At 35.6% G+C, this 144,179-nt stretch overlaps 6 protein-coding genes and 1 long non-coding RNA gene across 12 annotated transcripts; 5 read left to right on the top strand and 2 right to left on the bottom strand.

Annotated features, from left to right (window-relative positions):
* The first annotated feature begins 22,608 nt into the window (after nt 1-22,608).
* On the top strand, nt 22,609-29,292 carry LOC126693149 (zinc finger BED domain-containing protein RICESLEEPER 2-like). The gene is made up of 5 exons (XM_050389027.1): nt 22,609-22,888; nt 26,457-26,559; nt 26,857-27,423; nt 27,540-28,801; nt 28,914-29,292. Exons 2-5 carry the CDS (start codon nt 26,483-26,485, stop codon nt 29,030-29,032), a joined length of 2,025 nt encoding a protein of 674 aa, XP_050244984.1. The 5' UTR covers nt 22,609-22,888; nt 26,457-26,482; the 3' UTR covers nt 29,033-29,292.
* A 1,046-nt stretch (nt 29,293-30,338) lies between these two features.
* LOC126693152 (protein DETOXIFICATION 22-like) lies at nt 30,339-56,519 on the bottom strand. 3 transcript variants are annotated; one of them, XM_050389032.1, is made up of 9 exons: nt 56,306-56,519; nt 53,004-53,266; nt 33,209-33,750; nt 32,369-32,455; nt 32,180-32,236; nt 31,583-31,821; nt 31,294-31,412; nt 30,924-31,010; nt 30,339-30,840 (listed from the first exon to the last, which is right to left on the bottom strand). In XM_050389032.1, the coding sequence occupies exons 2-9, from the start codon at nt 53,250-53,252 to the stop codon at nt 30,757-30,759; spliced, it is 1,464 nt and encodes a 487-aa protein (XP_050244989.1). In that variant the 5' UTR covers nt 53,253-53,266; nt 56,306-56,519; the 3' UTR covers nt 30,339-30,756. The 3 variants fall into 3 exon arrangements, with proteins under 3 accessions (XP_050244989.1, XP_050244990.1, XP_050244991.1); XM_050389033.1 differs by having other exon boundaries at nt 31,348-31,412; XM_050389034.1 differs by lacking the exon at nt 56,306-56,519 and adding an exon at nt 37,698-37,758 and having other exon boundaries at nt 53,004-53,151.
* A 331-nt stretch (nt 56,520-56,850) lies between these two features.
* On the top strand, nt 56,851-58,199 carry LOC126693153 (uncharacterized). The gene is made up of 2 exons (XR_007645219.1): nt 56,851-57,769; nt 57,856-58,199. It is a non-coding gene; the product is annotated as an uncharacterized LOC126693153 (long non-coding RNA).
* A 1,710-nt stretch (nt 58,200-59,909) lies between these two features.
* Nucleotides 59,910-61,058, top strand: LOC126691282 (uncharacterized). The gene has a single exon (XM_050386337.1). The coding sequence runs from the start codon at nt 59,910-59,912 to the stop codon at nt 61,056-61,058; it is 1,149 nt and encodes a 382-aa protein (XP_050242294.1).
* A 14,665-nt stretch (nt 61,059-75,723) lies between these two features.
* LOC126693150 (protein DETOXIFICATION 21-like) lies at nt 75,724-93,497 on the bottom strand. Of its 4 annotated transcripts, none has more exons than XM_050389029.1 (9): nt 93,349-93,495; nt 90,431-90,730; nt 86,918-87,459; nt 84,761-84,847; nt 84,091-84,147; nt 83,364-83,602; nt 80,144-80,262; nt 76,111-76,197; nt 75,724-75,996 (listed from the first exon to the last, which is right to left on the bottom strand). In XM_050389029.1, exons 2-9 carry the CDS (start codon nt 90,695-90,697, stop codon nt 75,925-75,927), a joined length of 1,470 nt encoding a protein of 489 aa, XP_050244986.1. In that variant the 5' UTR covers nt 90,698-90,730; nt 93,349-93,495; the 3' UTR covers nt 75,724-75,924. The 4 variants fall into 4 exon arrangements, with proteins under 4 accessions (XP_050244986.1, XP_050244985.1, XP_050244988.1 ...); XM_050389028.1 differs by having other exon boundaries at nt 90,431-90,725; XM_050389031.1 differs by lacking the exon at nt 84,761-84,847 and having other exon boundaries at nt 90,431-90,725; nt 93,349-93,497.
* Nucleotides 93,498-102,081: 8,584 nt separating this feature from the next.
* Nucleotides 102,082-104,418, top strand: LOC126691281 (uncharacterized). The gene is made up of 3 exons (XM_050386336.1): nt 102,082-102,577; nt 102,699-103,930; nt 104,203-104,418. The coding sequence occupies exons 1-3, from the start codon at nt 102,082-102,084 to the stop codon at nt 104,416-104,418; spliced, it is 1,944 nt and encodes a 647-aa protein (XP_050242293.1).
* Nucleotides 104,419-128,738: 24,320 nt separating this feature from the next.
* On the top strand, nt 128,739-129,119 carry LOC126691280 (uncharacterized). Its single transcript, XM_050386334.1, has one exon. It carries the CDS (start codon nt 128,739-128,741, stop codon nt 129,117-129,119), a length of 381 nt encoding a protein of 126 aa, XP_050242291.1.
* Nucleotides 129,120-144,179: the final 15,060 nt, after the last annotated feature.

The raw sequence follows: 144,179 nt of genomic DNA, 5'->3' as shown, positions 1-144,179 counted from the left end.
TACACAACACAAAACTAAATGAAATTTTATTCAGTTCAAGCCTGAGACAGAGTTGGCAGTGTATGAAAATTGGGGAAGAAAAAGAGAAGATTGTGTGCATGATTAGAATAATCTTCTAAGTCATATTTAGTGTGCGTTGCACTTCCCACGTCCACATATTGCATTTTTCTTTTCCTTTTTTTTTTTTTTTTTTTTCAACCCGTGATTGTTGACTTTTCTATCGTGAACAGTGCACGCACTGTTAACGGAACCCACAAACTTCACTGTTTAGCAACTTTTTCATAAAATTGGTCCCACGATACTATTTACACATTGTAAAAAAAAATTGTTATAGTGTTTTTAGTTTTCAACTGTATCCAAAAGGACCCTTAATAGCTTTCCCGTACATGGCACGGGTGTCAGGGGCGAAAAAGTTTCTTTACCGACAAATAAGATTTAAGTTGGGTCAGAGGGTCTAAATCGAAACTCAACAATGGGCTTGATGCACGGCCCAAAGGCTATCGGTGAAGATTCAAGAAGTCCACTATATTTTATGCCTTGGGCTTAGATTGGAACTGTCAAGAGTGGTCCATGAACAATCCCTACAGGGAACATTTCAGCATGGTTGAAAAACATACTGTAAGAAATAACCCAGCAGTAAAATATTTCTGCAGGAAACAGCCCAACGGTAAAAATGTTTCTGCAGAAAAGGGCCCAACTGTTAAGGTACTCCTGCAGAAAATAGCCCAGCAGTAAAGTAAAACGAAATTAGTTACTTTACAGACTAAAGGAAACATCTATGTTTTCAAACTCATCATCCGTTAGCTTTGGAGAGGAATCTTCTAACACAACAATATGAGGGAAAAACTTTATAGTAACAGTCACATCATAACCATTGATAGTAAATGAGTAGATAAATATCATCGGTTCCATAATAACAAATAATGGAGAAGACTTAGTGTGAGATGAAGGGAGAGAGAGAGATCCCAGCTAGCGCAGCAAGATCATTATGGTGCCATGGCATGCTTATGAATATAATATATGTAGTGAGTAGAGAGAATCATTTGTGAGTAGTATGAGTAATGAGTGAGAGTGTACAACAGTACTGTTGGAATGTTATGCTGGGGCAAGTAAGTATTTAAGAGTAGAGTTATGAAAAGTATTTTTGAGTTAGGAGCTGGGAGACTTAGTTTTTATGCTTGAAACTAAGAACTCAAAGGCTTTTTCAGAGCTTAGAGAAATCTTAAATAGATAGGTTAAGGTAGAAACTTTTCTGGTGTAAGTCTTAGTGCCTTGTTGGTTATTGAAGCATTAATGGAGAGCTCCATTTATATTAAGATTTTCAGGGGGTGATTAGCAAATAATTTTTGTTGAATCTTCCTCAATCTCCAGAAAATCCTTAGAGAATCATTCTTAAGATTTTTAGCTAAGAATAGTAAGCTTCACTTTAGGAGGTTCTTGCTGTTTTGGGTAACAATCAGCTGGGTTTCTAGCTTTAGCATTAAATGCTGATTAGCCTTGACTGATGGATTAGAGCATGCTTTTGGCTAATGATCTTGGATATTCTGCAACTAGAATTAGAGTTCCCTAGGGCAGATTGGACCACCCCAAACCAGGTGTCAACCTTGGAGCCCTTGCTGAGAACTCTACTGGGATCCCTTTTGATGCCCTCCAAACCACATTTCCCTAAGTTTCCCCATTTGGGGTTCATGTGCTTGATTCATGAACTAGAGAATACATATTTTTAGTATGAAAATGAGCTGATTTTGTGTCGTTTTAGGAGCTTCACTGGTCTGGTCATGGCAGCTTTGGTTTCTTGACTGAATGAGCTGAAGGAGAAAGAAGTAACAGCTGGCTGAAGCTTTCCCAGCTTTTTTGTCACATCACCTTCAGCTTTATGTCACTTGAGAGATGATGGGATTTCAGCTTGTGGAGAAAGAATTCATGCCCTGGTGGACACGTGTCTGTTTTCTAATTTGATTAGACATGTTGGGACCTGATGGGAAGGGACTCCAGCTGTTTAATCATTGCTGAAATTTGGCTAACCAGTTCACATGTTCTTCAATTGCTGAGATTTGTGTGTGGGTTGGCCTGACCCAACTGGGCTTTGTTGATAAGTTTGCTTGGGCTTTGTTAACCCTACAAAATTAGTAGTTTTGCCATTGGTGATATTCATGGGCTTTATAGTTTGATCATGGAAATAATAGACATAGTTCCCATAAAATTTTGTGAAAAATATATTCTTTTAAGAAATGAGTAATTTGTATTTCCCATGAGTTGGGGATTTAAAAAATAATATTTGAATTTACTAAATATGTGCCAAAATAGCATTTGGGCTTCATGAAATAGTTGCCAAAAGATTATTTGGGCTTTGCAAAAATAAGTGCCAAATTAACATTTGGCTTTGAGTATAAAGTAATTGTTTTTGCCAAAATGTCATTTTGGGCTTTGTAAGATAATTGCTTGAATGGTTTTAGGCTTTGTAAAATGGATGTCAAATTAGCATTTGGGCTTTTATAAAAATAGTGTCAAGATAATTGCCAAATTAGTATTTGGGCTTTATGAAAGAATTGCCAAAATAATATTTGGGCTTTATAAAGTAGTGCCAAATTAGTATTTGGGCTTTGTAAAATAGTGCCAAATAAGAATTTGGGTTTTGTAAAAATGATTTTGAGATTTTGTAAAGTATTGTTGTGTAGCAATGGGCTTTAAGGTGCCATGTAGCAACGGACTTTGTAAATAGTGTCGCATCATAGCGGTTTGTGTAGATAGTGCTGTGTCGTAGCGGGCTTTATAAATAGTGCCGCATCGTAGCGGGCTTTGAATTCGCCACATCGTAGTGGGACTTTTGGAATTAGCTGCATCGTAGTGGGACTTTTGGAATTAGGCTGTGTTTGGTTCCCGTAAAATATTTTCCGGAAATGCTATTTTCGGGAAAGGAAAATATTTTCAAGTGTTTGATTGCATTATGAAAATTGTTCTAGAAAATATTTTCTGGTGTTTGGTTGTATTCTTGAAAATAATAGAGAAAACACATTTTCTACTTGATGCTCACATTTTCTCAGCTTCCAAACAAAACCCAACCAAAAAAAATTCATCAATGGCACGATCTGAGTGAAAGAAAACCTATTTGTCGGAGTGGTGGGTTTGACGAATGGGTTCGTCGGAGTAGTGGGTTCGTCGGCGTGGTGCAATCTGGTGCAATCGGCTTGATGCGAGTGGGTTCGTCAGCGATCTGGTGCAAGTGGGTTCGAGAACGATGGCGAGACGATCTTGCTGGTGGTGCAACGATCTCTCTACTCTCTCTTCTTTCTCTCTCTGTCTCTCTCATTGTGCGTGGTCCGGAAATGGCGAGACGATCTCAATGATCGGTGACTGGGTTCGACGAGGGTGGGTTTGAACGATCGGAGCGGTGCGATCGTCTTGCTCCGATGCGATTTGGCTGTATTCTTGCTCCGACAAGGCGATCTTCTTGCTCTTTCTCTCTCTCTCTCTCTTCTATTTTCCAAGGTCAGAAATCATTTGAAGTGAAAATGAAAACGGAAATCATTTTCCACCGTTTTGGCTATATTTTACGGTCAACCTGGAAATGCTTTTCAGTTTGACCAAATTTGAAGTAACAACCAAACACCCACTTTTTGGGAAAATCATTTCCGGAATCAGTTTGAAGCCAAAACAAACGAAGCCTTAGCCACACTGTAGTGGGACTTTGGAATTAACCACATCGTAGTGGGATTTTTGGAATTAGCCACATCGTAGTGAGACTTTTGAAATTTTGGCTTTCTTTGAGTTTTGCCCACAAGCCAAATGATGTTGGGCTTTGTGTGGGGATAGTGTAATTTTGCGGCCCAATTTTGGTAGTGATATGATGAGCATATTTTGTGGAGAATTTAAGTTGGATGATATGTGAGATATAATAGGTAATATTTGTGAGAGGGCCCATGGCAATTTATTGGCTTGTGTACGGTGTATTTGTGAAGGCCCAATAACGTGGAGAATATTTGGGTAATATATATATGGGAATATTTATGTGGGTTTAGAATAATGTGTGGGCTCATGTGGGTATTTTGTGAGTGGGCTAATAAAATCAAGGCCTGAAAATTTGTACCTCAACAACGGGTTGGCAACTAGTTAATAATAATCTTAACTATTAAGCTTCTTAACATAACACTACAGCAGTATTCTTCATCAATAAAACTCCTTAATCGGGGATAAGAGCCTTGAATCACCATAGTCAATTTCTTACCTCTGTTTTGTTTTTTGTTTCTTTTTTTTTTGTCTATTGTTAATAGGTAATTTAGGGTGTAGGAGTAGAATTTAAAGGTAGCATTCACCAATACAAAACTTGATGACAATCAACACCATGATTCAAAATAATCTAATGGAGCATCAATACCGAGCATAGATCCTAAATAAACCAGAAGGCTTCAATAAAAGCGTAACCAACCTAGAAAAGAACCAATATTCTTAAATCAACTCATTCCTACAACAATCCAAGATTTCAAACAAAAAAAAAAAAAAAAAACGTGGTCATGCAATTGAGGGAAACGAAAATGAAAAACTCAAATTGAGGACGTCAATTAACTGAATACCTGCTCCGCTCGTAATGTAGCCAGCGACGTCCGGTACGCAGCAAGGATGTGTGTGGCATGCTCTGTGGTGATCTTTGGCCCGCTCCACCTAGCAAACATGGGGTTTCGACAAATGCTCGTTACTGAACTTTACATTTAACAAACTTTGCTTTATATTTCACATCCATATATTAAGCATTGATAAGTTTCTTTTGTTTGTTAGTTTGACATATTTTTAATTATAACAAAGAGACAAATAAAATCTAATATACTATTACACATAAATAATTATTCCTAAGAGACACTTAGCTTGAATAATTAGAACTCAATGAACGAACCTAATGGCAAGGGGCCCTGAGTGCACTGGTGGTAGAGGCTGCCTCGTAATAGGGCATATTCGTGGGAACCTTGAATAGGCTCATAGCTACACCAACAACAGTGCTCCTCCAATCTGCATCGCATCCTTCTTCGATGCACTACAAAGTTGCCTGTAGAGCCAGGCCAATGCTGCATTACCCCAGTTGTACCGTCTCGCATTGCTGATTGGGTTTAACAATGGCAGAGTAAAGATAAACACCAACCAACACGTACAGTAGAATCAAACAAACATGGAGGCAGCAGAAATTGTGTGAAGGCTAGAAAGAAACAAAATTCAGATGGAGTGGAGCATGCACAAAGGGCCTGGGCACCAGCTACTTGTACCTAGTCAATACATGGGAGGTGGGCTATGGGTCAAGGCTTTTAGAGGGTTTGATTTGGTGGTGGGTCTATTTTGTGATTCCTGCTCAAGTTTCTTTAGGGAGAGATTTCCTGCTGGGATGATATTTCACCCAAAAGAGGTAAGTATGGGCTAGAACCACTTGATGCATGCCGAGAGCTAGATCCGAAGGAGTGAAATGAAAGCGAAGAGAGGTAAAAACAAGACAATCAATTTTGTCTAGGAATAGAGAGTGGTGTAACCAATACACTTTGAGCAAAGGTAGTGGTTGGGAAGCCAGCAAGCTAGTGGGCAGTCCTGGAAGGACACCTATAATGAGCCAAAAGCAATTAAGGGGTAAAAATGGCAAATCCCACCATGGTAGAAGGTATAAAAAGGGGTAGCTATGAACAGTGAGAAGAGGGGGGACAGAAGGGAAGTGAGGTAGAAAGAAAAGAAAAGAAAAACAAAGAAAGAGAAAGAATACATAGAAAAACTAGAGAGATAAGTGGTAGGAATAGATACATGTATCAATGGACCACATTTTTCTCTCCCTCTTGACAGACACATTCTCTAAAGAATTGAAATTTGAAGCTTAAACCATTTAAGCATTTTTTTGAAAGTGTGTAACTTCTATTGCAGAAGCCTTCCTTAAGGTTACCCATGTTGGAGATTGGCTCCCTTCTTGGGTCCGTTTCTATTAAAAGGCTAAGCCTACTTTTATGGCATACAAGCTTTCCTTTTACTGTTCATGCTTATTGGGTGATTAGTTTATCATTCAGTTATTAAATTGTTTGTTGTAGCATTATTTCCATTTTTGGTATTATTCTGCCATAACCTTAGTAGCTACCTTCCTTCTCGGTGTTAGTCTCATTTATTTCATTTAGTATTATAGTTATTCTACCGTACTGTATTCCTGCTATAACATTTGTAACAGTTGTTCTTGTTGTGGCCACATCATACACTCAGCCTACGATGCCTCTGCTAGAACGCATATATATTGGGATGGCTCGACTTGTGCACAAGCTGGCTTAAAGTGTAGCCCCATTTAGGCTAGTCCCAACTCTCTTACCTTAGACCCACGGGCTGCAGTATAGTAGGAGGGATCGAAGGCCAACAACACAAAAAGGTCCACCACACTATGGTAGTTGGTTTAACCAAGGGACTAGTCATCTACTTAACTGTAAAGTGCCAAAGAGGTGAGGTATGATTCTTTTCTGTGATCTATATATTTTCCCTTAATATTTAATAGGTTTTATGTTGTTTTTTCATTCTTTCATATTTTGTTCTTAACATGAGGCATGATGCATGATGCTGTTGATTTGCGTGACATGCTATCACTACAAAAAATTGGGCCTATAGTGGCGTTTGTAAAATGCCACTATAGATACTAAAAACGCCACTATAGACCCATTTGGGCTATAGTGGCGTTTGTAAACACCACTATTGTACCGCCATTATAGACCCATTTGGGCTATAGTGGTGTTTTACAAAAAATGCCACTATAGGTCTATCCAAACGCCACTATAGACCAATATTTTTTATTTTTAAAAATGCTATAGCAACGTTTTAGAACGCCACTATAGGTCTGCCAACAAACGCTACTATAGCATTTTTTAAATTTAAAAAAATTGGTCTATAGTGGCGTTTAGAAACGCCACTATAGGTCTATAGTGACGGTACAATAGCGGCGTTCTACAAACTCCACTATAGCCCAAAACCACCTAAAAAAAATTTGATTACCAAAAATTATTTTTTGGTAATCAAATGTTTTTTTAATTGAATTAAAATTGTAATTAAATTAAAAGATACAAAACAAAACAAAGAACATAAATAAAACAAAATACATTTAGCAAAATACAAATCCAAAAAACTAAAAATTCAAAAAAATACAAAATACAAACACTATAGCCCAGCAAATTCAAAATGAAACACAAACCCACCAAAAAAAATTCAAAATCAAACACAATATGCTCACGTTCAAAAAAGAAAAAAAAAAAATAACAACTCCACCCCAACACATTCAGCCGCCATAGACCAACCTACAATAAGAAATCATCAAATAGATTTTGAATTTTTCACTACTTTTTTGGTTCTATTAACAAAGATATTATAACACTTGAGATCTCTATACCTATCAATAATAAAAAGCCAAAGAATTCACAAAAATTAATCAAGGAAAAGACCAAAACAGTCATTAAATTTTTTTTAAAAAAATTACTTACTTGCAACTATACAACCAATGGCATCAAACACAATAGAACTCTTTCTTCGATCACAAATCCCATAACAGTAGCACCATTTACAAATTTAAACAAAATTAACAAGTGGCAACACCATCTTCAAATCCAAAACCCACTAACATTAACACCACCACAAATAAAATAGGGGAAATAAAATCAAAATGGAGAGGAAGAGAAAAGAATAAATCCTGGAGTGTAGTGAAAGAAGGAAAAAAAAAAAAAAACAAAAAAGAAGAGAAAGAAAGAAAGAACTTTGAAGAAGTGGAGATAAGGGAGAAAAAGAAAGAAAGAAAAAGAAGAGAAAGAAAAAGAAAAAGAAAGAAGAAGTCTGAAGAAAGTAGAGACAAGGCATTGATAAGGTGAGTGGGGGTAGGTGGGGTTAGGTGGGTTTTGAATTTTGAATTTTTTTTTTTTGTTTAGTTTTGAATTATGAAAATAATATATTCACAACATTTTCACAATAGTTTTACAACAAATCTTAAGTGGTAAGTTGTTATTAGTTGTTATTGTTGAGGTAAAAAAGTAATCTTAGTATTAAGTTCAAATTTGAACCAATAACAACTAACCACTTATTATTTATTGTGAAAATATTGTGGACGTAGCATCTTTCACCACTTATGATTTGTTATGAAAATATTGTAAAAATGTTGTGAACATAACACTTCTCATATATATATATATATATATATATTTAAAAGAGAAATGATATGTTCACAACATTTTTATAACAAATCTGAAGTGGTAGGTTGTTACTGTTTGGGTAAAAAAATAATCTTAGTATTAAGTTTAAATTTGAACCAATAACAATTAACCACTTATGATTTTTTATGAAAATATTGTAAAAATGTTATGGACGTAACATCGTTCATTTAAACATAAATATATAAAATATATACATTTTAGTTTTGTTATGCTGAAACCCATTAAGTTTCTTCCTCCTTCTTCTTCTTCTTCTTCTTCTTCTTCTTCTTAAGGAATATTGTAAAATATGCCATAGAATATTCCTAGAATATTCTAGGGCATATTCGTAGAATTTGTTTAAGCCTACTGAACCAATTTGGTTTTTGGGAATATGCACTTTTACACCTATAGTGGCGTTTGGTAAACGCCACTATACGTCCCCTATTTTAATTTTTTTGCTGGATTCTTTTTCCTATAGTTCTTTTGTGTGTGTGTGTGTGTGTGTGTGTGTGTGTGTGCTGGGCTATAGTGGCATTTGTTAAAAGTGTTCCTAATAAAAATAAAATTGTTTTTGAAAAAATAAAAAATGTCATATATGATTGGTCAGATAATCGTGGCTACATGGATGCTCTTTATGTAATATCCTTAACTGATGCTATAAGAGCATTGGCCGAATTAACTCATTCTTTTGATAGACGAATAATTGATGGAATTACAAATGGGGTTGGTATTACAAGTTTTTTTGTAGGAGAGGGTATCAAATATATAGGAGGTGGCCGAATTTCTTCTTATCTTTTATTGTATTTATCTTATATAATAATCTTTTTATTAATTTTAATTTTCTTTTAAAAATTTATAAATTTATAAGTTAGAAAAGTTTAAAGAAATAAATATTTCTAACTTCGAATTTTCTTGATTGCCATCTAGATAAGAAGTTTCATAAATGGGTGTATTTTTATAGCGTGTTTTTTTGCTGGATTCTTTTTCGTATAGTTCTGGTTTTTTTTTTTTTTTTTTTTTTTTTTTTTTTTTTTTTGTGTGTGCTAGGCTATAGTGGCGTTTAACAAATGCTACTATATACCCTTGTAAGACAAACGCCACTATAGGTCTTTTTCCTCTAAATCACTACCGAAATTTTTCTTAAAAAAAAAACTAAAATAAAATTTCCTATAGTGGCGTTTTTTGAAAACGCCACTATAGGTCTTGGTCTCAGAAGGACCCATAGTGGCGTTTGACAAACGCTACTATAGATCCTTTTGAAAACGCTACTATAAGACTCCCCGAACATAGCTATATATGCCTATAGCAGCGTTTATAGAAAACGCCACTATAGGACCAGTTTTTTGTAGTGTATTTGATTACACTTTACTACAATTTTCTGGAAATCAGATGAATCTGAAAATATGCCTAGAAATGCGTATGCCTAAAAATAATAAATGAACGCACCTTCTTGAATGACATACACCATTCTAGGCCAACAATGATCTTCGTATGCTCTTCTTTTAGTCAATAACTAGTTGTTGAACCTTGCTTCGCATGAATTATTTCATCTTACTTTTATAATTTATAAATTAATTGCTAACTCATATAATGCGTGTGCATGTATCTTATTTTTTTGAGAAACTGCTTGTATCTTATTTGAGTAGTGTTAATTTTGCTTCTTCTTTATTTATTTATTTATTTTTTTCATTTTTTGAGATTGGATGAACTTGCGTGAGAATTTTCTTTTCAATATATTTGTTTCTTTTACTCTCAACTTTTTTTTTTCAAAGTTCTGTATATATAAGTAATATCTTTTGAAGATAGACATTGAAATAGTTATATATTTGAAAGGTCATTCAATCAGCACTCTTCTTTTTTATTTTTATTTTATTTTTAATTATGTTCACAACAACAAAAGTGGGCTATAGTGATGAAACTTTTCGTCAAAATATGTGCTTATTTATTACAAAGTCATTATTTTTATAATGATTTATATGTAATTAATTAAGTGAGAAAAAGAAATATATTTTTAAATATTTTAATACTATAAAGTTTATTACATTGTTTTGTACAAGTGTATTTCACAATTTTGTTTTTTGGGTGGTTTTATGACCAGTGATAGTATAACAATATTTCTATTATGACCAATTATGTATAAGACTCAACCGTTTCTTATATATCTAATCTAATATCTAACATAAGTCAAGCAAAAGGCACTTCTAAAACTCTACTATTTTTGTTCATGGATCACCCACTACTACTGCATCATATGGCAAACAATTATTGGGGCATGTTTATATATTTGCCATGTCTCAATAATTTATTCAAAGTAGCCAAAAAATTGTAATTGAGTTGACTTGGAAATTCTAATCATGTAAGCTAATTACAGGAACAAATTTTTACCTTAATTCAATGCTTCATCTAAAGTACATTTGATGTATCATTAAAGTTATCATTTTTCTAAAGGGATGAAATAGGGTCTTTAAATTGCAGTATATTTTGATAGCTACAACAAAGGAGAGGGATAAAAAAAAATCACCATAATTAAATCTTGTTTCTTCCTTCAAGTTATACCATGTTTGGAGTAACCCAAAGCAATCCCAATTACAAATATATATATATATATATATATATATATATATGTAGAAAATCCCAAAATAGAGATTTAAAATTAAAATTTTGTAGTATATATATTTGCAAAGAATTCACCATTCACCAAGTTCTTCTACATCTCACTATATATTATGGCTGCTCACTTTCTTGAGCATTTCACAAATGGGTTGAATCAATTTCTAACCATAAGTGCTCTTTGTAATGTTCATGGATTATGGTTCATGTAACATTTTAAATCCATAGATAAAAGGAATAAGTTTATATAGCACGTCAAGCTAAATGTTGAATTACCATGGGCCTTGTAGCTAAGTTGGAATCTTTGTGCATGGGGCTATAGGGGTTTAGTGAAGAAAGGGTTTGAATTGTGATATATATTTCTACCTTTCACTAAAAAAAAAAAAAAAAAAAAAAAAAAAAAAAATACAGCAAACAAATGATTTACATTTGTCATACCACAGGGCTTGAGCAACTTCCCCAATAATGTCAATGGTGAAAAATGGCTATCTACCTATTATGATACAGCTCCTATTCACCTAATTGAACACTGCGTCCATTCTCTCATATCTGCCAAGAGCTTCTGGATGTCCCAAGAGCTTGCTCTATGTAGCCATAGACTTCATTTCCAAGCTCCATCTACCATGACTTTTTATGGTGGTGTTGATGAACGAAGTTTTGGATATATGGTAGAATGGAAATTAGATATTTATACTGTTTTTAGTTATCTTAGGCTTGTTTGGAAGTTTAAAGAGGGGAGGAGAGTAGTGGGGAGGAGAGTAGAGGGGAATGGTTATTCTCTACCTTGTTTGGATGTTTTTAAAATTAGTAAGGGAGAATGGAGTAATTAACCCTTCCTCTTGTTTGGATGTTTTAAAAATTTGGATGGAGAGGAGAGGAAATGATTTAAATAGACAAATTTACCCCTATTTGAAAATGGACTTGCAACATTAGTCTATAATTAATTAATCAATTTTGTATAGTCTTAAACCTGATTATCATTTGTCCAAATTTTAGAATATGTTAATGATTTTTTTTTTTTTTTTTTTTGGGAGAAGCTTAAATAAAATTAAAAAAAAATAAAACAAAATAAAGTATATACCTAAAAACTAAAAATAGAGTAAAAATCCAAACCCAACCCAACAGCCAAAAAGAAGAGGCCCAATCTTCAACCACCATACTTTCACACTATTCAGGTCAAACCAACATTTTTTGCAAATCAAACACAAAAATCTATGAAATATAAAAGCGTAAGAAACTAATAAAAAATCAAATCCTCAATTCGTAAAGCTTCTTCACCTGACCAATCAAAAAAAGAAAAGAAAAGGGAAACACACATTAGCATACAGAAATGATGTAGAGTGCGAGCGAGAAAGAGAATTTTTTTTCGCAAAAAGATTTTTCCATTTTTCTTGGGAACCACACAGAAAAATTGAAGAAAAAGAATCAAACATACAGATTGGAGGATAGAGGGATTAGAGGTGGGATCGTTGGGTGAATTGGAGTCTCGTGCACTGTGATGAGAGAGTGAGAGTGATGTCTGATCTGATATGATTCTCGGTTTTTTTTTTTTTTTTTTTCTTTGGATTCAAATCAGCAACCAAAAATTCAATGCTTAAATTTTCTCAGGAAACAAACAAAGGTTATTTATATAATTGGTTTGTAATTTTGTTAATTTAGAAAGGGTAAATTGGAAAATTTCTTTGAACAATAATTTATCTACTCTACTCTCCCTTCAAATCTTTCCAATTTGGGGGAATTAAAAATGAGGAGTTAGAGGTAGTTGAAACCCCTCCAAATCCCTCCAAACTCCTCCCCCTCCTTTCTTAAAAAACTTCCAAACAAGGTAATTTGAATGACTCTCCCTCCCTCTACTCTACTCCCCCTCCTTTTTTAAACATCCAAACAGGCCATTAGTGATATGGGAAGAGGAGAAGGCGTGCAGATTTTAGGAGTTGAAAGAAATGTAACGGCTAATAAATCATATGAGTGCAATAAATATGTAGATTGAATAATAAAAAAATGAAGACGTATAAGGGAGAGAAAACGAATCAAATATTTTTTTTTACAAGAAAACAAATCAAAGTTGGGTTAATAGATTCCATTTAAGTTGCATTTAAGTTGTATTTATTGCATTTTCTCCCCCACTTGAATTGTATAATGGCCATACCCATACTCATAGATACGGACAACTAATTTTTATTGCTGTCAATTTTGGGAGTTGAAGGGAATGTAACGGCTAAGTGTTGTGCAAACTCAAAATACCAGTCCCAAATCCAATCCGGTGTTGGTTGACGTACTGAAGACGGCGGCTGTGATGGAGGAAAGTCCAGAAAATTCTAAGGCGGTGGATGAAGGTGAGGCCGTGAATCCAGGGGAGAGATAATTTCGCATATGGAAGCTAACGTGGAGGGAAAGGGCTCTATTGGGGTCACGGAAATCATGATAACAGATAAGGAAGATAATTATTTGCCCAAGAATCTCGGTGATGCCATATTTTCAGCGGATGAGGGAGAAATGATCTCAATCACGTGACAGATGCAGCTCACAATCACGTGCTACTTAATGATCTCAATACTCCTACGATCTTGGAGGTTCCTGGGCCATCATTTGTTAAGCCCAAGAGCACGTGGACTAGGATAAATAGAATGGACTTTGGGCTTGGTGGTCTAGCTAGGGCCATTGCAATTTCCTGATTGGGTAAACGTGACTTCAGTGATGGGGACTTTGAGCAGTATGAAGAACAGAGGAATAAAAGAAGTAAACAAGATGAGGTGGAAGGAAGTTTTGTTGATACATTGGTGGGGTCGACAGTCACCCTTGCCGGGAGCAATGAGGCTGTTGGAACTGTCAAGGGCTTGGGAATCCTTGGATAGGTCGAAACCTTCGCAAGCTTGTGAGGGAAAAGGATCCCACGGTTTGTTTCCTTATAGAGGCTAGACTAGACAAGGACGGTTTTGAAAATTTATATAGCAATCTACATTTTCATAATAAGGTTATTGTTAAACATCCTAATGCAGGTGGTGGGTTAGCCTTTCTGTGGAAGAACACTATTAAACTGGAGATCATCAATTATATTGTAAATCATGTATTGGCTCTTGTAACGGAGGAGGATGGATTTAAATGGTATCTGATTGGGTTTTATGGGTGGCTGGAGGCACAACAGAAGGAAAAATCATGGCAATTGCTACAATATTTGAAGACATTTGTAGAGGGTCTGTGGATGGTTATTGGAGATTTTAATGCATTCTTACATGCATCGGAGAAGCAAAGCACAATACCACCTCAATATGTGCAGGTTGAAGCTTTTAGGGAGGCATTGGTTTCTTGTCAACTTTAGGATCTAGGTTACAAGGGATATCCATTTACTTGGAGCAATAAGAGGCTGAGTGATGCAAATACAAAAATTAGACTGGATAGAGGAGTTGCAAATGAAGAGTGGAGAGTGAAATTTCAGCAGAAATTACTCATCTATCAACACATGCTTCAAATCACCTACCAATTATGTTGCAAGTTCAATCTTTTCAGCAGCAAAGACAGCAGCGTAGAAGGTCTTTTAAATTCAAGGAAGCTTGGTTACTCTCTAATGAGTGTGAAGAAGTTGTTCAGGAGGCGTGGGGAAGGTTTGTGGATGAATCACATGGGCTGCTATCTATTAAAAATAAAATTCAGGCATGTGGGCTGGAATTGTCAAGTTGGGGTTTAGCCAAACCTGATGAGGCAGCCATTAAGGAGCTCCAAAAACGGCTGGACAGGTTGAATGAAGTCGAAAATACTGAAGAAAATAAAGCTGAATTCCTTGATGTGAGCAAACAAATGGATAATCTGTTACAAAAACAAGAAATTTCCTGGGCACAAAGGTCTAGAATTTCATGGATGAAGCATGGGGATAGGAATGTGAAGTTTTTTCACTCTAAAGCAACACAAAGGAGGAAGAAAAATCACATCAATGGTATAAAAAATTCACAAGGGCAGTGGGTGGGGGAGTTAGAGGAGGTTGTTGAAGTAGTTTCAGATTATTTTGACAATCTTTTTAGTGTAGGTGCAGCTAGTCAAATGGAGGAATGTCTGAATGCAGTTTCAAATAAAGTGATCGATAACATGTAGGAGGTCTTGTTGGGTGAGTTTACTGCTGACGAGGTTAAGGTGGCTCTGTTCCAGATGGGGCCTACAAAGGCTCCAGGACCTGATGGTCTGAATGCTCTATTCTATCAGAAATTTTGGTACATAGTGGGTGATGATGTAGTTTTTGCTGTTTTGGATTTTTTAAAGAATGGAAATATGCTACCTGAGATAAATCACACAAACATTGTACTTATTCCGAAAGTGAAAAATCCACATAAAATGTTTGAGTTTAGACCTATTAGTCTATGTAATGTGATTTATAAAATTATTTCCAAAGTGTTGGCAAATAAATTGAAATAGGTACTTCCAGATATTATCTCCCCTACCTAGAGTGCTTTTGTTCCGGGCAGATTGATCATGGATAACGTGTTGGTGGCTTATGAGACTATACATACCATGCATGTGAGGAAGAAGGGCAAGAAAGGGACTATGGCATTGAAGCTAGACATTAGCAAGGCGTATGATCGGGTTGAATGGCCATTCTTGCAAAAAATTATGGAGAAGTTAGGTTTCCCAACAAGGTGGATAGAAAGAGTGATGTGTTGTGTTACTACATCTTTTTCTATTTTGGTGAATGGAAGACCTCACGGCATGATACATCCATCTAGAGGAATATGTCAAGGAGATCCATTGTCACCATACATGTTTCTTTTATGTGTAGAAGGCTTCATTGCTTTATTGGCTAAAGCTGAACTAGAAGGGAGGATTATAGGCGTGTCAATTTGTAGAGGAGCTCCTAGAGTTTCTAATTTATTATTTGCAGATGACTCTTTGTTGTTTTGTCAAGCAACACCAAAGGAAGGGGAAGTGGTAGCAGAAATTCTTCAAACTTATGAATGAGCTTCAGGTCAAAGTATTAATCTAGAGAAGTCTTTAGCTTTCTTTAGTAACAATACGACAGATACTCAAAAACAACAGATGTTGTAGATTTTGGGGGTCTAGGAGGTGGTGAAGTTTGAATCCTATCTAGGGCTGCCAACTTTGATTGGAAGGGATAAATATCACACTTTTGCTTATTTGAAGGATAGAGTATGGAAAAAATTGCAAGGATGGAAAGGTATGCTTTTATCCAGAGCTGGCAAAGAAATTCTTATAAAGGCTGTAGCTCAATCTATACCCACATATACGAGGAGTGTATTTCTACTCCCTTTGAAACTGTGTGATGAATTGAATAATTTGTGTGCTAAGTTTTGGTGGGGACAAGTGGGTAATGAAAGAAAAAATCATTGGAAGAGTTGGGATAAATTATCAACTTCTAAAATGGAGGGTGGTATGGGATTCCGGGATCTAAGGGCGTTTAATTTAGTTATGTTGGCTAAACAAGGGTAGAGGATGATTCAAGGTAATGATTCCTTACTACATAAGTGTTTCAAAGTGTGGTATTTTCCCCGATCCTCTTTCCTTGATGCTAAGGAATCATCGAGTTGCTCTCATGTTTGGAGGAGTTTGGTGGCTGCCTTGCCTATTCTAAAGGCTAGTTATTGTTGGAGGTTCGGCAATGGGAACTCAATTAGGGTGCTTGGAGATAGGTGGATCTCGAATCATCCTACAAATAAGGTATTACATCCTAACCATGATTTATTGGGCGAGATGGCTGCCTTGGATTTAATTAACCCGGAGATACATGTGTGGAGGAGTGAATTGATTCATTCAATTTTCCATCGAGATGATGCTGAAGCAATATGTAGAATTCAGCTTTGCAGAAGACACATGGCTGATGATAAATGTCCAATCTGCCTAAGGGAGTTTGAGAATACAATCCATGCAATCTGGGAATGTGCTGTGGTGCAAGATATTTGGGCTGGAAGCTGTCAAAAATTGCAAAAAAGATGTTCAGGTGTAACTGATGTGATGAAGCTCATGGAGTATCTCAGTGATAGGTTAACGAGAAAGGAGTTGGAGCTGTTTTGGGTTTAGGCTTGGCTTACATGGAACCAGCGAAACCGAGTGGTGTTTGGTGGTAATCTAATGGACCTGAGGAACCTGAATAACAGAGTAGAGGAGTATTTGACAGATTACAGAACAGCCCAGGTTCAGCTGATTTTGACACGGATGGAGCAATAGTGCAACGAAACTTGGTAGCCTCCACCATCATCAGCTTATAAATTAAACTTTGATGCAGCTATTTTTGCAGAACTGGACAGAATTGGAGTGGGTGCAATTATTCGAAATGAGCAAGGTTAGGTTATGGCGGCAATGACAGCAACTGGTCTGAAGGTGAGTTCTAGTGAGGAAGTAAAGTTGCTGGCACGTAGAAGATCAATGGAATTTGCTGTGGATGCTGGATTCACCAAGCTGATAATAAAGGGAGATAATGTAAATGTTATGCAAGCCATTTCATCGTCACGGATTAATTGCTCTCTACTAGGCTATGTAGTGGATGACATTCGTCACTTGGTTCATTGTTTAAAGTGGGCTAGAATTAGCATTACTAGAAGGGGTGGGAATAAGGTTGCACATGCTCTTGCTCAACATGCTAGGAATTCTTTAGATAATGATGTGTATTGGATGGAGGATTCTCCTTCCCCGGCTGTGGAGGCCTTGATTCAGGATGTTTTGTTATTATGATTATATGAATGAATGATTCCTTTTCCAAAAAAAAAAAAAAAAAAAAAAAAATCATATGAGTGCAATAACGAAATATGTAGAATGAATAAAAGAAATGTAAATGAAAAAAAAAAGGTGAGAAAAATAAATCAGAGGTGGGTAACGTGGGTTAATAGAATCCAATTAAGTTGTATTTATTGCATTTTTTTCCCACTTGAATTGTATAATCTCCATACTCATGGACAACTAATTTATTTATTTTTTTTCCAATTTTGAACATTTTAATTGCAGCGTCCCCTCAATTGATGAACGTTGTTCAAGGCATGCACTATAGAATGTTAAGTTTATGCTGCTCTCAACTGTTCTAACTTGTAACATACTAACACTCACTTAAATATTTTCAATTTTCCCTTACAGATTGAAGTGAGGACATGTAGATTTTAATTAAATGGTGGGCTGTTATCAAATTGATAGTTTTAATTAGATTGGGCTTTGGGTTTATTTTATTTACATTGATCTTCTTGCATTGTTCAATACGTTTTGTTTTGTTTTTTTTTTTTTTTTGAATCATCATTGCTCAATGTGTGAACATAAAAACATGGTTTTGAAACCCGGACCAGACCGTACGGTCCGATCGGTTAACCATGAACGTCTCATTTTTGCGGTTCTTTTAACCTTAAGAACCTCTTTATGCCAAAAAAGTATAGACCGATATGAACCGCGGTTCAACCGCACGGTTCTTAGAACCGTAAATGGTTCTTGCAGTTCTCACAGTTCCTTTTTGTTTCGGCCCATGCCGGCCAAAATTAAAGATTTGGCCAACATGCACTTTAGATTTTTTTAATTTTTAATTTTTATTTTCCAGATCTTGAACAAAATAATTTGTAAAGGAAAAAAAAATAGAGAAGAAGAAGAGAACAAAGCAGGGCTATGCCAAGTTGAGACAGTACAAATTCACAAATGAAACTAATAATAAGCTATGGAGAATTTGGTATTAGCTTAAAAATGACACTCAAAATACCCTCAAATTTCAAACAGCAAGCAAGATAAGATTCAATTTGGTTGCTGTGAAGCCCTACGGAAAGCCACAACAAATTATTAATATATAGAGTATGGGATTTGTTAGATTTTTTTTTTTTTTTTGTTTAATCTTCCGATGCTTTCTCGGCAACCAAACAGAGTGTTAAGAAAAATGGAAATCGACTGGGTTGTAAATCAAAACAAATTTACAACAGCAACAGATTTTGAGGAAACCCTTCTACATTTCGATGCAGTATGGCATGTATATTTGGATTGTAAATCAACTATTCTCTCAACAGCAAACAGAGAACTGGAAAAATGGGTTTTCCCGATTGGTGAGGAAAAACAAGGGAGAAAACCCAAAAACAAAAAACAAAAACAAGTGGACACATCTGAGTGAAGAAGGGAATATTCAATCTTTACACAAAAACCCATTGAGAAGCAAGGTGAAAGTGAGATTCGAACCTGGATCTTCGAGTGATGGGTCGGCGGCGACAAAAGCTCGATCTCGGGCTCGATCTTCGAATGTTGACGGTGGAGATGAGATACGACAACCGTGAAGCCCAGCCGTGGATCTTCTTTGGCGTCAATGGAGATGAGGACGGCGTGGGTTTGGCTTTTTCGTGGAGATGAGGACGGCTTGGGTTTGGCTTTTTGGTGGATCTTCTTTGGCGTCAATGGAGATGAGGACAGCGTGGGGTTGGCTTTTTGGTGGAGATAAGATACGACGACTGCGAAGCGTAGCCGTCGATCTTCTTTGGCGGCAATGGAGCTGAGGACGGCGTGGGTTTGCTTTTTGGGTTTCTGCTCTGAGGAAAGACTGAAGAGAAAGGGGTAAAGACGGAAAGATATTGGATAAAGCAGGGATAAAAATGGGATTACATCCTTAAAATTTAATACGGGTCAGCTTTTTTTTATCAAACAAAACATACATACCAAACACATATTTTACATTTTTTGAACACTGAAAAACATTGTTTAAACTATGATACCAAACACATTTTTTTGTTTTATTCATACTAAAAACACATTGTTCAACAACACTTTTTAAACCACAATTTTCTCATCTTTTTAAACAACAATTTTTGAAAACTATAACCAAACGGGCTCTAGGTTGCCAACACAATTGCTGGTCACGCCTTTGTCTTCCTCTTTTTCTCCTTCTCTTTCTTTTGTTCTTCTCCATCACTCTGTAATTTACTCTCTTTTTAGCTAAATACTACTGTGTTTCTACTTTCTCTTTCTTTCTTTTCTTTTGTATTCTTTTTGAATTCCTAAGCCTCTCTCGTGACTTACATTGGAAATGATGAATGCTTCTAATTTTTGAATAAAAGCAAAAAATTTCAGCCATTAGATTTAGCTTTTTTTCCAACTTAGCCCAATATGATGTGATATGTGCAATAAATATTTTAAGTATTTTTAAAAGTAACGTTGTTATTATAATATTTATACAATTTATGTTATAACTTGCCACATAATAAGATATATGTAGTTAAAATGTGGTAAAAATTGTATAAAATGTGTAGTAATAGCATTACTCTATTTTTAATTAATATTTACAGTTTTTTTTTAAATGAAGTATATAATAATTATTAAATATTAATTATTTTAAAATTATTAAATCATTTTAAAAAATATTTTAGTTAATGCAAGTGTCCTTCTAATTCTTATATAATGATAATAATAACAATTTTTATTATTATCACAAAGTTCAATTAATCAACATATAAATAAATAAATAAATAAATACTATATTTAAGTTTGCTTAGGATTTGATTTTTTTTATTTGTCTTGTGAAAGTTATGATATGAAAAAATATATTTAAAAAGATTGATTTCTATATTTAATTGGATTATTTTAGTTAATTTTTCTATTTATACTAATTTTATATATTTAAATAATTATTAAATTAATTATGATATCATGGTTTGAACTCGATCTGATCTTAAAAATCTTGAACCTCTTTCTTTTACAGTCCATTGAACAGTTCGGGTCTGAAAATCATGCATAAAAAGAGTGCTAGAAAAATATCAATTTATGTAGGAATCATTGAATGATGCAAATATAGTGCAGAATTATTATTATTATTATTATTATTTTTTATGGTGTGAAATTTAATGCTTGACATATGGCTTATATTTAAGCAATAAATTTAACACGTCAAACATATATGAGGTGGACCAATTATGGTTTGCCATGTAGCATTGTTAGTCCTAAATGTCTTGAAGAATCTATTATATTCAAGTCCAAAGTGCCTACCTATTGTGCTATCCAATAGCAGCTCCAACCCAATAAGACTACTCTTTCTAGTAAACTTCTTTAGTGTGCACAAATCTCCCATTCGTGATTGGCTTCATAATCAAACTTCTTGATTGTAGAAGTTATAGGTATAGGTGTAGGTGTTTATATTGCAAACGCACTCCAACGGCAAACCTAGCTTAGTACAAAAACCCAAAGCACACAAGGTTGCATCGACTTCTCCAAGTATGCATGTATTCTCCCTATTAGGGGTGTCCACGGGTTGGGCTGGGTCGGGTTTGTGCCCAACCCGGACTCAACCCGACCTTCACGGGTGGGGAAGATTTCAACCTGCAACCGACCCGTCAGCAGTTCCAGATCAATCGGGTCGGGTCATATCGGATATCGGGTGTGAATCGGTTGGTTTCGGGTTTTCCGATTTCGCCGGATTTTGGCCGAAATCTGGCCGGATCTCGTCAGATCTGGCCGGATCTAACGAGATTTGGCCGATGTTGCTTCGTATCTATGGAAATATGGTCGAGATTTGGCCGAGATCTAACTAGATTTGGCCGAGTTAGAGTCGAGCTCACTGGAGTTTGGTCGAGTTTAAGTCGATCTGGGCTAGATTCGCCGGATTTAAGCTTATCAGAGTGAGGATTTGAGCGAATCTGCGTAAAGGAAGGCCAACCGTGACCGAATCGGAGCTGAGAAGCCCAAATGTCGCCGGATTTTGGCCTTCTTTTTGAGGTTTTGTCGGGCGGGTCGGGTTTTTGAAGATGGAAACCGCCACTCGACCCGCCGAGGTCGGGTTCTAAAGATTGGGACCCGTCACCAACCCGTCGGAGGTGTCAGCTCGGCCGTGACCAGGGGCGGCTTGATGCATTTGGGGGCCTAAGGCGAAAGTTGATCATCTTATTTAGATGCAAAATTACTACTAATTAACATGAACTACATAGAATTATTATTTTTTTTTTTTGAATTTTTAAGACAAAAAAAATTTGACAAAATTTTTCATACTTGTTGATGTGGTAGATTGATAGTGGTAAGTAAAACAGTGGTGTTAGTGGTAGATTTAGATGAAAACTAGTAAAAGTTTGCTAATTAAACTCTTATTATTATTCTTTTTTTTTTAGAAGTGAAACATTCACAATATTTTTTACAACAAATCCTAGATTTTAAACTGTTTTTTGTTTTTTATTTGAAAATATCACTATAATTATTTTTTTGCCATTAACAATAGGCTGTAATAACTTGCTACTTAGCATTAGTTGTACAAGTGTTGTGAAAAATATTGTGGACGACGCTGCATTTTTCTCTATTTTTTTTTATTTTTTTTCATCTAATAAAAAAATTTATTTTATTTATTGATTATAAATAATCCTATTGGTTAAAATTTAGGGGCCTTTTTTTTACTTGGGGCCTTAGGCGGTTGCATTTTTTGCTCCACCATAGAGCCGGCCCTGGCCGTGACGGGTCGGTTTCGGTCAGGTTGGTTGGTTCCGGCGGGTCATCGGGTACTCTAGACAGCCCTACTCCCTATAATGACTATTCTAAAAATACTCCAAACCACTATGTGCATATTAGAATTTCCACAATTGTTTTTTTTTTTTTTTTTTTTTTTAAATTTTAAAAGACCAAATCCAAATTACTCCAAACTAAAGTGCAAGTTATAATTTCCAAGATTTTTTTTCTTTTTAAGAAACAAACACACACAAGGAAGACAGAAAGAGATTATAGTACAAAAGCATATTATAACTCCATTCAAAAGTCACAGTAACTTTACAAGCAAATTACATAATTTATAATTTAATCAAATTATAATTAATAACAATTTATCATATATATATATATATATATAAATATATATATAATTTGTGGTGAAAATTTAACGAGGCTTCTCTTTCATTTATTATTAAAAAAAAAAGAAAAAAGAAAGCGTTGGCAACGGGTCATCATCAGCGACGCCAAGCTACCGCCATGAAGTGGCGGAGATTGAGAAGGATAGAATCAGAGGAACATGAGAGAAGAGAAGAAAGAAAGAGGAAAAAGATAAAAAAGAAAAAGAAAAAGAAAAGAGTGGATGTTTTCAGCTGGCGGGGCGGGCCCCGCAGAAAAAAACCCGCGCTCTTTCTATCAATTTAAACATACTCAGCCACTCAGCTGCCCTTCAATATTCACAACCTCTCCAGCTCTCTCAGGTCTGCGTTTCTTCTCCTAAACCCATTTTTGAAGTACATTTATCTAAGAATGAATTATTAGCCAAGGATTACCGTCCAAAGTCTATTTTTCTTTGCACCACCTTCGGTTGTTTTTCTTATTGTGTGATTTTTTTCATGTGGGTTTGTTTGTATATGTGTTTATCTGCATCTAAAACTTTGTTTGTTTGTTTTTTTTTTTTTTTTTGAGGTTGGGTTTTACAGAATCATAGCATTTGGGATTGTGTGTTTTGTTTTGTTTTACTTATATTTCTATTGTTGGTAAAGAATGTAGGAGAATGTCTAATTATTGATTGATATTGCTATTGGGTCCCTCTCTTTTACTCCTTTTCCTTTCCTCTGTTTTTGTTCCTTATCATTTGGATTTCTCAGATTCATGGTTTTGGCAAGAGTATCAATTTCTTAATTTTAGTATTTATTCTTTATTTCATAAATATTTGATTGATACTGATTGGTCACCATATATGGTATCTGTTGTATCCTTCCTTGGTTTCAAATCATTTTACCTATTTAGTGAATGTACGCTATGGTTTTGTCTGACCCTTTTAAGTCCTTAGCAAGGAGCTAGCCCATCTATACACCAAGGTAGTTTCAAATATTTTCTTTGGGTCTAGCATAAAATGAGCAATGTCTATTTCACACTCGAATTTACGCACGTAGTACACACACTCACCACTCTACACACAAATTGTGACTTGAAGTCACGATTTTAGTTCAAAAAATTGAGTGTGTATTGTGTGGGTAAGTGAGTGTGTGCAATAAACATTTTCTGTGTAAAAAATGGTTTAAGAAGAAATTCCAACAACAAAATTAAGGATACAAATGAGATAATAGGATTGAAGTTGGAACAATCCAATATTGATTTCTAAGCTCAGAGAGCTTAAGAAATATTCAAATTTGAAATTTCATAAATAGATATGAAAATGCTGCCTACAATGACTTGAAGGACACTGTTTATATTGCTTAGTAACCCTAAAATTCTACCCCTTTATCTTACTACTAGGACAAGGAAGACTCTTTCTTGTCTTAGTAGTATTAGAACTCCAAGTTTGAGTGAACTAAAAACCTAATAAAAGACTAACTTGGACCTAAAGAAAATAGAACCTCAGATACTTAGATTTCCTAGAAATTTCTAGCCTCAACTAGAGTACTAAAATAAACCTTATTTGCATGAATTGTAGAGATTGCAGATTTTTCCCTTTTTGGCACTAAAAGACTCATGCCTAGGCCTTTAAAACCTCACTACTTTTACTTCAAATGGAATCTCATTGACCACTATTGGGTTATTTAAGTCAACATGTGTATGCAAACCTTCCATGTCAAAAAGAACACTCTTATGGCTTTCATTGAATACTGTTTGTGCATTCTCTCTTGAATAGTTTCTTTAATATGTACCGAAGTACTTACCTATAAATCACCATCATTAATAGACATCATAGATCGGATAAAAATCCCAGCCTACAACACAATCTCTTTCAAAATTTTGATCTTTGAATTCAACTGCACACATCCTTTAATCCGTCTCATGTTGCAACTTCTACGGATCTGGCATCCAGAAGAGTTAAAGGGGTTTTCTTCTTTCATACTATCATTCTTGTTCTCAAGACCTACTTTAGCTATTTTCCAGCGTTTGTGGTCACCTTTTGGAATCTCCATTCAGGCTTGAGCCAGTTCCTGTTGTTGCTTGTTCAATCCACAAAATATCTTCAATTATACACCTCCTTTTAGCCATGGTTGTCTGTTAGCTTGATTTCCTTTGCCCCACACTCTCTACCATGACCAATCATTGACTAGTCATAGCTTAATGTTGCAATCTTTGACTCAAATCTGAGTTTTGTGGCTCAGATTTATGATCTTTTGCTTTGAATTACTTGATATGGTGAGGAGAACATAGTTCTAGATTAAGAAAAAATTCTAACAGAAAATTATATTACAGCAAAGATTAAGATAACAGGATTGGATTTGAAACAATCACATCAATTTCTAGGTTCAAAGAGTTCAAGAAACATTCAAATATGAGAGTTCATTTTTTTCGTTTTTTTGGAAGAAATTTCATATAGTAGATAAGAAAAAGCTGCCTATGACTCAAAAGAGACTGTTTATAGCAGCCTAGTAACCCTAGAATCCTAGTTGTTTATCTTACATAAAACAATTAGTTTCTGTTCATCCAACTTCATTAAAAGTCTTGACCTTTGAAAATATAAAGACATAACAATAAATTAAATATAACGTAGAGAAATAAAAGACAAATGATTGATGGTTCCCTTGGGGCTTATATTCTCCTACATCACATTATCTATGTGCTTGCGTAGTTGGCTTTCCTCCCCCCCCCCCCCCCCCCCCCCTTTTAATGTCTTTTTAGTCTATTCTGCCTACAAGTCTTGTTAATGCTTAGTTTATAATTTCATCCATTCATTTGTTATTTTTTAGGTAATGAAAATGCTCAATTTATTTAGTTTTTTTAATTTTTATTTTTAAAATTTTTTCATATGGAAGTATTCACTTACTGAATAATTGTTGCTCAATTGAAGAAATTTATTTATTTTTATTTTCTATTATATGGTTCTGGTCTTATTTACTACATGATCAATTTTGTTATTTTGCTTATTTAAACTTGTTACTAAGAGATTGTAGGAAAATACAAGAAATGAATAGCTTTCTGAGTTAAATTTGAAATGGAAGTTGGATGGTTTGATTTTTTCTTTTTTTTTTAGGTAGTATTCCGTTTTGGCATGATTTTTCTTAGTGAACAAACAAGGCATTAGGATCTGAATATGAGGTTTTGAGTTGAGATTCTTGTCTATACAGATGCGATTTTGTATGATTTGTTATTAATAGTTAAATTTGAAATGGAAGTTAGATGGTTTGATTTTAAAATGGGTAAAATACAAAAACCACACCTAAGGTTTCGACTAGTGCTAAGCACTATCCAAACTTTTCAAAAATATCCAATTTTCACTCTACGCACAAACCACACTTAACACTTTTTGTACTTATTTTCCCAAAAATTTAGTTTAATTGCCACATGCAGTCCTGTAGTAACTGTATTGTGACTTATATGCACAATGGAGTGTTTGTGTAGTAAATAGTAGATGGATAATAGCCAGAGATGGAGAAAGAAACAGAAAAAAGGCTTGGAGGAGCAGTGAAACTTTCAAATGGTGTTTGTGTTCAGGGATAAAATTAGGTATTTTTGAAAAATCTAAATAGTACTGGGCATTAGCCCAAATCCCAGGGGTAATTTTGTAATTTATCCTTTTAAAATTTTTGTGACCATATAGAGTTCAAAATTTTGTAGTATCCAGTATTCATTCAATTTTCTTATAAAGGACAAGAAATTTGTCTAAGCCTCATTTGTTGCAGCAGAGATCATTTCCTGGCTGAAAAATACAATACTAAGGTTTATCTTGCAACATAACATATGAATGGTTCAAAAGAAAAAAATTTCCATAGCCTTTCCTAGGACCCCAAAGTTTACGCACGGTTTTCTTAAAAATTAATAGTCATATAATTTGAAGCTTGTTTGTAATTAGTTCTCTTATCATTCTAGCTGTTGCACGCATGGATTAATCCCACATGGATCAAAGTGAAGAGATGAGAGATGACGAGTGCTTGTCTGGCTCAGCCTCGCCATTGTTTTCTCCCAGTGAAGGGTAAGTGTCTAGATGAGTATTTCTTTTTCAATTAAATTGTGTGAATTGTGATGTTTAGATTATTTTTTGGCAAAAATTGGTTGCCAAAACTAGTGAAGAGAAATTGTTATGTTGATTTGTGATTATTGACTAGAGTTTATTTAATAGTAAAAAGTAATTTCTGAAGATCTAAAGTCTTTTAAGAATTTTATTTTTGTCATTGCCAATAGAATGAATCTATTCTATTTTTTTTGGTTATTATTATTATTATTATTGGTAATTCACATATTTATTTGATAACTTTTGTGATGATGTTAGAAATGATAGCTCTAAACATTTGCTACCAATTTGGAGTAGTCCATCTCTGGAGTTGGTAGATGATTTGTCATCTACCCAGGATGTTGATTCAACACCTTGTTCTAGTCCAACTGAAATTTCGTCAGATGGTAGTAAAGAAAAGAGAATATCGGTTGTATGGAATCATTGTAAGAAACGAAAAGTTGAAGAGGACTTGGTTGGTGAGTCTAAACAACAAGTGAGCATGGACTGTTATCATTTTGATCCAAACTTAGTGAGGAGGAAGCTTGCGAACATGGTCATCTTGCATGAGTACCCTCTAAACATGGTTGAACACATTGGTTTTAGAGAATTTTCAGCTTCTCTTCAACCATTATTTAAGATGGTTTGTAGAAACACATTAAAGAGAGACATTTTTAAAATTTATGATTATGAAAGGGGGAAGACTTTTATGGAGTTGGAGAAGATTCCAAGTAGAATTGCAATCTCAACTTCAATGTGGACTTCAAGCAACAAAAGGAGACAGTTTATGCTAGTCAAAGCACATTATATTGATGACTCTTGGACGTTGGAAAGCCGGTTTATGAGGTACTTATTTGTTTTATGTGCATTTTTATTTATTAAGCTATTCTATTATATTTATTCCACCATTGATTATTATATTAATCAAGTTATATAGTAATCATTTGATTTGTTTGTATTAGGTTTATTTATGTACCTTCTCCACACACAAATGAAGTTCTTTCTAATGCCCTTCTAGATTGCTTATTAGAATGGAATGTTGATAGGAAGTTATCTACTGTGGTTGTGGATGATTATGGTACAACTGATGCAATGATAAAAATTCTCTTGGACAAGTTTCAAATTAGTTCACTTATATTGCATGGATCATTGTTGCATATGCGTTGTGCTGCGTATATTTTTAATTTGATTGCTCAAGATGGTTTGGCTGTTATTGGTGAAAGTATTGACAAGATTCGTGAAAGTGTACTCTTTTGGACAACATCAAAAAAGAGAAATAAAAAATTTGAAGAAGCAGCAAGACAATTATATATTTCAAGCACTAAAGAGTTGATTCTTGATTCAAAGACTCATTGGAACTCTACATATTTGATGCTTTCTACTGCTTTAGTTTATAAAGATGTCTTTCTTCACTTGAGACAATGTGATTCATCTTATAATTGCATACCAAGTGAGATTGATTGGGAGGTAGTAAAAGATGTTTGTGGTACATTGGAATTATTTTACGACATGACGAAGTTTGTTTCTGGTACTACCTACCCTAAAGCTAGCATGTATTTTCATTACATGTGCCAAGTGAAAATAGAGTTATCTGAATGTATCGTATCTTCAAATGAGGTGATTAGGAAGATGGCATCAAACATGTTGGAAAAATTTGATAGTTATTGGAATGTGGTTGACCGTATCATGGGTGTCGCTGCTGTCTTAGATCCAAGATTTAAGATGAAGTTGTTAGAATGGTGTTTCCCTACAATTTATGGCGACACAGCTTATGAAGAAATTGAGAAGATTAGGAGAATTTTCTATGACTTGCTTGAGCAGTACCATTCTAAGGAAATGGATAAAGAAGACAGTTTTGCTAATTCTTCATTCTGTATGACAAAGGGTTCTCAATCTAAGTCACTTTATGAGTTTGATTTGTTTGTTAGTAGTGAACTAAAGTGTAGGAATGTGAAATTAGAGTTTGATCATTACATTGAGGATGGAGTGTTGCCAAGAACCCCAAATTTTGATATTTTGTCATGGTGGAAGGGTAATGGTGTGAAGTATCCTACTTTGCAACGCATTGCAAGGGATATTCTAGCTGTTCCGGTGTCAACAGTTGCCTTAGAATCCCCTTTCAGTACTAATGAGCGATTGTTGGGTCCACACCGTAATAGACTTCATCCAAAGACATTGGAGGCATTGATGTGTGCCCAAAATTGGTTGCAAAATGAAATTAAAGGTAACTAAACTAATAGTTCAATTAGTGATCAAATTAAATTTGTATTATATATTTTTCGTTTTAATGATTTGATGAGGTTTATTTTGTTTTGTATGTTTCTTTTTGTTTGTAGGGTCTTCATCTAAGCTAGAAGGTGGCACAATCCAAACAATTCTTGATGATTATGATGATCTTGGCGTGGAAAGTGATGACACTGAGCCTTTGGAATGGAATAGCTTTAGTTGTTTATGAGTTTGGCTCCTTATTTGGTGTTGTTCACAGTGCGGCAATTCGGGAAATTTTTATAACATGTTTGTAGTGTGAGATGTTTGGTGGTTTGTAGTCTTTCAATACTTAAAACCTGGTTTATGATGTTATGGATTTTATGTTGAGACTTGGATTATTGCATTATTATGTTCGCGGTCTAAATTGTATGTTTTTTACTTTTATTTATTTATTTTTAAGAATTTGTGCTTTTCTATGATTACCCTTAAAGAGGATTTGTGTCTTGAGGATGATATGCCATCGCTATCAGTATCTTTTCTTAAAATTCTTTTTGCTTTTAACATCCACTTGATGGATTAGGATATATATATATATATATATATATATATATATTAAATTGTTGAGGCAATCCCTTTATGAAATTCTTGAAGTCTTTTCCATTCATTTTGAAAGGTGTGGATTGAATTTTACCATTTCATCAACATTTCAACAAAAGTTTATTATTATTATTATTTTGGTTTCTACTTAAATTTTGTATGACATGATAAAATCTAATCTATTCATTTTAAAATAGATAAAAAAAATTATAGAAACCACACTGAAGAGTTATTTTTTTTTAAGGGAAACTTTCATTCATTCATCAAGAAGAAAAGGAAGCACAAAAGAGAGGAGCAAATGAAGCTCAAGATGACTATACAATGCTTATGTGGGGTCTGGGTAGAGCAGGGAATGAGGCAGTGGGGACATGGCTCCTTTCAAGACTTGAGTAGTACCTGCAGATTTTGCAAGTTGGGCGAGTTCATGGGCTGCTCTGTTGTGTTCCTGTTTCAGATGATGGAGGCTCCAGCTTCTGAAGGAGAGAAGAGAGCTATGGATTCCGCTGAAGATGTGACCGAGCGTTCCTCCTGTTTTCTTTGCATTAACAGATTGCACTATAGAGAGGGAGTCTGACTCAAAAATTACACGGGGGGATGTTCAATGTTCATCTCATGAGCAAGAATGATACCATTTTCCAGGGCAATGGCTTCAACCGTACAGTGTTATAATCATCCGCTTGGCAAAATTTTATACTAAAGTAATATTTTTTTTTTGAGAATTACTAAAGTAAATTTTGTTTCTCGTTATATGTGATTTAGAGAAAGTTAGCCTTTACTACACCATACAGGCCATCAAATTGATAGGATTCTTCGATTCGATCTGCTCCTTGGTTTTTTATGAGATAAAAGAGAGATGTGGTTTTTAGATATTATTGTTTGTTATAAACAGTGTGTTAAAATGTTAATGGATTCTAATAAACCTATTATAAAGCCGGTACTGTTTCCAAAAAGAAAAATATAAAGTTTATACCATTCATCATGATCAGAGGAAAATGTCTAGACATATGCACTTATACATCAAAAGTATTACATTATATAAAACACTTAAATGATCCAATTTGACTTAATAAAAACTTGTTGTGGGAGTCTACATAGGCCTACAAAATAAACTTATCCAAATAATATGGGTATCACAAATATATTACATATATTTGCTTAAGTTTAACAAAGAAAAGTACGATTATCAAATCTATATTATAAAATAAAACGACAAAGCAAATGTAGGGGTCCCTATTCCCCTGCCCTCTCTCCTCTTTCCCATTCTCCCCACCCTTCCTTTCAAACAGAACCTGATGTAAAGATTAAGTAACAAAAAAGAACAGAAAAAGGGAAGCCTCCAAACATGCAGGGGCAAAGAAGAAAGAAAGGTAGCTTCTAGCTAACATCTGACGTGGTAAGCTTTGGCTCTTGAGCATCATCCACAGCCCATCTTTTTACTCTGTTACGAGCTGCAATTACCTACACAGATGCACATTTATATAATGTTTACAAATAAAAAGTGGCTCCACATTTCTAAGTAAATAAGGTGCAAAAGTTAATACCTGTTCGTCCCAATTGGTTTTGTAGGTGATAATGACGAGTGCAATGGTTTGAACAAAAGTTCCGAACAACATTCCCATCCAAACACCCTACAACATGACAAGAAGAAAAACATTAAATGACAACAACAAAAGTAATCTTTTCAAAGGTACTTGCATAAAGCATAATTACAACCAAGAGAAAAGTATGCTGTGAGCTATCTAAACTTCCATTTGAAAAATGAAGACCCTTTAACAAATCAGAGGTGCTATTTTAATTAGAGCATTATATCCATTTTTAATTAAGAGTAGTGAGAATATACTTCTTTTTTTGATAGAGAAGATGCAACTTCTAAATTCAAACTTGTTGGAAAATGGGGTAAAGATAGCTCACTTTGACTCCCATATCAAAAACATATCCAAGCACAAGGCCAATTGGAACCCCTACAATGTAATAGCTGGCTACGTTAACGTATGCTACAATGCTTTGCCAGCCAGCTCCAACAGCAACTCCTGTCCATGAAAGTGATACACATTGGAATTATTAATGCTCACAAAATTTAGCATATTCAATCTTTACAAAAGTCAATTACTATATGTCATTAGTATATAATTACTAAATGTGAGTAGCTTGCCTATATAATCATAGTAAAAGGGATAACAAAAGATAAGAGGAAGAGTACCGGAGAGCACTGGCTGAACACTATTCAATAATATAGAGACTGCAAGCAAAGGTGACAAGTCCGCGATAGCCTCAACCACCTCCTCATTTTCAGTGAATATGTAAGCAAGTCTTCCTTTCAAGAATAGGAAGAACAGGAAAAGCACGAATCCAATGATAAATGAGGTAAACACTGTCACTACAATTGAGAACTTTGCAGCTGTTGAGCTCCCTCTTCCAAGCTCATTTCCTACCCGAACACTACATTTATCAACAAAACATTCAAAACATAGAATAGTTAGTTTTAATACATGTTATTTTGCAAAAGGCTACAGATGGTAAGTTAATAAGATGTGATTATAGTAACATCATTTTCACATGTCCCACCACTAACATTATCTTATTATGTACCAATCTCAACATATATCAACATAACAGTTGTGAAAAATTTTATATTGCTAAACTTATTGCATTATTTTATATCTACAATCTATAAGAACCATAAATTTTAGTTTTAACTAGAAATTGATGGAACCTCCTAGCTCAATATTCTAGTTGAAAAGAAATACTTAATAGATGAAGACCATGATGATAGTGGTGATGAAGATGACGGTAATACCTTGCTGCAGACATGAATCCAAGAGATATCATCATCTCCCACCCATTGATGTTAAGGCTGTAAAGAATCATATATTTGAATTATCATAGGGTATAGAAAAACGTTGGCTGAGGCAGATGGTTAATGTAGCCAATAAGAATGTAGTCATAAGAGATAAGAAGCGCACACAAAAATTTGTAAGAAAATTACCATATAGTTAGAGCATCGATGGAAGCCTCAGAGTTTTTCAGGTATCCTGTTATAAGAACCAATACTGTGTAGTACCAAAGTTCCACACTGAAATGAAAAACTTGGCGTTTACTTATATTTAAAGCTCTAGATACCAGGTATATATCTATCATTTTTAATTTTTTGAGTAACCAAGTAATAAACTTCAAGAGAGTTATTTACAAAGATATAATAATCAAAGACATGTCCTCTTCAAAAAACAAAAAAAAAAAAATCAAAGACATGTCAGATAAGTGAGGTCTTAAAGTTTTAAAAGAATAACAAAGAAGTGAACCCCATGAGGAGCCTTGATCATAGAACAAAAGATGTTTTAAACAAAATGGTTAAAGTGCAAACTATACCCTAGAGCTTGGAGTTTTTTGGATTTTACATCTTGAATTTTTAGATCTTGGATTTTACCCCCTGAAGTTATATTCTATATGCATTGGCAGCTCATTCGATCATATTTTCCGTTAAGTGTCACATAAGTTTGCCACGTGTGTTAGCTAGTCCAATAAAATGATGCCATATCATTTTCATTATGTCACGTAGAATTATTTTATTGATACAAAAAGAATATAAAATTCAAATTAAGAAATTTTAGAATGTAAAATCCAAAAACTCCCAAACCTTAAGAATGTAAGTTGCAATTTAGCCAAAGAAAAATGATAACTAACTATTTTGAAATTATTTATTTATTTATTTCAGACCATATACCATACCGTATTTGATTTTGGCGTGCACTTTTAAAGTTACTAAATTCCTAGTTCGTCTTTCAAGTTTATTTGTAGCATCAACTCAATAATTGAGAGAAAGACTTACCAAAGCATAACACCAGATGATAGAGAAAGCTTGACAACAGGCCAAAGATCCTTGAAAGCCAATAAAGAGAAACCCTTCCATGTATCCCGACAACCTCCACACATAACATATATAAGTTGACCAATATTGGGAATCCAAAATGCAAACACAGTTGATAACATTGCCCCAGGAATCCCAAGCTTATATTTCACAGTTAAAAGCCATGAAAGGAAGATATGGATTACAATTGTCACTGCTGCCAAGTAAGTAATAATCATGTTCTTGCTCTGTGATTGCAAATACATTTGACATGTAAAAGACACAATAAAAGCAAACAAAGTACTAATTAACCACCGACCAACCTCTCCTCCTATATATGCCATACTATCACTTTGGCCTAAAAGCTTTAGAATCGGGGTTGTGAAGATAAATAGTGGGAGAAGGAAAATTGATGCAACGAACATTACGATCCACGATCTTTGAAGATATACTCCAAGCATGTGGTATTGTTTTGCACCATATGATTGCCCACAGAGAGTTCCCAATGCACTAGCCATGCCCAACTGCATTTCCAAATTCACAAGAATTACATAAATCTCACTAAACAAGTTCTGCTAGGCAAATTGAATTTCCATTCATCAAACAACTTTTTTTTTTAATAACCAGTTGCAGTTTATAATCACAAAAAGGATGCAATCATCAAAACAAAGAACTCATCCAGTGTGGGTGGTTATTTGATGCAATGTTACAATGTGATAATAAATAGTTTTTTTTTTTTTTTCTTTAGTAACTATATGATGTTCTGTGCGAAGCATGGACTATTTTATAATTTCATTTGAAATCATTATTATGTATATTAAAACCTACATATAATACTTATTTCGTTATATAATATTTATGTTTGCCCACAATACTGTTGAATATTTTGATACTTAATTTTCTTAATTCATATTTTATTTTATTTTTTAAAATTGTATTAAAACTATAAGACTATAATAACATATTATAATCTTTACCGTTAAAAGTAAATTTTAATATTTAAGTTGATTAAATGATTTTGAAATCTATAAATAAGAATTTAAATCATAAAATACTTCTATATCCTAAAATTACATAAATTTAAGCAACCTCCCAAATACTTCCTCAATCACTCTATTCTCACAACCAAATATGGAGATCTCAATTGCAAATACCAAATTTATTACCTCAATGAAATTAAGAAAATCATTTATAAATATAAACATAAAGAGAACATGATTAAATAAAGAAAAATTGGCTAAATACACGTTCATTTATCAAAATTTAATTGTTTTTAGTTGGATTTCCATATCTTTTTTTTTTCTTTTTCTTTTTTTAATGGGAAATACTTTGAAATCATCATCAATTTTTATTTTTATCACTCTAGCTTATACCGCACAAAATAGCAGTAAAAAGACCTAAAAATTATGAGTTCTAACACAAATAAAAAAATAGCTAACTTCATAAATAATCAATTAAAATGTTTCTTTTACTCTTTCTTTAGTTCTAAAACAAATTACATTTATGACTTTCCCAAATCAAAATTTCAAACATCCAAAGACCTAAAACGAATCACAACCTTTACTGTAAGGTTGAATTTAATCAACCATCTTGTTAGCTTTATTCTATGCCAAATTTGCTTGTAATTCAACATTTTAGAAACCCTGTATTTAGGTGGGAATCATGTAAGGGTAGTGTGTGTGTGAGAGAGTATGAAGAAATGCTCAAGAGTGTGCACTCAGCAGGGCCTTGCGACTGAATTTCATGACTGACTCGCAGCTAGCAAGTCGCCAAAGCTGGCACACATGTGAAGCATGCAGAGGAGCTGAAGAGTCACGCCAGTTGGAGTACTATAGGACAAAACTTCTAGTCTGACTGGGCAGTTAGCTCGCGACTCAGTCAAGTCGTGAGGTCAAGTCGCCAGACCATCCTGTTTGGGAAAAACTGACCTTTCGCATTCCAAACACATACTAGTATAAATACCCCTTATACCTATGTATTGTAGAGAGTTTCCAGAGAGAATTTTGAGAGAGAAACCCTAGAGAAAAACAAGATTGACTCATCCACAATCTTCATCCTTTGATTCTCCAAATTCTTCTACTCTCACCCTCTCCATTATTACATCCTTGAGAGGTACATTAGCCAAAACTTTTTCTCACCATACCTATATTTGTAAGGAGGCTATGTGGTGCTTGGGAAGCAGTTAGGAAGGGACCAATTGATATTGGTTGATGCTATGGGTTATAGCGGGATCCAGTAAGCTAGAGACGATAAAGGTTCGACATAACCTCGTTGGAGCAAGAAGCTTGGAGGGTTTAGGTACACTAGGTAGATTAGGCTTGGAGGGTCTTCTGTTGTTCATGTATCCTAACTTCATTCTCTAGTGGATTATTGACCGTTTGGCGGGCGGCGGAGAGATTTTACGCCGAGGACTTCAGTTTCTTCTTTGATAACACATCGCTGTATTGTTTTTGTATTTGCATCTCTCTTCCCTTAATCTTTGCCATTTAATTTCTGCTGTGGTTGTGATTTTATTTGGTTTAGATTGTTTTATCAATTCTAGTTTAGTTTATTTTCATATTCCACACATACATTGTTTGATAATAAGTTTGAATTGGTAATTTGTATTTTGGGGGTCTAAACGTTCAAGGTGTTTTACACACTATTTGAACATTCATTTACAAAATCCACAATGTTCGATTTCAACATTAAAATCGTAAGCTACCGTTTGGAGGGTCTTCTGTTGTTCATGTATCCTAACTTCATTCTCTAGTGGATTATTGACCGTTTGGCGGGCGGCGAAGAGATTTTACGCCGAGGACTTCAGTTTCTTCTTTGATAACACATCGCTGTGTTGTTTTTGTATTTGCATCTCTCTTCCCTTAATCTTTGCCATTTAATTTCTACTGTGGTTGTGATTTTATTTGGTTTAGATTGTTTTATCAATTCTAGTTTAGTTTATTTTCATATTCCACACATACATTGTTTGATAATAAGTTTGAATTGGTAATTTGTATTTTGGGGGTCTAAACGTTCAAGGTGTTTTACACACTATTTGAACATTCATTTACAAAATCCACAATGTTCGATTTCAACATTAAAATCGTAAGCTACCGTCACTGAATAAAAAACATAAGCCCCCTTCCTTAGTTATAGCTTACTCATATGGGTTAGGATCAAATGGTACCACAATGTTGGAGTTATGTAAGGGTTGTTGAAAGATTAAAGGTAAATAACATTGTTTTTTTTTTTTTTTTTTTTTTTTTTTTTTTTTTTTTTTGAGTGTATTAGAGATGGGATGGCATGAAAGATTGTGAGCAAGTGTATATAAAGGAGTAGAAGTGAAAATAGTGAATGGAAATGCAAAGATTTTTTTTATGTGTGTGAGAGAGGAAAGGTATTGAAACATTGAACCAAGTGAAATAAATAGTAGTCTTAAAACTTTGAATAAAAAATGTAACAAATTAAAAGTAGTTTAAAAACATTGAACTAAAGGAAATAAAGAGTCTCCATTTTCATATTTCTTATTATCTATGATATCATTTAAGAGTATTTCAATTTTCTTCATAGAGTGAGTCACATGGTAGAACGTCATGCTTTCTCGCATAAGATCTCTGCTTTTATATATATATTGATGATTCAATGAGTTCTTATTTTGATTTTTCTTTCCTTTTCCGATTTTTATATGAGAATAATTCAAAATCATTCAGACTACATGAATCAAGCAAAATGACTTTCTCAACACAAAAGAAAAAAAGAAAAAAAGAAAAAGAAAAAGAAAAAGAATCAAGCAAAATGTGACTACTTAGTCAGCAATGTATCTAAGTCACAAATTTTTTTCCTCTTTTTTTCTTTTTGATGAATCAGTAAAGAATTTTATTCAAACACAAAAACCGGAGCCGCAAATGGCCCTAACCCCTAATACAACAAATGACAGTGAGAATTTGCATCACAGACACAAAACTAACACATCCACAAGGCAAACCAACCAAATAATTGACAAATACTTTGCAATACCAAACTAAAACTACACTTACAGCCCCAAACAACAATCATAGATGTAGACACTCCATTTTGTGATCTCTGTTTAACCTCACATCAAGGGTGAAATTGCCACTATAGGACATAAGGAAAAAAAAAATCATAATTAAGACTTCTGAATTTTCACTTGATTGATTGAAAACAAATCTAGAAGTCTTTACAATTAAAATGAAATGCTTTGTGCTTAAATCAGACCATCTGATTAAAAGTTAAAACGAAATCAAGATTTAACAATTAATATGCTCCCTCATGATTAGAGATGATCACGTAAGATTATGATTGGTTCTTTAAAGAACTAGTCACAAACCTGTTGCATAAATATATAATATACTAAGAAACTGTAAATGTTAATAAATATTTAATAATTCTATTTATATCATTGCTCATGAATTAGCTAAATGGTCTAGGAATCAAGGTTGGTTTAGTTCTTTTGGTACAAGCTGCTACGCACCTAGCGTGTATAATCATGTAGAAAGGAAGGCTGCCTCTTTTGTTTCCTTCTAATTTGTTTTCTGTTGAATAAAATTTTCAGTTAATATATATAAAGCACATTACAATTGAACATTGACAGAAATAAAGAAAAAGCTTCAAAATGATCTGTTGAAAAAACAAAATCAATATTAGAATGTTTGTTGTAGGGTGTAAGGTTATCAACCATCTTGTTGGCTTTATTCTGAGCCAAATTTGCTTGAATTCAGCATTTAGAAATCCTGTATTTAGGTGGGAATCATGTAAGGGTAGTGTGTGAGAGAGTGTGAAGAAAAAGCTCAAGAGTGTGCACTCAATAGGGCCTCTCGACTGGATCTCACGACTGGTTCCCGGCTTGCAAGTCGCCAAAGTTGGCACACGCGTGAAGCATGCAGAGGAGTTGAAGAGTCATGCCAGCTGGAGCACTACAGGAGAAAACTTCTAGTCTGGCCAAGCAGTTAGCTCGCGACTCAAACTCGTGACTCAGTCAAGTCGTAAGGTCAAGTCACTAGACCATTCTGTTTAGGAAAAACTGATCTCTCGCATTCCAAACACACACCAGTATAAATACCCTTTATACCCACGTATTGTAGAGAGCTTCCTGAGAGAATTTTGAGAGAGAAACCCTAGAGAAAAACAAGATGGACTCATCCATAATCTTCATCCTTTGATTCTCCAAATTTCTCTACTCTCACCCTCTCCATTGTTACATCCTTGAGAGGTACATTAGCCAAAACCTTTTCTTACCATACCCATATCTGTGAGGAGGCTATTTGGTGCTTGGAAAGCAGTTAGAAATGGACCAATTGATATTGGTTGATGCTATGGGTTATAGCGGAATCCGGTAAGCTAGAGAAGACAAAGGTTCGGCGTAACCTCGTTGAAGTAAGAAGCTTGGAGGGCTTAGATACACTAGGTAGATTAGGCTTGGAGGGTTTTCTGCCGTTCATGTATCCCAACTTCATTCTCTAGTAGATTATTGATCGCTTGGAGGGCGGCGAAGAGGTTTTACGCCGAGGATTTCGATTTCCTCTTCGATAACACATTGCTGTGTTGTTTTTGTGTTTGCATCTCTCTTTCCTTAATCTTTGCCATTTAATTTCTGCTGTAGTTGTGATTTTATTTGGTTTAGATTATTTTATCAATTCTATTTTAGCTTATTTTCATATTCCGCACATACATTGTTTGATAATAAACTTGAATTGGTAATTTGTATTTTAGGGGTCTAAACGTTCAAAGTGCTTTACACACTAATTGAACATTCATAGGGCAATGTGATTTCTCATTTAAATGTTTGAGCTTAAACATTACATATTAGTTGAAATATTTACTTATAACTTTAAAACCCATAATAATTTCTTATATGGGGTTTATTTTTATCACTAATATATATATATATATATATATATTTATAGCAGTAACTTGGAAACCGAAATAGCATGTAACGGTATGCCAAAATGGGGTTTGAAACGGTATTCATAACATTGGTTTAGAACCTTAGCATAAGTGTTGATTAGCACTTGCCCACTAACTACGAATTTTTAGGCATTGTGCCCTTTTTTCCCAAATTTCAAACACTACCCCATCTAAATTTGACCTGTTATTCTTAAAATTCAAGCTTTGGGGAGTCTGAGACTCACTTAAACTCATTAATCATTGTCCCCCAACACCCCCCCCCCTTATAAATAGAGGGAGGTTCACAGTTAAAAGCACACAATTTTTCCTGGAGATCCAGAAGAAGCTTTTTAGAAAGGTGATATTGTGGTTGGTAATCCAATTGACTTTGATTTTAAATCCTCTACTTTTCAAAGCCCAAAAGCACAACAAAACTCTACTCAATTCATCCTAAACAGGAAGCTAGTAAACCGAATGCAACTTTCTTATCCATTTGATTGTTTGACGATTGTTATTGCCATTCATTCAATCAAAAAACATGTTTGTTTTTGATGATATGATTTGAATAAGGATCAAAGATTTATAGATATTTTTTTTTAATTTCAAATATTCACATTTTGTGTTCAAACATCATACATTTGCTTCAAATGTGAATGACGTCATGATGTTGGTTTTATTTTATTTTTTTAACCTAACTAGTTACAGATCTAAGAAATGTGTGGGAATATATGGTTATTTTGAGATGGGGTATAAATTATAATATATAATTTACTCTCTAAATTTAACTGTATATAATTTGTTCTTCCAAAATATTAAAAAATTTCTAAAAATAATTTTTATCTCTCTATTTTTACAAATATATAAATTTATCATTTTTGGTGTTCTTGTTTGATATTATCCTTTTGATTGAAGTGGTCCATATTCTTCTAAATATTGTTATTATGAATTATATTTTTCTCAATTACTTTTGGGACAGCTAAAATTTTTAAGTTTCAAATTTATTATTCAAAATTTTCATTCTCTCAAAGAGATTATCATGATTATGATGATAATAAAAAATTATCACATAATTACAATTGATATTGTTCAAATAATTGATAAGCATATTTAAATTCATGATAGTCATGTAGATTGTGTTTTGATATAAACTAAACTCCTCACTTCCAAACTAACTAAGGATTAACTCAAATAAATATCAAAGAAAAACTATAATTAAGAGGAAGTGAAAGGACTTGTGATGCAAACTCAAAAAACACAACACCTAATACGTTGCAGGAAAGAATTATATATATATATATATATATATATAGAGAGAGAGAGAGAGAGAGAGAGAGAGAGAGAGAGAGAGAGAGAGAGAGAGAGAGAGAGAGAGAGAGAGAATATCACCTTTTTTGGGGAGAGAATAACAAATATAGAATAAAAGATAATGAGAAGAATATTCAAAATAAAAGATATAGTTGTAAACACCAAATTACCAAAACTATACCATGTAATGGAATAACATAATATTATTATATAATATATTTATAATAAAATAGGACCACATCTAAAAATCAAAGAAAAAAGAAATAATAGCTTAAAAACACAACCAAATTAGATCAACTTTAAGTAGAGATGCAAGATTGGATAAAAAATCCACCAAAAAAATACGCACACCCACATGCAAACCAGAGAGAGAGAGAGAGAGAGAGAGAGAGTTATCACATTTTTTTATGGGAGAATAGTTGAAAAAAAAAATCATTACCCTACGGTGGAGACAAAAGAAAGAATTATAAGCCCACCAAAAGGAAAAAAAAAAAAAAAAAACCTCAGAGAGAGAGACAGAGTTATCACATCTTGTGTGAGAAATATGGATCAAATGAAAGATAATAGTTTATTTAGAGTAAAGAAGATAGGATAAGAAGAGTCAAAATAAAAGGAAGATCAATGGGTAGAGAAAGAGTAACGGCAGGGTAGAGAGGAGTGGGAAGATCAAAAGGTAAAAGATATGAGGAAATGTTGGAGAAAGTGAGAAATTAATAAAAACAAAGAAAAGTTAAAAATGAGAGAGTAAGAGCTGAAAATAGGTGAATGATGTGGCACAATAAAAGAGTAGCAACGTTAAATTCTACGCTTCAGCTTTTAGATACATATAGATATAGATGACACATTCAATAAATGGATAACATGATATGATGGTGTGGGCATCATACCCAGAGGAACAACTACAATGAGTGAGGTGGGTGCTTAACACCTTCCCACCCTATTACGTAGCCTTTGATCTTAAATCACTAGTTCATCAAATAGGTCTTATAAAATCAAATTTCTTTTTTTAAAATGTAACTAGGAAATCAAAGTCATGTATTTTTTAGATTGTACCTAGGAATTGAAACATTATAATTTTCTTTTTATCATCCATCAAATATAAATTCTCATTTCAATCAAGAAAATGAAGAAATTATGTTACTGTAATTTTCTTAACTTTCCATTTAATAAATAACTGGTAACTCCTAAATATATTTTAGAACATCAACACACTACAACAAAATGTATTTTTAGTGACGAAAATTAGTGAGAAAATATTTTTCGTTGCTAAAAATACAGTTTTAGCGACGAAATTCGCTAATAATGAAAAAAATTATAACATTCAGCGACGAAAAATAATTTTCTTTGCTATTATGATCTAAAAAATGGGCACTAGTGGAGGGAAACTTTGGCGCTAGCTTAATTAATCTACAATGACGAAATATTTTGTCGCTAAAAGTTGAAATTTTTAGGGACAAAATATTTCGTCACTATAGGTATTGTCGTAGTATTAGTGACGAAAATCCTTTAGTTGCTATAAGGAAGAATTAGCGACGAAAAATAGTCGTCACTAAAAATAATAATAGTTTTGCACTTATATGTTTTTAGCGACGAAATCACATTTCGTCACTAAAAGTATGCTTTAGCGACAAAATATGAATTTCATTTCTAAAAATCTTAACAAAGCCTGGGTTCTTTAGTGATGAAACTGACATTCATAATTTGATGGTGAAGTAAAGGATTGACATTTGACAAATGAATTACGACCAATCTTGGAAAGTGTATGAATCATAATTTTATGTATTGACAAATCCTAGTCAAAACCCACTTTTTATGTATCTTAAGTCTTCGTTACAAGTGTATTCAAGAATAACAAGAAGTTGTTAACAAGTTGTACAAATAGAGCACACAAGGCTGCTCAAGAAAAGCTGAGAAATAGGACTTCGATACATGCTGATCTATCAGAGAATAAATGAATCTCAATACCTAACTCAACACCTCTCGATTTATCGAGCTACGAGAAAACTGAACAATAATTTCTATTTCAGCCCATAATGACTTGGCCCATCTTGGAATTCGTGCACTAAGGTTGCAGAACATATAAAAAGTATATTTTCTAGTCTTTATCATACACACAGAGAGATACACGCATACCAGGAGTTGCTACGACATTCTGTGCACTTAGGTTTTTGTACCAAGCTACTATCGGTTCATCAAAGCGTGATTTGAAGAACACTACAAAAGTTACAACAATCAAGCGGTTGTTGCGGTGTTAGATACGGATAGGAGATTCATGCAAAGTAGAAGTTTTATGTAAGAAGTAGTCCAACTAGGGATTGGAGTTGCGCTTCCTTTTAGATCAATAGGTTCTAATGTAGGTAGGTACTTCAAAATAAGATAAGAGATTCCTTGTGCTTGTGACCTTTATTCTTATTAGTGTATACTTCGGGAGTTATGACCTAAAATTCATTTAGTGGGGTTTTTCCTGCGAGGGTTTTCCCCATCGTGATCAAATCATCATGTCAAACTTATTTTCTGCTGCACTTAATTTAGTTTGGTAATTTGATTATTCCTTAATTGTATTTTCATGTAATTTGATTTAATTAATCAACTTAGGTAATTAGTTAATTTAACTAGGGTCAATTTATAACCTAACAGAAAGTTTGCTAGATCCTGAAATTAGCGTTGGCCATACCAACACCTTCCATTACGGTTCCTTGTTACAACTTTACTCCAGTTACTAGCCTTGCCTTCAGCATCCCCTTCCTTGTGGTTTCATCAATGGACTCCGTACATATTCAAAGGAGTGTAGTTCATTCGATTACAAGTAGATCAAAGATGTATCATTGTTTAGATAAATGAATTTCGGTGAACTTGGAGGAAGCCTCAAAAGGCTAAGAAAGAGGTGAAAGGATACAAGGCCCTTTGAACCAAATTATGAACTCAAATTTGAAATGAGAGGTCAAATACATTAGTTTGTTGCTAGTAACCAAAATGTCATCTAAATACACAAGGTCGATTTGATCGAATGAAAGTCATTGGTAACAAGAGAGCACAATACGGATGAAAGTCATTGGTAACAGGCAAGATTTGTATCTATTAATGGTGAATACGTTGTGAATTAAAGATAGGGAGGGGGAATGAGTTAGGCAAGAGAGCTGGTTAAATCAACAATCAAATTAATTCCTTTTGCCCATCTCAAAAAAAAATTAATTCCTTTTGAATTTTGAAGGGAAGAAGGAAAAGGTTATAAAGAAATTGTTAGGTGTCGGGAGTTGAAAGGAGAGTGAAATCATAAGATGTGGAGTAGAGCAGGTGGGAGACTTAGAGAGTTCAGGCCGAGAAAGGGGTGAAAAATTAGGAACTACTAGATGTGGATTAGATTAAGTGGCAAGTCCGAAGAAGTGAGGACAAGCTAGGTGAAGAGAGTTGAAGCCAAGAATGGGGAGAATATAGTGTGGTGTACGAGACCATTTATAGGGTATGGATTCAATTTAGAATTTGAAAGTGAGGAGTTATCAATTTGGAATTTGAATTGGTCCAGAAAGAGGACATTTTATTGCCAGAACATAAAAACTTATTGGAGAAAATAACTTTGATGAAGAACATGATGATGAGGATACTCATGCTTGCAATGCCATCATGCAGATACAACACATTTAGAAAGATGAGCACAAGGTGGAAGGTGCAACTGAGAAGTTAGGAAGTTTGTAAGGCCAGAGTCATTCTCCCCTTAGAGCAACACTATCTTGTTGACCTGATCCTTGATAAGAAAATATTAGGGATGAAATTCAAAGAATCTTTACTAAATTGATATACATAAAGTAAAGATTTCATGTAGGGAACATGGATAACATTAAATAACTAGAAAGAAGATAAAGGACAACAAATAGAAGTAGAGCCAAAGTGAGAAATATGAAAATCTTTACCATTACCAACTGTTAGAGGTGTTAAATTTAATGAAGTACAGAGAGAGTATAGAGAAGAGAGAGAACACAAGGTTTATGTAAAGGCCTACGTCTAGAGAGAAAGCCTTGAAGGCTACATCTTCACTATAATATCAATTCGCTTAGTTACAATGAACCCTAAGTAAGGTTTATATAGGGAGAGAGAGTTAAGGTTAGACATACATGGGCTTACAATAAAATTTGGCCTCTTGGGCCTACACACACAAACTGACTACCTCTAACACCAAAACATAGTTGATCAAGGATGTAATATTTTCCATGATTTGTTGAACTACTTAAGTTTTGGCTTACATGATGAGTGGTGAAGATATTAGAAAACCAATCAAACACTTGAGTTGGAGGAGCATAAGTAACAAAATGGGCGGATGTAGGCATGGTATGGGTATAGAATTAGAATTGGTAGTAGATAGTTGCAGAATGGTTAATACAATTGCAGATTTGGCATCGTTGACGTAAATCACCATTTTGTGGTATTTAGTGTTGCGGTAATCAAAATATCAAGAGAGCCACTATTTTATCCACGAACTTATCAACAAGAATTACAGCCACATCAAGTGATGATATATGGATGGAAGAAAATGCATTAGAATTGATGAATATATGACTTTGGAATAGATTGTGCAACTCAGGAAAAGTAATCGATGCAGGATGAGTAGAAGGTTTTGTGATAAGGTCATGAAATTTTGAGTTGAGGCATTTGAATACATTAAATGTTGAATTCTTGGAGAGATAAAAGGATGACAAACTGTCATTAATTCATCTGACAAGGCTTTGGCTTTGTGTAAGAACTGAATCACAAAGAGATCACCTTGCTTGAGGCTTTGGAGTTGAATGTGGATTTGAAGGATCATAGTTTTTTAATACGATACGAAAGAGGATTATGAATTGGTCCATATCTCATGAGATCTATTGAGAACAACAACCAGCGGTATGATTTCTTCAAAGAAGGAGGCAGTGATCAAACTCTTAAGAAGTTGATCATGAAGAGTCCAAGTTTTATGAGCCAGTTTGGGTATTTGTTCATATTAATTGTGTTGGTAGGAGGTAAACATTGATTTGAGCCATCAAATGAAGCCAAGAAGATTTTGGCCACGAAGATAAGGGATAAGTTGAGTTTTCCGATAAATATAGTTAGTGTTGGTGAGTTTGAGGAATATGAATCAGACAAAATTTGTGAGTGTTAGGTTTTAAAGATTTAGGTTTAAATTTTTATAATCATATTTTTATGATATTGGTAAATCGAGAACAAAACATGTCTAGTCTAGGTGCTAGGCAATGCTTAAAAATGTTGGTTTCAAGTTTCAAGTTTCAAGTTCAGCTTACTATAGAAAAAGGAAGAAAATTTCTATCAAGCTTGACCGATCGAAAATCCCAATCACAGAAATTTTGCAGATTTTTAAATCAGGCCCAAGCCCACAAAAACGTTTAGGGTTTCATTCCAACTTCTCTACATATAAAAGGGAAATCCTAGCTACGTTTTTCAGACTTTTGAAAGACTTGTGTGTTACTCTTTGTGAGATCTGATAAGTTTTGTACATTCTAACTACACAAGAATCTACTAGAGCAAGATCTACAATCAAACGTTGGTAAAACATAGTTGTTGCATCAAGATCATTATTGATGGTGATCTGAAACCTTTGAGTGGGATCTCAAAGTCACAAGCAAGGTGGCTTGTGTTGGTGTAAATCCAAGGAGAGAAGGAGTTCGTGGATTTGGAGTTTGCACGTGGTCGTGTCAATAAGTTACTACTGGAGGTAGCAATAGATTTAGGGTTAAATCTGATTGTAAAAATTTCAATTCTCTTATAATGGATTTATTTTACCTTTAGGATAGCTAGGTCAAATCCTCTCAAGGTTTTTACCTTAAAATGGTTCTTTTCATCAGTTTTCCTAGGTCGTCATATTATGGTGTTATTTACTTTCTGCTGCTTTGCATGATATGATTTATTTGTGTTTAACCTAAATCTGAATAATTAATCTAATTAATCAATTGGTTAATATAATAGGTTAAACAATTTGAGTTAAGGGGTCTAAATGAATAAACAAGTGGTATTAGAGTGGGTTCACTCTGATTGGATTAACATCCTGAGTGAGATCCTTGATCCTTGTTGTCATGGATAACTTCAAGTGTTTGTCTACTCATATTCGTGATGATTTGAATAAAACGGACACTAATGTTTCTGTTGATCTTATTGATGCCTGTGAAACTCTCTGTAGGAAATTAACTAAATCTATGAAAATTGCTAAGAAATTTCAAGGAAGAGTTAAAATTGGCTAATCTTGAAAAAGAGGAATTGATTATGAGATTGGATGAATCTAATAAAAAGAATGAATTTTTGAGAAATCAATCTTCCTCTCAAGATGAAAAGATGAAAAGTTTGGAACAAAAGTTAGCTAAGTCTGAAGCTAAATTGAAAAAATTATCTAATGCCAAACTTGCAATTGATAACAGATCTGTTTCTGTTTATGTTCCTATTAAGAATAAAAAAAAAAATTTATATTCCTCCTTTCAAGAGGAATCATAAAGAAAAGGCTTATTTTGCTAGGCTAGACAAAGGTCAAAGTTCTGATATAGACGCTGAAGTTTCTCAACTTACGTTTAAACCTTCTGTTAGAGTGCATAAGAAATCTGTTTTTGTGCCTACCTGTCACCTTTGTGGTGTTGTTGGTCATATTAGACTAAATTGTTCTTTGTTCATGTTTGTTACTTTTGTGGTGTCTCTGATCACATTCGTCTTAATTGTCATATATTGAAATTTAAGCATTCTTTGTTTCAGTCTAAGATATGTGATAATATATCTCCTGTTACAAGTCAAAATAAATTGTTTCATAAGCTTTTGAAAAATTTAAGCTTGTTGGCTTGTGAAAAGAAATTGCAGGATTTCGGTTTGTCTCAGAAGAATTGTATAATCTCTTAAATACACTTTGGTTCTCATGATTTTTCACCTACAAAGTCAAAGACGCGTGCTATATGAGTGAGAAAAGACTTGCTAAGGTGAGTGTTATTTATTTTTCCTTGATATAATTCTTTCAATTATTTGTTGACAAGTTTTTATTTTTGTTTTAGGTTTTTTTTTAATTAAAAAAAACATTGAAAAATTTCAAAAAGACAAAAATATTTTATTTTACGTCTAGTTTTATTTTTTCTTGAGGATTACATGAATTATAATATCTCGCTCTTGATTTAGAACATACTTGATATTGTGGAGAAACATAGAAAGTATGTATTGCATAACTAAGTGCATGACTATTTTGAGATAAATATAATTTTGTATGAGTGTATACTAGTTTGTACATGTACTAATGGGTTAATTAAAAAATTGATATTTCTTGTTTGTGTACCCTTTATAGCTTAGTTGAGCATTGTCATGCATTGCTTTTGCATTTGTTCATTGCATAATGTGTGCTTTTTGTTTTTAGTCATAAAAATTTTGAAAATTCAAAAAGAAATTTTTTTTTTCTTTTTTTTTTTTTGTATTACACATCTTCAAGTGTGTAATTAAGGTTGGCCTATGAAATTTGCATTTCATGACTGTGTACCTTGTTTAGCTATGATGAGATTTATTTTTCTGCACTTTGCTAGTTTGTGCTATGTAGTGCTTATATTATGTGAGTTGTTTATGGTTTTTAATCACATGCTCTTGATTTTGAAGTCACATTCTTTTGATTGTAAGGACTAAAAAATCCCAAGAAAAATGCATAAATAAACATCTCACCACTATTACTCACCAATCATGAACACCTATGTGCAAATTATAAAAACCGTGCTCGGTAAGGTGTAGCACTTGCACAACAAAATACTTAAGGTGTTATTGTACATTAGTTAAAAGAAGCAAAAATCAAAATGAAAAACAAAGAAAAATATGTTTGAAAAGAAAAAGAAAAAGCAATATTAAAAAAAAAAAATGCATGGTTGCAAGCATGTTTTTTAGGAGATGTGAGAGTTATATGATGTAACTCTTTAGGTGATCGTCATTTTCAAACTTATGTGATGAATAATGTAGAAAGTGTGATTATTTTCTGTTTACATATCACCTTGTGAGTATCTCATACACTTACTAGTTGCACACATCACAAGCAAATCTTTGTTAAACTCTGTACATGTGATTGTGTGTCAAGTTTTGTGGCCATCCAAGATTTAACTTCTTGATATGTTTAATGCATTTTGGGGAGTGAGGAAAGAAAAGATTGAAGAATTTTGTTAAAGTTTGAATCCTTCTTAGAAATGTTTTGTTTTGAAAAACATTTGAAATCATGTACATCTCATATCATGAAAACAAGTTTTCAAATGATTTTGCAGAAAAATTTTCCAGAATTTTCAAAATTTTTGTTTCTTTAGGATTCAACTGATTGAGTCTATTTTTCGACCGATCGAAATGGGAAGAGGAAAATTAAGTTTTCAGCTTAAAGTCTCGGGTTCCTTCGATTCCTTCTCGATTCCTTTCGATCAGTCAAGTCTGTACATTTTGATTCCTCTCGATCGATCGGATTTCAATTTTAAATTTTTTTTTTTTAACTTATAGGAATCAGATTAAACTTTTTAAAAAACTGTTCTTTCTCTTTCTCTCTGATTCCTCTCTCGATCCCTTCTCACAAAATTTTTTTTTGGTCGTTTTCTTGTTCAAAGATTCAAAGGTTTTCTTCATACACTTAAGGTAAGACTCTTTTGACCTTCCTTTTTCATCAAATTACATGTTTTCATGCATTTTTTAAGGATTTTCGTACATTTCAAAATTTGGGGTTTTTGATGTTTATGGGATTATTTTTTTTTAAATCAAAATTGAATCATGAGGTTTTCATCATGCATCATTTAAACATGATTCCCACACTTTAATTTCAAAATTTTTGTAGTTTCTAATTTTTTTGAACTTAGGGTTCTTAAGCTCTTGAGAGATTTTGTAAAATTTGGTAAAATTGAACAAAATTGGCTTGTGTTATTGATAGATTGAGTGATTAGAACATGAATTATGCTTGTTGTCTTGTTCAATTGATCAATATGAGGATTTTCTTGAAAATTAGGGGTTTCAAAATTGGGGATTTTCTGAAATTCTTAATTTTCTTGGTAAATTTTTCAACATTAGACTATTTTTGAGCATTGGAGCATGCATCATAGAATTTAAATGTCATGCATCATATATTTTTTCAAAATTGCATGTTATCTTGTCTCTAACCCTTCTTAATGCAGTCTGCCGTTGGTTTTGTTGTGTTGTTTTGTTTTTGTCCTTAGTCATGGCTCCTAAGGTTGGTAGGAAATTTAAGACTAGAGCAAATAGGAGCCCTAGTTCATCCTTTTCTGGTTCAGCTTATGTTGATAGAGTTAGGCTTCCCACTGATAAGTGTGAAGAGACTTATAAGACCGTGACTAAATATAGGTCTGTCTAGGGTGAACAAGAGATTATCTTGAGTGAGTTAGATCCCTCCATCCATAGGAACTTTGTGTTTAGAAATTGGGTATCTTTGTGTATAGTGTCTGATCCTCCTCCTATAGCTTTGATTAGAGAGTTTTATTCAAATCTCTCTATCTATCCTGAAATGACAAGTGGTCATTATTTGACTTCCTGGATCAGAGGTCAAGAGTTCACCATAAATAAGCAAACAGTTTCTAAAGCTTAAGGAGTGCCTGTAGTTCGTAAACCCACATACTCATACACTGATTTTCCCTTTGTTGATGACATGACGTCACTTCTTTGTGGTAGACATTTTTCTTGGGGTACTAAACCAAGAATCAATTCTTGTGAATTCATTGAGCTTAATTCTTTATACTTGAGGATTTCTTGTCATAATATCTATCCTATTTCTCATGTTCATATTGTTCCCATAAATAAATGTGCTTTTCTTTATGCTCTTGTTACTGATGGTTCTATGTGTTTTCCCTCTATGTTTATTCAAACCATTGTTGATATTCATAGGAGTACAAGTAAAGCTCGAAATTTTTTCTTTCCCATGTACATTTATAGGATTTTGAGGTTTTAAGGGTTGTCTAAGTTTCCACCCTTAGAGATAGTTCACATCACCGCCCCCATAGTAGCCACCTTTCTTAGATAGCGACAGACATAGATGAACAGTGCTGAGCCAAGCACTAGGACATCAAAGAGATCACGAGGAGAAGCTTTTACTACAGCTCCTGCCTCTGGTACTATGCTTGCTGCTGAGGAGACTTTTGTGGATCCGACTGTAATTGTAGATCCTTTTGGTGGTACTGATGATGTAGACCCTACTGTTACCCCTCCTCTCTCACTCCGTGCCATGATGCAGTCCTTCATGACTACTCAGGCAGCTCATGGATAGCTTCTGGATGAGTTGTTGACAGAGGTTGCATCTTTGAGAGCAGATTTTGCGGAGTATAAGAGTGTTTTTCCACTTCTTTCACCCTCTAATGACTGATTTTGCCTTTGGCAATTCGTAACAAAAAGAGGGAGTAGGTTTAGGTTTCAGGACTTTTTGTACTTTAGGGAAGTAGAGTTTTTGTACTTAAGTTAAATTTTTTAAGTTTTGATGTTTATGTTTCATTGTTTATATCTACTTTGTGTTTATATACTTGATTCACAAACTTTGATGTGCTTATTGGTTATGATAGTTATTAATGATGAGGTTATTCATTATTGATGTGTTTATTGTCTCTTAATATGTTTTGTGAATTAAATTTCAATTTTTAGATTATGGTACTTGTATTTTCCACACATGCGTTTATGATGTGTTTTCAGTGTTTAAGAAATTTTACAAGTTAATTCTTTCAATAGCTGCTGTCTATACTAACAACTAATAGTTAGTAGTTGTGTAAACATTTTATTAGGGCAATATCTTGTATTTGGGTAGGTATTGAATTTAAGCATTACATTTTGTATGTGTGTTTTGTCACAGATTGCCAAAGGTGGAGATAGTTAGGTTTTAAAGATTTAGGTTTAAATCTTTAGAATCATATTTTTATGATGTTGGCAAACTGAGAACAAAACATGTCTTGTCTAGGTGTTAGGCAATGCTTAAAAGTGTTGGTTTCAAGTTTCAAGTTCAGTTGACTATCTAAAAAGGAAGAAAATTTCTGTCAAGCTCGACTGATGAAGAATTAGGCTCGACAGATCGAAAATTGCAGGCACAAAAATTCTGCAGATTTTTAAATCAGACCCAAGCACGCGAAAATGTTTAGGGTTTCATTCCAACTTCTTTACATATAAAAGGGAAATCCTAACTACGTTTTTCAGACTTTTGAAAGACTTGTGCGTTACTCTTTGTGAGATCTGATAAGTTTTGTATATTCTAACTGCACAGGAATCTACCAGAGCAAGATCTACAATCAAGCATTGGTAAAACATAGTTGCTGCATCAAGATCATTACTGATAGTGATCTAAAACCTTTGAGTGGGATCTCAAAGTCACAAGCAAGGTGGCTTGTGTTGGTGTAAATCCAAGAGAGATGGAGTCCGTGGATTTGGAGCTTCCACGTGATCATGTCAGTAAGTTACTATTGGAGGTAGCAATAGATTTATGATTAAATCTGATTGTAAAAATTTCAATTCTCTTATAGTGGATTTACTTTACCTTGAGAATAGTTAAGTCAAATCCTCTCTAGGTTTTTACCTTGAAATGGTTCGTTTCATCGGTTTTCTTAAGTCATCATATCGTGGTATTATTTACTTTCTGCTGTTTTGCATTATATGATTTATTTGTATTTAACCTAAATCTGAATAATTAATCTAAGTAATCACTTGGTTAATATACTAGGTTAAACAATCTGAGTTAAGGGGTTTAAACGAACAAACAGTGAGAGTAGTTGATGAGGAATAGGTAACGATACTAACAAATGAATCAACAGAATTAATAATGGATTGAAGAATTGGTGGATTCCATGATGAATAAATAGGCTTTGAATCCTTTGATACCATGTTAGATCAAAGGAATAATTTTTCACATATAATCCCTCATCACCATCTTATCATAAATTCGTAAGTACATGATAAGATGTACAACAAGTCAACAATTGAAAAATACAAACTCGAGACACAAATTCAAAGTGCTCATTATCTGACAACCCCTGTTTAAACACTACTTAAAATAATTTTTTTAACATTCCAACAGCCATGAGAATGTATTTTGCGTATTTTATTCCTGTTAACTCTAATTTGTAGTAAACATAATTTCTATATCTACAAACAATTTCCAAGCCCTTGATTTGGCTGAGGTGAGGATAATTCAATTCTCTAAAGCCATTTTTTTCCTAATTTTTTATTAATTACAATTAATTAATAATCAAGAACTAATTTTTCTTTCAAAACTTAGCTTTTAATCTTGTCCCAATGAATTAAACTCTTGATTTGGCCGTTGGGCATATATTTTTATGGGAAAAACTTAGGTACAACACTTAGGTGTTGTTCCTAGGTTTCCCCTCTTAAGATTTTGCCATGTGGATTTTTTCTTATGGGATGGAAGTGTATTTTTTAGTTAAGTAACCACATGACTGAATTTTAAGAGGGGAATCTAAGGAACAACACTTAAAGTACTGTACCTAAGTTTTGTCCTATTTTTATATACTCTTTCTTATTTACCGGATCTACATCTTAATTCTTGATACAAGAGGTACATGTTTCGACGTGGGATTTTTTTTTTTTCAATCAAAAGAAAAAGACACCAGTATTGGTAAAGACATACCAGTATGCCATTTGCGAACCTCAGAATGACAGTATATACGAAAGAGAAGGCTGCTAATTCCGTGGAGCCAATGTGCCCAACGAAGGCCTGAGTGATGACATAAATCCCAAACGTAGAGACTCTGGTGCAGATAGCAGGAGTGGCCAGGATCCACAGCTTCTTCGTCTCACTCCACAACTTGTCCTTGAATGAGACTTGATCAGCAATAGATACTTCTCCAAGAAGCTGCTGGTTGATATTTCCTTCCATGTCCACACCAATAGCTATTCGATGATGATAAAATCATTAATAGAATTTATGTTAGAATTTGTATTCTTCAAATCTAGGTGGTAATTGGCAACCCAAAAAAAAAAAAAAAAAAACATGAATGGAAAGCTTTCATTATGTTTCACAAAGCTTTCATTAGCATAATAACTCTTTTAGTATGTTTGGTACACTGAACGGAGATTACGACATGAATTGTAATCTTCATTATTAGGAATAAAATGTGTTATAATGTGATAACTAAATTTATTTATAAGTTTGATTGTGAGTTATAACATTATAATAAAACTTAAGATTTATTTTAGGGAATACTTACTCATACATATCTCCTTAAAATTTGTTATTTTTTAAATTTAAGAGAGAGATATAAGTTATTTTTTATGATTTTATAATTTTATAATTGTTAAATGTATATGGAAAGTTTGTTCATTTGGAAATATATTAAGTTTTGAAATTATTACACTTACTAAGGAATAACTAATACAACTCTTTTAAAGAGGAATGATTAGTCCTCCATTTGAAGAATAACTATTTATAAGGAATAACTATTATTTGTAATAAAAACATAATCAAACTAAAGAATAACTAAACCATCGGAATAACTATTATATTACAGTACTTATTACAGTCTACCAAACATGCCCTAAGTTATTATAAAATAGACAAAAAATTTTGCACATAAAAATGCTCTAGCAGAATAATTAGATAATTAGATTAAAATAATTTTATAAAATCTTAAATTGATTAAGAAACTACACCATTGCATGATTTGTTCTTGTTTAACTTCAATTTGTGTTACAATTTGATGAAGAAGCCATTGCTTGAGCATGCAATGATTTACAAAAAATTTGTCAGACAGTTTCAGATGCTGCAAAAAAATAACTCAAAAATTCAGAAATTAATACTTCTAAAAGACCAAAAAATATTAAAAAAATCAAATGATTCACTGCTTAGAAATTATTGAAAAAAATCAAAAAATATATATAACTAAATAATAGAGAAATATAAGAGAAAAATTGGTTAGATTCAAGAGAATAATTTCAATTATTGCAAGTTTTTTTTCTTGTAAAAAACGGATAAAGAGAGTTTGGTGGTTCATGTACGAAAATTACTTTTTAAAATATATATGAAAAACCATTATATATATATATATATTAACAAAGTAAAGGAGAAGAAAATAACATAGGAAAAGCTCATGCCTATACTTGGCTTTAAAAAAAAAATTAAAAAATTGGAGTTTGCATTGCTTTTGTAGTGCTCATGATTAACCTTGCAAATTTGGAGATAAATTATTAACATTTGAGTTTGAGTTTGAGTTTAAATTGGACTTGTTAAAGAGATAGAGTTTCATCATTTATTAAATTTATATTAAACAAAAAATAATTTTGTTTAAAAAAATAATAATGATAAATTTGAATTTAAGTTGGACTTGTTAGAGATAGAGTTTCATTCCTTTTTAATTTTGGATTAAAAAAAATAATTTTATTTAAATAAAATGATAATTTTATTTAAATATTGTGTTAACATGAAAAATTACGAGAATTTTAGAAGTTTTGATTATATATATATATATATATATATTTATGATGCTATACCTGACGCACCAAACCCATAAATGATTCCCCACGCCCCACTTGCGCCTACCAACCATCCAATTCACTAGAAAATGTGTGGAGATTGTATTTGGAGGCCAAACCGTACATCAAGCTCCTATCAACACTACTTCTCCACAAAAAATAAATAAATAAATAAATAAATCCTAACCGTCAACACTCATCACCTCGACCCCGCCTTATGAATTACCAAATAACTTTTCCTCTTATAATGAAGTTAGCGATGACAGTGACCATTCTAATTTGATGATCTTTTCTTTTCCATCGTTCGCTATTGAGTTGTGCTAATGCTACAACTCGCCCATGTGATAAATTATAAGTAATTGAGGTGACCCTATATAAACTCAACATCACCTCTTTATGTGGCACAAGTATTATTCATTGGCTATCCTATAAAACAATAATAATTAATAGTTATATTCATATGTGTAGTAGTGTTTACGTAATTAAATTTTTTTTTTAAAAAAACTCTCCTTTATTCCTATTTTACGAAAAGGAACAAGCGTGATTTGTACAAAACTTTTGGGGAGGAAAAATACAAATATTTAGAGAAAATGAAAATAGAATTTTAGTTGCTTCTAACAAAGCACCAGATACATAATATGAACAAAAGGATAAAGTTTGGCTTTTACTATGGAAATAATGACATTTTGCAAGAGTTTCAACATATTGACACTTTTTATTATCATATTAAGATACCAATCAATTTTCTGTGTAGGTGGGAATTGAAACTCAGATCTCTTATATAACCATCAGATACTTTACCATTTGAGTTAACTGGAATCCATAGTTAAGATCTAACTTGGTTTAAAATTCTTTGACAGAATGTAATGTTCATAATATTTTCACAATAAATTTTAAATGATAGATTATTCCCATCCTAATGGTTATTATTTGTAGGAAAAAAAGTAATTTTAATGATAAATTTAAATGAGGAAACACCTAGACCCATAAAATTTTTTTTTTCTCCCCTCTCTTTAACCAAACACCTATTAAAAAATGTTTTCTATCCCATTTTCTCTCTCTTTTTATTTTTTTATCCTCCCTAAAATCTAAAAAAAGCTCTACCTTAGGATCTCAATGATCCGGATCTGATTGTACCATGCAATAGTGAACCAATTATTGAGATTGAAAATTGAAAACTCACTCTTAATCTCACTCATTGAATTTTAACCTTCAACTTTTATTTTATTTTCTTTTTATAACTTTTTCCCCTACCTAACTTTCACATCTCGCAATCCCAAAGTAATTGCACGAGCAGGAGCTGCTACCAGGAGCAGTGATGTTTTTTCCTTTTTGGGTTTAGTAGCAATGAAGTGAGTTCGAAAGTTCACTTCAGAGACAGAGAAATGCATCAATAGTGTAAACCCAGAGAAGATAGATATTAGGTAACTATTTTTATGCACAAGGGAATGAATATCTTACCTTAATTAGCCTTGTAAAAATGCCTTCTAAATGGACCAAATTTCACTTCAAGCGTCCTGTAGTTGCTTCAAACAGAGAGAGAGAGAGGATGGATGTCATGGAAGGAAAATATAGAAGCAGATGAGTCGAGTCTCAGTCTTTTTGACCCATAAAACGAGTTTTTATGGAGAGAAAGATAGACAGGTATCCTAATTTATGAAGAGAGAGATAGAGATAAGTTTTTGCATTTTTTTAGTAATATCTATGTACATATATATATACCCTACTTAATTATTGCCTAGTCCCGGACTACAAGGTCAGCATGCTGACCTTGTAGTCCCAGCCAATAGGAGCATGCCAACGAATTAAAATTTACTTACCTCACCTGAACTGCCAGCTCATTGTAATAAAGGAGAATTTGTTAACGTCTGTTACTGTTTGAATTGCCAGCACATTTAAAATTTGCATATTTGAGTTGGCGGGTTATGAAGCAACACATGGGCCCACATCAATAAAATAAGTGATATAACTAAAGGCTTACTCCATTTTCTCAGTAGTGTTCTCAACTTAATGGCTTAAAAGCCATAAAGAAAACAAAACAAAGCAAAGGCAGAAGACAAGCGGCGGAGAACACTAAAGGCTTACTCCATTTTCTCCCTTTTCTCTTCTCTTTAGCTCACTTTCTCTGTTCATTTTCTCCATTTTTTCTTCAACTTCACCAAACTTTAAAATCTCTGTTTCTACCATACTTTTCTGTGGGACAAAACATGGCCGAATCTCCATGGTTGCATCAGCCACCGAGTCCCACACCACCACCACCGGCTGTGCTTGCCCATGTCACCTCCTATCTTAAGGCTTTCTCATCTCTCTCTCTAGCCCAAATGTGGCTGATTTATATTTGATTGGATTTTAATGTTGTTTTTGAAATGCACAGATGATGTTTGTGAAAATACCTGTTAAAAACTTTAGTTCCAATGCTTTGTGCTTTACGGCTTTGCCTTGAGCTAATGTGTTATTTTAGATGGTGGTAGTTGTTTTGCTAATTTTCTGCCAGTTGGTGTGTAACTAAGCTATATTCATATTTTGCCATTCATCTTGTGGTCCATTTGGTTAAGTCGTAATTCCCTCGTGTTTAGCAATAAATATATTACTCTGTCCCAACTCCGCAAAACAGGGATACACCATGCCACTGAATTCTTCTATTTAAGCATGCATCCTAAACTTCAATACCGAACCACCATTACTACACTTGTTGGATGGAAACCAACTCCTTTCCCCTTCCTTACTCTTAATACTGACGGTAGCGCAAAAGGCAATACGGGCCATGCTGGAGCAAGCGGAATTATAAGAGATCACTGGGGGAATTGGATAGGAGGATTCTCTATTAACATAGGTATCACCCATAGTATGATGGCAGAGCTGTGGGCTATTCGAGAAGGTTTAAAATTTGCTTGGAGTAATGGATACAAATATATCAACCTTCAGGTGGATTCCAAATTGGCACACAATTGGATAACAAACCTGAGCTCCCTATTTCCTCTGGAATATTCTAACTTAATCCTTGATTGCAGGTCTCTCCTGGAGCGACCTTGGGTGGTCAAAACTGATCACATTTGGAGGGAAGCTAATGGGTGTTCTGACCTGTTGGCAAAGAAAGGAGCAGAGCAATCGGAGCGTGAAATTTTCTATGACACTTGTCCTGCGTTTTTGACGCAATGCTATTTTTGGGACTCACTGGGATTCACCTCGCCTCGCTCAGTGGGTTGTATATACCAAGGAAGCTGAAATCTGGCTATCGAAAGTCCCTGTGTGTGTGTGTTAGGTCCTTCTCTGTTGCAGTGTTTGTCTTGTTTCAGTGATGTGTCTGTGGTAGTGTATGTTAAGTCTTGTTATGTATTATATAGTTTGAAGTGTCTGTAGTTCGTATCTCTTTCTCATCTCTGTACTGTTCCCTTTGTGTTTGCAATAAAATCCTTTTTAACGCAAAAAAAAAAAAAAAAAAAAAAAAAAAAAAAAAAAAAAACAATTCTGCCTACTGCAGAGCCTACAGCCCAAAATTAAAAATTGAACTTTTTTTTGTGTGATGGAGGACTTGGAGGCCACCAATACTGTCTTGTAAGAGAATAGTTAGAGAGGCTGGGTCCGAATGCTTTGTTGTGCCAAGGGTCAAGTCTGGTTCAGGACAAGCTGGGTAATAGTGGCATACCAATGTTTTAGTTTTCATGCCTTCTATGTTTTCTAGGTAGTCAGTGTTAAGTCCCAAAGCCTCTGATAGTAATTCTAATAGTGCTTTGCTTAGTTCAATCACGTGTTTCGTATATTCACTTACAACCTCCCTAAAAAATAAGACACAAATAAAGTGAATAGCTTTGCGGGCTAAAGTTAAAAATTGAACTTAATAAAAATTGAATCTCCTCAAGCCAAGCCATCTCTGTGTCAAACTGAATAGCTTTGCGGGCTAGAGTGTGGGCAACCTAGTTTGCCTCCCTCTTTGTGTGATGGAATTCACAGCTTAATAGACACAATGGTCTCATCAACTAAAATTAAAATGATCAATATGGATTCATCATAACACTGGCATAATATTAAGTTGGTCATTACAAAATTGCCTCATGAGTACAGAATGGCTCTGAAAAATATCAACACAAAAAAGAAACTCATGGAGAGCTTACAAAAGAGCGACCACAATCAACCTCAATCTAGCACTAACATATCCTAATAATATAAAGTCCTAACAACAACAAAAATAAAAATAAAAATGAAATCCATCAAATTTTGATCCAAGTACACATCATATATCTCATGTTCTATCTCTTCCAGTCCTAGCTCCAGCTCAAACTCTACCTTTTTCAAAAAATACCTTATGAACTCTCTTACTTAGTTCTTTGTAGCCATTGCCCATGTCTTACTTCTTTAACTTTTCTATGTGGTTGACAACCTAATTTAAAGAAAAATAAATATATAAAATATATAAAGTAAGTAATCTTTGAGAACAAGAAATAAATGACACTATTGATAAAACAAGTATGCAAAATAATTTCCAAATTTACCTCTTGGCTATATTTGTAATCTGGTTGCTTGGAATTATAAATCAATGAGCTCATTTGGGAAGTAGATGAATTCTATAAGGAATAAAATATAAGAACACATTATATAAAAACAAAGCTTTGTAAATATAGTATCACATAGTATCGAATGAATGAATTGTGCCAATTTACCTGATTAAGTTGGGCTACAACATCGGTACCTTGCAACATAGATGTAAATGGTACATTTACATAACTCATATCCTAAATAGAAAATAGCTCGTAATTAAGTATCAAGTATAGCAATCAGATTATGACTATACATTATATATATACCTGAGAATGCATTGTCCAAGGTGAGTAAGATTGACCACATAAGTTAGCACTTGTAAAGCCTGTATAAGAGTAGGGACGCAGACTTCTTAGAAAAGATCCAAAAACTGCAGCTTACTACAGAAGAAGACGAAACTATAACCATACGTCCAGTGAGGAGAAAAGAGATCCTGGATGAATACTCTCTAAGTTTAGTCGGGAAGTTTCTAACCAAAAAACCAATTAACTTAAGAGCAGCAAAGAACCTACTACGATCTATGTGGAAGATGGGGGACGACCTGAAGATTGTCGAGGTAGGCGATGGTTTATTACAATTTAAATTTACGCTGGAAAGCCAACTACTATGGGTGTGGAACAATGGTCCATGGTGTTTTGATAACCATATGCTGGCTGTAAAGAGATGGGAGAAAGGCATGACGAGTAGATCAGTCACATTCACGCACCTCCCCTTTTGGGTCCAAGTGTGGGGCCTCCCCTTTGATCTAATGACTGAAGAAGCAGGTCACGATATTGGGAGGGGACTCGGAAAAGTTATTGAAGTAGATAGTAAGGCCTTCAAAGCTGACCAAGCCCGTTTCTTGAGAATACGAGCTGAAATACCATTAGACAAACCACTACGACGGGGTGGTCCAGTGGTTAGCCCGGAGGGAGATGAAGTACGTGTGGCATTTCGATACGAGCGCTTGGTTGGGTGGTGCTTCGCATGTGGCAGAATTGGACATGATCAGAAAGAATGTAGCATGGTCGGAGGGGAAGACACAGGAAACCGAACTTATGGGGAATGGATGAAAGCCGGTACTCGCATTCGTGCCGATGAGCAGAGGAACAACCAATACAGTCCACGGCGTCGCCGGACTGAACCAGCCACCCAGAACAGAGCTAGCCCTACCACGCCCATTAATGCAGAAACGGACAAGCCGGAAAACAAGGAAACCGATACGATGAGCCCCACCCACACGTTACGCACGTTATCGCAATCAATACCCCAGCAATTACTCCATGATACGGTACAGGTGGATGCGAATATTTCAGGAAATATGGTTAATGCACATTCACGCTCGACCAATATGGAAACTGAAAACGGTGATCATGGCCTTTATTACGTGCCAATCAGTTACGGGGAATCAAATGCAAGTCACACGCCGTCTACCAAGGAGTCACGTGCAACTGTTAATGAACCAAAAACAACACGCACAGCTACTTGGAAGAGGATACCAAAACAGGGGCTGCCCAAAAACAAAACAGAGGAGGAAGACCGTGTACCAGTGGGGAAGAAGAGACAATCTGAAACCAGTGAGCTTGATGATGGACAGGATATCACAACCAGCAACAAACGGCTTAAGGGTGTGGCCGGATTAACACAACCTACATCTCCAACGGTGGTGGCTGCGTCACAGCCCCGCCGATCGCAATGATCGTCCTAAGCTGGAACTGCCGAGGGCTTGGGAACCGCTCGGCAGTGGAGGTTCTTGCTGCATTGGTGAGAACACAAGTTCCCACAATTTTGTTTCTCATGGAAACAAAATTGACTGTGCGTGAGATGGAACCGATTAAGTCGGAGTTGGGTTTCTCTTCTATGTTGGCTGTCTCAAGCGAAGGAAGAAGGGGCGGCCTGGCTATGTTGTGGAAGCCCAACGTAGTGATTGACACACAGACATACTCCCCACACCATATAGACGTTCAAGTGCTTGTCCCGTCCATTCAACCATGGAGACTAACGGGTGTTTACGGGTACCCGGAGGAGCAGATGAAGCCTGAAACTTGGAGATTAATGAGGCACTTAAAAAACAGGTCCAATCTACCGTGGTTATGCATAGGAGACTACAATGAGATACTACATTCTGAGGAAAAAAATGGAAGGCACCCTAGACCGTTGCCACCGATGGCTGCATTCCAGAACACCTTGTTAGCTTGCGGGCTAATAGACTTGGGCTACAGTGGGTATATGTACACATGGCGGAATGGAAGAGAAGGTGAAGCTTTCGTTGAGGAAAGACTGGATAGAGCGTGTGCATCCCTGGAATGGTCTGACTTGTACCCGACGGCCAAGGTGAAACACTTGACAGCATCATACTCTGACCATGACCCAATCATAATTGACACAAGACCCATGAACCATCAGCAAGTACGCAGGAAACAAAAGCTCCACCGGTTTGAAGAAAAATGGGTTGCTCACCCGGAGTGCGAAGGGATAATCCGAGATTCATGGAGCCATACCCAACCATCGGGCAGCCCTATGTACTGCCTTTTTGAGAAGATTAAAAGATGCAGAGCATGCCTGGTAGCATGGAGTAAGTCAGCTTTCGGAAACACAAAAGCTCGCCTAACAGAAAAACAAAAGGAACTTGCGGAGACAGTGCAACAGGGATATGCAACAAATCTTGAACGTATAAAAATATTGAGAAGGGAGATCAATGAATTGATACACCATGAGGAAGTGTTCTGGAGGCAGCGGTCTAGGTCCTTATGGCTTCCGGCGGGCGACAAAAATACTAGCTTCTTTCACCAAAGGGCTAGCCAAAGAAAGAAGAAAAATACTATTGAGGGGCTGTATGATGAAAATGGGGTGTGGCAAACAGATGAGGGAAGAATCTCTGCTATAGCCGAAAGATACTATGCTGACTTGTTCAAAGCTCAAAGTCATACAAGTATGGATAGGGTGCTGGAGGATGTTGACAAGGTAGTCACGGATGAAATGGTGGGCTCCTTAAACCAACCATACTCAGAGGAGGAAGTAAGGAGGGCTCTTTTTAGCATGCACCCATCAAAATCACCCGGACCGGATGGTATGTCTCCTTTCTTTTTCCAAAAATTTTGGCATATTGTAGGGCCGGATGTTGTCAGGGCTGTGTTATCTGTCTTACAATCGGGTAAATATTTGAGAAAAATGAATTTCACACATATTGTACTCATACCTAAAAAGAATGACCCACAAAATATCACGGAGTTCTGCCCCATAAGTTTGGGAAATGTTGTATCCCGTATTGTATCAAAAGTACTTGCAAATCGGGTGAAATCTTTTTTACCCAATATTATATCTGACGCCCAAAGTGCTTTTATTCCTGATAGACTTATCACAGACAATACTACAGTTGCGTATGAAATGCTTCATAGAATGCGCAATCGGAGGAGAGGAAAGACAGGTCATATGGCGATAAAACTTGATATAAGCAAGGCGTACGATAGAGTCGAATGGGGTTTTCTCCGACGGATTATGCTCAAGATGGGACTACCGGATCAGTGGGTGAATCTGGCTATGGAAACCGTGAGTACAGCCTCCTACTCCATACTCATTAATGGAGAACCAAAAGGCCTCATAACACCAACCCGTGGAATTAAGCAAGGTGATCCTTTATCCCCTTACCTCTTCTTATTTTGTGCTGAGGGGCTATCTTCTATGATCAGGAAGGCAGTGACTACAAATAAAATAAAAGGCATTCAAAGTTGCCGGGATGGTGTCCGTATCTCCCACCTCCTCTTTGCAGACGATAGCCTGTTGTTCTGTGAGGCTAAGAGAGGCGAATGTCAGCAGCTCCTTGAAATCCTTACACAATATGAGGAGGCATCCGGACAAGCAATCAACAAACAAAAGACCACAATTTTCTTTAGCAAAAACACAGCCCCAAGTGTTAAGGAGGAAATTCAGAATTTGCTAGGTGCACAGGTTATGACAAATTGTGAAAGATACCTTGGCCTCCCTATGGTGGGGGGAAAATCTAAGGTAAACACCTTTAAGGACCTGCAGGAGAAGATAACAAAAAGGGTGATGGGGTGGAAGGAAAAAACAATCTCTAAGGCGGGAAGGGAGGTGTTGATAAAGACGGTGGCCCAAGCAATACCCACATATTCTATGAGTATTTTTAAGCTCCCTAAGAAGGTGTGTGACGATATTAACTCGGTGTTGGCTAAGTATTGGTGGGGCCAAACTCGCAATGAGAAAAAGATACATTGGATAAATTGGAATAAATTATGTAATCCAAAGAATAAGGGAGGAATGGGTTTCCGAAACATCCACGCCTTCAACCTAGCTATGTTAGCCAAGCAGGCATGGCAGTTGGTCACAGGTGCACAATCTCTATTTTATAGAGTGTATAAAGCTAGATATTTTCCCCGGTGTTCATTCTTGGAGGCTGAGCTGGGTCCTAATCCATCCTTTGTGTGGCGTAGCTTGTGTGCTGCTAGAGAGCTCATCATTGAGGGGTCACAATGGCAGATTGGGAATGGGCAAAGTATCACCATAAACAACCAAAAGTGGCTGCCCCGTCCACCCCTTTTCAAACCGGGGGCTGACACATCATTGAAAGTCGGTGACCTTATTGACAAACACACCATGCAGTGGGATAGGCCAAGGGTACAAGACATCTTCATGCAACCCACACAACAGGATGTACTCAATATCAGGCTCGGTGACCTCCGGACACAAGACATAATTTATTGGAAGGAAAATAAGGCCAACCGTTTCACAGTCCGGTCTGCCTACTCTGTTGCCCTTCGCTTGAACCAAGGAGGCGTGGTTGAACACTCTAGAGCACACGAGGATAAGAGGCTGTGGAATAAAATATGGAGTTTGCGAGTGCCACCGAAGGTGCGAAAGAGTAGGGATTAGGTGGTTGACAGACTGGTGTATTGTATGCGCCACCAAATGAGACATTTGAATGTTCTTCAACTACTTGTTGTTTTCTTTTTCCTATGAAATTGTACACAAAAAAAATCACACACAAAATCAGAATTTAATATACAAAAAATATTTAGTGATGATAAAAATGTTAAATTGTATATTTAATTTTTAACAAAAAGTTACTCACTTGAAGAAGATGCATCTTTAGATGTGTTTGCCTTGTGCTTCTCAAAGTGCCCTTTAAGTCTAGTATTTCTTAAACCTTTTGATCTCACACATGGGGGATTTAACACTAACACCTCATTTGGCAAGCAAGGCATTTCATCAGTGGTGTCACATTGTATGACTTCATTCTCTTCCACATTTGCATCTACACCAAACTTGACCCTTGATAACTCCCTTTCAATTTTTTCATCAAGTTCCAATAGCAATTTTTGGCAAATTCTCTTAAGGCTATCCTCCCCTTGACTTTTAGATATGATTGTATTAGCTATTCGCATCATGCTATTACGCCATACTATCTTTGCCTCTTTATCATTACTAAGTGAATGATTGTCTTGTTCATAAGTCATCATCCCCTTCTTAGCCTCTTTTGTCCAACGTTTCAAAATGTATTGACTTGGAATTCTAGTTAAATTTTTTATACTAAAAACCCGCAATGCATGACAACAAAGAATCCCCAATGACTCAAATTTCTTACAAGAACAAGAAATATTATTATTAAGACGATCAAACCGGACAATGCGTACTCTTTCACTATTTTCTTCTTTGACCTCAAAAACACTAATTGTATCTTGGCAATCAACTTAATCCCAAACCATTGCAAGACTATCAAGAAATTGATTTTCAAATAAATTGAATATCTTACAGGTGTAAACTTGAGCTGCATGACCCAAAATGCCACTCTTCTTAACTGCTTTTTGTGGGGCACCTTGCTTGCATCGAAAATCTTCATCCAATTCCGAGGAACGCATACCTGCCAATACATTTTCATATTCAATTACAAACTTAGTGAGACTAATTGATTTATTTGCTATACCATTCAAAACATGGTTCGTGCTCTCACTCCTCGAGGAAGATTTAAATTCAGCTGTGAAAAAATCCTTAGTGAATGCAGTGCTCCACTTATGTCGAATTTTGTACATCATATTAAGCCAATGATGATTCTCAATATCAAATCTTTGTGTCATTTGATCCCATGTCTGTTGAAATTCCAATTCTGAATCACAATATTTTTGGCACTTGTTGAACAAGTACATAAACTCTGAGTTAGAGTTTAAGTCTCCTAAGCGAGAAGGAGCATTTTTTGAAATATGCCACAAACATAGCTGATGATGTGTATTTGGAAACACTTCCCCAATGGCATTTGACATAGCTTGATCCTGGTCAGTGAAAATTGTTATAGGCGATCGATTCCCCATTTAGTCTAAGAATGACTTAAACAACCATTTAAATGAATCAGTGGTCTCATCCAAAAGGAATGCACATCCAAACATCACATTTTGCCAATGGTGATTAACACCTACAAATGGAGCACAAATCAAATTATATTTGTTGGTACGGTATGTAGTGTCAAATACTACTACATCTCCAAAACAATCATAATCAACTCTTGATCTCCCATCTCTCCAGAAAAAATTTGTCATTCGATTTTCTTGATCTACTTGAACTGTGTAAAAAAACATGGGATCTTCTGCATGCTTAGACTTAAAATGATTCAATAAGCTTTGAGCATCTCCAGCACTAATCATTGTCATCTTTTGCATATTCACATGATTATAACAATCTCTTTCGGTAAAACCCACATTTTCACTCCCTCCAACTTCTTTTGTTAGATATGAATAAGCATTCTTTGTACTTATACCTGCATTCACCATGGTATCAATTACATCTGCTTTAGGTTTTGAAATACGACGACCAGATCTTAACAAATGCCTCTCTGATTGTAGTGCAAGTTCATGATTATGCTCTGGATTAAATGCACTAACCCTCCAAACACCATTTTCAACTGTGAAGCGAATAAATGCTTTACAACCAATTCTAGTCTCTAGTCTCTTCGAATATTTCTCTTTACAAAAATCTTCATCTAGTTTAAAACCCTCCTTAGAACATAGAAATTCATGTTGCTTTATGTTCTTCGTCCCATAATAATATCTAGGCTTTCCTTTACGAATACTAAAACCCATTCGCAATGCATAATCATTATATAAAGCATATGCTTCATCTACATTATGGACCACCTTATTCAACAAATGTTCATCACTATTTTCCAGCCTTGCTACAAACATGCAGTCCCCTTCAATTTCTTCAATATCACTTGGTTTGCAAATAACTACATCAATTTTTATGACAAATATAAATATTAGAAACAAAATACTAAGAAAATTACAATACAATAATTATATCATTCTTCTTAAACACCTATGGTACACTTAATCACAAAACTCTAATGTTTAGGCACAGTAACAACAACAATGTTTTAATACCAATTTTTTTATATTTATTTATTAATTTTTTTTTTTGGGATTGACTATGGATAACAACAACAATAACAACAATATTTTAGTCTTAAATTTTTTGGGTTGATTATGGATACTCAATAAAAAAATATTATAATAACAAAAAATTAACAATAAATACAGTAAAAAACAAAAATAAATAAATCATTTATATATGAAAAAAAAAAAAAAAGAAGCAAAATCTTAATGATATTTTTCTTCGGCTAGACTATAAAATTCATATCATGTAAATACAACAAATTCAACACATTTTTATATAGTTTTATTTGAGAGCAAGTATATCACCACAAATTCTTAAACGTTCTTGCAAAATATAAATTAAATAAAAAAAAATACAAGACAAAATATACCTTTATCACTTTCCTCCAAGTCCATTTGCACAATGCTTTTACTTGAAACCAAATAAAATAGTATTCTTGTTTGTTCTCTCCGCCGCTTGTCTTTTCCTTTGCTTTGTTTTGTTGTCTTTATGGCTTTTAAGCCATTCAGTTGAGAACCCTACTATTACATCACTTATTTTATTGATGTGGGCTCATGTGTTGCTTCATAACCCGCCAACTCAAATATGCAAATTTTAAATGTGCTGGCAATTCAAACGGTAACAGACGTTAACAAATTCTCCTTTATTACAATGAGCTGGCAGTTCAGGTGAGGTAAGCAAATTTTAATTCGCTGGCATGCTCCTATTGGCTGAGACTACAAGGTCAGCATGCTGACCTTGTAGTCCGGGACTAGGCAATAATTTCCCCCCTACTTATAGTTGCGTACACTACACAACACCAGTAAACAAAAAAAATCAAAAGCAAAAATAACCACCGCACACTTTTGGTGCGATGTTTACTCTACAAGTATAAACGCTTGTGAGTTGTAAGGGACAACGGTCAGGGTTCAAATTTTCAGGAGGAAGCTTTACACACATATACACTTAAATTATGTTAAAGTAGAATTTCTATCTTTTATATATATATATTTATATAAAACAAAACAAAAAAACAAAGTTATCTCCTTACCTCCTTAAGAGACAGCTATTATTTATTTTTTCATTTCCAAAAATCCCTTTTCTTTAATTTTGGTGCAAAAATAACCACAACTTTCTATTTAAGAATAGCCTTCGACATGTTGTCACTTACATTACATACAAACACATGTACATAAGTCAATACCCCTCTTTTACTAGAGTTTAAATTATAAAGGTTAATGTTGAAGATTTTTTTTGTACCTTTCTTTATTTGAAAGACATTGCAATAAATAATATTCCTTTAAAGAATGGATTTTTTAAAACATGACCAACCATATGGGATGGAGGTAGAACAATTTAGGAGATTGTCTTAAGGCACAAATTAAGAAATAATAAATATTTAAAGTATTTAATTATGAGTTGTAATACATGCTAGCTTTTCAAAAAATTAAATATACTTGTCACTAATAATTGATTTGCACTGGGGAATTCATTATAGTTATATGTGTTTTCTTGTTATTTGTGGTTCAATTCCCGTCCACATCAAAAATGATTAGGTTATGTTTGGTAACAGTTTTTGTTTTCTATTTTCAAAATTTTGTTTTTGGGAATATAAAAAAATATATTTTATTTTTGAAATCAAAAACATGTTTGGTTAGTTAAAATAAAAAAATAAAAAAGTTTTTTGAAGAAAAAAATAGAAAATACTAATATATTTTGTTACTAGGATTTGAACTCTAATGCAAACTCATTAAATGAAACAGATTCATTAAATTAAATATGTATTTTCATTGACTTTTGAAAATTACAAACTGAAAACAGTCTTTGCATGTTTTCAATTTCTTTCACAAATTGAGTTTTGAAAACAATTTTGTTTTCAGTCCATTTTGGGTTGCCAAACAAGTTTTTTAATATCAAAAATATTTTTTTTTTTTTGAAAACAGAAAATAAGAGAAAAAAACAGTTAACAAACATACTCTTAGTGTCTTGGTTTGATAATAAAGAGCATCATTTACCCAAAAAAAAAAAAAAGTCATCTTTATTATTTTTTTAAATTGATGAAAACATCATTTACAACAATTTAAATGTAGGCCAAAAAAACCTAATTATTCTTTGAAGTTTGCTAGGTGGACGTCTTTGGTCCCTCAAGTTTCAAGTAAGCACATCTTCCAATATCTTATTGGCAATCCCCCTAAAAAAAGGGATTCTCAGTTCCAAAGCAGACTATGCACACTTGCAAAGAGCTTTTGACGAGAGATATTAGGTGATTGTTGATCTATTCTACCAATTACAAACTCTCTCTCCACTCGAAAGCCACAAAATTTTGTGCTCCAAAAACACTAGAAACACCTTGACATAATGTTCAACCATCTTTCCACATCAAACATGAAACTCTAGCTTCCTAGGATCATTAGTCAAACCTTTTTTTTTCAACATTAATCAATTAGCAATAAGTCCTCACTTAGCCCTGATTTTTGGAGATCAAAGGGGAAATTTAAGGAAAATATTCATAGAAAAGAGGTACTTCATGTAAAGGTAGGAGTTTGATTCAAAGGGTCCATTTGGTTGGGGTGAAATAGGGAGCATAGAAAATAGGGGACAGAAAAGTTGAGAAAAAATTGATTTTATGGGTATTTTGTTGAAAAGAAGTAGATGATGAAAAATTGGTGAGGCCTGTGTGTTTTCTTCCCTGTCCCGCCAAAATTGTATTTGTCCAAATTTATTTTTTATTATTTTTTTAATTGCTTTCTTGGGCATGATAATGCTTTCTTTTGTTTTGCTCTTCTTCGTTTCTTTTATTTTTATTTTTCTTTTTTGGGGTTTAACTAGACATGAATTTTTTTTTTTTTTTTTTTACTTTTTTTTTTTTGTGTGCATGATTTTTTTTTCAATAAATTTGGGTGATTGCCCTTTTTTGGTTTTTTGCCCTTTTTTTTTTTTTTTTTTTAATTAAGCATTATTTTTAACAAATGCATATGAGTAAATTTATACACTCATTTTTTCCATCCCTCCACTTTTTCACCACCAACCAAACACAAAGGAGGGAAACTAAAATCTCTTCTATTCTCCCACTTTTCCATCTCCCTAACCAAACGGACACTAAAGTTACCTATAACCCCATTTTGGAAAAATCAACCTTGCATACAAGTATAAATGGTAAATCGAGATAGTTTGAATCAAATCCACTTTTTTTCTTTTCTTTTTGAATGGTTGGAATAGAATGAATGTGCTAGCCTTATAATTAGGGTTTCTTGGTGCTCAAATGCTTTCGATATGTGTTTGAACTAAAACCAATTTTAGATTAATCTTGGTTTGTTAATTACCTATTCAGGTTACTTAAAATGATTATAGAAGGATTGTTGTTACCTTGAGATGGTTCTCAAGATATTACTACTATCTTGAAGTGTTATCTTACCTCGAAGACTAGGGTTTGGGGTTTGAAAATGCCTAACTTAATAAGATCTTTGAAATACACACAAGTTAACAACTAAAGAGAATGAGAAATATTTAAATGACTAAGTTCCTAAATTGACTAAGTTACATAATTGACCAAAGCAATTTGCATCATCTTGAAATCATAGAGCATGAACTAAATCATCTCGATTGAACTAAAACTAAGGAAAAACATCTTGAATAAGGAAAAACATCTTGAATAAAGTCATATCACAGGAAATTAGTTGATTCTATCACAATAACACTAAATTGCATCAAAATAAAAGCTTATATAGATCAAATTGTCACAAACATGTACATATCAGATCAAACTACGAAATATTCACAAATACAAATGCCAGAATATAAACTTACACGTATATGATGATGATCTCCTTGTAAAAACAGTGTGTATGATATCAATATTAATTATAATTTATTGAAAATATAAATTATCCATTTTATAGTAAAAGTTATATATATAATTTTTAATAATTTCACATTGTTGAATCTAAATTTTATAAGTTCATAAATGGAAACCATTCTATCTAAATAACTCAGACATTATGATTTCAACTATGTGTGAGAGATCGGGAAAAATTAGGCCTCTAAAAAAAAAGAGAGAATTTTTGGAGTGCTTTTTAGGGCATCTCTCTTATTGGGTAAGTGGTATGGAGTCGCCATTTATTTTTTATACAAAAAATAAGAAAAACTAAATGTAAATACATGACTGAATTGTTTCCTTTTATTGATTGAATAAAAAATACATAATTGAAAAATTGAAAATTACATGGCTTTGGGTCTTAGTTACAAACTACCAAACAATTACATGGCTTTTTGTCCTAGTTACATTTTACCTAAAATAAAAGAAAAGACAAGGCTTAGATCTACTTATCCAAAGACCAAAATTTGGAGGTTAAGTTACGGAATGGGAAGGTGTTAAGCACCCAGTCCGCTCAGACAGAGTCTGGTCTTCTAGACTCTTGTGACCTATGTACCCTTTTGCACGCTATGAATGATACGTTGAACATGTGAAATAAAAATTAAATCACATAAGTTTATTTATGAATCCATTCTCTTCTTTGTTAAAAAAAATTCAAATCTGTTTTAGTGATAAAAAAAAATTGATATTTGATTTGTCAAAAGTGCCAGATCTGTTTTGTAATATGTAGAAAAAATGGTTTTTGGAGATAAAAATTCAGATTTGTTTTTTTATTACATAACACAAAGTCTTTTGATTTGAAAAATATTAGATTTGTTTTTAAGAACTTAATTAAAAAAAATGGTTTTTGATTTATAAGAGATCAAATCTATTTTTAAGAACTAAAAAGATGGTTTTTTATTTATTTTTTTTTTTTATGACAGAAAAACCAGATCTATTTTTATATGTTTAAAAAATATGGAAAAGATTTTTTATGAAGAGAATTTTACTCATAACATAAATTTCTGCATTATGAAACAATCAAAACAAAAATAACCATAAACACAATCATGCATAATCTTTTTCTTTGTTTCAAAATTTGTATATGTTTTAAAAAAAATCAGATCTATATCTAAGAAAGATACAAATCAGTTTTTGATTTGAGAAAAATTTAGATCTGCATCTAATGAAGATGTAGATCCATTTTTTGATTACGAAAAATTCAGATCTACATATAAGAAAGATGCAAATCCGTTTTTGATTAAGAAAAATTCATATCTACATCAAAGAAAGATGTAGATTCGTTTTTATTTTAAAAATTAATTGGTTATATGTAGATAGTTGAAATTAAGAAAGAGATTGTAACAATTATATACAAGAAATTCAAGATCATGCTTTAAACCAAAAAAATAGTTAATAAATCATGTTATGAAAAAAAAAAACATGCATCATTATAAACAAGAAGCATAAAGAAGAATAGGGTGATTGAAAACAACCTCTTGCATAAGCACTCCTTGTCCTTGAGAGGATGTATTAGGATTCAAAGAAACTTATTCAATTATCTTTGAAACCTAAAAACCTTAATTTTAGCAGCAAATATTAGAGAGGATTAGCAAATATCAGTAATTTGAGAGTCTCAAAACGTATGCCTCTCAGAGCGTTAAAAAAAAAGGAGTCGAATTATGAGATTCAGTCTCTATTTATAGAGGCCAGAAGACTCTAAAAAATAGGCATTGGACGATTAGGATGCGAATCCGGATGCATCCTTCTGTGAAAAGATTGAAAATGGTGTGCCTTATTGTCACCCAAAGGGTGTTGGGCCAAAGCCCAAAAGGGGGCAATTAAGCACTTTTAAAGTGCTGAATGGTGCTGTTGGATGCCAAATGTTCTTCTGTGTTTGGGTGCGTTTTGCACTTTCTTTTTAGGGTTTTTTGATCCGGTCCTTATACTTAGACGTGTTCTCATCCTTAGTCTATGATTTTTATCTCTAATCTCGATAATTCAGGCTTTTTCAAGAATAATTATCTTGTAGATAAATACCCTAAAATAAATCTTGATAAAATTCAGATTATCCACAATTTTTTTGTTATCCAATCATCCCTTTTAGTCCTATGCATGCAGTCCTATTTTAAACAATAATTATCAATCAATCACAAAATTATTTAATTAATTTTAATTGTTTAACCAATTAGAATCAATTTAAATTAATCGTGTGTGGTCGACCTTACCTAGATACAATGCATGCTGACCGTGCAAACTTGATCATGCGATATCTTTCAATCCGATGGTCTGATTTGGAAACTAAACATACCATCGCGACCGTTAGAATCTTAAGATCATTTTTATGATATGCAATGAACAAATTAATGCATGTAATTCCAAAACAAATTGATGCATGTAATGCAATCATGACTTTCGAGATACATGGATGGTTATTCCAGTCATTCTCCTTGATTAAATCATGGGTGCAAAATCGAGTGTTTACACTATGATATAGTTATTAATTATTAGTGAAATTTTGATTGTGGTATTTACCATATATAGATAGGAAAAGACTAAATTGATCAAGTAGCTCATTAATAAGTTTAAGTTTGTCTTACAAGAAAACGATTTCCACTTGAACATGTAATTTAGTTTGGTGATGAGCTGAAACTCAACTAGTATTCAAATAAAATTGAATAAATCAAATTTGAACTTTTAATGCTCAATTGGCTTAACTTGTTCACAATCCTAATTAGCAAATTTTCTCAATACTGAGACACCTATCAATTGAGATAGGAAAGAAATTTTTGGAGACTTGACAAAAAAAAAAAAAAAAAAAAAAAGTATAACTAAGAAAAAGTACAAGTGACCCCCTTGCGGTTTGACTCTCTCAATTTAGTTATAAATATTGAATTATTTGGGGCAATGGCCCCCCTAGCTTTTCAAATGTTCCTTTAGAGAGGGTAATATATCATGATTTACCCAAAACTATTACACCTTAGCCTACCTTCAAATTTCAGAATTTGACTCAAATTGTCAAAGCAATCCAAGAAAACTCAAGTAATCTAATTGGTATAAAATGTTTTTTAAATGATACATAAAGACCAAAAAAATAACTATGCCCATTCCCCAGCCCATGACCCTCCAAAGGAAAATTGGAAAAACCTAAATTTTCCTCCTAAGACATTCCAAAATCCAAATTACCATATATCATCAATGTATTAAAAAAATAAAAAAAATAAAACAAACAAACAAACTAATCTACATATTCCACCTTCCCATCACGTTGCCAATCGGCCCAATCCCCTCTATGTCAGTGCATGGTCTTTCATCGGTTTTAGGCTCTAGCACCTAGCAGAACGCTAAAACCACTGCTTTTGTTTTGAGATACTGTGTGCTATATGCAGCTGTGTTTTAATTTGTGGCTATTTTCCAATTTCTTTTTTTTTTTTTCTTAAAAAAAACTTTCGACTGTCCAATTTCTTTACATTTTTGTTTATATACTTTATTGTTGTTTTTTTTTTTTTTATGAGTACGTGTTGTTTTATTTTGGGTAGAAATGGGTATGTGTTGTTGATTACCTGTTACTATGCTATAGCCTAATGCAAAATGATAAGGTTAGTTTAGTGTAAATGTCATATATATTATATAAAATGGTTTTGTTTATTGTACATTAATGTATTTATATTCGGTTTAGAGCTTTCTTAAATGTTTGCTTTTATCTCACTGAGTTTACACCATTATCTAAAGTGTGAATAATCTATGAGCAAAATATCCACAATTTATGCATATTTTAAAAGTAAAAACATTTAAGATTCGAAAATTGTAAATGCTGATAGATCCCGTCTAAAATGATAAACCGTCTAAAAAGGTTCAATAATGTGAATCTAAGCAAATAGATATTGTGGGGTCCAATAATTTGTGACTCCGGCCTATTTTTACATTGGGGCCCAAGGCCTGAGCTGAGGAAGGTTATAGCCGAGGATAGGTAATAAAAGTCCAAATAGTTTTGAGACACAGTCGAGGATGATTCTGTCCTCGGCATATCCGAGGTCTCCCTAGAAGGAAAGGCAAAAACGGTATAGGAACAGTTTGGGAAAAAATCTAAAATATCTAGGTTAATAGAGAAGGGTACGCTGGATAGTACAACGACCAAGAACAAAGGGAAAGTTGCCCTTACTGCCATTCAATACTCTGCACCTGACAGAGCTATACTCTTCAGCTTTTACAACCACCCCCAACCACTCTGGGTATGGGCTGATGGGACAAGTATCAGTCCTGGAAAATCGAACCCCACACGTGGACGTTGGATAAGGGATACAGGCTAGTATAAAAGGAAAAGTAAGCAATCTGGGAAAAATGGCCAAAAACCAGAGCCTCCCAGCCCGCCTCCAGGAAAAAGACTCCTAGGGCGAACACGATTTAAATTATGTATGAACACCACGAAAAACCCACCGTCTGGTGACCATGGCCTAGCCTTTCAAACCCACGCTTTACAAATGATATTGTTTGGGCCTTTTTACGTGCGAACCCAATATCGTGTTGGGTCGTTACAAATCGTGTCCTTACAGATATTATCTCCTTAAAACTTATCCTAAATTTTGACAATATGGAAAATTTTGAGTGATTGTTTAACTATTAATATATAATTTTTTTTTTACTTAAAAGTTATATTATATTTAGCTTGGCCCTCCCTAGGAAAACTTTCTGGCTCTGCTATTGTATTAATTAGCAAATCTCTTTTTCCTTTTTTTTCATCAATCCTATAGCAACACGAGTTGCTTGTCAAAAAGTCCTCGATGTAGTTCTTGTCCGTTTGATCAGCGTATTGGAAATAGTTTTTCCTTTGGGTTCTAGGTAAAAACTTCTTGGTCTCCGGAAAATGTTAGAACAACAAATTTTTTCACAATTTTTTTTTTAATAAATTGTTGATACGATGAGGAGTTATTGATAAGTGAAAAAAATTATGCTAATAGTGAGCCCGAATAAGAACCAGTAAGGTTTGCCACATAAACAATTTGTAAAAATATTATAAAATAATTTGTGATAGACTTACTATTATTTAAACATAATATTAACAGTTGATAAAAGTAAAAGAAATTTAATCATCTACTCAAATACTATATATTTATAAATTATAATGCAGAGAAAATTAAATTCATTTCATTATTTATTTAGTAGGTAAGCTCATTTCTTCAACACTAGTACTTTATGAAAAATAATCCAATCTAAGCAACCGACTATATTATATCTAGATTCTAAAAAGTAAAATAATCTCACATTAGATTCATCTAGCATTTTAAATTTTTGAATGCATAGAGGAAAGAATAGCAGCTCAAGGGTAGACATCTTATGTGGTATGGTCTGGTTCATTGCCATCTTTCACAGTCCATCTATTAACGCGATTACGAGCTATGATTACCTGCAATTATCCACAAAATATAAATAATAATAAAAAAATTGGCTAATGTAGTATAGGAAAATAGACCCATTTAAACGACTGAACTAAGCTAAAGAGGGAAACTAAAGCCAATACCTGTTCATCCCAATTGGTTTTGCAGGTCATAATAATAAGTACAACAGTTTGAACAAATGTTCCAAACAACATTCCAATCCAAACACCCTACAAGATAATATCGAGATAAGGGGTTGAGAAAGACAAGATGTTAAAATTTGTAGTTGTACATGTATCCATACAAATCTTCTCTCTACACAAGATTGATTGTAACAATATTATGGGATCTAAATAGATTTACAAAATAAATAATATGAACAAAAAGAACTTGACAAGAAAATAAAGACAAACACACACAAGAGGGAACACAAAAATTTATATGATTAGGTTTTTGGCTTGTCCACGGGTGGTGACTAGGAGGAGATATTTCACTATCAAATATGGATAATACAAATGGTGCAATGTCACTCTCACAAAACCCAAAATCCAAATACACAAAATGCTACTCTTTCTCACAAATACACAATTAACAAAAAGAAAGTTATTTTCCTTCTTTGCAATTACAGTGCAACACCACTTTCTCTTGCTAAATAACAATCTGCATCTAACATATATATAGAGCTATACAAACAAAATTCGGTAACGCGAATTTGTTGTTCATGTGACGGCAGGCATGCATTCAAATTGCTAGCTTGATATTTGCCACCCAGTCTATGTAGGTTGATACAAAAAAATGTCATTAATGCTTGATAAAAAATCAAGCCAATCTTTTTTGACTCCTTAGAGCATTCACATTAAGGGTGGTAGGTTTCTCAAAAAAAAAAAAAAAAAAAAAACATTAAGGGTGGTATAAATGCTAAAATGCTATTTTTAGCAACTGAAACAACAAAAATCTAGTCCATCAAATATGCTATATGCTAAAAAATTTGACATCTTACTACAGTGAGCTCTCATTTGTGAGAGCTCACTATAGCAACATGTTATCATTTTTTTTAATTGATTTTTAATTCTCACTCTCTCTTGTTCTCTCTCACTGAGCTCTCTCCCTCTCACTCTCATTCTCATTCTCTCTCATCTTTCTCAAGCTCAGACTCTCCCTCTCATTCTCTGTCCTCTTTCTCACTCTCCCTCTCTCTTGTGGACTCAATCTCTCTCCTCCCTTTCCGTGGGTTCTGTACTAGTTTTAAGTGGGTTTTGGTGGTCTGATTTGTTCCGGTCACAATGCGGTGGTTTATTGGTCTGATTTTTGGGTAGTGGGTCATGGTGATTTAGGTGGTTGGGTTGTGGGTCACGATGCGGTGATTCAATGGTCCGATTTGGTTGTTGGGGTCATGGGTCACAATGGCGCTACTTCGTTAATGATGGTTTGATTTGGGTGCTTCGATGGGGTTGTGGGTCATTGTGGCAATGCTTCGATGTTCTGATTTGGGTCGTGGGTCACAGTGGCAAGTGGATGTGGTTGGTGGGGGCGATGGTGGTTTTGTTTTGTTTTTTGTTTTTTTGTTTTTGTTTGTTTTTGTTTTTTTTTTTTTTTTTTGGTTTTTTTTTTTTTTTTTTTTTGTTTTTTTTTTTTTTTTCTATTGTTATTTGTGGTTGCGAGTGGATGTGGCTGGTAGGGGTGATGGTGGAGAAATTTTTTTTTTCCTTGCTATGGTCTATGGCTAGTGGCGGCGATGGTGGGTTTTTCTTGGTTGTGGTATGGGTGTTAGGCTTTTGGTGGTTGTGGTATGGGTGGTGGGTTTTTGGTGGGTGGTTGGGTTTGTGTGGTGAGTTTGTGGGTGGTGGGGGTGTGGTGGTTGTTTGTAATGTTTGAGTTTTGGGCATGGTGGCTATTGGTATTGTGGTGGTTGGCGGTGTTTAGAACTGTTGGGTTGAGACAGAGGGGGAGAGATAGAAGGAGAGAGAGGAAGAATAAAAAATTAATAAAAAAATATTATTTAAATGAAGTGTTAAAAAAAATAGAAATTTTTATGTTTGATGTATTATAAAGTGATGTGTTAAATGCTATAAAGTTGGTTTTTTAGATGCTATATGCTAAAATTTTTAAAACCCTTGATGTGAATGCTCTTAGGCTTGTTTTGAAGTCAAGCCACTGACTAGTGGCAACTCTAGAAATGTTTTCTAAAGTAGACATTAAGAAATTGAAATTATACAAAATCGATCTAATAAAAGAAGAACTTGAATATATCCACATCACAAAATAAATACATTAAATTTTAGAATTTTTTTTCTACTAACAAAATGAAAAAAAAAAAAAAAAAAACTAATGAGAGATAAAGTGAGAATTGAGAAGGTTGCAATGAGAGTAATAAAGTGAGAGATAGTATAAAATGACGATAAAGAAGAGAAAAATGGGAGAGGAGAGAGAGAGAGAGTGCAACAAATGATACCTACTACAACTACAAGCTAAACCTCTAAGGAGAGCAGAGCTGTTGCGACTACAAAGCTACAATACCTCTCTTGGTATAACTTTTTAGGAAATATGAAATTAGAAATTATTTTAATGGAATGGGTTGAACGAGTTATGAATTTGAATGATTATGGATTTTTGTTGTTGTTGTTGTTGTTTTGAATGGGCTATTTTTTTGAATATTTTGTTTATTTGTTGTTGTTTGAGCTATTATGGATCTAATTTTTGTTGTTGTTATTTGATTTTTTTTTTTTAAGGGTTAAGAACTATGTTTGGAGGCCAAGATTATTTTTATTGACCCTAAATTCTTGGAATTCTCAAGTCAAGATATTCAATATATTATTTTTAGAGTAAATAGAATAGGTTAGTTTAAAAATAATTATATATACTTTTTTTTTTTTTTTTTTTTTGTTGGCAAGTCAGGATGTTGATATGAATATATAACTTGAGCTCTATGTAAAGTTTCCCCTGCCATCGACTAACAATTTTTGTAGAAATAATTGAATAATTACATCTTGTTGGGGAGATAAACATCTTGGGGAGTTTTCTTGAGTAATTAATATAACATATAGAGACACACTTTAACCCAAAAGGTCTAAACTCAATAGGTATGTGCTCAATTATGTTATATTAATTACTTATTCTTCTAATCTTTATTCAATATGAGACTTCACTCACACGTGTACACTTAACAATCTCCCCCTCATGTGTGAGTCTGTGCCTCTCTGTGGATTTCAAGACCTCTGCATGGGCAATGAACAAGTTCTACTCGTTCCCCCTTGCCTAATGGTCTTTTTCTTTCACCAGTTCATCATCCATATGCCTTCACGTGTCAACCCCACACATCTTTTATCCTCCATGGGAATCTTGCACCTCATTGTTGTCTAGCACAATTGGCAATAATACTCTTTTGCCCTGCTCCATTTGTGAAAGGGTTTCAAGTACACACACCTCGTTCCATCTTCCAACTACAAAAGGAACCTTGATAACCTTGCTACCTTTGTCCCACATCACCATGGGCTCTGATACCACTTGTTAGGAAGATAAACAACTTGGGGAGAATCCTTGAGTAATTAATATAACATATAGAGACACTTTAACTCAAAAGGCTTATGTCTAATGGATACGTGCTCCATTATGTTATAATAACTACTCATTCTTCCAATTTTTATTCAATGTGAGACTTTACTCACACATGTACACCCAACACCAACTGAAATTCTGTTCTTGCAATCTTCAGGAACTCAAACAAATAGGTCTAATATAGTACTAATTTGTTGTAAAAAAAAACGTGTATAAAAAAGGAGAATAAAATGGCAAGAACAACAACACACAAAATTTTGTTTAGAAAAATCTATGCTTGCATTCATGGCAAACGAAAAAAAAAAATCATTAATGATAATAGGAATAAGAATCACGCATAAACTCTCACAAAATTAATAAATATAAACTAATTTATCAAAATCTCAAAGCCACTCCATCAAATCCGTTACGATGTTACCTCTATATATAAGGCTTTAACATGTATTCCTTTAGCTGGTAAAAAATATCTTCTTTTGTAGAGAAGGATTTGATAAGGAATAAACTTTGTTTCAGTGTTTAAAATCTTAATTGAAATTTAGTGAAACCAGAAAACTTCCTCTTCTTTATTTATAACGGGTTAGAATTAAAACGTGGAAATTAAAGGAGATAAAAATAGCTTACTTTGACTTCCATATCAAAAACAAATCCAAGCACAGCACCAACGGGAATCCCTACTAGGTAATAGGCTGTCAAGTTGACATATGCTACAATGCTCTGCAAGCCAGCACCAATGGCAACTCCTGTCCATGTAACAAGTGAAGTACTATTAAGGTAGGATTAGTATGTACGAAAAGCCATCCAAATAAAAAAAGAGAAGTGCTACGTTCACAATATTTTTATAACATTTTTATAACAAATCATAGGTGGTTAATTGTTAATGGGTGGCAAATGGGCGGGTTGAGTCATAAATGGGTTGGTGTGTAATTATCTCCATTTATCCATTTATCCATTTATGACTTGTTTATACATAAATTAATTATCCATTACCAACTCAACTCATTTAATTAGTAACCCACTCATTTAACCCAATATGACCCAAATATATCTAAAACTACTTGAATACCCACTTGACCTCCAAAATTGCCAAAATACTCTTAAACACCTAAAATAACGCAAATACCTACACTTCCAAAATTACCAATATACCCTTGGACATTCAAAATTATCCCCAAAATCTCTAAAATGAGCAAAATACCAATGAAATCTCTTAAATGAGCAAAATACCCCCCAAAACCTCTAAAATGTCCAAAATATCCCTAAAACCTAAAAAAATGACCAAAATACCCCCAAAACCAAAAAAAAAAAACCAAAATACTTCTGAAATCCAAAAAATGACCAAAATACCTCTGAAACCTAAAAATTGCCAAAATACCCCCCAAAACCAAAAAATGACCAAAATACCCCCAAAACCCAAAAATTACCAAAATAGTCCCAAAACCCATAAAATAACCAAAATACCCCTAAAACCCAAAAAATGACCAAAATACCCTCGAAATCTAAAAATTACCAAAATACCCCCAAAACCTAAAAAATAACCAAAATACCATCAAAACCCAAAAATTACCAAAATACCCCCCCAAAACCCAAAAAATGACCAATACCCCCAAAACCCAAAAAATGACCAAAATACCCCCGAAATCTAAAAAATTACCAAAATACCCCCGAAACCTAAAAAATGACCAAAATACCCTCAAAACCCAAAAATTACCAAAATACCCACAAAACCCAAAAAAAAAATGACCGAAATACCGCTGAAACAAGAAAAATGACCAAAATACCCCCCCAAAACCCACAAAACGACCAAAATATCCCCGAAACCTAAAAAATTACCAAAATACTTCTGAAACCTAGAAATTTACCAAAATAACCAAAAAAATATAAAAATTATTGAAATACCCCTAAAACCTAAAAGATGACAGAAATGCCCTCATAACCTAAAAAATGACTGAAATACCCTTAGAGTTTAAAAAATGATCAAAATAACCCCGAAACCTAAAAAATAACCAAAATTCCCTCGAAACCTAAAAAATTACTGAAATCCCCTCAAAACCTATAAAATTACTGAAATACCCTTAGAACCTTTAATTTGTCGAAAATATCCTCGAAACATCCAATATACCCCAAACCTCTATTTTGGTAATTTTAGATGTTGTAAGTGCATTTTGGTCATAACTTAGGTTTCAGGGGTTTTATCGATCATTTTTTTAGGTTTTAGGGTTATTTGGGTCCTTTTTTAGGTTTTGGGGTATTTTGATCATATTTTAGATTTCAAGGTATTTTGGTAATTTTTTAGGTTTTGGGAGTATTTTAGTCATTTTTTAGGTTTCAGAGGTATTTGGTCATTTTTTAGGTTTAGGTGGTATTTTGGTCATTTTTTAGGTTTAGGGTGTATTTTGGTAATTTTTAGGTTTTAGGGAGTATTTCGGTCATTTTTTAGGTTTTTTTTGGGGGGGGGTATTTTGGTCTTTTTCTTAGGTTTTGGGATTATTTTGGTCATTTTTTTTATGTTTCAGGGTATTTTGGTAATTTTTTAGGTTTCGGGGGTATTTCAATCATTTTTTAGATTTCAAAGGTATTTCAGTCATTTTTTAGGTTTAGGGGGTATTTTAGTAATTTTTTAGGTTTAGGGTGTATTTTGGTAATTTTTAGGTTTTGGGGGTAATTCGGTCATTTTTTAGGTTTTGGGGGTATTTTGGTCATTTTTTTTTTAGGTTTTGAGGGTATTTTGATAATTTTTAGGTTTTGGGGGGGTATTTTGGTCCTTTTTTGGATTTTAGGGGTATTTTGGTCATTTTCTGGGTTTTGGAGGTATTTTGGTCATTTTTTTTGGTTTTGGGGGTATTTTCGTAATTTTTGGGTTTTAAGGGGGTATTTTGGTCATTTTTTAGGTTTCGGGGGGGTTTTTGTCATTTTTAGGTTTCAGGGGGTGTTTTGGTCATTTTTCGGGTTTTGAAAGTATTTTGGTCATTTTTTGGGTTTTTGGGGTATTTTGGTCATTTTTTTTAGGTTTCGAGGGGTATTTTGGTCATTTTTTGGATTTCGGAGGTATTTTGGTCATTTTTTAAATTTAGATATTATGTTGTTTATTTAAATTTTAGATGGGTATTAGTGTGTTTATCCATTAAGACCCATATAATTAAATAACCTAATGGGTCTTTACCCATTTAACCCAAATATTTAAATGGGTTGGGTTAAGACTTATCCTAATTAGGTGGGTAATTGGTGGGTTCATGGATATGGATAAAAATTGTCACGCTTAGTTGTTACTAGTTCAAATTTGAATCTAACACTACAATTACTTTTTTACCCCAACAATAATAACCTGCCACTTATGATTTGTTGTGAAAATATTGTAAAAATGTTGTAGACATATTATTTCTCATAAATAAAAGGGTAAATTACAAATTACACCATTAAAGTTTGGGGGTAATTGGATTTTATACCCTGAAATTTCAGAATTTGGATTTTACATCCTGAAGTCTTGCGGATATTTGGATTTTACACCCTAACGTTTCAGAACTTGAATTTTATCCCTTAAAGTTTAGGATTGTTTTGATTTTATACTCTCAAATTCTGAAACTTTAAGGTGTAAAATACAAGCACTTCAAAATTTTAAGGAGTAAAATTCCAACACTCCTAAAATATATGGGATAAAATCTAAATTCTAAAACGTCATGGTGTAAAATCTAAATATCACCAAATTTCAGGAGGTAAAATCTAAATTCTGAAATTTCAGAATATAAAATCTAATTACTTTTAAATTTTAAGAGTGTAATTTGCAATTAACCTTAAATAAAATGATCAAGTTTGAGAGACATCAAAGCAAATTTAAAAAGAGTACCGGAGAGCACAGGTTGAATGCTATTCAATAGTACGGAGACAGCCAAGAAAGGTGACATGTTTGCAAATGCTAAAGCCACCTCTTCATTTTCGGTGAATACGTAAGCCACACGTCCTCTGAAGGTAAGGAAAAATAAGAAAAGTACGAATCCGATGGTAAATGACGTGAGCCCTGTCATCACGATTGAGAACTTTGCTGCCTTTGCACTCCCTCTTCCAAGCTCATTTGATACTCGAACACTAAATTTTTAACCAAATATTTGGACAAGTATATGGTCGAAACATTAACTCATAAAATTAATAATCAGTAGAAAAATGCTATATCTATTACAAATATTATTAGTTTACAAACTGATTTAACAATTAACATGATTGATACGCTTCAAAAACATTATAAATTAACATCATAATTACATTTTTTGTGATCGATGCCACTAATATGCAAATTAATGTGATTAGTAGGCTTTAACAACATGATATCTGAATGCTGGAATTTTTTTATTTTTAATTAATGATAGGTGGCAAAGATTTATATCATAAACTTTGTAGTATTTCTATTATCACTCATATTTTAATACCTAAAATCTTTTAAAACGATGTTTATTTAGTTCAAACATGATAGTGAATGAACATCCTAACCCCACTTTCCACTCAAAAAGAAAATATCTAATAGATGATGATGATGATGGTGCTGAACTTCGCAGAGGTCATGAGAATGACGACAATACCTTGCTGTAGACATGAATCCAAGAGCTATCATCATTTCCCACCCATTGATGCTAAGGCTGTACAAAATCATGTACTCGAATTAGCTACGGGTAGGCATGAAGCAAAATTAACAGGGGCAAATGGATAATTTAGACAAAAAAGAATAGGCAAAAACACTTATTTATTTATTTTTTTTTTTTTTTTTTTTGAGAAACAGGCAAAAACACTTATTTGATTCCTATATTTTGGTCTTTTTTTATTTTATTTTTTTAATTTGGTCCTCAAGTTTTAACAGCTTTTATATTGGTTTTATTACTTTTAAACATATAACTTTGATTCATATCGTTATCTCACTTATAAAAAACGTCTACCTGGTTAATGGACTACACTAAAAATTTGAAAGTAACATTTCTTTAAGTGAGATAATGTCGAAGACCAAAATGACAACATGTTTAAAAATATAAGTACCAAAATGAAAGCTAAGAAAACTTGAGGATCAAATTAAAAATATGGTCAAAATATAGGAACATAAATGATGTTTTTACCGAAGGAATATGGAGAAAAATGAGTTGGGAAACATAAAAAAATTAAATACAATAATAATAATAACAACAACAATAAAGAAGACAAAGCGGTTAAAAACTTTTTAAATAAATAAATGGAGGAGAGGAGAGGCTGTATGAGAAATACCATATACTTAAAGCATCAATGGAGACCTCGGCTTTTTTCAGGTATCCTGCTATAAGAAGCAAAACTGCGTTGTACCAAACCTCCACACTGTCATGATAAATACATTTATTTACTAAATAGTTCTATATATATAGTGGGTTTGACTTACTTCGAATACTTTTTTAATTGGAATCTTTTTTTATTTTAATGAGAAACTGTCACATTATCCGCTAATTAAATAAAATGTGGAGATTAAAACTTACTACCACTTGTATTGTGTATTTTAAACAAAAAGAAACTTCCAATTAAAAAAGTATTGGAAGTAAGCCTAACTCATATATATATATTTATTTATATATATATACTCCCCTTACGTGTGAAAAAGTCCTAAATTTCATAAGTTTATTAAGAGATTGTTACCATAGTTTTGTAAAGACTACTAAGTTTTAAAGTTCAAAAAAATAAAATATGAAATTGAAGTTCAGATGATAAAGAGCTACCATCTGAAGCGCTATAGATTGAAACTCTTTAAAAAATAAAATAAAATATGAAATTGAAAACTTATTTAGCTGAAACTGAAAACTTTTTGCTGAAAGTGTAGAAAAAAAAAAGAAGAAGTTAAAATTTAGGTAAATAATACAATAAGACTTATTAATAGTATTAAAAAGTATTGGAAGTAAGCCTAACTCATATATATATATATATATATTTATTTATTTATATATATATACTCCCCTTACGTGTGAAAAAGTCCTAAATTTCATAAGTTTATTAAGAGATTGTTACCATAGTTTTGTAAAGACTACTAAGTTTTAAAGTTCAAAAAAATAAAATATGAAATTGAAGTTCAGATGATAAAGAGCTACCATCTGAAGCGCTATAGATTGAAACTCTTTAAAAAATAAAATAAAATATGAAATTGAAAACTTATTTAGCTGAAACTGAAAACTTTTTGCTGAATGTGTAGAAAAAAAAGAAGAAGTTAAAATTTAGGTAAATAATACAATAAGACTTATTAATAGTATTAAAAAGTATAATAAAACTCATAAATAGTACCAAAAAGAAGTTAAAAACTCAAATAAGCTGAAATTTTATCACATCCCAAACAAACTCGAAGTTTGCTTATTGCACTGGAATATAAAAAAAGTCTCTCATTAAATAATCATTTACATTTCAACAGATTAATAAAGGATTGCTCATAATTAATAAAGAATCGCAATGAGGAGTCAAAGGTTATACAATGCCTCTGTCGGATTGAACCCGAAGGTAGACAAACTGGAAAGGCCTAACTTCAACCTCAGAGGTTGGCCAAACCAAATTGATTTTAGTCTCTAGCTAGAACCTTATGATACTGATTATGTCGTAAGAGAGACACAAATGAATTTGTGGAAACCACTAAGGAAGAAGGGCCTCGGCGTAAAGGGCCATCAGAGCATGATATTATTGGTCAATTATGCAAAAAGATGCATTAGACTATGTTCAAGAATATTGTGATCAGTGTCAATGATTCTTAAGCATGCAAAGACTACTATTAGAAGAATTAAAACCTATGATAAGAGCCTAGCCATTTGCCCAATACGGACCTGATGTAACTCACTCATCCTTGCAAAGAGACAATTGACTCATTCACGAAAATGGGTAGAGGAAAAACCTTAAGCAATCATAATGGTGAAAAATTTCAAGGATTTCATTATTTCATTTTCATATGCCCTTACAATGCCTTCACAATCCAAATTTACTTATAAATATACTCAATCCGAAGTATCACACCTATGAACTTGAACAAACAGCTAAGAATATTTCTCTTTTAAGATCACTCTATCACAGATCTGTCGCTTCTATTTTTCGAATGATATATATATATATATATATATATTAATATTTGATGATCATGTCTAGGACTTGTGTTCATGCCTACACACATGCTTCCTAGGTTTTTCAACAACCAAAGAACAAGTGAAGCAGACAGCTTGAACATAGAAAATAATAACAATATTTTTTTTTGAAAAAAAAAAAACTGTTAAACAAAGAACCTATTTTAAAATGACCATTGTTACGTAATTTTTAGACCATATACTATCTCGTATTTATTTTGGCGTACTCTTAAAATATACAGTATTATTCTAAATTCCAATTTCAGGTATATCAACCTACTCACTAATTAACAGAAAGTCTTACCATAACATTACACCTGATGATAAAGAAAGCTTCATAACAGCCCATAGATCTTGGAAAGCCAATAATGAGAAACCCTTCCATGTTTCCCGGCAACCTCCACACATGATAAACATAAGCTGACCGATATTGGGAATCCAAAATGCCAACACTGTGGACAACATTGCACCAGGAACCCCAAAATTATATTTCACAGTTAAAAGCCATGAAAGGAGGACGTGGATTAGAATGGCTAAAGCTGCGAAGTAAGTAATGAGCATGTTCTTGTTCTGTGATTGCAAGTACATTTGACTTGAATAAGATATCACCAAGGCAAACATTGCTCCAATTATCCAGTGAGCAACCTCTCCTCCAACTTTTGCAACATCTTCATCTTGGCCTAAAACCTCTAGAATTTGGGTTGCGAATATAAATATAGGAAGAAGAATTATTGATGCCAAAAACATAACAATCCATGATCTTTGAAGATATACACCAAGCATGTGGTATTTTCTTGCACCGTATGCTTGCCCACAGAGAGTTTGCAGTGCCGTAGCCATGCCTAACTGCACTTCCAAATTCAAAAACATGATTTAAATCTCAAAATACAAGTTCTATTCTTCCAAATGAATTTCCACTGAATATGACTTCATATAATCAATTTTATTTTTTTAATTAAAAAAATGATTATAATCATCAAAAATAGAACTCATCTTATCGCTATCATTGTACTAGCAAATCAAAAAAGATGAAGAAAGAAAACACAAAGGACTCATCTTATTCAAGTCAATAGTTAATTGAAAATTTGAAATTCAAACTCTTTTGGAAATCAATTAATTATTCAAATATAAGGAAAATCTTCACAAAATAAAATCCTTCCAAGACTTAAAAGGTAATTGGGCTTGAAAAGCTAATTTGGGTTTCGACTCATTTCCATAACTCAATTAAAAAGTAATTGAAGAAAGAAGGGACATTGTCTTAAAAGAATAAAGATGATTAAGATAATTAATTTGAATTTAAATGATAACATGAAAGTCAAGTTAATTCAAACTTAACTAATTGAATCTAACTAATCTCTAAAGCTTGCAAGACAACTAATGATGCATCAAGATCATCTAAGTCCAATTAAGGAAAGACACTTGAGAGCTAATGAAGTCTCAACTTCAATTAATGCTTCTCCTTCATAAAACTCAATCATTCATCTGTAATAAAGCCCTTAATCTTGGTATTTACATGCACATGCATGATTGGATAGACACTTACACACACTTGGATGTTGATGGTGTAATGCTCTTCATGCTTACAAGTTGTGTGATTGAGTGTGATTCCATGATGATATGCTTGTCTTCCCACACACTTGTTTGATAACATGTTTTTTTTACTTTCTCTTGGTTGATTCATATAACCTATAAACTGATCCTTAGGCTGTAAACATGAATGCACATCCATTTGAGCTTTTTGGATAGCTCTCATCCGATCCAATTAAGTAACGATATATGAAGGCTAGATACAATTAGGCAGGCTTGGGATGTCTAACATCTTCCCATCTTGCACAACTCCGGACCTAGTATAGTAGGTAGATCCCTTCGTGGAGTTATGTTTTGGTTCCTGGACCTATAACTAGGTGGCAACTCATTTGTCTCTTTTAAGAGGCTCTATATACTCCTAGACTCGCAATGGCTTCAAGTCTAAAACTGCATTCAAGCATTGGCTTCAAGTCTAAAACTGCTTTCAGGGAGGTTGAGTATCATGTACTTCATCTTCATGAGATGGAACCGATATGGCGACATGTCATAAATGGGATAAAATGCACAAAAATTACAATAACACACACTTACACACAGAGAAAAAAAGAGAGAGAATGATTTATGATCAAACTCTATAGTTATAATTTATGCTGGTTGCCTAAAGTAAAGTTCAAAGTTTTCTATTCTAGAAAAATTAACCTTAGTCAACATGACAATAGAAATTTTTTTATTGTATATATTATTATTTGTTGTGTGAATCTCAAGCGGTAGCATCAACTATTTTTCAACAACTAGTCGTAGTCAATGATATCTCACATAACTTTGCTTTGTATGATAATGTTAATAGCATTGCCCAAATCTAATACACTCTTAACTTTCATATTAAACTATGTACTTGTCTTGCTTTAAACCCTAATCTTGGAGAATCTATGAGATCTAGAGCATCTCTTTTTTAACATATTTTGTGACAATATACTCACCTTCAATCGTAACTAACACAACTCATTTCAATATACTAGGTCATTTATTGTTGGCTAATTTCGTGCCAAAATATCTATTGCAATTGCAACAATTTTTCATGTATTTGTGATATTTGGGTTAAAGTCATTTGGGTTTTCAAGAATAAAATAGTTGAAAGTGAAGTTGTTGATTCTTAAGGGTTTGCTCAAGAAACCATCAAGCCAACGTCGAGAAACGGAGGAACAGAGGCCTTTGTCCAATCTTTGCCTGACCTTTGCTTGATCTAACTTTACAAAAAGACTTCCAGAGGAGTTCGCCTGAAGTTCACTCAACCTTTGTTTGAACAAACCTGTTGCAGAAAGAACCAATCTAGGCTTATTTATGGGCTTTTTGTAGCCACTCAAATCCCAACCCTACACATATTTAAAGGTGGTTTTGTAACCCTAATTTAGAGCTGAGGGAGACAGCCATAGAGCATAGAGAGACTAGATTTGAGAGTTCCCTCAGTTTTCCTAACCTCTCGCACTGAATATCTTGAGAGGAAAATCCATCCAAACACCTTGTTACCTTGAGTGTATTGGATTGGCGTTGAAACCACATAGACTTCGATTCAAATTTCAAGAATAGTCAGTCGGAGGTTCAGATCATGATTGTGGGTGCATCATCCATGGAGCATTCACATGGTAGAAGAGTTTATTGGTTTTGAAGTAGTAGAAAGTTTTTATTTTAAGTTCATCTACAGGTGTAGAGCCTAAAAACAAAGTTTTTATACTAGATTTTAAACTTCTCTTTACCATAGTGAATTGTTTGTTGAGGACATTTCTTCCTAGTGGTTTTTACTTTGAGACAAGTTGTTCTATTGGTTTTTTGCTACTTTTATTTTTGCACAATAATGGTGGTGTCAATTCCTATAATCAATGTGTAAATGAACTTTCACAATATATAATTTGGACTTAGTATTTAGTTTTTTATTTTTTATTGTTCAATATTTTATGCAAATAAGGTTTCTGGAGCTATTGAGGTTAGTTTTGAATTTATTTGGTGTAAAAATTCTTTGAAGATGAGTGCTAGTCTATAAGAATTAAGAAGGCCTTTGACTTATTCATTACTTAAATAAAATAAAATTAAATAAAATTAAAAAAAAAAAAAAAAAAAAAAAAAAAAAAAAAAAACCACCTAGTTAGCTTATTCATTGGATTGGGGGCGTGATAGGTTACATATTAGTACCTTTGACTTGAGTAAACTTCAAAAATACGCATAGTGTTCATACCAGTTTGGTATATACTAAAGCTATTTCATGAGTTTCTGAAAAAGTAATGCCTAAACGTACCAGGATACCAACTGCAAATGACAAAAACACGGTATAAGTGAAAGAGTAGGCAGCTAATTCTGTAGACCCAATGTGCCCAACAAAGGCTTGAGTGATGACATTGATCCCAAAGGTAGAGGCTCTGGTGAATATAGCAGGAACAGCTACAACCCACATCTTCTTCATCTCGCTCCATACCTTGTCCTTGAGTGGCACTTCATCAACAACACTGATTTCTCCTGCAGCATCAACTTCTCTAAGAAGCTTTTGGTTCATATCTTCCTCCATTTTCACAGTATCAATACCTTCCTATTAGCTGTCCTATGAGGATAAAATGATTAATAGATTTTCTTACAATCTCTCTTATGCATATCTTGGTGCCAAAATTCAATTTTTTAAAATAATGGGATACATTAAGATACCAAAAATATAAAAGAAATTAAAGAACACAGAAGATTAAACTTAGTGAAGTCTTTCTCAAAAAAAAACTTAGTGAAATCATACTTACAATCCTACACCCATAACGCCCTAAACAATTAAATATCTTTATTGACTATAATACAATGTATCACTATCTAATAAAGCGTTTTTCACAAACGCAGCAAGCCAAACACTGCAAAAGTCTACTCTTTTTTTTTTCTTTTTTTTTTGGTAGTGAACCTATTAAAGGTTAAACCCATTATATACGTGATATTTTAAAAACATGCTCTAGTGAAATTCATCTTTTTGCGTTTGGATATTTAAACCGGTATATTTCAGACAGTGCTATATTGTATTGATTTATTAATTGATAAGATATATTTTCAATTATACAAGCTATTACGGTAATAAATTGATGATAAGTTCGCTGAAAACTCTAGCATTTTGGCATCGGTCAATTTTTTTTATTTGTTTATTTACCTTTTGCGGATTAATTATTACAGTTTTGAATTTTTTTTTAATGAAAATAATTAATATCTTTTAATTTTCCTCATCTGAATTATACCTTATAAATCAGATTATTGGTTTATGTATAGTGTTTTAAAATTCTCTCTTTTTTTAAAAAAAAAATTAATAAAAATGAAATCATGCAAACTCAAGAGCAAGATAATAAACTAGGGAAATTATTGTTTCACGTACACTTGTTGAAACTAATTGTTTCACGTACACTTGTTGAAACTAATTGTTTCTCAAAAACCAAAAAATAAAATTGTCTATACACTACTTAACATGACCTACCACTAGGGTTGTCAAATAGGTGGGTTTGGGTAGATTTGGGGTGGACATAATTGGGCTGGGTATATAAAACTCATTCACCAATTAAAACTAATTTAACTAATTGCTTCTAACCCAAACCCAACCCAACCCAATTATAATGGGTAAACCACTCACCCAATTACCCAATTATCAAAATTACCAAAATGCCCATAAACACAGTAACAATTCAGCGACAGGAAAATAGAGGAATAAGATAAGAAACTAAGTGGTCCATCGTTTAGTTGCCGAGAAAATTTAGAAAAATAAGGAATGAATTTTGAAAATTGGATTCCAATTATTTACGAACCAAAAACCAACACCAAAAAAATAAAAATAAAAAATAAAAAACTTGGTTTCAATTCGTTTCGTTTCACAATGGCAACTCCTCCTCCGATCAAATTGAAGCAATCCCAAACCAACGCGACGGCGCACACTCTAACAGCAATGTCGTCTTCTTTCGCTTCACACGACACTGCACGGCTACTCCTCTGCAAAACGCTGTGTATAAGCGCCAATCTCGCTTCTTCGCCTTTGATTCTGGCTAAGCCGCTGCTCTCTCTGGCCGATTCGCCGGAGAGTCAGAGTTTGAATCGGCGAAGGCTAGGGTTGGTGGAGGAAGAGTATGTGAATTCAAGCTTGAGGCTGATTTGCTGCAAGGAAATCGACAGTCGCAGATGGAACTACATGGCTGAAAAAGACGTGCTTTTTAGAACCTTCAAGAAGAACTCCATTTGTGCCCTCATTTTCTGAGACACTTACTCTGTTTTGCTGGGAACTTTTTTGGATTTTCAGAGAGAGTATTTGAGTGTTGTTGTTTGGTTGCCAAGAAAGTGAGAGAAAAGGAAATGACAAAAATTTTCATTGTGGTTTTCGAGAAAGGGCAAGAAAGGATAAGAAAATGAATGGATTTTAAAATTGAGAAACTAAATTATTATTATTTTTATGGAAATGGCTGGGTTAAATTTGGATATATTGTTTTTGGGTTAAATGACTTTCAATAAGTTTTTAGTTAAAACTCAATAATTACTGGGTTTAATTGAGTTAATACACATTTAACCCAACTAATAATTGGGTTAGTTTGGTTTCAATTAGAGTGGATAAGTTTGGATGGACAAATGAATTTGAACTTACTTTACCACCCCTATACCACTTAAAATACTCTAATCACTAATTAACACTCAAATATGTTGCGGTAAAATATGTATCCAAAGTGCGTTCCAAGACTTTTTGTGACAAGATGTTAAAAGAATGTCGGCAGGCTCCTTAAAAAAAGTAAAAAAAAAAATTGTTGGCAGGCATTTTAAATTTCCTTCTTTAAATAAAATGGTAAATGAGGACCGGATTGGACAAATCAAATCATGGGTCCAAATTTCATTCACCCACAAAATAGAGTTCAATACAACCAACAAAATAAAACTACAGTCCACACAGAACAACAAAAAGAGATCCTCTCAAGCAAGATTACTACCATTTTCTATGCTAGGAGCACCTTTATTTGAATCCTTGCCACTTAGAGCAGTAAAGTGTGTTTTCTTTTTCTTTTCTTTTTCTTTTTCTTTTTTTGTCCAAACAACAATGAAGTGAGTTTAACTTTGAAGTGAGAAATATAGAAAGATAATGCAACATTAATTGTAAACTAAAAAAAAAAAGAAGGAGAAAGATATTAGATAATTTTTTTTAATAATTGAAAATATTTAGCTTACCTTAGCCTTGTAAATGATTCTAAAAATGAAAGAATTTCACTTCGAAGCCCTGTGTAGTTGCTTGAGTTGCTGCAACCTGAGAGAGAGAGAGAGAGAGAGAGAGAGATGACACATGATTGGAAGAAACATTTATAAACCGACAGCCTTACAAATCACCACATTGAACAGTATTATTCATTTATTGAGGAGAGAGAAAGTGTGGAATCTTTTTTTACGTGCAAAAAAGTGTGAAATCTTATTTGTTTTTCTTTGGTTCAAAGAATTTAGGATGTTTGATACATGTATTTAAAAATATGTGTTTTATTGTTTGAAAATATGTGTAGAAATATGTGTGGGTAAAAAAATGTGTAAAAATACGTGTAATATTATTTAAAAACTAAAAATATTTATTTAAGTGGGTGTATCAAACACAACTCACTAATTTCATTCCCTAACGCTAACCACAAATCTTGATTTAGGGATGGCCATATACTTTGTTTGTCATTACTATGCTTACACGTTGATCCTAAGTGATTCGTAACTAATTTAGGCAGGTATTTTTAACTAGGCATAAATGCACTTTTAGTTCTTATATTTTGACTTTTTTCCATTTTAGTCCCTACATTTTATTTTTTCCACTTTTAGCCCTTAAATCAATTTACGCGTTCCATTTAAGTCCTTGAAGCTACCTTCCGTCACTAATCTAACGGGCAAACTAACAGATGAATAAAATAATAATAATAAAATTTACTGTAGCATGCCACATCAGATTATAATTTAAAATATTTATTTTTCAATTTTAACAAAAGAAAAAATATGAGTTAAAAATTAAAAAGAAAAAAAAAAGAGAAAAAAAAGAACACACCAGAAACATAAGAATAAGAACAGAAGGTGGAGAAGGGGATCTGGTCAAGCGTGTTCCATTTGGGTTGGATGTCGACGGAGGATTTCAATGGTTCTCGGCGCATCATGTTGTTGTGCGCCTAAACCCTAAACTCTTCATAACCCGATTCCGACATGTACAGGAAGTCTCTTTCCATGTTCAAGGTCTCGTGGTTACCGTTCATGGTGATGACTTTGCTACTGGCTTTCACCACTTGCCATTGAAGTCTCTCGAGAAAATAGAGTATTTTAATCTCATTGCCAACGTGATCGAGTGCATCGCCGACTTCAACCACGATCATTGACTCGCCGATCCAGTTGCCGGAGTCGTTTATGTCGTAACGCTTGCTTCGACTTCTCCAAATCGCCGTGGAGATCGCCGATCGCGACGAGTCGACCCGTTGACACGTTGAGCTTGTTGTGGGTTTTTCCATTGTGAGATTTTTTTTGTAGTTTAGGTGTTTGTGTTTTTGTCTGGAGAGACTATGGAGACGAAAGAGTAGGGCGACTGAATGGACTTTGATGGTGCTGTCCAAATTTTTATTCTTTCATTTTCTTGGCAACCAAACAATGAATGAAAAAGAACTGAGAAATGATTTTGCTTGGGTTTGAGGATGGGGGCTTTGGAATTTATGATTTTTTTTTTAATGGTGTTTTTATGCTGAATTTTCTGGGTTTATGAATTTGGTTTCTGGGTTTATGAATTTTATTTGCTGGAGGTTTCGTTGTTGATTGAAAGATGAGAAAATCTGGGTTTGAGTTGAGATTTTGTATATCTGGGTTTTGTGGTTTGAGAAAATCTGAGAAGATCTGCTGCTAGGTTTGTGTTCGTGTTCTTGCTGGAGATTGATTTGTGTTTGTGTTTGGTTGACAAGAAAGGGCAAGAAAATGCAAGAAAATCTGGACATGTGTTGTTATGTTTAAAATTTGGGTTTGTGTTCTTGTTGAAGATGAACCTAGATCTGGGCAACTCATAGTTTTTCTTTTGTTAAAATTGAAAAATAAATATTTTAAATTATAATCTGATGTGGCATACTACAGTAAATTTTTTATTATTATTTTATTCATCTGTTAGTTTGCCCGTTAGATTAGTGACAGAAGGTAGCTTCAAGGACTTAAATGGAACGCGTAAATTGATTTAAGGACTAAAAGTGGAAAAAATAAAATGTAGGAACTAAAATGGAAAAAAGTCAAAATGTAGGGACTAAAAATGCATTTACGCCTTTTAACTAAGATATTTAAATTTGGATTATGCTAATGAGTGTGCTTAAGACATTGGTTAATAATTTATTTTAAGAAAGTTTTGATACCACTTTTATGATAAATGAAAAAAAGTTGTCAAAATATTAATTTTTTTTCATAAAAATTTTCTTTAAATAAATTATTAACTAATACCCTAAAAGAATTCGTTAGCATTTTTCTTTAAAATTTAAAGACCCTCTCTCTTATATAAATATCGAATTTTATAAATAAATAAAAAACGTTAATAAGTAATAATATGACATACTCTTTTTATGTGTTGAGATAGTTAGAAATGCTAATAAGTAACGCTGACTCCACTATTCGAATTCATCTTCCCTCAACTCTTAAGTGCTTTATGTATGTGGAAGTATCAATTGTGTTATAAGCCTTCTGCCATTATTTGAAGTTCTTGATCTATATATACTATAAAATTAAAGTTTCTAATCAATAAAGGTTGTTTGGTAGATAATTTCATACATATATTTTCAATTTTTAAATAATATTATACGTATTTTTTTATATTTTTTCACATCACATATCTTTAAAAAAACTGAAAAGTATTATTTGAACACAATTACTAAACAAACTCTAAATGACTCTTTTTCTTTTTCTTTTTTTTTTTTGGGTAAGGCTCTCACATTTTTACCCATCAGCGTTAAAATATTAAAAAAAAAAAAAATCTATTTCTAACTCGATATTTCCTAAGTCTAAAACTCGACCTCTCTCCTCTACCCTTCTCCTTCCCCCAACGCAAGATCATAAGAAAATTTTGTAGAGTACCACTGTAAGTCTACATGAAAGTAAAAGAGGTGGCATAAATCATTATACTGTGTAGTCATTGATACTTAATGGTTCATAGATTTGCAGACAAAACCCTTAGTTGAAAGTTAAGACGGTGAAGGAATGAAGGAAGAGAAACCAAAGGAGAAAGGAGAGAGTAAAGTTAAAAAGAAGGAAGATGAAGAAACTAGAAGGTAATATTAGGATTAAAAGTTGTGGACTTGGGAGTGCCACGTTTTGGGTTTTTAAATTAATGATTTTTTTTTTCCTCAGTATTAGGTAGACATGGCAAAACGGGCGGGTCGGGTCGGGTTCGGGTCGGGTCAATCGGGTCACGGGTCAAACGGGTCACGGGTCAAAAACGGGTCATTTTAAGCGGGTTGAAATCGGGTTCGGGTCAATCGGGTTGCGGGTCGGGTCGGGTTGACCCGTATTTTTCACATGAAATTTTTTATTTTTTATTTTTTTTATTATTTATTTTTTTTATAAAGAAAACAATATGTATTTGTCATTTGGATAGTTATGCAACATATTACTTGATGTAAAATGCATTATTTTGCATTCACTACTTATATCAAGAATAAACTTAGTTAAACTTATTAATATTTATTCAATAATTTTAAAATTATACAAATCCTAACATTGCTATCTAAAACAAAACAACAGAAAGAGAAGTAAAACAAATATACAAGTTTTATTTTTATACAATATCAACATCCCAAAAAAAATATTACAAATGACTTATTGGATAACTCATTTGATAAAGAATAAAAACATATAAGAAAGTTACAATTTTAAAAATTAATTTTATAATCTATTATCAATTGTGGTTGACACTCTATTTCAATTTGAGATATACATTAAAGTTTGATTGCTTACTTATTTATACCTAGTCTTTTTTATGAAGATCATATCACTGTTAAGCAGCACACACTCTAGGAAATATCATAATTTATTTTGAAAAGCCGTTTATTTTGAACATAAATTGTTAAAAAATAGATCTAAGCATTCATAATTTATGCTAATTTGATACTTTGGCTTTACTATTTTCACACTCGTGAATGTGTCTCACACATATCTACAATTTTAAATCTGTTTTTAACTTTACTGTAACCAGATTATTTTGGCATGTACTTTGCTATTTGATATCTAAAAATCTTTACTCATTACAGAATGCTCAACCATTTATTTTTCAATTAATTTGCATGCAGTTATGTAAATGTATCAATTGTTTCCTTAAAACTCACAATAAACAATTAAACCAATGTTGTCTTAATTTCACTATTTTTTTTACCAAAAAAAAAAAGTTTTAAAAAAAGGTTCGGGTTCGGGTCGGGTCGCGGGTCGGGTCGGGTTGACCCGCACAAAACACGGGTCGGGTCACGGGTCAACCCGTTTTTGCTTCGGGTCAAAAAAATCGGGTTCGGGTCAGGTATTTTTCGGGTCGGGTCGGGTCGGGTCAGAAAATTCTGACCCGTTTTGCCATGTCTAGTATTAGGTGCAGTTTGGATAGCACGTTCACGTTCACGCTTTCAACTTTGTGTGTTTTCAGATTTTTTCTTTTTCTTTTTTTTTTTTTTTCACAGAGCCGGTTTTGTTCACTTTTCAACTGTGAACAATGCACTTGTGCACTGTTCACGGACCCACAAACTCCACTTTTTATCAACTTTTTCATTAAAAATGAATCCTACAGTACTATTCACACATTTAAAAATTATTTTGCTACAGTGTTTTCAGTTTTCAGTTTTCAGTTTCAGCAAAATAAGTTTTATCCAAACAGACCCAAGGCTGTGTTTGCGTTGCGTTGCGTTGCGTTTTGGGTTTTTAAATTGTGTGTTGCGTTTTTCTGGATCATATGCATTATTTATGGGACCTATAAGTCTAATTTAACAAATTTTAAGTTAAAATTAGGTCTCATAATACTATTTACATATTTAAAAATTATTTTATTACAATATTTTCAGTTTTCAATTTTTAACAATAAGCGGTATCCAAAAATTATTTAAAGTTACACTATTACTACGTTTTTCAAATATTTAAATTGATAACTTGGAACGTTTGTTATCGTTGTTTAAATAATAGTTTTCAGTATTTAAACAATATTTTATGTATTTTTACACATTTTTTCACTCATACGTATTTAAAAAAAAATATAAACAATGTAATTAGAACAACATTATCAAACAAACCCTTAACTTTTTATTTTTTTGTTGAAATTAACTCTTTTTTTTTTTTTAATCATGAAAACAAGGGCTTTTGTTTTTGTTATTATTATTGTACTATTATATTATTGTTTTTATCATTATCTAAATACATCATAATTTGGTGATAATATATGAGTACATCTGTGGGTTCCAGTTAGCTCAACTGGTAAAGTCTCTGATGGTTGTATAAGAGATCTGGGGTTCAATCCTCGTCTACACCAAAAACTGATTGGTGTTTTGATTTGATAATAAAGAGCTATTATCAGGAGCGGACGCCATAGGTTGAAACTCTCTTAAAATATATATATATATATATATATATATATATGAGTACATCTTGATGAGGATAAAATAAGTGGACAAAAGTGACGGGACAAGTTTTGGACATGGGTGACGGGATGGTTTTTGCCGTCGGCATTCCTGAAGGGCTGACGGTGAAATAGAGTGTAGAAACTCCATATGGAAAGTGCCGTGACGTTGGACATCCTGAAGCTGACGGTGCCGGACCTGACGCAACAACGTATACTGACGGCGTCAGCCATGGAATGCGTGATCGCCACGTTTGCGTGTATAAGTAAATAACTTGCTCCCTACGCCTCACGAAATCTGAGGACTCCTATATGGAAAGAATCCCGCAAAATACGCCCAAGAGGACTCCTATAAGGAAAAGACTTTTACTCCTAAGAAAAGGGGGCGAGCCTTACTACTATAAAAACCATGCCCCCTCACAAACCAAGGTATGCATAATTTACCCTCTCTAGCACTCTAGAGCAGTGAGAATAATTCTAACTTGACCTTCGGAGGGTCTTTGGCCGGTACCACACCGGTACTCTCTGCTAGGTCCTTCCTTTTTGTTGTGCAGGTGCCATTGGCGACTCACGAGGAACGTGTGACTCACTGGTGGTATTTTTCGGCATCATCAGTTGGCGCCGTCTGTGGGAAACGTAGCACATTATCGCTTCCTAGGCAAAAGAGTTACATGGTACTCACTCGCTCAATGGCGACCACTAACGACGTTCAAGAAGAAGAAGCCCCTACGACTGCGCTTGAAAGACAGGTGAGGACACTCGCCACTGCCGTGGAGCGCCTCACCAAACAAAACCACGACCTAGAAGAGCAACTGAAACAGAAAAATGCAGCTCCCAACAACCAAGGAGCAGATCAAGAAGGAACCAGCGCCGACAGAAGAAACCAGGAGGGACCCCAGGCCAGCAACGCCCCGAGCAAACCAGAATGATAGAACATAAGCATCACCTCCCTCGCAGAAACCACTCCGCCACTTGTTATCGCGAAGATGCAAGCCATGAAGGAACAAATGGAGGTTATGATGAATGCTCTTAAGGGACGAGTATCAAGCGACCTTGACGACCTTGTCAACCGAACCGACTCGCCGTTCACCGCCACCGTCAACTCCTACCCTTTACCAAGTAAGTTCCGCATGCCACAGATAGACAGTTATGACGGGGTCAAGGACCCATTGGACCACCTGGAGACATTCAAGACCCTAATGCATCTTCAAGGGGTAGCGGACGCCATCATGTGTAGGGCCTTCCCTACGACGCTGAAGGGCGCAGCAAGGATTTGGTTCAGCAAACTGACGCCGAACTCCATCGGCACCTTCAAAGAGCTCAGCGCTCAGTTCACCGCACACTTCATTGGAGGCCATCAGTACAAGAAGTCTACGGCTTGCTTGATGAGCATGAGACAGCGGGAGGATGAAACGCTAAGAGCCTACATATCCCGATTCAACAAGGAGGCGCTCTTAATCGACGAAGCTGATGATAAAATACTTGTTGCAGCATTCACGAATGGCTTGAAGAAGGGTAAGTTTTTGTTCTCCCTATACAAAAACAACCCAAAAACCATGTCAGAGGTGCTTTATCGTGCCACAAAGTATATGAACGCTGAAGACGCGCTCTTAGCCCGAGAAGAGAGGCCTAGGAAAAGAGAAAGGCAAGAAGATGCTCGGCAGGACCAAGGCCGAAAGAAGACAAGGACAGGAGACCGAAGGGACGAAAGGCGCCCTAAGCCCTTGGGAGGAAGGTTCACAAGCTTCACTCCGCTGACAGCCCCGATAGATCAAGTCCTTATGCAAATCAAAGACGAGGAGGCTCTGACATTCCCGGGAAAACTGAAAAGTGATCCCAACAAACGCTCCAGAGATAAGTATTGCCGTTTCCATCGCAACCATGGTCACGATACGGTTGATTGCTATGACCTCAAACAGCAGATTGAGGCCCTTATCAGACAAGGAAAATTGCAGAGATTCGTTAGCAAGGAGAAGGTGGATCCTCCTGCACAAGACCAACGCCCCCGACGGGATAACGAGCGACCAAGGCCCCCAATAGGGGACATAAGGATGATCGTAGGAGGAACGACTGTCGCCGGGTCGTCCAAGAAGGCCCGCAAGACCTACATTCGGATGGTACAAAATGTCCAGATGACGGGAGTTGTGCTGAAGATAGCTCGAAGAGAAGGACCCATAATTGGGTTCTCGGAAGAAGACGCACGATGCCTTCACCATCCACATGACGATGCGATAGTAGTTAGCTTACGGGTGGAAGAATACAACATTCACCGAGTGCTGGTCGACAACGGCAGTTCGGCAGATATTTTATACTACCCAGCATTCCAACAGATGAGAATCGGCAGGGAGCGGTTAGTTCCGACAAACGCCCCGCTCGTTGGCTTCGGAGGGAGCCGGGTATTTCCCTTGGGTGCGGTCACATTGTCCGCAATAGTAGGTGATTACCCTCAGTAGATAATCAAGGACGTGACATTCTTGGTGGTCGATTGCTCGTCTGCCTACAATGCTATCATCGGACGACCCACGCTCAATTCATGGAAGGCAGTAACTTCCACCTACCACCTGATGATTAAGTTCCCAACCGACTACGGAGTTGAGGAGCTACGCGGAAGTCAGATGGCCGCACGTGAATGCTACGTGGCCATGATGGAAATGGAAGATCAAGTTTAGGCTCTAAACATAGAAGAACACAGGACGATGACGGAGCCAGTAGAGAAGTTAGAAGAGATATCAGTTGACAGTTCCAATCCTGACCGAACGACCAAAATTGGGACACTCGCTCATCCTGCCATCCGTCAGGAACTCATAGCCTTCCTTAGAGGCAGTCGAGATGTCTTTGCTTGGGGTCATGAAGATATGCCAGGGATAGATCCCTCAATGATGGTACACCGATTGAACGTATCACCCACCTTCCCGCCTATCCGACAGAAGAAGAGAGTGTTCGCCCCCGAGCGAGACCGAGCCATAGCAGAAGAAGTCCGGAAGCTACAAGAAGCGAACTTCATCAGGGAAGTGTATTATCCCGACTGGCTAGCAAACGTGGTAATGGTCAAAAAAACGAGCGGGAAATGGCGGATGTGTGTAGACTTTACCGGCCTTAACAAGGCCTGCCCCAAAGATAGCTACCCACTCCCTAGAGTCGATGTACTTGTAGACTCAACGGCCCAACATCAGTTGCTGAGCTTCATGGACGCTTTCTCAGGATACAACCAGATCAGAATGTGCGAAGATGATCAGGAAAAGACATCGTTTGTCACCAGTTAAGGCCTCTTCTGTTACAAAGTGATGCCATTCGGCCTGAAAAACGCAGGAGCGACGTACCAATGACTAATGAACAAAATGTTCGCACGACAGATTGGGAGGAACGTCCAGGTTTACGTGGACGACATGCTAGTGAAAAGCCGGAGGGAGGAGGATCACCTGGCGGATCTCAAAGAAACGTTCGATACACTTCGCTCCTTCAACATGAAGCTCAATCCAGAAAAGTGTGCCTTCGGAGTTACGGCAGGAAAGTTTTTAGGATTTATGGTGTCCCAGAGGGGAATCGAGGCAAACCCGGACAAAATACGGGCAATCATAGAGATGACACCACCAAGGAATGTGAAGGAAGTGCAAAGCCTTAATGGAAAAATAGCGACACTGAATAGATTCGTATCAAGGGCAACAGATAAGTGTTTACCCTTCTTCCGAACGCTAAAGAAATCCTTCGAGTGGACTGCCGAGTGCCAGCGGGCATTCGAAGAATTGAAAGCTTACCTCTCCTCCCCCACCGCTGCTGAGCCCGACACAGCCAGGAGAGGAGCTTTTTCTCTATTTAGCCATCTCCCCGGCAGCTGTGAGTGCTGCCTTGGTCAGAGAAGAAGAAAAAATACAAAGGCCCGTGTACTATGCAAGCCGAGCGCTTCGCGGTGCTGAAGAAAGATATCCGCCTATGGAAAAACTCGCCTTTGCGTTAGTGACGGCAGCCCGCAAGCTCAAGCCGTACTTTCAAGCCCATACGGTGAATGTTCTGACTGACAAGCCGTTACAACGGGCGATGAGCAATCCCGAGGCCGCTGGTCGATTGGCATTGTGGGCTATAGAGCTGAGCGAGTTTGATATCCAGTACCGCCCACGGACTGCCGTCAAGGGACAGGTCATCGCAGACTTCATAGCTGAATTCACCCACGACGAAGTCAAGGGGGCAGAGGAGTCCCCTCATTGGAGTATATATACGGACGGGTCATCCAACAAACAAGCCGAAGGAGCCGGCATCGTGCTAATATCGCCCGAAGGAGACACCATCGAGTGTATGGTCCGCCTCGACTTCCTCGCTACCAACAACGAATCGGAGTATGAAGCGCTGATAGCAGGGCTCGACCTCGCCAAAGTAGCAGGAGCCACAAGGGTAGTCATCTACTGCAATTCTCAGGTCATTACTAACCAAATAAATGGAGACTACGAATGCAAGGGCGAAAGGATGAAGAAATATCTTGACAAACTAAGGGCGAGAGTGGATGACCTGGAAGCTAAAGTCGTCCAAATTCCTAGAGGAGAAAACGAGCGAGCCGACCGCCTCGCAAAAGCCGCTTCAGCAGAACAAATGGTCATCCCGGGTAATGTACTCTCGTTCGTTCAGCTTTCTCCGCTAATAAATCCAAGAAACGTGCAGGAAATATGCTCCGAGAACAGCTGGACCACGCCAATAGTCTCATATTTGAAAGACGGGGTCTTACCAGACGAGAAGGAGGCTGCGAGGAAACTTAAGGTCCGGGCGGCGAGATTCGTCCTAATAAAAGACGTCCTGTACAAAAGGGGCTTCTCCCGACCATATTTGAGATGTTTGGGTACGGAAAAAGCGGATTACGTCATGAGAGAGGTACATGAAGGAGTCTGCGGAAACCACTCAGGGTCTAGATCATTGGTGCACAAGCTCATACGAGCTGGGTACTATTGGCCCACCATGCAGAAAGACGCCGAAGCCTACGTCAGGACCTGCGACAAATGCCAAAGATTCAGCAATATCATTAGGCAACCAACTGAAGAACTAACCCCGATGACGGCCCCATGGCCATTCGCACAGTGGGGGTTAGACATTATGGGACCCTTCCCTACAGCAGCACGACAGCTAAAGTTCCTGGTGGTAGGCATTGACTATTTCACAAAATGGGTGGAAGCTGAAGCTTTGGCCATAATCACGGAGAAGAACGTACGAAGCTTTGTTTGGAGATGCATCATATGCAGGTTTGGCATTCCTAGAGTCTTTGTCTCGGACAACAGACGGCAATTCGACAACGACCCCTTTCGGGATTTCTGCTCACAACTAGGAATAAAGAACCACTATTCCTCCCCCGCCCACCCTCAAGCTAATGGCCAAGTCGAAGTAACGAACCGATCCTTGCTCAAGATTATCAAGACTCGGCTCGAGGGGGCAAAGGGTATATGGCCCGATGAATTGCCAAGCATATTATGGGCATACAGGACGACGGCAAGGACACCCACAGGGGAGACACCATTCCGACTGACGTATGGAGGCGAAGCGGTCATTCCGGCAGAAGTTGGGCTCACAAGCTACAGGGTGCACAACCACGACGAGAACAAAAACGACGAGGCTATGCGACTACAGCTAGACCTAGTAGACGAGATCAGAGCAGTAGCAGAACAAAGGCTCGCTCGGTACCAGGACCGTATGACTAAACATTACAACTCTCGGGTCCGACACAGGGACTTCCAGGTTGGAGACCTTGTTCTTAGAAAGGTCATGGGCGTCGCTAGGGACCCTACCCAAGGGAAACTCGGCCCCAATTGGGAAGGACCCTACAGAGTCACGTCGTGGCAAAGGAAAGGCACATACCATCTAGAGACATTGGAAGGAAAGAAACTGCCGCACCCATGGAACGCCGAGCACCTACGAAAGTACTACCAGTAGGAGCGGCAGCATGAAGTTCAACCCTTTTTTATTTTATTTTACATTCCAGCAAAACTTTAGTCTCACTCCTCAGAACTATCATTTACTTTAATCTTTTGCAACAATTCTTCTTTTTTAAGCCCAAGGGGCAGGATTTGGTTTTAATTACTTTTATTTACAAATGCATGGCAATAAGAGGAGTTTATTTAAAATTGCTGATTTGTTTATTTTTAAGTCTACGGTTTAGAGTCCACGGAATGGACAGCTAAGTTCGCAAAAAGTGAACAAACCAAACGACTAAGTCCATAACATACGGACTAAAAAGCCGACGGACCCATGGGTGAAGCAATCATCATCTAGACGGGATCCTGAAACTGACGGATTCATAAAGTAGGTCAGCAAGGCCAAATCCAAAAAAGGGCTGACGGTCCCGAAAGATGAAGCCATCATCCTGTAGACAGGATCATGAAACCAACGGACCCATAAAGTAAGTCAAAGCCATAAAAGCTGACGGCCACATAGATGAAGCTATCATCACGTGGACGGGTCCTAAAGCCAATGAATATGACGATCAGCAAGGCTAAGGCCAGAAAGCTGACGGTCCTGTAGATGAAGCTATCATCATACGGACAGCCCTCAAGTAAAAAGGCCTACAGAAACGACAGTCATCAGGACCAAAGCTAAAAAGGCTGACGGTCTAAAGTGGTGAGGCGATCACCATACGAAAAATTCAAAAACAGACGGACTCCAGCAGACAGAATAGAAAGCTGGACGGCCGCCAAGGTGACGAGGCATTAGGAAATAAACAAGGCCGAAGTCCAATAAGAAACCTGTAAGACAAATGAGGTAAAAAGACTAAGCATGAAGTCATGACCGACGGAGTCTTCCTACAGTTCAAGTAACTGACGGGTACCCAAGCAGACGGGAAACTCTACCAGAATTTCGGGCTATAAAAGCAACGGAAGTAAAAGCATACAACTATATATAAACAAAAGCCCCAGAAAACCAAAAGGGCACTTAAGCATTGTTTGCCAACTATTTCAAACTACAACTGTTTTCCAAATAATTAAAATACAACCATTGTCCATAAAGTAAATACATGGCTAAAGTGTGAAGTAAAAGCTAAGGGGCAGGGACGTCAGCATCTTTGCCGTCAGCTTGATGGTCTTCAACATCCACAATCACGGCAGGAGAATCAGAAGTAGCAGGGTTGGCAGCAGGCTGAGCTAGGACCACACTACCGTCATGCCCCGGAGTAGGCTGAGGAAGGCCGTCATCTCCATCATCCGTGGTGATCCCAGACAAATCCAACTCCGGGTAAGCCGACGCGACCTGCCGAAGGCAATCTTCGAACCCAGTGCCATAATATCCACCACATGAGTCAATGAAGGACTGCGATGCTTTAAAATCTCTGATCGCGTCAGCCCCCGCCGTCTGCAGCTTTTCGCCTAGACCCGTCACCTCTTCCTGGAGCTTATCATTCTGACGGCTAACCTCCGTCAGCTTCTCCTTAACTTCCTGCAGCTCCTTGTTTAGGACACGGACGGCTTCCTTGTACTGAGCTTGCTGATTCAACAGGTTCGTGTTGTGCTTGCGAACTCGAGTGACGACCCCCTCCTTCGCCGCACAATGGTCTTGAAGGGCCTTGACGCGCACCAAGGCCTAAGAGAACATATCCGTCAGTCAAAAAAATGTACCAAAGCAAAACAGAGCTTCCCCAAACAAAATTATAGTAAACATACCCTGGTGAGGTCGAAGAGGGCTGACGCCCCTAAGTCCTCCGTCCCCACCTGGTCATAAGGTTCTATGTCCGTCGGTTTAATCAGGGACTCAACCTCCCCGACGGCATAGTCCTTGTGGGTCAGGAGACGGCGGGGACCCTCGCTGACGGGACCGGTAGAGGTCATCACCCCCTTGCCTGCGCCATGGCTAGACTTAGGAGGGGATTTCTCCTTCAGCGGTTCGTCCCCAGGGGTGACGGCAGCCTTTTTTGCTGGCCGGCTATCGCTCCCGTCAGGCTTCCTCTTCGTCACCTTAGCGACAGCCTTTGGGGTTGACGAGGCCTCCCCTCCTGCCTCCTTATTTTTTCTCTCCTCCTTCTGACGACCTGCGGCAGCCCTTATCCTTTGCTTCGCAGAGTCCATTTCTACAATACAAAGAATACCGTTAGGGCAAGTAACGGAGGAATGAAACTAACGGTATAAATAAAAGTTTACTCACGTCGGCGTGCAAATTGCTCCAACCTTCGGGCTGCCGCTGACGGTTCTGGACCCCCACAATATAAATGAAGCGTGTCGAGGGTGATCAAATCCCTGCACTTACGATCTTCCAAAGGGATTTCCAGAATCCGTTGGATGAACTCCTTTTGCTCATCAGTTACGTGCGGACGGATATAAGCTGAAAGAAACAAAAAGCAAGTGTTAATGACGTCACCTCAAAAAATAAACAGAAAGAACATAGCTGACGGGGTCAACCTGAGTCCTTGACAAAGGCCCAGATGTTGTCAAAATAGCCGCGAGGCATCGTCGCCCACTCTTCCTGACAGCAAACCAAATTCGTCCCTTTAACAAAAAAGTACCTACTCTTCCAGTTCCTATTTGAATCTGGCATGTCTGATACAAGCCGTAACCCTTTCTCCCTGGCGTTGAAATGATACGTCCCCTTGGACGAGGCGATATGATGGGTCCTATAGCAATGAAAGAATTCATCTAGCGTAAGCTGACGGTGTCCTCCACTAAGATTGCCCCATAGGATTTCAGCTCCTATGAAAGTGCTCCAGGCGTTAAGGGCAATTTGGGTGACGGATATGCCTAGGAAGTCTGCAAGTTGACGGTGTAGGGCCGTCAACGGTAACCTAAGTCCCGTAGCGAACATGGCATCATACATGCTGACGTCAGCTGTCCACCCAGAATAACACTTCTCGTCCTCTCTAGGGAGATGGATTGGGATGTGGTCTGGGATTTGATAACGAACACGTAACTCCCTGAAAACTTTACCACTCATCCTAGGCAAAAATTTGTTAACGGCCCAATCCTCAGGAAGAATGAAGGGACGGTTATCTCCAAGACCCTCCGAGGTTCCTTCACTGGATCCCTCATCCCCGTCGCTCTCCTCTCCGTCAACATCCGTTCCATCCCCTCTCTCCTCATCCTTATCTCCCTCAGTCAAACTCTCATCAACGACAGGAGATTGTGCCGACGTCTCTCTCTCTCTGACGAAAGGGAAAAGTCTGACTCATCTCCAGAACCATAGGTCTCGTCGTAGCCCGCTCCTTCGCGGGCTGACGACTCCTCACAAGACGCGTCACTTGACATCTGACTACCTACAAGTGACGGATCCAATCTAAGTACCTAGACTGACGTTCTCACTAATGAGGCAGAAATAAAAAAAGAGAGAAGAAAGAAGTGGAGAAGAAAACTTACCAGTATGGTGACTTTCTGGATGGCTCTAATGACGGTGACGTTTGAGCTAACGGACCAAAAACTGACGGAATGTGAGCGACGGTCTCTCTTTCCAGAAGATCAGCAGGGTTGAAATAGTGGAAATGAAGGGGAGGTGCTGTTTATATATGGGAAAAAAGGGCACGGAAGACGAAGCGACGCCTCGTCAAAAGCAGAGCCAATAGGAACGAGCCACCTGTCCAAAGCATTAAATACAGATCCAGGTGAACGATATCCCTGCCTCTCTGGAAAACAACTCCATAACCCGTCAGTATGAATACTGACGGAGTTATGGAGTAGGGGGCAAGTGATGAGGATAAAATAAGTGGACAAAAGTGACGGGACAAGTTTTGGACATGGGTGACGGGATGGTTTTTGCCGTCGGCATTCCTGAAGGGCTGACGGTGAAATAGAGTGTAGAAACTCCACATGGAAAGTGCCGTGACGCTGGACATCCTGAAGCTGACGGTGCCGGACCTGACGCAACAACGTATATTGACGGCGTCAGCCATGGAATGCGTGATCGCCACGTTTGCGTGTATAAGTAAATAACTTGCTCCCCACGCCTCACGAAATCTGAGGACTCCTATATGGAAAGAATCCCGCAAAATACGCCCAAGAGGACTCCTATAAGGAAAAGACTTTTACTCCTAGGAAAAGGGGGCGAGCCTTACTACTATAAAAACCATGCCCCCTCACAAACCAAGGTACGCATAATTTACCCTCTCTAGCATTCTAGAGCAGTGAGAATAGTTCTAACTTGACCTTCGGAGGGTCTTTGGCCGGTACCACACCGGTACTCTCTGCTAGGTCCTTCCTTTTTGTTGTGCAGGTGCCATTGGCGACTCACGAGGAACGTGTGACTCACTGGTGGTATTTTTCGGCATCATCACATCTATTGTTTTATTTTTGTTTGCCAGACAAAACAGAAACGTAATTGGCTTCCTTTGACGGGAAACATGTGAAGGAGTTTAAAAAAATAATAATAATTAATTAAAAAAAAAAAAATCTAAAAGGTAGAGAGAATAAGTGAATGAGAATAAAATAAGGTAAAAAAATGTTGATAGGATGGTTAGAGTAAAAATGTAAATGATGCTAAAGATACAATAAAAAAATTCTAAAAATTAATGTCATCAGTCATAATTTTCTTTGATATTTTTATTATTATTTATATTATATTATTGTTATTTACTAATCACAATTATTATCACATCAATTTACAAAATGTTATTTTATAAAATTTGTAGTATTTTTAGCATTTTGTAGAACATTCAATTTAGCATATATAAAACAATATTTTCAAAACATTACAATAATGTTGATTGGTACTGAAATATATCATTTTCTTCACCAAACCAAAATGATCTTGCGATATACAACATGTGTCTGACAAAATATGTTACTTATGCATTAGATTAAGTTAACTTCGTGGTTTGTTCCTCTTGTTTTTTATTTTTTATTTTTTCATATGCATTTAGGCATGCGGGGCCATTAACATAATTGGTATTTTTAGTAAATTAGAAGTTTCATCGTAAAAACCCAAATTGCAACATTAGAATAGTATTCTTCTTTTCTTGAAAAAGGAATAGTAGTCTTCTTACAGTGGAATTTTTATTTATGAATTATATGTTTTGTATTAATATGCGTTTGCAAAGACAAATCAAACAATGGAGAAATTTATACATATTGTAACATTTAAAATATTAAGGGATACAACCATTATTAAGCGAGAGATAGAAGGAAAAATTCTTTAGAAAATATAAGTACTATTTTTTAAAATCTTTTAAGTAGTTTTTCCATGTTTTGCACGAGTTAGCAATTAGTATCATATATTTTTAAGTTTAACTATTAGTAATTTTGTTGGTGGACTAATTTTTTCGGGCTTGTATATTTTATTTTAGATTTGGTCTTTAAAATGAGGAAAATGTTTGAGTTACAAACTTTTTTACAAATTGCTAATGTGATAAGTGGTTATTAGTAAGTAAAAAAAAAAAAATGTAAGTGGTAGGCCCAAATGGAACTAATAAGAATTTGCTACCTTAACAATTTGTAAAAATGTTGTAGAAAAATTTATGACTATAACAATACTCTTAAAAGAATTAATGATATTGTTAAGGAGACAAAAGTGTAATTTTATAAAACAAAATTGCTAAAATTAATACTCATATATATAATTAATATATTTTTAAAAACAATTTGGGGGGCAATGGCTCCGTCCATGTTTCAAAACCACTTCTATAAATATGGATTATTTGTCAATATATTTTTTTACTTATAAAAACTTGAACCCGGGTTTTTACTCTCCACTCCACAAGAACTTTATACTTGTGAAGTAATCATTAGTCCATCACGTCAAGAATGAGCGGTAATTTCTCCAATAATTTTAAAAACCTAATCCAACTGGGAAATTTTACTATTAATGGAACATTAGTCTAGTCTGGTCATATTAAAAAACTAAGAAATAAAAAGTAACTAGAAATGATAAAAAAGCCGGGAACTAGAATGGTTACTTATACTGGTTTTGTTAGTAAAGAGACAAGTAGTTGAAAGCAGCATCATTTTCATCAAGATGGTGTCAACTAAAACCATAGATGGCAATGGTAATCTCTTTCTCATTATGATAGGATTTGGAGTTTGCACGTGGGAGCTACAAATAATTTTTTTTAAAAATACATTTTATTTACTCATTATTTGTTGTGGTGTATTGGCATATGGGTTTTCATCATCTTGGTTGGTGGAGTCTTGGTGTCAACATGGAGCTCCCACGTGTTGACACCAACATGTGTTGACACCAACACGAATTGGTTTTCACTTTTCTTATATATATATGAGCCATGTTAATAGATACTTTTAGAGCAATTGTTAAAAAGGTTTGACTTACCTTTAGTATTTTTTTAACTGAAATCTCCTTTTATTTTAATGTGAAACTGCCATATCATCCACTAACTAAATAAAATGTAGAGATTAAAATCCACTACCACTTGCCATTGTATAATTACAATAAAATGACATTTCCAATTAAAAAAAATACTGGAGGTAAGCCAAACTCTAATAGTAATAAACCATAATAAGAAAGTTTTAACACCATTTTAATGGAAAATACAAAAAAATTGTCAATAACATCTATTATTTTATTATTCTCTCAATAAAATGTTTCTAAAACTAATTTCTATATATGTTTGGCATTGGTTAACATTTCCATATATATATATATATATATATATGTTTGCCTACTTAAACTTAGTTACAAACTCTCTTTTAAAAAAAAAAAAAAATTTCCCACTTTTCCACTAAGAGCATCTCCAACAGCCTCTCTAAATGTTGTTTGAAAAGTGAATAGTCCCTTTTACCTTTTACCAACTCACTTTTTTAAATACACTTTCCAACAGACTTTCTATCCTTTATATATCTCATTTAAACATTATTTATTCATTTTTTTAATATTTCTTTATTCATTTTTAATATTTATTTATTCATTCCTGACAACTATAATTTTTAAATCTCTCGATGATAATCTTTTTAAATTGTTCTATGGTATTTTCTGAACAAATCTCGTGAAGCACTTGTGACAATGATATAGTAAGTTGTTGTCGTATCCAGAGCCGACTAAATAGTGAAAGCGAATGATGCGGTCGCCCAAGGCTCCAAGGAAAAAAAGGGCCCCCAAATTTTAACCAATAAGGTTATTCTTTTTCATTATAATAGTATTAATTAAGCCCAATTATTAGTGAATAAATAAAATAACATTTTTTATCAAATGAAAAATAAGAGAGAGAGAGAGAGAGAGAGAGAGAGAGAGAGAGAGAGAGAGAGAGAGAGAGAAATGCTATGTACACAACATTTTTCACAATATCTTCATAATAAATTCTAAGTGGTTGGTTGTTACAAGCTATTATTGATGACAAAAAATTAATTTCTTTGATGGGTTAAAATTAAAACTAATAACAACTTATTACCTAGGATTTGTTGTGAAAATACTGTGAATGTAGTACTTCTAAAAAAAAAATACACAAAAATTCACAACATTTTTCATAAGTTGAGTTCGTAAATTTTTACTAGTTTTTATCTAAGTTCATCACTAACATCACTTTTTTACTTACCACTATCAATATGTCACATCAACAGGTATGAAAAATTGTCAAATTTTGTCCATAGATTTTGTAAAAAAATAAAAATAAATAAAAAAAATCTAGTTAATTAGTAGTAATTTTGCATATAAAAGAAGATAATAGAGTTTAAGTAATATTAATTTTTGATTAAAAAAATTAGATTTAAATATATAAAATGACTCAATTTCATTTATCGCCTTAGGCCCCCAAATGCATTAAGCTGCCCCTAGTCGTATCATATAATTTGAATTATAATGCTTGCATTATTTTTTATACTAGTTGCTAAGTCATATGATGCATGAGAATAGCTATCGGATGAGTTTTAGGAATAAAAAAACCATTATTTTTTGAGTTGGAGTAGTAAGCAAAAATGCTTAAAATTTATTTATTTTTTAAAAAATGACATTGAAAGAAATACTTATTTTTTTTAAAATGACATTGAAAGAAATATCACAAAAGTTTCTTGTGGCTTCTTCGTTTGTGCTTTATCTTTTAAGGAGCAGCAATTGCCCTGTAGCAAGTTTCGTCACCAAATGGCACTTTAGCTTCAAGCAACTTGTATTTTAAGTGGCTCTAAATTCATTGTTATTGTAAAGTTGTGATTTACAACTATGTTTTATGTTGACTTTATTCCATGACAAAAAGTGTTGTAATTGCTCTAATTTTGTTCCTTGTATTTTGTGGGATTTTATTGTATTGGGTTTAGTATTAAGTTGGTGAAGACTCAAGCTTAAATGAAGAATCAGTGGATTTCGCGAGAAGCTCGCGAGAAGCTAAGCCGCGAAAGAGCATGTGAGGAGCACATGACTGGAAGCTGAAGAGTCGTGCTAGGCTATCGTTTTCGCGAGTGTCTCACGGGTAAGGCCTTCCCGCGAGACAGTCATGAAACATTCTGTCTAGATGATTTTTATGTGTGAATTCCTTACCCTTCACCCATACTATATATACCATCATTACCCACAAATGTAAGAGAGGCCATTCAGAGAGAAAAACCCTAGATAGGTTTTCTACAATACACACACCCATCTTTTTGAGAGAGAGCTACTCATCCTTAGTGAGAATTAATTGTAGCCTCTTCTCCTTCCCTCTCCCATTATCATACCTTGAGAGGAGATTTGTACCCAAACACAATCCACACCTTTTCATAGTGTAGTGAGTGTTTTTGATGTTGTTGGGAAGTATTGGAAGATGCCAAGGTTGGTGGATGCAACATGGAGCTTGTTGCGAGATCCGGAGAGCTAGACAAGACACGGTTCCGAGAAGCCTTGTTGAAGTAGGAGCTTGGAGGGCTTAGGTACAGAGGGTAGATTAGGCTTGGAGGGTCTCTTGCTTACCCATGTATCCCAACTGATTGTCTAGTAGATCGATTTCCGCTTGGAGGGCGACAGAGAGGTTTTTCGCCGAGTTCTTCGGTTTCCTCTTCGATAACACGTCTCGGTGTTATCTGTGTTTGCATCTCTCTTCCCTACTCTTGTTCATTTCATTTTACTACTGTGTTGCTTTAAATATGGATTAGAGTAGCTCCCTTGCTTGTATGCTTGCTTTTACATTATTCCGCACTTAGTATTAAGTTAGTGTAAAATCAACCAAACCGTAATTTGAATTGGGGGTCTAAACAAGCTCTTGTGTTTTTTTTACACATTTCAAGCTTTCAGTTTTCAGTAATGGTCTTACACTATATATATATAAAAGATGTGTTCAAGTTACATCTTTTTGTAGTCATTTATTTTTATAAGATCTAATGGTGAGAAATGGAGTACTTTCTCTTATCATTAATATTCTAGAAATTAATGACTTAGCTGCCTCCACAATAAATGTATATTATTGTATTCCTTACTTTCTCAAATTCCCTTTTCTTTTTGGCGTCACCTCTACCATAGTTCAATCCTCTTCGCCATAAAACCGGTTGGGTTTATGATGAGGTTAAAGAACTAAACGTATTAAACCAGTTGGGTTTTAGATGGAAACCCACCCTCGCAAATACTAGCTATAAGTATTGATTGTCTCTTCATAGTTAAAGATTGAAAAGGAAGTATTGATTTTGTTTGCTCTTTAGAAGAAAATGGTACATAGAGAAAGAAAACTGGATCAATAATTTACAGAGTCTCCTTTATTAAACTCTCACCAATATCTTTATGTATATGAACACAAACCAAGCCTGAAATGGTGAAATCATCAAGTTTTATATCTAACAATTACTTCTTTGTTGTAAACTTTGGACACCAATTTTGCCACACGGTGACAGTCCCCATACATTTTAAGGTTCTTTACGATCCTAATTGATAGCTGCATATGTATTACAAAGTGATAATGGGTTTAGATCAAAACCATAATTTTTAACCAAGGACCAAACCTTTCCTGCCACCATCAAGTTTGACTGAGGATTGTTTTTTAAAAAAATTGGCATTTTCCCTTTTTAAAAAAACAATCTAGCATTTTGCCCTCTTTCCCAAATTAATTAGGGAAATGCCCCTTTTTTGAAACTCGATTTTCTCAAAATCGAGTTAAGCCCTATAGTGGCATTTTTAAGGAGCCTATAGTGACGTTTTAAGGATCTATAGTAGCGTTTAGTAACTCGATCTCTATGAAGTCGAATTATAGGTAAAAGAAAGAAAAAAATTTGCATGTAACTCGATTTGATGGAGATCAAGTTAAAAAATGCCACTATAGGTCCTTAAAACGTCACTATAGGGCTCCAGAATTTTGTTTTTTTATAACTCGATTTTGAGAAAATCGAGTTTTAAAAGATGGGCATTTTCCTAATTAGTTTGAGAAATGGGGCAAAATGAAAGGGGTATTTGCCCATTCTCCCCAAAAACTTAGTTGGTTTAGCATTTTTTTGTTCCTTTGCTGGTTTTGTGGCCCACGCAGTAAGGTGGAGACGTGGAAGAGATGAATTAGTGTGAGAAGGTACATAATACTTTTAAAAAAAGCTAGCCTTGAGCAATTGCTCACGCGCGTATTCTGAGGCTCTTTTATTTTTTGTGTAAAGGTTAATAGTGTTGATTCAGCATAATTCGAAGACATTTTCAAATCATAAAATATCAAGAGGGTGTGATGATATTTATATCAAGAAATTATTTCACTCGCAGCAAAACTTCCAAATGTTTAAACCCAAATTCAATAGATTATACTTAGAGTAAACAGAAGTCATGAAAAAAAATCGGAATAGTCAAAATGAATAACAAAATATTAACCAAACTACAATATGTCTTCAATCAGTGCTAGCAAAAAAAAAAAAAAAAACACCCTACTAAAAACCATGTTGACGAAGCACTTTGTTCCACGAATTCCCACCCATTCAAACAAAAAACGTAAAATACTAAATTGAATGAATATAATGGATATAGAAATCTAAACAACATATTAGGGGAAAAAAAGTACTCATCCAATGGGATGTTTTGTCGAATAACTTCTGAGCCTCCTTAATTACAAATAGCAAGCAGTAATCTAAGAAGAAAATAATAACATGAAATCAAAAACAAATACGAAATGTACATATCTGTTCACAAAATGTACCTATGAAAATCCATTACTATAACCCAAAAAAAAAAAAAAAAAAACAATTCAGAGTGAGAGAGATACACTTATTGCAAACCACTTTCTTAATCTCCACTGATGGTGACTTGGTGCCCTAAAACAGAATCTCCATTGCTAGAGACCAAGGATGACTGTGAAGAATTCAATTTTTAAGGAAAAGAAAAAAGGTGTACTATTGTTCTTGTGTTGTCAATTAATATCACAAAATTACAAAAAGAATTTCGAAAACAGACCTAATTGAATTTTATTAAAAAACTAAGAAAAACACAAAATTTTACAACCCCATATGATATTAAAACACAAACACATTTTTTGATGTATAACACAGTTTCTTACAATTGAATAAAAGAGAAAAGGCAAACCTTCAAATGGGTAGCAACCTTTTCCTATTGGTAAAAACAGTAGTGGACTCAGCCACAAAGTTGGCTTTAGCCTGATCCATGGGATCTCTTCTAGGTTCCTGAAAAATTTTCATCTTTCAAGCAACAACACTCAAACAGTAAAACCCATTTTCAATCTTTAAACTACAAAATGAAGACATAAAAGAAATGCAGTGATGGGTTTCTCACCGAAGAGAAGGGTCAGTGCTTTTTTATTATTATTATTTTAATCTAATTGATAAGTGGATAAAAGGAATTTGAAAACTAACAGGAAAGTAATCTTATTTTATAGGCAACATTTTAGTAGAAGTTAGATAAGTATTTTTACAGGATTATCCTTCAATTTTGTCTCTACTTAAACTTAGGACATAGGGGTATTTTGGAACCAAAAAAAAAAAATCTAGTCCAAATAGGAGAAGTCCCTTAAATAGTAGTATAGATGCATAAATGAATAATAAAGTGATGTACATTAATTGTGGGGGCAGTTATGTAATTAACTTTTTTTATGATGGAATGTAATTAAATTTTAATATATTGATGACGTGAAAAGCAGTGTCTTTCTTATCATTAGATCTTATAAGAATCAAAGACTATGAAAAGGTGTAACTCTTTTGAAGTTAAACTATATATATATAGGGTTGAGTTTGAGTTACACCTGGTGTAACTCTAAGTAATGTTACACCATCCAATAACTTATTAATGAATTTATATTTTGAAAATTCCACCTTCGGATTATATGTTCTATTTGTTCTAAACATGCATGCTAATTTTCATACCTATCGGATGTTATTTACCATTCGATCCATAAACTTGTCTTTTATGCATTATTTCAAACTACAAAAACTTGAATTTATACAATTGATAGATAACATGACTATTGATCTTTGATCACCTTGAAATTTTGCAAGCATGGAGAATATACAAAGATAATGTAATCCAATGATTGATTTGTCAAAATTCACATCCAATTAAAAAAATATTGATTAGTGTAACATTGCTTAGAGTTACACCAGGTGTAACTTGAACCCAACCCATAGATATATATATATATATATATATATATAGTTTAATCGTAAGCAGTAGAATAAGAGAAGAGATGGGAATATATTAATCCAAACTCTGTGTTTGGATTCAAACTTATCTTTTAACTTATTTTGGGCTGGTAAATAGTTAAACTTATTTTGATAAGAAACTATATAAACGAAGATTAGATTTAGATATGCCACATCTATAACATAAATAAGTCATAATCATGTAGTTAAAACAATATCTCATATAAAGCAACTTGATAGGAAGCAAGTTACTAACATACTACGGAAACTCAAATCCCATTTTAAACCACAATTCTTTGATTCAGGCACGGAACCAAAGACCAAAACAAATTGAGTCTCTTCGTTCTTTTCTCAAGAATGAAAGTGGACAGAAAATGCAGAAAACTGTCCCATATGGCCTCTTTTTTTTTTTAGTGGTCATTATGCTAGTTTTCCATATTGTGAACCTATACGTTTGTGTTTTTTTTTTTTTTTTTTTTTTTTTATTGTGTGTTGGGGGGGGGGGGGGGAAATATTTGTAATGAATAACTTATCTTCGTGCATCCTTTAATGAAATGCAAGGTCATTTGTTAAGGACTCTAATCTCATTAGAATCACTAACTAAATTGGAAGCCCTATTTTTTTTTTTTTTTTTTTTTTAGGATTCCTTACTCTAATGTTGTGATAGACATCTTCTGTAGTAGTACCATCCACTATTTATCAAAGGAAAAAAAATGCATTGTATATGATGTCTCCTCAAATAGAGATATTATTATTATTATTATTAATTTACATATTTATTTGATAACTTTTGTGATGATGTTAGAAATGATAGCTCTAAACATTCGCTATCAATTTGGAGTAGTCCATCTCTGGAGTTGGTAGATGATTTGTTATTTACCCAGGATGTTGATTCAACACCTTGTTCTAGTCCAACTGAAATTCCAGCAAATGATAGTGAAGGAAAGAGAATATCGGTTGTATGGAATCATTGTAAGAAACGAAAAGTTGAAAAGAAGGACTTGGTTGGTGAGTCTAAACAACAACTGAGCATGGACTATTTTCATTTTGATCCAAACTTAGTGAGGAGGAAGCTTGCGAACATGGTCATCTTGCATGAGTGCCCTCTAAACATGGTTGAAAACATTGGTTTTAGAGAATTTTCAGCTTCTCTTCAACCATTATTTAAGATGGTTTGTAAAAACACATTAAAGAGAGACATTTTGAAAATTTATGATTATGAAAGGGGGAAGACTGTTATGGAGTTGGAGAAGATTCCAAGTAGAATTGCAATCTCAACTTCTATGTGGACTTCAAGCAATAAAAGGAGACAATTTATGCTTGTCAAAGTGCATTATGTTGATGACTCTTGGACTTTGGAAAGCCGGGTCATGAGGTACCTATTTGTTTTAAGTGTGTTGGGTTAAAATGAATCGACCCCTTTAATTAATTAATTACCCAAGTTAATTAATTAGGTTCAATTACATTCAATGACGTGGCAACACAAATAAATCACCAACTAAACTAAATACAGTGGAAATTAAATTGACACGGTGATTTGTTTACAAATGGGGAAAACCTCCAATGCAAAAAACCCCACCAGGTGAATTTTAGGTCACTACTCCCAAGAATCCACTATTATCGATCATAAGCGGTTACAAGTATAAGGAATCTTACCAAACACTTTGGCCTATCCTGAAATACCAACCTATAGTTGAACCCTTACCCCAATACCTAATTGGACTTCTATTGTAGTGACAATCTTCCAGTTCAATGCATGAATCCCAGTACATGACTAACCAATGATACACGGATCTAAGTACGTGACTGACACCAGTAACTTAAAGAAGATGTTGGCTGCAAAGTTCTTCAGTTCCTCAACGATGAAGATCAGGAAGCTCCTTGGCTACAAAACCCATTGGTGCAAAGATGCAATCGCTTCTTTTTGAGAGAACAAGGCACTAGGTGATTTTCTGCATGTGCGATGACCTTTAAAATAATCCTCATATATGTCTAGGGTTGTGAGAAAAGAAACCCTATACAAATATACAAGCATGGGCCGAAAATCAAATCTGGAATTTCTGATTTCGTAAATCTCGACAAAAACAACTTGTGTCGAGCTTCGACTTTAAATCTCGATAGAAGTCTTTCTGTCGAGATTGCTGTCGAGCTTTAATGAATAGCTCTTCTTCACTTGTTTCTTGGTTAGATCTTCATGGCTTTAACACTTGACTTGAACAATATGTTTCTTGAAGTCTTAAACATATCCTAGATCTACCCAATTACAAGTAAAGTGCATTTTGTCAAAGGATTAGACAGTTACATAAAGTATGTCCCTAACAATCTCTCCCTTTGGTAATCCGTGACAAAACCACAACAAAACAAATAATCATGAGAGAAGTCTTAAATCACTAACTCATAACCACTTGTTGTATTACGAAGTAAATCTATCCCTACTACAAACTCTTGAAAAACTTTGCAAGAAAAGAGTTCACGACATGATAGACTTTCATAACCTATCTTTCTGAAACACTTAAACAAAACTCATCAAGGCATCATGTGTAAAACAAAAATAAGGATTGCGTACATAAAGAAACATGCGTATAAAGATAGAAATGAAACAACACATGTAAAGGTAGGTGAAGAAAAATATACATCATCATCATAAAAAAAAATACAATGAATGTAAATAAATGGTCACAAGACCGAAGGTACAGGAGGCTAATGTAACTAAAAGAAGGAAAAGTACACATAAACCTCACTACATCCCTCAATGCTATATACACTCCCCCTAACAAAAAATCCTATACTAACTCTCGCCTTAAGTACAAGACTACTCTTAAAAACCCAAAACTACTCCTCCTTTTTGTCACGAATGACAAAGGGCAAGACATTGAGAGGTCGTCATCTCGTCATCATTGGAAGAGTCAGCATCATCCTCATTATCCTCATCATCAAGAGAGGCCTCCGGAGAAGGAGAGGGAGAAGGAGCAAGACCAGCCATGCGAGCCTGTTGATGAGCAATGCGTCCTACTCTAGTGTTCATTTTACACATCTCATCAGTGAGAGTGTTCAAATGACCACTAAGGTCAGCATGCATTCGCTGAAGCTGCTCCATGATGGCCTCGAGGGTCATACCACCAGCTGCGGAGGAAGACGGAGTGGAAGAGGGTGGAACTGCAAGAGTCACAGGATCAGTCGTCTCTACTCGTGGCCAATTTGTTCTTGGAAGTTTTCAAAGAAGTCCATCTTGGCCTTTTCATCACAAAACCGGGGATATGAGATGGAACAGGAGGAAGAGCAGAAAAGGATGACCCGGAACCGTGACGAAGGTTCCGAGCCGAAGTGGATTTCTTCTCTTTGGGTGCCATAAGGAGGTTCTATTCGAGAGAGAGAGAGAAAGAAAGAATAGAAACACAACACAAGTTCAGAATAGAAAGAAGGAAAAGAACGTATGCATGAAAAAAAGCATGAACATGTGACATGTAAAAGTAAATACATCATGGGTGACACCCAATCCAATCCTAGCAGCACTCATATCAATAATCAAGTACACACATCTAATTATGCATGAAACATAGTTATAATGCAAATGGAATGCAATGCATGAGCATATGATGTCAGATTCACAAAACCCAACCCATAATATTCACAAAATTCTCAAAAACCCAAAAAATTTCAAAACCCCAAAAACCTAAGTTTTAATGTATGAAATGCATGAAAGAGAGAGGAATGACCAAGTGGATCTAGCTTGGATTAGGCCTAAAATCACTTAGGTGAAAGGATTTTAGTGAGAAAAGAAGGTTTGAGTCAAGAGAGAAGAGAGATCTATTGAGATAAAAAGAGAGAAATGAAATTTGAATCGCGCCTCAGTTATATATAGAAAACGCAGCTCAATGGATCAATATTTCTATCGAGAATCTGTTAGGCACTAAATCTCGACAGAAGAGAATTTGTCGAGGATTTTTTGAGAATCTATCAATGGCTAAAGAAAGATCTTGATGGATTGAAGATCTGTTGAGAATCTCTCGAGCAGACAGAAAGCACAAGAATTTTTCTCGATTGATCAAAGAAGATGTCAAGAAGCTATCGAGAGAGAACCCAGAAACTTTGATGGATTGAGAATCTGTTGAGAAGCTATCGAGAGAAAACCCAGAAAACTCGATGGATCAAGAATCTGTTAAGGATCTGTCGAAAAGACAGAGAGCACAGGAAAAATTCTTGATGGGTCGAGTTGCTGTCGAGGATCTGTCGATGTCACAAAAAGGAGTCTCAATAGAAAGGGTTTTTGTCAAGGATGTGTCAAGAAGCTGTCGAGCTTGAAGAAAAGAGGTTTTTCAAGAAGGGAAAAACACAGAGAGATGAATGCAACAAGCAAGCTATTAACCAAACATCCAAGTGACATTATTAAGCTCTCAAAACTCAACTCAACATAGATGCAAAGCATTCATAGATCCAAAAACTCACACACACACTAAACAAGTCTAGCCTATTTTGTATTTCAAAAACAAGTTAAGACAGTTTAGTGAGCATATATCAACACATGTATTCCTTGTGATAGCCAAATCACATTGTACCTACACATGTATCAAAAGTAGCAAAGAATTTGCATCTTGTGTGTAAAACATAACAAAAGTGCACAAGTGTCTCATATTATGAAGATTTGAGATATGAGAAAATCAAATACACTCACACACAATCATAACTACTTGATGGGGACTATTACTTTTGAGGTACATCCTATAACTCCTACATCTCCTAGAAACACGCTTGCAACCATATTAAAAGCATTCTGATTCTTTTTGCTTTTATTTTCTTTTGAGTATAGCATGCATGGGCATATAAGAGAGAAGAAATTACCCAATTGTGTAAGCTTAAAATATCACACTTTGATGTGCTAAAGCACACAGATGTTATAAAAGATTGGCGGGTTTTAGTGGTGAGATGGTTATTTATGCCTTTTTCTTAGGATTTTCTAGTCATTTCTATCAAAAAGAGTGATATGAGCATGAGATATAAGAGATCATCTTAATCGTACTCATCACAAACACGAGTCATAAGCTCACTTGCTTAGTTGTGCATAGAAATGCTCATCTAAGCTACAAGAGATACAAAGTTTAGAAACTTTGTTTCAATGGCCACCAAAGGTACACAAGTACCAATATACACAACACACACTATTTTTGTATTTTTCTAATTTTTCATTTTTTTTAATTTTTTTTAATGAAAAAAAACTAAAGCAAAACTGAAAAAAACCAAAAAAAAAAATGAAAAAGAAAAAAAGAAAGAAAACACACAGTATAAAACTAGATGCATATGCCTAAGAAGGAGAGTGAGAGAAAGAGATCACTCCAAGGAGATTACACCAATGTTTTGGCATAGGAATTCAAACTATTTGCTATCCAAGGGCTTAGTGAATAAGTTCACCTTTTGATCATCAGTATGAATGAATTCAAGGGTGAGAGTGCCATCGTCAACAAGTTCATGAATGAAATGATGTCTAATCTCTATATGTTTAGTTCGAGAATTTTGAACAGGATTTTTAGAGATATTGATGGCACTGGTATTGTCATAATAAATGGTGAGATGTTCTTGACGAATACCATAATTAGAGAGAAGTTTTTGCATCCATAGAAGTTGGGTGTAGCAATTAACAGCAGCAATATATTCAACCTTAGCAATAGACAAAGAGATGGAATTTTGCTTCTTACTCATCTAGGAGACAAGATTATTACCTACATAGAAACAACCCCCTAATGTGCTCTTTCTATCATCTACATTCCCAGCTCAATCGGCATCAGAATATCTAGCTAGGACATCATTTGTGTCCTTATTGTACCGCACCCTGAAATTAGCAGTGGACTTAACATATTTTATGATTCTTTTTAAAACACTTATATGAAACTCTTTGGGATTAGCATGATATCTAGCACACACTCCTATACTGTAACTTATGTCAGGTCTACTAGCAGTAAGGTACAAAAGACACTGTAACTTATGTTAAGTCTACTAGCATTAGGTACCAAACTGTAGTAGTTTTCCAAAGTGCAAACCCCACTTATGAGATGCTTTCCGGACTCATTTAGTACTATTCACTTCCCTTTGGAGAATAGTGCCATGAAATCTTGATCACAAATTTGATTTATGCTCAGCAAATTTACTCTTAGACCTTCTACATACAATATGATGGTGAACCAAAAATCGGGCTATCTCCAGTTCGTCCATAGTGTCGTTAAGGACCAAAAAGGTTAACTCAACATAAGAAGGTTGTCCACCCTCAAGAGGTTGTCTGTGGGTTTGAAGGTCGTCCATTGTGAAAACGACTAGGCGACCTCTCAACACTTGTAAAATTTTCAGAATGGATTTATGTACAAAAACTTATGATTCGGACCACATTATACTATTTAGAAGTAATGAGCAAAATCCAGGTTCATCGCTATGAACTTCCTACTAAGTTCTTAACTTCTAATGGCAGTTGTAGAAGATAAGATTGAACCTTCTAACTTCTATAGTAGTTGTGGAAGTTAAGTTTGAACTTTCTAACTTCCATACATGTTGAGGAAGTTACCAAACAAGTAACCACTCCAAAACTCACTATATAAGGACTCTTCCACATCAAATGAAAGTATGTTTTCCACTATCCTTAAAGTTAGAATTCTTGAATTCTAGAGAGAAAAATAACTTAAGCATTGGAGGGTTCTTGGCTGATTCACCCCAGTCACCTTTGATTTTGTGTTTCTTTCTTTTTAGGCCTTCCAAGAAACCACTAGCCCATTGAAGCCTGGAGAATTCAGTCTACTGATTTTCTGTGCATCATCAGTTGGCGCTATCTATGGGAAAGATTAAATTTGTGTTTTGCAATTTATCTTTCTTAGACAAAAGGTTGTATGGTCCAGATAAGGTTAGTGGCCACTAGTCCAGGCCACCAGGAGATTGGGAATGCTTCTAGCCACCCCAACCGCACTCACTAGTTAGCACCCATCGTATAATTGCCTTTTGCTCAACAAATACAGTCCATGGCAGAGCTAATTCGTTAGAATCAAGAACTGGCCTGGGAGATTAACCAAAGGAGGCAACATCATGAATGATGCGCAGAAGGGCAAGCTCAGAGTCAAGAAGTTAGAGAATGAGAAAATGTTGAGCATGAGAACCACTTAAGAGGTACCGCATCACGTAGGGTGCCACACTTGGAGAGGGAAATGGATTAAATAAGGAGAGCCATGGAAAAGATGAGGGAGAATATGAGAAGGACGAATCATGTAGATGATTTTGTTCATTGAACTGATTCCCCTTTCATAGCTTCCATCAATAGTCATCCTTTGTCTTCCAAGTTCAAGATGCCTTCGTTGAATTCGTATGATGGAACGTGCGACCCATGTGACCACATTGCAACCTTCAAGACCACAATGCATCTTCAAGTAGTTCCAAATGAGATAATGTGTAGGGCCTTCCCAACCACCCTTAAGGGGCCAACATGAGTTTGGTTTAGTAAAATACCTTTGAACGCTATTGGTTCTTTCGAGGAGTTGAGTAAGTTGTTCGTCAACAATTTTATCAGAGGACAAAGGCTTAAACGTTGCTCGTCCAGCCTGCTGACTATAAAGGAAGGAGATAATGAGAGCTTGCGGTCTTTCATCACTCGCTTCAACAGGGAAGCCTTGACGGTAGATGAGATGGATGACAAGTTACTGTTAGTAGCCTTCCACAATGGAGTTAGTTCAGATTTATTCATCCACAAGCTTTATGATCAGGAACCACAAACCATGGCTGAGCTCGTCATTTAGCCCAAAGCTTCATGAATGTAAAGGATGTGATCATTGCCAAGAAAAGGAAGAGAGCAAAGCAAATTGAAGTAGACCACCCATGACATCTTGAACAAGGCCCTCGTCTAAAGAAGTTACGGATGGGAGAGAAGAAGGATAAAGACAACAGGAAGGCAGGTTCGTCTTCAGGAAGGAGTCAGCAGTACATACCCTTGAATGTTCCACTTAATCAGGTGCTTATGCAAATCAAGGATGACCCATCCTTGAAGTGGCTTGAGAAGATGAAGGGAGATCCTAATAAGCGCAATAAGAATAAGTATTGCCACTTTCATAGAGATCACGGGCATGACACAGACGAGTGCTATGACTTAAAGCAGCAGATAGAGAATCTCATCAGGTAGGGAAAGTTGAAGAATTTTCTTGGACGAGATCATAAGGATGAGAAGTTGAAAGGTAAGATAGAAGAGCCATCACAACCCCCACTGGGAGAAATAAGAGTTATTATAGGAAGAACTTCAGCAGGGCTATCTTTTAAGTTAAGGAAGACCTACTTGAAGGTAGTGTAGAACGTCCAACTCTCTGGATGACCACCAAGGATGAGGGGGACAGACGAGCAAGCCATTACTTTCACAGACGAAGACCTTGGAAAGGTGTTGATAACTTTGCTCATTGCAGATTACACGACTAGAAAGGCTTTGATAGATAATGGGAGTTCAGCAGATATCCTATATTATCTCACCTTCGAGTAGATGAGGCTTGGATGAGACCAACTTCGTCCAGTGAATTCGTCCTTAATAGGATTTGGAGGAATGAATGTACAACCAGTGGGCACTATTACTTTACCTATAGTGGTAGGAGCGTATCTACAACAAATAGCCAAAGAAGTAAATTTCCTTATCATAGATTGTTCGTCTTCCTATAATGCCATCATTGAAAGACCAACTTTAAAAAATTGGAAGGCAACAATGTTTACCTACCACCTATCTATCAAGTTCCCAACTGATTATGGAATAAGGCAAGCTCAAGGAGATCAGTTAGCCACTAGAGAGTGCTACTTAGCCATGTTGGCTATGGATGAGCATGTGTAGACGATGAATATAGAGGAAAGAAAGGTTTTTGCAGAGCCCGCTGAAGTACTGGAAGACATCCCTCTAGAAGAGGGTAATCCTGAGAAGTTTACCAGAATTGGAACAAGTATGGAAGAGAAGACAAAGCAAGATCTCATCTAGTTCTTAAGAAAGAGCATTGATGTTTTCGCATGGAGTCATGAAAACATGTCAGGAATTGACCCAAGTATCATTACTCATCGTTTGAATGTGTATCCATCTTCCAAGCCTATTCGCCTAAAAAAGAGGGTCTTTGCTCCTGAGCGAGATAATGCTATCAAGGAAGAGGTCCAGAAGTTAACTACAGCAGAATTTATTTGGAAAGTCTATTACCCAGATTGGCTAGCTAATGTGGTGATGGTGAAGAAGACTAATGGAAAGTGGAGGATGTGTGTAGACTTCACTGATTTGAACAAGGCATACCCTAAGGATAGTTATCCGTTGTCACATATTAATCAGTTGGTAGACTCAATAGCAGGTCATCAATTGCTAAGTTTCATGGACGCCTTCTCAAGTTATAACTAGGTAAAGATAGACGAGGCAGATCAAGAGAAGACATCTTTCATTACCAGTCAAGGTTTGCTTTGTTACAAAGTGATGTCCTTTGGTTTGAAGAATGTAGGGGCAACTTATCAGAGGTTGGTCAATCATACGTTTCATCCACATATAGGACGGAATGTAGAAGTTTATGTAGATGACATGCTGGTGAAGAGCTTGGTCGAGAAGAAACATCTGGACGACCTACAAGAGACCCTTGACACACTTATAAGATATAACATGAAGTTGAATCCAAGTAAGTGTGCCTTCGAGGCTTCGTTAGGGAAGTTCCTAGGGTTCATGGTTTCACAAAGGGGAATTGAAGTGAATCCTAATAAGATCCAAACAATATTGAACATGGAACCACCAAAGAATGTCAAAGGAGTCCAGTCCCTTACTAGATGAGTTGCAGCTCTAAACAAGTTTATTTCAAAAGCTACCATTTTTCAAAGTTCTTAAGAAGGTGTTTGAATGGACAGACGAGTGCCAGAAGGCCTTTCAAGATCTTAAGGTTTATCTTACCACAGCTCCCCTGTTAAGTCCATCTATACCAGGTGAAGAGTTGTATTTATACTTAGCAGTATCCCAACATGTAGTAAGTTCAGCATTAATTAGGGAAGAAGGGAAAGTACAGAAGCATGTGTATTATACAAGCCGAGCATTAAGGGGGGCAGAAGGATGATATCAAATGATTGAAAAGTTGGCCTTTTCACTAATAACGGCTTCCAGAATGCTAAGGCATTACTTCCAGACCCATGTCATCAATGTCATGATGGATCATCTGCTCAAGAAGGCAATGAACAAGTTGGAAGCCGTAGGACAACTGATCCAATGGGCTATAAAACTTAGTGAGTTTGATATCAGATATCAACCTAGGAATGCAATAAAAGCTCAAGCTCTAGCAGATTTCATTGTAGAGTTCACTCCAAACCATGGTGATTTAGATAAGGGAAATGAAGCTAAGGCATGGGTCATCCACACTATATGTAAGAGGAATAGGAGTTGTATTGAAATCCCTGGAAGGGGACAAGTTAAAGTATGCAGCTCGTCTACAGTACCAAACAACCAACAATGAAGTTGAGTGTGAAGCCTTTCTTAAAGGGCTAGAATTGGCTAAGTCTTTAGGGGCAGAGTCAGTAGTCGTCCAAGGAGACTCTCAGTTAATCATAGGCTAAGTAAATGGAACATGTGAAGCAAAGGAAGAACGGATGAAGAAATACCTTAGTAGGGTGAAACATCTTATTAAGAAATTTAAGGAAGCCAGTTTCCTTCAAATCCCAAGGGAGGAAAATATGACACTTTAGTAAAGGAAGCATCAACAGATGGGTCAGTGGATAAGCTTGATGAAGTCCAATACATGCCTAACATAGATCTTCCCAAGGTGCAGCAGATAGAAGGTGAAAAGAATTTGATGACCCCGATAATAGCTTACCTAAGGGATGGAAGGCTTCCAGAAGAAAAAGATGAGGCCAGAAAGCTAAGGATCAGATAAGCTAAGTATGTCCTTATAGACAAGGTGCTATACAAAAAAGGCTTCTCTTAGCTTTACCTAAGGTGTTTAGCTTTAGACGAAGCAAACTACATATTGAGAGAAGTTCACGAAGGAGCATGCGGAAACCATTTAGGAGTAAGAGCACTCGTCCACAAGGTTGTCCATGTAGGTTACTACTGGCCGACCATTCAAGTAGATGCTAAGGCTTATATCAAGGTGTGTGATCAGTGTCAACACTTCAGCAACGTCCTTAGACAACCATCGAAGTACGTCACCCCGATGATGGCCCCATGGCCCTTTGCACAATGGGGATTGGATATTTTGGGTCCCTTTCCAATAGGAACCAGGTAGATGAAGTTTTTGGTGGTGAGGATTGATTACTTTAGTTAGTGGGTGGAAGCTGAGCCTTTGACAAAGATCACACAACAAAATGTCAAAAACTTCGTCTGGAAGAGCATTGTATGTAGGTTTGGGGTACCTAGGGTACTAGTGCCAAACGATGGACGACAGTTTGATAACACACCCTTCGGAGATTTTTGCAAGCAATTTGGAATCAAAAATCATTATTCCTCACTCTCCCACCTACAAGCAAATGGACAAGCAGAAGTTGCAAACCAATCCTTGTTAAAAATCATCAAGACTCGGCTTGAGAGGGCAAAAGAAGTATGGCTAGATGAGCTACCAGGCATTCTATAGGTGTACAGGACAACTATGAGGACCCCCACAGGGGAAAATCCTTTCAAACTAGTCTATGGAAGCAAAGCAATCATACCTGCAGAAGTACACATGGCTAATCATAGGGTGATGAAGTATCAAGATGAGGAGAATAAAGAACAACTTCATCTTAACCTTGATCTAATAGACAAGGTAAGGATGGATGCAGAGCAGAGGATAGCAAGGTATAAAAACCTTATGGCTAGACAATATGATGTGATGGTGAAACTTAAGCACTTCAACATTGGGGGCCTCATCCTAAAAAGGGTCTCCTTGGCAACTAGAACTCGGTCCATGGAAAACTGGGACCTAATTGGGAAGGACCCTACAAGGTTGTCAATAGCAAAAGGCAAGGATCATACTACTTGGAAGCCCTAGATGAACGGAGGTTAGATCACCCCTAGAATGTGGAGCATCTAAGAAGATATTATTAGTAAAGGATCAGCCTAGACGAGTATCATCATGGACGAGCATTATCATAGACGAAGTTGGAGTTATGTGTTACTTTCCTTATAATTATTTATGATTATTGTTAGTACTACACATTTTAATATTTTAATTCTCTAAAAGTGCATTAGTTTCCAACTTGTGCACTGCCTATGGACGAATTTGTGATTGACGAAGTCATGAACTTAGTCTATTTGTACATAAGTATTTTTAATTCCCTAAAGGCACTAGCTTCTAAGCATGTGTCATGCTTGTGGACGATGTTTATGTTATGTATATACAGTTTGGATTTCCAATGTATATAATGTTGTGTGAATTTCTAATTTTCATGCTGTTCTCATTCAAAATAATCCACAAGAAGGCTAAGGCCCAAGACGAGTAAAATCTCTTGACGTGGGGATGTAACGTCTATGAGCTTTTCTTAAATAAGGATAAAACAAAGAAAAATAAGCCCAAGGTATATTCGTCTAATCGTTGGATGAGGTAAAATGTGCACGTACAAATACTTAAAATCCATGGATGAATTTGACTAGCCAAATAGTTCGATCTTTGAACGAGTAAATGCTAGAAACGTCTTACCCAAAGACGAATAAAGGACTGTCCAGCCTATGGACGAGGCATAATACAAGCTATAAGTCAAATTTATGGACGAATAAAGCTAGCAAAAGAAATACCATTCATAGACGAGTTATACTTAGAAAACATAAAGAATGGTAAAGGTGTTGAGCATGAAAAATTTATCCTAACATGGACGATGTAAAAAAAGAAAATTTGTTCATATAGTTAGGACGATATAAAATGTCTTCATTAGTGGATGGACCACACTTAAAACCATAGAAATAACATGGACGATGTAAACAAAGGAAATTCGTTCATACATAAAGCATACAACATGTTCAACACCAAATGAAAAATGAAAATGGAAGTAAATATTCATTCATAAAATATAAAAAGGGTAGATAACCATCGTCCAAAAACCCTTGAGTTATTCAAAGCCAATAAAAGCTATTGTGTTTTTTGCACGTCCATAAACTTGGACGAGGGAATTGTACTTAAATGATTTTTAAAGTAAAGCCCAAAACAGTGGGCACTTCTAACAAACTAAAATAACTAAAATTTCTAAAAAAGAAATAAATTACTAGGATAAACCAGAGGGGGCATTGTCCCCAGACTTTGGATTGTCCTTGCTAGCATTAGTGGCGTCTTAGGCAGGTTTAGTTGAAGCATCGTCCACCACATTGACGTCCTCGGAGCTCATCAGAAGTTGGGAACTCTCTGTGGTAGTGGAGATTTTGAAGCAGTCAAAATCCATCTCAGGGTAGGCCTCCTTGGCATCAGAACGGAAGTCCTCATAACTAGCAGTGTAATGACAATCTAGACGATTCTTGAACTCGTCTGACCTTATGAAGGCTGCAACGGCTTCCTTCTGAGCCTTCTCCATAGACGAAGTAAACCCTTGGTCCTTCACCTCAAGGTGAGTGATACAGGTCTCCTTCTCAATGGAGTTTTCCTTGAGCTCCTCCACTTCATTCTTTAGCTTCTGCTCAACTCCTTGTAGACGAGTAAGCTCTTCAGTCAGCTTGATTACTTTCCCCTTCTTCTAAAGGACCTTGTTATTCAGCTCCTTACTCTTCTCCTTGGCAGCCTTAGCCTCATTACAAAGCCCCTTGGCATGGGTGGATGTAGTGTAAAATTTCGACATGGCTTGAAAAATAGATGGACGAAGGAGAGTTAAAAATTTTCCTTAAATTTCTTAGAAAATAAAATAGAGATAATAAAAAACTACATACCTTGAAAAGGTCATGGATGGCAAAACGCTCAAAGTCCTTCACTGACATGTTGTAGCAAGCATTCACCTCATTTTTAGTGACGAATCCTTTGAACGACCTCCAAGCATAGCCCTCGTCCAACACCAAGTTGGGAGGACGCTTGGTTTGCTCTGAAGGATGAGTCCTGTAAGGAGCTTCGGCTGCAAGAGAAGGAAGATTCTCAGGCTGGATGGATGGAATGGTCTAGACAGGTACCAAGTTCACCGCCGAGTCATCCAGGTCTACCATCGTAGGAGGGAATTTTGGAACCTTGGGAGGAGTCTTACTAGACTTTTGCTTCATGGAACCTCGACAACTTGGAAGGTCACCAAGGTCCACAGAACTGGATATGCCCTTCCTCTTCCCAGCCTGGACAACAGGCTTTTGGACGACCAAGGGAGTAGCATTGTCTTGAACTTGGACGTCTTCTTCACCTTCAATGCCACTGGTAACAGCTTTCTCCTTGTTTTCCTTCATCGTGGCTAACCCTATGGTAAAGAAGGCAAAGTTATTAATAAATAAATAAATAAAAGGAAAGTTGGACGAAGCTTACTTCGATGAGTGGTCTCCTCATGTTCAAGATTCTTTACAATAGGCTCAGGGCCAAGTCCCCAAACAGCTAGATGACTAAGGGTCACCAAGCTATGGAAGGACCTCTCAAGGAAGGCACGAGCTCTATCAATACGCTCCAAATGAAAGCTGTCCAAATGTGGACGAGTGACAGCTGTACAAACACAAGAATAGAGTTAGACGAGGAAAAGATAAAACAAAACAGATAAGCAAAGGAAGAAGAACATACCTTCAAGACGAAGATGACCTAGAGGGCTAGTAAAAGGAAGGAAGGGGGCACTATTTACATCAATTAGGTCCCTAGCCCAATTTCCAGAAATAAAAAAGAATTCTTTCTTCCAAAACTTGTCAGAAGAACTACGGCCCCTAATTAAACTAAATTGGGGGCCCCTAGACGAGAATTGGTAAAAACCAGCAGATTGTTTAATCTCTGAGGGCTTATAAAGGAACTTGTCCACTGTGATTGGACAGTTCCCCTCAAGTGCCTCATGCCATAACACTTGCATGGCTACTATCGTCCTCTATCCATTAGGATTGAGCTGGTTTGGTCCAATACCCAACCTATGGAAGAGACCTTTACAAAAAAGAATTTAAAGGAAACCAAAGACTTGCTAATAGGTAAGAAGTCTATACACCAAAACCTGAAAAAGGAGAACAACACTATTCCCCCTTTTCAGGTAGACGAGGTTTAAATTCACTAGGAATTTGATATCTACCTACAAGAGTTTTTAACTTACTCACATCCAGAGTAGACGCCACCTCAAGGGCACAACTATAGATTACATTTTCTTCCTCCTTTTTGTCTTGAGGAGGACTAGGTGACCTTCTGGACTAGCTAGCCTCAGCCTCAGAAGCCATCCTACGTTGCGTCTCCTGGAATTCCTTTAAAGGGAAAACTAGGGACCCTAGACGAATAATGCTCGTCTAGAGAACTACTATCACTACTACTTGTACTACCCTTACTACTTCTTTCATAAGTACTACCACCACTTCCAGCGGACATGTCCTAGTACTCGTTTAGCTCTCTCTCAGTACTACCACTAGACGTAGACATAATTGGAAGAATGAACAAGAAAAAAACCTAAGGAGGAAGGGAAGGAAGTACCTGACAAGACTAGAAGACAAGTTCTAGACGAGGCTTTTGGACGAGAGGGCAGAAAGGAAATTATCAGAACAGTGAAGGGTAAGAGAGAAAATGCACATATTTATAGGGCCCAGAGGGGGGTCAACGAAGCGATGTGAACCAACCAGAAGTTGACACGTGACATTTTCTTGAAAAAATGAATCAACTCGACAAATCAACCAATAAGATTACGACGTTGCATAACAATTGAACATTAAAGTGTTGACATGTGTCAAAAGCAAATAGTTATCCTATAGTGTTCTAGATAGCCCTTGGACAAAGGGGGCAACTGATAGTGAACCAAAAATTGGGCTATCTCCAGTTCGTCCATAGTGTCATCTAGGACCAGAAAGGTTAACTCCACATAAGAAGGTTGTCCACCCTCAGGAGGTTGTTCGTGGGTTTGAAGGTCGCCCATTGTGAAAATGACTAGACAACCTCTCTACACTTAGAAAATTTTCAGAATGGATTTATGTATAGAAGCTTATGATTCGGACCACGTTCTACTATTTTGAAGTAACGAGCAAAATCCTTGTTCATTGCTATAAACTTCCCACTAAGTTCTTAACTCCTAATGGCAGTTGTAAAAGATAAGATTGAACCTTCTAACTCCTATAGCAGTTGTGAAAGTTAAATCTAAACCTTCTAACTTCCATACACGTTGAGGACGTTACCAAACAAGTAACCACTCCAAAAATCACTATATAAGGACTCATCTACATCAAATGAAAGTAAGTTTTCCACTATCCTTAAAGTTGGAATTCTTGAGTTCTAGAGAGAAAACTAACTTAAGCATCGAAGGGTTCTTGGCCAGTTCACCCTAGTCACCCTTCCTAGTCACCCTTGATTTTGTGTTTCTTTCATTTCAGGCCTTCCAAGCAACCACTAGCCCATTGAAGCCCGGAGCATTCAGCCTACTAATTTTCTGTGCATTATCACAATACATTAGTAATGTCAAGCAGTCTAGGCAAGGAGATAGTTCCTTTTCCTTTTATTTGTGATTTGCTGCCATCACCAAAAGTAACAATACCACCCTTCTTAGACTCAAAAACCTTAAAGAGAGATCGGTCTCCAGTCATATGTCTTGAGCATCCACTGTCAAGATACCATAAAGAAGTGTCCATTACTTTGAATGCTGATTTCAACATAAAGCATACTTCATGCTTATTTGAGAGATCACTTGGAATGGTTTTCTCCTTCAACTGCCATCTTCTTGTAAGAACTTTGATTTTCACCTTTCTTAGATGAACACCTCTACACATGTGCAATTTGAGATAGTCTAGTCTTTTCTAGGTTACATTAAGATCCTATTCAATATTTAATAAAAGAGCTTTCAAATAACTTTTAGACTTTCATTTTCTGAAACACTTAAGCAGACAAAGGTTAGAAAAGCAAGATGTATTTGAAACATAAGATCTTTTCTTATTGATTAATGCCATGACAACAGGGGTCAATGGATCTCACAGCAATGATAAAAATATAATCAGAGTGTGCCTGCTCTGATACCACTTGTTGGGTTAAAATGAATCGACCCTTTTAATTAATTAATTACCTAAGTTAATTGAAAGTTCAAAAACGTTTATAAAAACACTTTTGAACGTTTAGACCCCCAAAAACCAATTTAATCAACACAAGCAATATGTTAAACAAGTAGTGTGCGGAAACTTAACATATGCTATAATATGGAATTGATTAAACAACTATCTAAGCCACAACAAAATAAACCACAGCAGATAATGTAAAGGCAGAGATAGAGAGGAAGGAAGATGCAAACACAGAGATAACACCAGATATGTTATCGAAGAGGAAACCGAAGACCTCGGCGAAAAACCTCTCCGCCGCCCTCCAAGCGGTAATCAATCCACTAGAAAATACAGTTGGGATACAAGGACAGCAATAGACCCTCCAAGCTTCTTGCTCCAACGAGGTTGCGCCGAACCTTTTTCTTTTCTAGCTTTCCGGATTCCGCTACTACACCGTAGCATCAACCAATGAATATTGGCTCCTTCCTAACTGCTTCCCAGAACTCCAAACGTCTGTCTCACAGGGATGATAATGATGAGAACCAGGTTTGGTATAATGCCTCTCAAGGATTTGACAATGGAGAGGAAGAGAGTGAGGGAATTTGATGAGACTCTAAGGTAGAGATTGTGGGTGAAACAATCTGGTTTTTCTTTAGGGTTTCTCTCTCAAAATTCTCTCTGGAAGCTCTCTTTCAATCGTGGGTTAAAAGGGTATTTATACTGGAGTGAAGAGGAATGCGAAACGTCAGGTTTTTCCAAAACAGGGGTGGCTCGCGGCTTGACCTCACGGCTTGACTAAGTCGCGAGTTCCAGTCGCGAGTTAACCGTATGGCCAGTTGTCCTGTTTTGTCCTGTAGTGCTCCAGCTAGCATGACTGTTCATCTTCCAGCATGCTTGGCACGTGTGCATCTTCTGGCGGGTTGAAGCCGCGAGTCCACCCGCGAGTCCCAGTCACGACACTCTGTTTTCTTGCACACTCTTGAGCAATCTTCACACTATCTCACTCACTACCCTTACAACAATCCCACCTAAATACAGGGTTACTAAATGCTAAATTACAAGCAAATTTGGCACAGAATAAAGCCAATTAGATGGTTGAATAAATTCAACCTTACAATCTCCCCCTTTGGCTATTCCGTGACAAAACCCTAAAACAGACTCTAGACTTAACATGTGAGTTGGGAACAGTTGATCAAAACTCACTCACACCTAACTCTAGAAGCTGTGAAGCACTTGAATCATATGAACATAAACTCCTGAAACACAACAATACACCATGATCATTGTAAGCAGAAAATTATAAATGCATATGAATCAGGCAATATGAGATCAAGCAAAGATGGAGTTAATAAACAAATCATGGCTTGATCAACCAAGTGAACACCACAAGGTAGTGATCACAGTGCTCATTCACACTTGGAATGAACACAAGAACATACAAGTTAACAAGCACAAGGCAAGACACTTATATGCACAACACTCAACCAATGCATAGCACACAAGGCATATGCATCTAGGAACAATCCTACAAGGGCACAAGAGTGACAGTACATAAACCACAATGCAGAACATTTAGATTTAAAGTACTGATTTCAACATAGCATAAAGGCTGCACTTAAGCATGGTACATACCATAAAGCCTACAAACTATGCATAAAACATTAACCCTAAAAGCTTACATAAGCATATGGGTACAAACCAACAAATACCTGAATAACAGTTTTACAAAACATAATATATCAACTTAAAGAGAAGAAGGAAACAACAAAAAAAAATAAAGACACTCCCCCTTAGATAGTGACACTCCCCCTTAGGGTAATATCCTCCCCCTCTGGTTATGCCTATCACTCCCCCTTTTTGTCATGGAATAGACTAGTCATCCTCTTCTAGCTTCCTCTGAATTTGATCCAATTGAGTTTGAAGAGAAGTAAACTTCATATCCCAGCGGTTGCTTTGATGGTGTAGAGAAGCAGTGAGTCCAGACATCTTTGTATTCAACTCGTGGACAGAGGAGACAATGCAATCAAGTTTCTCATCGAGGGAGAGATTGCTGAACTAAGATTCTCTGTGAGGTGCAGAAGTTTCTGGTTTGGCTCTCTTCCGACTATGTCCAACACTTGCATTGTATGTGCGCATGTTGATCGGACTTGGTTTGGGGATAGGAGACTCATCAGCCGTTGGATAAATTCCCTTGAGCTTCAAGATCCGTGAAATGAGACTACAGAAAGGAATGCATATCCGAGACTCACTGCGAAGAGCCGTTTTGCGCAGAACATGAAAGATGTGAGCACAAATGTCAATTTCTTCATCAGAGACCAGATCATGAAGAAACAAGGCACGTCCGAGATTCATATACCCAGTACTTGATAAAGGGTACAAATTGTAAAACATCACAATTGTAAGCACTCGCAGTTTCGGAGAAAGGGAGGAAACACTGATGGATTTTCCATTGGGTGAGAATTCCAAGTCTTGACCAAGACTTTGTTTGAGAAGCTCCTCATCAGGACATAGATCATCATAGACCGGTGAATGATGAAAAATGGGTCTGTTGATGTGAAGAATTTCTGCCTGGTATGTAGGAGAGACAGAAAAGCTCTTTTGTCGAACCCAGCACTTAAGTTCATCTCCTTCCACAATTGCGTTAGCATAAAATTCCTTAACCAACTCTTCATACACGATATCCGGATCAGAGAGAAGGTAGTTCCAATCCTTGTGAGCAAAACATATCGGAATGTCAGTGTTGTGAAGTGAAGGCAGATCCACAGCTCTCTCTAGTAATGGTGTGGCATGAAGAAAGAAATTCTCATATGACTGATAAGCTGAGTATGATCTGAACTTATTGGGATCGAATCGCTGTGATGAAGAGTGAGTCACTTTCGGGAGAGGTGTGTCTTCATCAACATCAATTACGGGTTCCTTCCCTTTGGAAGAACCTCCTTTCACAGCAGCCTTTTTGAATGGAGACATGACCAGTCTGTATTATAAACAAGGAAAATGACAGAACACAATCCAACAGACTATATCAGCAGTGGGTTAGTGAAAATGTAGGAACAATGAAGAAACCCTAACAGCTGGATGAGAATGGTCAGAAAATAACAATGAGGGACACCAAAAGCCCAAATTAGAACTACACAGTAGAGAGATCAAATATAACCACATAATCAGCTGCAAAAGGACCAAAAGCAACACCACATCAACAAGATACCACACAAGATCAAAGTGAAACATGATAGCAACATCAGATCAGACAAAAAATAGCTAACCCTAGCTAAGCACATGATGAAGAACACAACCAATCAAAATAAATTAGCTCAAAAACCAGAAGAACAGGTTACCATAAGCTAACGATGACATCACAAAACCCATCACAAAACCCATCACAAAATCACACTCAAAAGAGAATAATCCAGAGGGAAAACCATGACAACAGGAAAATTAGAGTGCAAGACAAAGAACCATACCTGTGAGTCGACGATTTTTAGCTGAGAAGAAGCAAACAATGGAGATCGACAATGGAGGCACGGTGAGAAAGGGAAAGTGCAGAAGAAAAAGACAATGAACAGTCACAAAAAGATCGAGGGAAAACAGAAAATTTTAAAAACTGCCCCTGTATGACCAAAACACGCGATTTTCGCGACTGAGACAAGTCGCCACACAGTCGCCAGATTAAGCCGCCAAAGAACACAAAAACAAAATTTTGAAAAAATTTTCTAAGTGTTTTTCGCGACTGGAAGGTCTACCCGCGAGTGAGTCGCGAGCTGAGCCGCGAAAATCTCTGAGTGAATCTCGCGACTGGACCTTCCACTCGCGAACAAGTCGCCAAAACTGACCAGCGAAGAAGCGACTGAGGCTCGCGACTTGACATACCCGCGACTGAGCCGCCAAAACAGGGCAAAAACTGGATTTTTTGAAATTTTCAGATTTTTCAACAAAATACTTTCCAAAAACACCTAAAACACTCAAAAATCTTTTTGTGCTTGAATTAACAAAGATTGAGCATGTGAAAACACATTTTATCAAGTACAATCACACAAATGAATAAGGCATTTATCGAACATAAACTTGTGTGTTGTGTGTGGATATCAACAATGAGATAGTCATTTGTCTAATGTGAAGCTTCAATGATCAATTCAACCAAGACATACACAATTAGCACTAGATCATGTGACCAATCTCAATTATAGAAATATGAATATATGACCTCCCACATAGCTTGATAACATAACTTGGAGCTTTTCATTTGACTCCACTTTCAGCCATAACATTTGATCTTTTGAGGCAATCATCTCTCATTGTGAGAGGGATATATAACATTTCTCTTTTGAAGAACAGGCCTTTGGCCTTTTTGAAAGAAATTTCACTTTTAATATAATGTCGCTTACCCTTTTTCCTAGTCAAATACTAGAATGTGCGACAGGCTTTTGCAGCTCAATATCTCTTTTCATTTGGAGATTTACATTTGGTGAGCTCTTTTTAGCAAAAAAAATAAAAAGTGGGAAGAGATATAGACACAAGTCTATGCATGTTTCAAGATCAACATAACCATTCACTAATCATTCATGACAAGTTTGAAGATCTATTTACAACAATTACATAGATTTCAAGATTTTTCCCATAGTGATATGAGTGCATGAAAACAAGCAATACTCGAAAATGCACAAAGCCATTAGCACAAAGGTACAAGGCAAAACAAGTTTTAAGACAAAACTCAAACAAAGTCAATCAAGCGTTTTGATTTTCAAATTCTTTATGTAATTTTTGGATTTTTGACTCAAGAAACAAAAAGAATGAAACAAACACAAACATAACCATCAGTAAACACAAAAGAACAAACAAACAAGAAACAAGTTGCAAAAAGAAATGTGTGCTCCAACACAGACAGATATATAAAAAATGAAGCACACAACACACAAGAGAGTCAAGGAATTGTACCGACACCAATGGTCTTACGGAGTGATTCAAACCGTGGACCATCTAGAGGCTTGGTGAAGATATCCGCCTTTTGATTGTCGGTGTGTATGAACTCAAGACACACAACTCTTTCCTCTACCAAATCCCGAATGAAATGGTAACGTATCTCTATGTGTTTGGATTTTGAATGCTGAACAGGATTTTTGGAAAGATTGATGGCACTGGTGTTGTCACAGAAGACACACATCGTTTCTTGAGGAATTCCATAGTCATGAAGTAATTTCTTCATCCAAAGAAGCTGAGTGCAGCAACTTCCAGCAGCTATGTACTCTGCTTCTGCAGTAGATAGAGACACTGAATTCTGCTTCTTGCTCATCCACGAAACAAGATTGTTACCAAGATAAAAACAGCCGCCTGAAGTGCTTTTCCGATCGTCTACACTTCCAGCCCAGTCAGCATCCGAATACCCAGCAAGACACGCATTTGAGTCTTTTGAATACCACAAACCATAGTTTGCAGTACCACTCACATATCGAATGATTCGCTTAGCAGCAGTCAGATGAGATTCCTTCGAATTAGCTTGGTACCTGGCACAAACGCCCACACTGAAAGCAATGTCCGGTCTACTTGCTGTAAGGTAGAGCAAACTTCCTATGATGCTCCTATACAATGTAGGACTTACTTCTACTCCTGATGAATCCACATTCAGTTTAGTGGAAGAGCTCATGGGAGTGGAGGCATGTTTTTTGGAGTCTAGGCCAAACTTCTTGACAATATTTCTGGCATACTTCTCTTGAGATACAAATATACCCTCCTTCTGTTGTTTGACTTGAAGACCCAAAAAGAATGTGAGCTCCCCCACCATGCTCATCTCAAACTCCTTCTTCATCTCCTCAGAAAATTCAGTAGCACGATCTTCGATAGTTGCTCCAAACACTATGTCATCAACATAGACTTGTGCCACAATGGGGATAATCTTCATCATTTTTGACAAATAGAGTTCGATCGGCGTACCCTCTCTTGAAACCTCTATCTAGAAGATAATGTGTAAGACGATCGTACCAGGCTCTAGGCGCTTGTTTTAAACCATATAGTGCTTTCTTCAATCTTAATACATGATATGGAAAATGAGGATCCTCAAATCCTTTTGGTTGCTCAACAAAAACCTCTTCATTTAGATATCCATTCAGAAAAGCACACTTAACATCCATTTGATAAAGTTTGAACTTCAAAGTACACGCAATGGACATGAGGATTCGAATGGATTCGAGTCTTGCTACCGGAGCAAACGATTCATCAAAATCCACCCCTTCTACTTGTGTGTATCCTTGAGCCACCAACCGAGACTTGTTTCGAATTATCTCTCCATCTTCATCAGTTTTGTTTTTAAAAATCCACTTTGTGCCTATAACATGAACGTTCTCAGGCCGTGGAACAAGTTCCCACACGTCATTCCTCACAAACTGATTCAGTTCATCATGCATTGACTCAACCCAATTCTCATCTTGAAGAGCCTCTTCAACCCTTTTTGGTTCAAACTGTGCAAGGTAACAGTGATATGTTACATGGTTGGCTAGCAGAATATTTCCTTTCCTGAGGCGAAGACCGTCATCAAGTGATCCTATTATATTACTTTCTGGATGATTCTTGATAATTCTTGAGGATGGCCTTTTTGAAGTGGAAACTTCATCACTACGAGAGATAGGAGGATGAACTTCTGGAGGAGTAAGAGGGCTTGAAGTTCTAGACATCGATCTCGTTTCTCTTCTTGGGTTAATGGGAGTCGATTCTACTTCTGGTATAGGTTCTTCACCTTCTATATCCAAAGCTTCTACCTCAACATCAGGCTCTTCGGTGCTCGGCCCTTCTACATCATCAATCATTTCCACCTTAGGTAAGGCATCATCAATCTTGACATTTATGGATTCCATCACAGTTTTTGTTCTCTTGTTAAACACTCTATATGCTCGACTTGTAGTAGAGTAGCCAAGAAAAATACCCTCATCACTTCTTGCATCAAACTTCCCAAGATTCTCTCGATCATTTAAGATATAGCATTTACTTCCAAATACCCGGAAATACTTCACTTTAGGCTTCTTCTCATTCCATATCTCATATGCAGTCTTCTTTGTACCAGCTCGAAAGAATATCCTATTGCCAATGTGACACGAGGTGTTGACAGCTTCTCCCCAAAATTTTTGAGGTATTTGCTTGTTAAGCAACATGACTCTTGCCATCTCCTGAATCACACGATTTTTTCTCTCTACCACTCCATTTTGTTGTGGAGTTTTGGGAGCTGAAAACTCTCTTTTAATGCCATTCTTCTCACAGAAGGACTCGAATCTTGCATTCTCAAATTCTCTCCCATGATCACTTCTAACTTTGGCTATTGGAATCCCCTTTTCATTTTGTAATTTCTTGCACAGAATCTCTAGCCTCTCACAAGCTTCTGATTTTTCTCTAAGGAATTCAACCCAAGTGTATCTTGAGTAGTCGTCCACAATGACCATGATATATCTTTTTCCCCCTAGGCTTTCAGTTCTGGTGGGCCCCATCAGATCAACATGAAGTAGCTCCAAGCAACGAGAGGTGGCTATCACATTTACCTTGTGATGACTTGCCTTAGTTTGCTTCCCCATTTGACATGCACCACAAATGATCTTCTCTACTTTTCCAAACTTAGGAAGTCCCTCGACTGCTTCAAGTTTGGAGACCTTTGCTACTTGTTTGAAATTGGCATGCCCAAATCTGTGATGCCACAGCTCCAACATATCTACCCGAGCACTTCTACATGATATTGGTGCCGTGGGAACTATTCCATAACAATTATCCGTAGTCCGATTTCCTTCCAAAACCTGAATCCCCTCTTTATTGATGATCAAACATCCTTTCTTGGAGAATTGTACCAGGAAGTCGTCATCACAAATTTGAGTGATGCTCAGCAAATTCGCCTTCAGCCCTTTTATGAACAGCACATCTTTCAACAGAGGCAAACCGGGTATCTCGATGGTTCCTTTGCCTAGGACTTGAGCATGGCTTCCATCCCCAAAGGTCACATAATCACCCACCTTTTCTTTGAGTGATTTAAACAGTGACTTATCCCCTGTCATATGGCGAGAACACCCACTATCAAGATACCACAAACATGCATTAAACACCTTTAATGAGGTATGCACAAATAGGTTCATATGTGACAGACACTCTTGACCTTCAAACACAAACTCATCATCAGGTTTCATGCTACTTTTAAATTGATTTTTCATTTTCAGATTCTCAATCATCTCACACAACATTCTATTCTTTCTTTTATATTTCTTAATCAATGATTTTGATTCAGATATGCTACTGTGTAAGACAAGATTCTGATTCTCAAGATATTTCAGCATGTGAACAAAAACTCTAGCATGTTTCTTAGTTATTAATAACTCTGCAAGATCATCAGTAAGACACCTTTCAGTCATATGCATAGAGACATTTTCACAAACACTTGAGCTACAATTCAACATGGTATAATCAAAAACAACAACCACAACTCAGGGGTCTAGGATCACACAAATGGTACAGAAACCAAACAGCTGTGTACCCGCTCTGATACCAATTGAAAGTTCAAAAACGTGTATAAAAACACTTTTGAACGTTTAGACCCCCAAAAACCAATTTAATCAACACAAGCAATATGTTAAACAAGTAGTGTGCGGAAACTTAACATATGCTATAATATGGAATTGATTAAACAACTATCTAAGCCACAACAAAATAAACCACAGCAGATAATGTAAAGGCAGAGATAGAGAGGAAGGAAGATGCAAACACAGAGATAACACCAGATATGTTATCGAAGAGGAAACCGAAGACCTCGGCGAAAAACCTCTCCGCCGCCCTCCAAGCGGTAATCAATCCACTAGAAAAAAAACCAACTTAATCAACACAAGCAATATGTTAAACAACTAGTGTGCGGAAACTTAACATATGCTATAAAATGGAATTGGTTGAACAACTATCTAAGCCATAACAAAATAAACCACAGCAGATAAAGTAAAGGCAGAGATAGAGAGGAAGGAAGATGCAAACACAGAGATAACACCCGGATGTGTTATCGAAGAGGAAACCGAAGACCTCGGCGAAAAACCTCTCCACCGCCCTCCAAGCAGTAATCAATCCACTAGAAAATACAGTTGGGATACAAGGACAGCAATAGACCCTCCAAGCCTAATCTACCCAATGCACCTAAGCCCTCCAAGCTTCTTGCTCCAACGAGGTTGTGCCGAACCTTTTTCTTTTCTAGCTTTCCGGATTCCGCTACTACACCGTAGCATCAACCAATGAATATTGGCTCCTTCCTAACTGCTTCCCAGAACTCCAAACGTCTGTCTCACAGAGATGATAATGGTGAGAACCAAGTTTGGTATAATGCCTCTCAAGGATTTGACAATGGAGAGGAAGAGAGTGAGGGATTTTGATGAGACTCTAAGGTAGAGATTGTGGGTGAAACAATCTGGTTTTTCTTTAGGGTTTCTCTCTCAAAATTCTCTCTGGAAGCTCTCTTTCAATCGTGGGTTAAAAGGGTATTTATACTGGAGTGAAGAGGAATGCGAAACGTCAGGTTTTTCCAAAACAGGGGTGGCTCGCGGCTTGACCTCGCGGCTTGACTAAGTCGCGAGTTCCAGTCGCGAGTTAACCGTATGGCCAGTTGTCCTGTTTTGTCCTGTAGTGCTCTAGCTAGCATGACTGTTCATCTTCCAGCATGCTTGGCACGTGTGCATCTTCTGGCGGGTTGAAGCCGCGAGTCCACCCGCGAGTCCCAGCCGCGACACTCTGTTTTCTTGCACACTCTTGAGCAATCTTCACACTATCTCACTCACTACCCTTACAACAATCCCACCTAAATACAGGGTTACTAAATGCTGAATTATAAGCAAATTTGGCACGGAATAAAGCCAATTAGATGGTTGAATAAATTCAACCTTACATTAATTAATTAGGTTCAATTACATGCAATGGCATAGCAGCATAAACAAATCACCAACTAAACTAAATGCAACGGAAATTAAATTGA

This window comes from Quercus robur, chromosome 7 (genome assembly GCF_932294415.1).
Source record: "Quercus robur chromosome 7, dhQueRobu3.1, whole genome shotgun sequence".
NCBI lineage: Eukaryota > Viridiplantae > Streptophyta > Magnoliopsida > Fagales > Fagaceae > Quercus > Quercus robur.
The sequence above is the reverse complement of the archived record's forward strand: the minus strand, read 5'-3'. Positions and strand labels throughout refer to the sequence as shown.

Coding starts and splice junctions, on each gene's coding strand:
- LOC126693149 (XM_050389027.1), top strand. CDS start 26,483: ATGGATCAAAGTGAAGAGATGAGAGATGACGAGTGCTTGTCTGGCTCA. Junction 26,560..26,856: donor TTGTTTTCTCCCAGTGAAGG/GTAAGTGTCTAG, acceptor TGATGATGTTAG/AAATGATAGCTCTAAACATT. Junction 27,424..27,539: donor TTGGAAAGCCGGTTTATGAG/GTACTTATTTGT, acceptor TGTTTGTATTAG/GTTTATTTATGTACCTTCTC.
- LOC126693152 (XM_050389032.1), bottom strand. CDS start 53,252: ATGGAAGGAAATATCAACCAGCAGCTTCTTGGAGAAGTATCTATTGCT. Junction 33,751..53,003: donor GGTTCGCAAATGGCATACTG/GTATGTCTTTAC, acceptor TTGGAAATGCAG/TTGGGCATGGCTAGTGCATT. Junction 31,822..32,179: donor GGATTCATGTCTGCAGCAAG/GTATTACCGTCA, acceptor TGATAAATGTAG/TGTTCGGGTAGGAAATGAGC.
- LOC126691282 (XM_050386337.1), top strand. CDS start 59,910: ATGGGGGACGACCTGAAGATTGTCGAGGTAGGCGATGGTTTATTACAA.
- LOC126693150 (XM_050389029.1), bottom strand. CDS start 90,697: ATGGAGGAAGATATGAACCAAAAGCTTCTTAGAGAAGTTGATGCTGCA. Junction 84,848..86,917: donor TCATCAGGTGTAATGTTATG/GTAAGACTTTCT, acceptor TTATCATGACAG/TGTGGAGGTTTGGTACAACG. Junction 80,263..83,363: donor CATTCAACCTGTGCTCTCCG/GTACTCTTTTTA, acceptor TTACATGGACAG/GAGTTGCCATTGGTGCTGGC.
- LOC126691281 (XM_050386336.1), top strand. CDS start 102,082: ATGTTCGCACGACAGATTGGGAGGAACGTCCAGGTTTACGTGGACGAC. Junction 102,578..102,698: donor TAGCCATCTCCCCGGCAGCT/GTGAGTGCTGCC, acceptor CCTTTGCGTTAG/TGACGGCAGCCCGCAAGCTC. Junction 103,931..104,202: donor CCATAATCACGGAGAAGAAC/GTACGAAGCTTT, acceptor ATGGGCATACAG/GACGACGGCAAGGACACCCA.
- LOC126691280 (XM_050386334.1), top strand. CDS start 128,739: ATGAGGACCCCCACAGGGGAAAATCCTTTCAAACTAGTCTATGGAAGC.